General features: G+C 40.8%; 9 protein-coding genes across 14 annotated transcripts in view; 4 read left to right on the top strand and 5 right to left on the bottom strand.

Annotated features, from left to right (window-relative positions):
* Positions 1-1,159, top strand: part of prelid3a (PRELI domain containing 3A) — a 2,752-nt gene extending 1,593 nt beyond the window's left edge. For 2 of the 3 annotated variants that reach the window (XM_028425783.1, XM_028425782.1), the window contains exons 6-7: positions 95-169; positions 303-1,159. In XM_028425783.1, the coding sequence (XP_028281584.1) occupies positions 95-154 (60 nt within the window). In that variant the 3' untranslated portion in view covers positions 155-169; positions 303-1,159. The remainder of the gene's footprint in view (positions 1-94; positions 170-302) is intronic. The other variant, XM_028425784.1, reaches the window with a different exon arrangement.
* A 782-nt stretch (positions 1,160-1,941) lies between these two features.
* On the bottom strand, positions 1,942-8,453 carry fbxo32 (F-box protein 32). 4 transcript variants are annotated; one of them, XM_028425166.1, is made up of 9 exons: positions 8,224-8,453; positions 7,655-7,779; positions 7,371-7,420; positions 7,149-7,241; positions 4,912-5,005; positions 4,135-4,319; positions 3,853-4,035; positions 3,300-3,443; positions 2,736-3,179 (listed from the first exon to the last, which is right to left on the bottom strand). In XM_028425166.1, the coding sequence occupies exons 1-9, from the start codon at positions 8,334-8,336 to the stop codon at positions 3,090-3,092; spliced, it is 1,077 nt and encodes a 358-aa protein (XP_028280967.1). In that variant the 5' UTR covers positions 8,337-8,453; the 3' UTR covers positions 2,736-3,089. The 4 variants fall into 4 exon arrangements, with proteins under 4 accessions (XP_028280968.1, XP_028280967.1, XP_028280969.1 ...); XM_028425167.1 differs by lacking the exon at positions 7,149-7,241 and having other exon boundaries at positions 1,942-3,179; XM_028425168.1 differs by lacking the exon at positions 3,300-3,443.
* Positions 8,454-11,353: 2,900 nt separating this feature from the next.
* Positions 11,354-14,991, bottom strand: LOC114448943 (kelch-like protein 38). The gene is made up of 5 exons (XM_028426200.1): positions 14,587-14,991; positions 12,766-13,983; positions 12,555-12,696; positions 12,342-12,447; positions 11,354-12,181 (listed from the first exon to the last, which is right to left on the bottom strand). The coding sequence occupies exons 2-5, from the start codon at positions 13,980-13,982 to the stop codon at positions 11,892-11,894; spliced, it is 1,755 nt and encodes a 584-aa protein (XP_028282001.1). The 5' UTR covers position 13,983; positions 14,587-14,991; the 3' UTR covers positions 11,354-11,891.
* A 21,647-nt stretch (positions 14,992-36,638) lies between these two features.
* lratd2b (LRAT domain containing 2b) lies at positions 36,639-38,689 on the bottom strand. Its single transcript, XM_028425477.1, has 2 exons — positions 38,515-38,689; positions 36,639-38,411 (listed from the first exon to the last, which is right to left on the bottom strand). The coding sequence occupies exon 2, from the start codon at positions 38,201-38,203 to the stop codon at positions 37,379-37,381; it is 825 nt and encodes a 274-aa protein (XP_028281278.1). The 5' UTR covers positions 38,204-38,411; positions 38,515-38,689; the 3' UTR covers positions 36,639-37,378.
* Positions 38,690-40,554: 1,865 nt separating this feature from the next.
* On the bottom strand, positions 40,555-43,031 carry nsmce2 (NSE2 SUMO ligase component of SMC5/6 complex). The gene is made up of 7 exons (XM_028426004.1): positions 42,977-43,031; positions 42,625-42,752; positions 42,307-42,419; positions 41,904-42,057; positions 41,443-41,534; positions 41,112-41,218; positions 40,555-40,991 (listed from the first exon to the last, which is right to left on the bottom strand). Exons 2-7 carry the CDS (start codon positions 42,737-42,739, stop codon positions 40,895-40,897), a joined length of 678 nt encoding a protein of 225 aa, XP_028281805.1. The 5' UTR covers positions 42,740-42,752; positions 42,977-43,031; the 3' UTR covers positions 40,555-40,894.
* A 65-nt stretch (positions 43,032-43,096) lies between these two features.
* washc5 (WASH complex subunit 5) lies at positions 43,097-53,091 on the bottom strand. Its single transcript, XM_028426003.1, has 29 exons — positions 53,046-53,091; positions 52,138-52,432; positions 51,473-51,618; positions 51,218-51,302; positions 50,981-51,081; positions 50,442-50,634; positions 50,206-50,358; positions 49,995-50,108; positions 49,455-49,626; positions 49,208-49,335; positions 48,858-48,987; positions 48,651-48,763; positions 48,256-48,422; positions 48,002-48,077; positions 47,758-47,868; positions 47,278-47,418; positions 46,648-46,728; positions 46,445-46,546; positions 46,099-46,278; positions 45,840-45,964; positions 45,580-45,742; positions 45,400-45,502; positions 45,236-45,315; positions 45,034-45,137; positions 44,640-44,769; positions 44,449-44,545; positions 43,874-44,027; positions 43,702-43,789; positions 43,097-43,451 (listed from the first exon to the last, which is right to left on the bottom strand). Exons 2-29 carry the CDS (start codon positions 52,321-52,323, stop codon positions 43,395-43,397), a joined length of 3,480 nt encoding a protein of 1,159 aa, XP_028281804.1. The 5' UTR covers positions 52,324-52,432; positions 53,046-53,091; the 3' UTR covers positions 43,097-43,394.
* Positions 53,092-59,595: 6,504 nt separating this feature from the next.
* Positions 59,596-88,508, top strand: LOC114448471 (exostosin-1a-like). The gene is made up of 11 exons (XM_028425431.1): positions 59,596-61,476; positions 78,669-78,762; positions 80,465-80,572; positions 80,793-80,912; positions 83,425-83,557; positions 84,113-84,231; positions 85,427-85,522; positions 86,363-86,452; positions 86,575-86,735; positions 86,823-86,994; positions 87,331-88,508. Exons 1-11 carry the CDS (start codon positions 60,527-60,529, stop codon positions 87,514-87,516), a joined length of 2,229 nt encoding a protein of 742 aa, XP_028281232.1. The 5' UTR covers positions 59,596-60,526; the 3' UTR covers positions 87,517-88,508.
* Positions 88,509-93,222: 4,714 nt separating this feature from the next.
* Positions 93,223-99,516, top strand: LOC114449086 (double-strand-break repair protein rad21 homolog A-like). The gene is made up of 14 exons (XM_028426441.1): positions 93,223-93,355; positions 94,596-94,786; positions 94,939-95,068; positions 95,240-95,339; positions 95,435-95,541; positions 95,708-95,905; positions 96,015-96,140; positions 96,271-96,396; positions 96,833-97,056; positions 97,516-97,669; positions 97,794-97,939; positions 98,174-98,356; positions 98,519-98,602; positions 98,790-99,516. The coding sequence occupies exons 2-14, from the start codon at positions 94,643-94,645 to the stop codon at positions 98,979-98,981; spliced, it is 1,914 nt and encodes a 637-aa protein (XP_028282242.1). The 5' UTR covers positions 93,223-93,355; positions 94,596-94,642; the 3' UTR covers positions 98,982-99,516.
* Positions 99,517-100,092: 576 nt separating this feature from the next.
* On the top strand, positions 100,093-140,366 carry LOC114449021 (eukaryotic translation initiation factor 3 subunit H). Its single transcript, XM_028426332.1, has 8 exons — positions 100,093-100,245; positions 106,063-106,219; positions 122,451-122,618; positions 125,910-126,009; positions 128,679-128,828; positions 135,100-135,220; positions 139,516-139,648; positions 140,087-140,366. Exons 1-8 carry the CDS (start codon positions 100,144-100,146, stop codon positions 140,179-140,181), a joined length of 1,026 nt encoding a protein of 341 aa, XP_028282133.1. The 5' UTR covers positions 100,093-100,143; the 3' UTR covers positions 140,182-140,366.
* Positions 140,367-142,615: the final 2,249 nt, after the last annotated feature.

Raw genomic sequence — 142,615 nt, 5'->3', positions numbered from 1 at the left:
ACTGCAGGTGATTTCTCTGCATGATTCCTTCTGTCTTCTGTTTCTCTGCTGTTACCTGGACATGTGTGATCTTTTTCTCCGTGTGAATCTGTAGGGTTGGGATGCTATTGAGTGGATTATTCAGAACTCTGAAAGAGAAAACGTTCCTCTGTGACATTTACTAACACTGGTAATTCTTTGCTTTCCTTTGCCTTCAGTCTTACGAGATTAAATAAAAACACACATATTTCTCTCGTTTTTAAAGTCCTGTTTGTGTGTGTACCACACCACATCATACTTCCTGCTTATTTGTTTGCATATAGGACTCCCACGTTTACAGAGACGACTAGTTTCCTCGGCTACACCTCACAAACCACTGGGGATCCTCAGCATCTCTGGATCTGCCGCTGTTGGTATTCTGGGAGGTCGTGTGGACTTTCACCCCACAATGCCTCTCTACATGCACTGAAAGACAGAAAAACGTTGCCAAAGCTGACAAGCTATCAAAGCATGTTAGAGTAGGATTTAAAGTATGCAGCTCAAAGTCTGTTAGTTTAGCTAATTCACTGCTCATTAACATATTGAGTTTTTAATTAAGATGCAGACAAAATGGAAAGTCAGACTAGCAGGCTTCACTGGTTTGGGTAAATATTACAAACTCATATTTACTTATATCTCATACTTGATTCAGATGCAGTTGAATGCATCAGAGAAACACGCACAGAATTTTTCAAAAGAAAGGTTCAGATTGTTAAAAATATGCAACAAACTTCTAATGTGATTGTTGTATGTCAGACACTGGAAGAGGGAGATATTACTGGTGCTTTATTATATGTTACAAGCAGCACAGACTGTAGATGATACTTGCATGATATTAGTAAAAAGGAGGAGTGTTATTAAGAAGTATGCAGAGAAAAAAATCAAGGAAGTCTCAAAAAAATGTACCGTGAACATTGCCTTCTTTTTCCACTTCAAAGAGTCAGTACACAGGCACTGTTTAAACCAGCGGGTTTGTAAATGGGTTAATGAGAAGGATGAAGATGATGAAGATGAACATTACCTATTTACTATATAGCCTTAAAATGATGCCTGTGTATTAATGTCTTTACAGCAGCAGCAGCAGCATCCTAATCATACACACCATGCTTCCAAATGCTGTTCGGCTCCATACAAGCTACCTAAAGACCCTGAGGAGTAGGGCAGTATTATATGTGCAGTGCTGCAGTGGGAGGCGCACATGTGCTACTTCATATTTCTGAATAAAATTAATATTTATATAAATATTATTATTATTATTTGTTTAACAAACATGCTAAAAAACATAATGCTCATATTATTTGTGTGTGTGTGTTGTATAAATATGATTTTAATCTGTTTTTTTGTTTTAACTTCAACTGTAATAATTAAAACAATTGTTTGAAACAATGCATTTGAAGTTCAGCAGTTATTACACAGCAGGGCTGAAGAGATCGACTTGTTCTCATATTAGTGAGCCTTAAGTGCTTGTGTCACTTCGACACACTCAAGTGTAAACAGTGATGGAGGCAATGTTTATCCATTTTAAGCTAAAACTGAACATTAAGTAGCTCAAATCAGCTTCAGCACTAATAATAAAAATGATGTCATGTCATGGATAATCACTCAGAGAGGCCATACCAGAACTTTTAAATTACATTTTTCTGCTAACACCTACATACTTAATGTGGATTAAGTTGGAACTTTTTATACCCACATTACATTGCAGTTTATTCTTTGTCCACTAGGGGGCACACTTTTGCTGCTAGTGACACTGAATCTTATGTTGAAGCCTGTTGACTTGCAGCACGGGGTCCATGTGGTCAGAAATGTAGAGTGCTGTGATATAATACTTTTTTTGTGCTTAAAAAACACACACACTTACACGTTCAACATCAAAATCAATATAATAAATCTGGGGGCAGAAGTTGTGTTTAATTTCCTTTATTTATCCAATTGAACATAAACAAGAGTGCATTGCATAGCATGTACATCGTCCCTCACTGTCTGAGCAGTGATAGAGGCAAGACTGGATCAAGATGCACCTTTGCAATAACAATGTGTCCTCCTTTAAACCCAAGAGTACAAGTTGAACCACTTGCCAAAAGCTCATTAAATAAATAAGTAAACACAATCAGCTGGGTGGTTAAAAACATGCAGGAGGATATAGAAAAAAAGTCAACTTTGATATCAGAGCCTCAGATCTAAACTATTTTCTAAATGAGAGACACTTGCTGATAGAAAAGAAAACTACAGCATTAAGATCTGAATGCATTGCAAACAAGGTATAAGTTGTACCTGTACTGGTTCAAGTTTCATGATAAGGCACACACCATTATTATACTGATGTTACGATTAACAATCTTTGGTAATACTGCACTCAGGTGCTGCTGCTATAACAGCCACTGCAGAAAAATAAACACCATAAAAAAATCATATCAAATCCATATAAAAGTGAAAAAGAACAAAAACATAATAGAAAAGATGTGCGAATGTGTCAGGGTCATCATTCAGTCTAACGATTATTTACTGACATTCATTTTATCCTGCGGTGATTCAAGTGCCAAGCAGAATATTACTGTGGACTGCGTCTGAATACTGAACACATCGCACCTCCCCATGTGAGCAGGCTTTGTAATATCACACTAAATAAAACAACAGTTTTAAACCTGTCAACTAATTGTCCTATTTCCCATGTTGAAACCAACAAAAAGCAAAATTAAGATAGAAGTGCACAAATCTAAAGCTGGGAGAGGTGCGTTTATTCTGGAGACAAAACCACATTAAACTAAGACTAAACTCCAATAGCTTAATATTCCCTTTTTTTTCCTCAGCTCTCCTCTGTCCACAGGACAAATTGCTTCTACATCACTTTTGCTCTCCATCACATTCGTTTGCTTTCAAACCCTCCCACAGGTCTCTCTGCTTGCTCAAAACAAACTTGATTGCATAATTGTCCCGCTGCCTGAGCACCCTCCAGTCATGTCACAACTAAATATACATCCAGGAATTGATTGTGATATCAAACAGAAACATTATTGTACATTTTCTATGTACAGAAACAGTATGTACAGCCAGTTCCTCTGGTGTAAGGATCAGAAGTTGAAAAGACTGATAAAGTCTTGAGGTGAAAGGGAGGAGGTGCAGCTTTCTGGGTTGTTGGCTGTGCAGGGATGGTTTGTGTCCTGGTGGGAGACACAACATCAGACAATTTTAAAATGTACATTTCTCTCCTGTGTAAGCCTTAAAATTACAACAGTAATTTTAACATTTTTGATCTCAAATCCACTTGACAGATACACTACCTTCCAGAAAAGGATGTGGCAGTGTGTGCAGAAGTGCAGGGTGTCACTGTACTGCTCTCTGTGAGGATAGCAGCGGCTCAGCTTGAAGTACATTTTTTTCCATTCCAAGTGACCTTTATCTGACACCATGAGGCGCTTACGGATCTGAAGAAGAAGAAAAAAAACAGACTTTAAAGGTATGACCAGAGGATAGAAACATCCAATTTAATGATAGACTCTTGATCATTTCTTTTGAGGCATATTCAGAACATCAAAACAAACCGGTTTTATTATCCCAGGTGGACAAAGTTGGTCGGTAAACAAACTAAAACATGTCATTTGTAGAAGAGCTTGGCTATAACCTGCTTTAGTTTATAGGTGAGTCTGTCTCACTATGTTATCAAGGCATGCTGCTAGGTCACTTCAGTGCCAGTGGGCCTCCCTTCTCCCAGTGTCGTTTATCAGAGGCGCTTAACCTCCTTATTTTAAGTTCCGGTACTATGTAGGCTATCTGAGTCATTCATGTAAGCAAATGTGTGCGTGCATTATACATATATCCACAGCGTGTACATGCCTGTCTGTCTGTGAAGTGGTACTGGCAGAGTTTCTTCCATAGCAGCCGGTCCTCAGTAAGGATCCCCAGCTCAGGACAGACTTGTCCAAGACTGACCAGGTCTCTGCCATCTGACAGGCGCTGCATGATGTTCAGCTGCAGGATGGCCGGCAGGTCGGTCAGAGTCATGCCTGTAGATGTGGGCTGAAAGATGGAAATGGCAGAAGAAGAAAAAATCATGAATATAAAAGAAATCTGCCCTTCAGAGTCCTCTCAAATTGTATATCGTGGGCAGATGCTTACCCTGTTGATCTGGATGTTGTCCAGCTGCTGCTGCCACTGCAGGATGTTCTCCATGCGGTGCACCCAGATGTTGATGTTCCCCACCAGGACAGATTTGCCCATGTCCTGAACAAGACCACACAGCGAGACGTACAGAGTGTGCAGCAGTTCTTTGATGGGACGGACGTTCTGCTGGTCATCAAGGACTGCGGAAAGATAATTAATTGATATGATGATAATCTACAGGGAAGTTTTAAATCCTGTGTGTTACGAGGAGACACAGAGCCGTCAGGCTGAACAGCCTAGCAGACAGTAAAAGCTTTATCGCGGATCATCAAAAAGCACACTATGAAACTAAATGTTTTGGATCGGCTGCACACGTTCATAATATTTGGTGAAAAGTTTCAGCACAGCACCTAAACAACCTGAACCTCTGTTTAGCAGAGGGAACATTTAGTTTACACTGTGGCTTGCAGAGAGGTCTGGTGACTGTCAGTGATATTAAAGCACTCAGTCCAGTCTCCAGCCTTCTTTATACGTCGCCAGTGCTCATTTTCTCACCTACTGGTGCAAAGAACGGAGCAGAAACACTTCACCTTTGCTACACTTATATTATCCCTTGCTGTGCCTTTCAGGAAGAATGATGAGAATGGTACTTTACTGCATACTTGAGCCAACAAAAAAAGGGAAATGACCGACCGAGGGTCTAATATGCAGGAAAATAAAAGTGTCTGACAAACAAAAAGCTGTCGGACAAACTGGCTGAGTGACTGTGAAAGAGCAAGAGAAGGGGCTCACCTTTTTGTACCACTCTCTCCAGAATATTCATGTAGTTTTTCTGCGCCACTCCGCTGAGCGAGGGGAGCTGGGACTTGGCGATAAGCTCCAGGAGCTACAGCAGAGAAAGAAAAGAGACAGAAAGAAAGAAACAACATAAATTTCATCCTGTCAGCCTGTGAGCCTGTGAGCCTCTCCGTTCCATAGCCTCATTACTTGATGTTTGTTATGCTACATTCTTACAAAGGCACTCCAACAATAAATGTTGTCTAGAACAAATTTGGAGACGTTCCACCTGGTCATTACTCTCAGCAGAAACTGGGTCCAGTGAGCATACAACAGCACATTCTTGGCTTTGATTGGGTATCTTTAGAAGCTCTTTAGGAGGGGGGGAGGAGAAGCTACTGGAAAGGTGTTGGATGAGAGCCCGGGGTGTCAACATCAGCCTCCACAAGCAGGCTTTTAATCATTTGATAGATGGATGGATACATCATTGATCCCACAGGGGGAAATTGTTATCTGACCACCGATCTTCATGTCATGTGAATTAGCTGAATCATTTGACTTGGGGTGTGCGTCTGTGTAAGCATGCTTGTTTGTGTGTATGTCTGTGCAGTTGTTGCTGTTGGCTGGTGGACAAACAGTGGGTTCCAGCAGGGTGGCATGTCTGGCATGCATCAGATGCTGTGACATCATGGAGAAACTCAAGCCCCCCCCCTTGCTCAATTTTGACCTCTGTCATTATATCAACATATTGTCTGGCACTTTCTGGTAAACTGGAGAAGATATGTTATTAATATTGATCTTATAAAACTGTTTCGTGGAAGCTGTCGACTGAAAATAGACTCTACAGCGTCGAGCCAAACACTACATAAAAAGGTGATAAGTCTGGGGTCATAATAAAACCCAACTTCGAACTAAATTACTTCTCTTCTTCATCCTCCACCTGCCTGTCAGCTTTGCCAATGTTAAGCTTCTTCACTGCCTCCTGGCTGCTTTTTTTTCCATTCTTTCCAGCTCCATTCCTAAAACCTAATCCCTTGCCCTTCTTCTTTTAGCAGCTCATCAAGTGTTCTCTCTTTGTAGAGCAGCCGGGCAGAACAATGTGCTTTTCCATATCTACTTTTAGCTTCCGCCGTTCAAAAAACTGCACTCCATGGCTTGGTGTGTGGCTCAAACTGTTCCACAAACACACACCAGCAGAATTAGAAGTTATTATACAATAAACCTCTTTTAAAAAATTAGTTCATTTTAAGGTTACTGTCAGCTTCTCCTTGAAATAACCTCCACTCATCCACTTGTTGTGTCTTTGTGGAAGAATCTGATCTGTGTAACTGAGACAGAGTTAAATGCCATCAGATGCAACCAGTGCTGAGCAGTGACCTAGGACAGTGTGTCCAGACTAGATGCTAGTGTTACACAGCCATATTGTTCTTTGGGCTTACCACACTACACTGCACAGGTTAGCTGGGGCTGTGCTAAAAACGGACAATCCTTTAAACCAACAGAGACAAACGGACAATGATTTGGACTAGTTTGTAGTCTGACATCTTTGGAATATTAAACAGTGTGTGTGTGTGTGTGACAGTATATTAAACATGTTATCCCCCTACAACACAAAAGGGGAGGAGGCTTCATCTGGCAGCAGAGGGGATTCTGTGTGTGTGTGTGCGCGTGTGTGTGTGTTTGGGGGTCTGAATCACCTGACAAGCACCAGGTCTGGTTTCATAAAACCCTGTGGGGTGGTCGCACCTCACCGCACAGCTGTCACCTCCCCTCCCTCCCCTCCTCCCCTCTCTCTCAGCCCAGCACAGGAGAACACAGCAACCTTCAGCTCACATGGGAGCACATGTGGCAGAGCTGATATTAAGAGGGGAAACCTCTAAATCCAACTAAATGTTTTTCCTCTAACATCGCATTAGGCAATTACAATTTGGATAGGGATGCTGGATTATTATCAAGTTGTTTCATGTTTAAGAGTCAATAAGAATTGATTTTTTTTACTACAGTTCTGGTTTTAATAAATTTAGAGATGCTAAAGTGCTCTGGCAATCATTTTACCACACACACTCACACTCCCTGGGTCAGCATCATCGCAGCTGATACCTCTTGTCTGCAAAGGTTTGATAAGACCCCCACAGAATCCTACACACCCTTTAACCCTTTCACAGCCACTGACAGAAAACATCAACCGCAGAACACGACAAACAAAAGGGGACAGCAGCAAACAGGAAGGAAAGAAAGAGACGAAAACTTACTCTGACAACGTAATTAAATCTCCTTGTGTCGTTGATGGCGCTGCAGAAATCTAAGCGGTTGAAGGCCTCTCCCAGTGTACAATATCCATGCCGCTGGGAGAATTTAATTATCAGGGTATTAGATTGCAATCCTCGGCAGGAGTATAGAGTTTTCTCAGCATGTTTACATTAGCAATGATGATATGAAAAGTTGATGTGAAACCAAATGAGTTGCTTTGTTACCTCCTTGGTGCTTCCTTTATGAACGTAAATCCACTTTTCCCTGTGGAAATCTGTGAGAAAGCAGAATGTTTATATTAGTGGCCTGCCTTCATTAAGCAGCACTGTGACAAATGCACACTGCATATGTGGTACAAATTCAGAGTTATTGAAATAGTGCTGGGAATGACTCATAAACAACATAATTAGACAGAGTTCCCCTCTTGAATGTTATACACCTTCCTCCTGCTGCTATGATTTAGAAATGATAGAATAATAGGTGTGTGGTTCTTTTTATTGTGACTCACAGGGGACCTTGGTGTTGTTGTTCATCAGGTCTTTTTTCCTCTTCTTGGCAGCCATGTCATAGCTGAGAGAGAGCAGCAGGTTCTCCTTGTTGAAACACTCCTCCTCCTCCTCCACTTTGCAGAAGCTGGAAACAACAAGGACACACTTATTTATGTGCTGTACAAAGTCCACACGCAGCTTTCTTTTCCACTAAGAGCAAAAACCCCAGCATCAAAACAAAGGTGTCTGTCACACTGTGCCCCAAATGTGGGTGTTTGGTGTGAGAAGTGAGTGTGATCACTTTGGAAAGTCGCCAGAGCTACAGACGTTTGTTAATCCCTTTCACTTGTTGTGGTGTTATTAATAGCTCAGTGATTAGCCTGGAAATGGAACATGGCAACCAGAAAAACACAAAGACACCGAGGTTAAGGAGCTGGAAGCAACATGTAGGCCGCCTGTCTTTGTTCATAACGCAGTTTGGACTTTCTTCAAGACCTTCCCCCATCTTTGTCTGTCAACTAAGTAATGGCGCATTAAAGAGTTGCGCAATTTAAACAAAAAAAGTGCTGTCAGACACAGCAGGACCAACCTCTGCACGGAGACATTGTTGTTTTTGTCGTCTGCTGTCGTCTTTTTCCAGCCTTCTTCGGTTTTAACCCAACTCTGACCCGGTGACCTCCAATCCTGTCCGAGAAAAGGCATCCTAACACGACGTCGTCACACCAAAAACTCAAATATAATGTCAGGAAACAGTCCCTGCTGCAGTTTATAAGTATCCCTTCTTTCCTCAACGTGTTTCTAATCTACTGTTGACATTGCGCAGCTCTTCTTATATCCTCCAAGTCAGAACCCGGAAATACACCAGGTCCGCCCACTTTGGAAACTTCCCTGCAGCACGTGGCTTTGTTTATCAACTTTAGCGTTGCAAAACCTCTCAGAGGGAAGAGCGGAGGAATCTGAACTGTCAGAGTCATGGAAAGGTGGAGGCAGCTAGGGCACACACAGGGAATCCAGTTTCTAATATATTTATATATTTTGATCGAACGTCTTAGAAGTGTGTGAAGGGCTCCATTATGTAAGAGTTCCAGAGTTGGGATGCACATCTGCTCCAGCATGGATCCTACTGCATTTTTAAGCACACGTACCTGGAGTGCTTCTCTATGTTTTAATAGCTTTGCCTGTTTTTGTTTGGACTTCAGAGCCTCCTGTAAAACAGATGAATACTCCCCACTGATACTCAGTCATGTAATTTAATCAATTACACTCTGTGCAAGCCTGTTATCAAACAGCACTCTGCTTCCCCATCAGCCTCACTTCTGTTTTAAATACTTTGATGTTGATAAAAAATAATTACTATTCAGGAAGTGTTTGTCAGGGCTTATCTTATCAACACAATGCTCGGGCCTCCCAGCATATAGCTCTATAGTCTCCTGATTCTTGGTCACTCCTGTTATTATAAATAGATTGAGTTGTCCTTCACATTCTTCCAGGGTGTATGGTTGCACTGTGCTGTGTGTTTATGTGTGTACTGTATTTCCCCCAAAACAGCACCAATTGATCCATGAAGACTGGATGAGGGTACTTTGTTGATTCTAGCCTGCGCTGCTGAAGATAACATGTAGTTAATCCTGTGCAGGCCACTGGGTCAGATCCTATCAGCTTAGTTAAACACATGACATATTTACACACTTATCTGCAGGGCTTTTAGGAGGCAAATTTAAAATATATATGTATTTTGTAGAGTTAATGGCTTGTGTGCATGTGTCATTCAACCTTGTTCTCCAATAGTCGGGTTGTAAAAGTGAATGTCTGTTTAATAAGGCTGATCAGTCACCTCATGTATCTGTAACCTGATGCAAAGAGCCACTTCCTAATATTCCTCCCACACAACACAACACTATGTGCGCTTGTTCTCAGTAAAGTACCTCATGTGTGTGTATCTATATCCTTGCAGCAGCAGCACGTGGTGTGCAACGCTCTCCTTCCAGGAACCAGCAGGCCCCTGTTTCAGCCTGTCCAGTGCTCGTGTTGGGACACTCACTTTACACTTTTTATTTCTTTTGACATTCACAAGAAAGGAACACAGCTGCCACCTACACAGCTGTATATCTGTGGATTCATATTTGAGGTTTTAATGTAGACTGATACATGCAAAAGAGCCGTGCACACACACTCTAAATAATCTGTCAGCGGAACTACAGATACTTACTATGCACCCAATGCAGAAGTGACCTAAAATAGTTCAATAGTTCCTCATGCGAGTGGTGTGTGTGTGTGTATGAAAGTGGAACTTCAAAACTAAAAATGTATTTGTCTTTCAACTGCACAGGTACACAGTGATGTTCATAGTGCTGTGAGGTCCTGAGGTTTAATGAAGTCTATTTGTAGAGTAGGCCAAACTACAGAATGACACGGAAAGTCCCAGCAAGTGCTTGGTCAGCTGGCGACTGACTAACTGGAGAGGAATCTATGACCTATGAGTGTATGTTTAGTTTATTCAATGAATGACCTGCCATGATGAATCAGATGCGAGCTGCAGTTTAGTGATAGACCAACCATCATTTAGCCACATTAAGTTTTCTGCAGCTCACAGAACCAAGTTTCAGGCGTGTAAACCACAACTATACTGTATATATTTAGCCTTTTATTGGCAGTTATTATTAGTCAGTGTGTTTTGACACGTGGACACGAGACATCAAACTTGAATTAGTTTTTAAAACGTTTTTAAGGGAAGGATCTCTCTCTCTCTCTCTCTCTCTCTCTCTCTCTCTCTCTCCATCATCTCTGTTGTTGTTGTGATGTTGTGACTAGACACGACAGCTGCTTGACACTTCTAAAACCTTAATCACGCACACACATGCACACACAGTTACACAAACATACACCTGTTGCTGCTCCTCCTGGATAAGTTTCATCACTCGCTCAGATTCTCTGTTGTGAAACCCCGCTCATCAGTTTCTAGTCTCCGCTCACATCTGCCAGCTTGCACAGCAACCAGCAGAGACCACATGCCTCACGTGGTGTAACATTTGCCCTCTTGTTTGTTTCTCAAAATAACATCAGATCACCTATAGTTTTTCCACCCAGCCCTATTTTCACCCTCTCCACCCACTGTCCCCTGAACTCCATTCGCTGGCAGTGAACGGCTGAAACATTTGACCCAATGACTTTTGGTTTTAAAGACATTACATCCAGTCTCCTGTGTAATACTTGCCGGTCACATTATGTTTACTCCATATGAAAAGGCTGACGCTGGTTTCTGGAGGTCATTGATGAATTAAATTATGTAATCCCCTCTGCTGCTTTGAGAAAACATGATAATGTCCATGGAGATACCAGCATCTCTTCATGGCAAGAGTCAATATATATATATATATATATATATATATATATATATATATATATATATATATATATATATATATAGAGAGAGAGAGAGAGAGAGAGAGAGAGAGAGAGAGATATTTAAAAATCTAATATAAGTCTAAACTAATGTTATTTAAATGGTTTTAGCCAGCTGAAACGTTTTGGACACTTCTTTGTAAAAGGACACCATTTATATATAATGTCCTGTGTCTCCAATGTGTGTGGATGGCAAGAAGGATACTGTCTGGACATGTTGCAGGAGTGTGTGTGTGTGACATAGAGGGCATGTGTTGCCAGCACTCACTGTGGTCTGACTAAGTACTGTGAAGACACAGTGAGTGTACTCACAGAGGGATGGAGGGATGTCACATTTTATTTTGAAGATTAAAAAACAATTAAAACAGTACAAAAACATCAGTGAGCAAACAATGAACTAAAAAATGTCTCTAAGATACAGGTTTATGTAAGAAGGTTTGCTGCCACAGGACACAACAGTAAGAGAATATGCAGCTTACTCTTCAGTTACTAGTTACTTCAGTTATTAGTAAAGTAATTTTAATTAGTTCTTAAAAAGTACATAAATAATAAAGAATCAGCATATATTAATTTGATAAATTTCCATTAAGGCATTAGACATTACCCCAAAGACACATCCATGGGTTCAGCCTAAGAGTTGAACATGGATTTCACTTGCACCAAACAGTTCACAACCCTGGGGATTTTAACGTGACAAGTCAAATCTTGTGATTTAGAGCAGGCTGAAAATAGCACTTTGTGAAGTCAGACAGGTTAGGAATAAGCTGAACAACAGGATGGCTTGTTTTTATAGAAAGAAAAATAATGGAATATGCAAAAGGACATTTTCAAGTATCAAAAATGTTTTTTTTCTTTTTAGGATTTTTCCCATGTCTGTGAGACACATGTCAGAGTCAGAGAGCCATGGTCAAACAGTTTATAAGGGAGACTCCCTTTTGACTTCCAGGTGTCTGTCTTTGGGTCATAGCACTCAAAAGTGTCGGAGTCCTCAATGATGTCGTGGCCATTGACGTAACGTCCACCTGTGACGTAGAGTTTGTTGTTGAGAACAGTGGCAGAATGGTGCATCTTCCTCTCCTTCAGGTTGCCACATTTGATGAACCGGTTGGCCTTGGTGTCATATGCAATCATCCTCCTGGTGTATCCTGTGACAGGGAAGATATTAATGTTAGACATGCGACACGTGTGACAGACAGACTGTGGAAATTTAACTCTACACTCTGATTCAACTCAAAATGAAACTGTGTTTTAAGCATGAAATGAGTTTTAACATCATTAACCCTTATTAACCATTCTACTATGTACCTCCAATGATGTAGATTTTTTCATCCATGACAACAGCAGGAGCAGACACATTCTTCACTGTCCTGTTCTCCATCTTGGACCACATGTTCCTGGCAATATGATACACCTACACCATGGAGCAAAGGGTGGATATAAATATAATATGAGAATCAAGGGTGGAGACTGGATAGGCAGATGAATGAATGACCAGTGTAATCCAACACTGAGTTTTACCTGTATTATTCTGAGAGGGTTTTGCATGGCGTCCTCGCCTCCAAACATGTAGATCCTCTGGTTGGTGGCGGCGACTGCAGGGTGCAGCATGGCCTCAGGCATGGGCGCCATGGACTCCCACTGGTTGAACATGCTGTTATACCTGCATAGAGAGATTCATGTGTTGCAAACGTTGTACCAATTTATAATTCAATCATGGTCATGATCTCACCTCTCCACGCTGTCCGTCAGGCGTCTGTCTGGTCCCAAGCCACCGAGCACGAAGATGAAATGGAGGTATGAAACACTCTGGTGGGAAAAGCGTGACTCCAGCATGGGCTCTGCTGTCCGCCACTGGTTGGTCTTGAGGGAGAGGGTGTAAACAGTCGTGCTGACTTCGCTGTGCTTTGTATTTGTGGTGAGCCCTCCAATAACATACAGGACGCTGTGCAGGGTGACGTATGAGGCTTTGTAAAGACGGACAGGCAGCTTGGCGAGCCATTGCCACTTCTGGCTCTTCTCATCAAACACTATGGCCTCTCTGGAGGTCTGCTCGTTGTTCTTCCTCCCACCTATCACCACCAACATATCATTGTAGGTGTAGCGCCTTGGTGCAACCCAGAGAGGTTTAAAATCCACTGCAGAATCAAGGCATTTTGTGCTTACAGAAAACATAAGGCGCCTCACAGATTCAATGAGCTCGGTACAGAGAGTGGAGGACTGGATGAGAGGGTCATTGGCGATGAACTGGAAGAGGTAGGTGGGGTGGATATGTCTGAGGCGAACTTTCTTGAAAAGGTCACTAATTGCACCACGCCTGGATAAAGGATCGTGATGGATCCAGGCAACCAGCGTCTCAAAGACCTGCTCCTCCTCTGCACAAAGACTGTCATCCTCCAGGTACCCCATGAGCTCCTGTAAGGAGAGCTCACACAGATCCTCAGAGGCTGACACGTCAGAGAAGCTCTTCATGGCCATGTCTTTTGCTTTGTCTCTCAGACTTTTACAGTTCATGATCTCAGAAAGCCTTATCATGCTCAAACAGTTATCTGGGCTCAGCTGCTCTTGGAGGAAACTGGAGCAGGCCTCAAAAAGACGGCCATATTGCAACATCGACGCCGCCTGCATCAGAGGGAGCACGATGTCCATGCTGATACTAATGAGCCCGGTGTAAACATATTCAATGATGCTGCTGAGAATGGCTGACGTGATGCCCTTTAGGTTAATCTTGGTCTGCTGTCTCTCTATAAAGTTGTGGCAGAACATGGCTCTGAAGTAAGGGCTGCTGGATACCAGGACGTTGCGGTGGCAGGGAATCTCTTTGTTGTCTGAACACAGCAGCACATCTGTGAGGATGTTGTCCTGTCTCAGCCTGTTAAGCTGCAGGAGCAGGTTGGAGGACTGCTCTTTGTCTTTGTAGTGGAAAACCTCAAGTGGTAGGCAATCCATGCTGAAGGGGGGCAGAGTTGATCACATATTTTATATTCATTTGAGTGTTTACAAGGTGGATACAAAACCTCAGGGCATAATTTGACTTTTGAAGGGTTACATATACAGAGAGGCTAATGGAAGTAGATTCGGCATGCATATAAAACTCAACCTGTAAATATTCTATATTATACCTCATACCTCTAATATTAACCTTCCATACTGATCTCTGCAGCATGCTGCTATACAATGAACAGGGCCTGCTTTATGTTTGATCTTCTTACAGACCACTCTCATCAACGCTGGGTTCTGCATAACTATTTTTGTTGCTGTGGTGTCGTTGTCATGGGATTGGTGATGCTTTTGTTGTTTTGTGGTTTGACACTGTTTTATGTGCAGCGGTAATGTGTTGTTGAGTTTGCAGCTTTGTGTCATGCATTAGATATGAGTGCAAAGTGAAAAATGTGTTTGTATTTGAAGCAAAACGAAAGAAGAATCAGACTGTTGTATAGACTATATAAACCACAGGACATATATATATTATATATATATGTATATTACATGTTTACATCACACTTTTTTGCTATAAATCCTACAGCAGATGCTCGTGAAAGCCAGGTCTTACCTTCCTCTTCTTCCTCTTTATATATTTTCTTGGGGGTCCTGCTGTATTCAAAGGAACGTCTCAGCAGAAAATATGGTGTCTTGACATTTTCCTGTACTTTCTTCCTCTCTCATCTCCTGTTGATTCGGTGTGACTGTATGTCCCCCTCTCTTTGTAGGCGCGTGTTGCATACTGTTTGTTGTTATGGTCTCTTTTCACGAGGCCTCTGTGTACATTCCTCCCCTAAAAATAGATCCCCTCTTTGGCAACACTGCAGCAGACTCACATGTGACATGTTGGAGAGCTTTCTCAGTATCCGTCTGATTCCATCACTAAGTCTTTCCATGTGTGTTTTTTTTTCCTCTTTTTTTCTTTAATATCATATTCTTCCTCCATTTTTCTGCCCACAGTGGACCTCTCTTTCCCCCCTCAGCTTGCATTGATATTCACTCTATTATCTCTATCTCTGTCTGGCGCATGAATGTAGCAGTAAAAACAGCACTGATACTTGATAACACTCATTTTGTTGGCTGTGCTGACTGCTGGCTATAGCTGGCTGCAGATATAAAAACAGGATTATGTTACTGTAGAGGTAACATAAACACAGAGATGTGAGGAGGGTCTACTTTTGGGAAAAGAGAACAAATCCAGATCACAAACAAGTCACCACAAGTGCAGTGGGAATGAGTTTAATTCATCCTCTAAGCACAAACAAATTTCTTAATTTAACTGTACATCCACAGCAGATGATTACATTCCCCATCTTTTTAAAGCTCATTTCCATTTTATTTGTTTCACGCTCCCCGAGAAACAGAGAAAGCTTATTTACAGCAGCTTTCACGGAGGCCATCCCACAAGGTGGCAATATGATTGTTTGCCCGTTCCTTAAAGCTGGAGATAAATCACAGTTTGTGGGCTTGTTTCTTAAATGTCGGCACATAATAACAGCAAAGACTAAAAGGCATTTTCAGTCATCACAGGTACAGATGTACCATCTTGTGCTCAGGCTTGTTTACAGATCAAATCAGACGTAAATAGCTACTTGAGATACTGCAGCCACTTGAGTGTAATTTGCTGTTGTATTGCACAACAAAATCAACACAAACCACTTGAGCTTCCTATCTATTCCTCGGCTCATTTTGTGGTTTGTTGCCTCAGGTACTCACACACACCTCTGCCATTCCTGACACAATCACATCAAACGCACAATTATTGCAAAGAAAAAAACCCCTGAGAAACAGAGTGTGACATTAAGAACTAGGGTCACATTAATCCAACTTGAGACTCCACAGATCCAAAGTTGCCGCAAATAGACAGCGCCATCTTGTGGTTCTTTCAGCACAAACTCAACATTTTCTAATTAACTCCTATCTTTGATTTTCATGTGATGAAAATGAAGGCATCTCCCATAATGTAATGTAGTAAACCTATGTCTGCGCCTTGCAGCAAAATGTCAAACTCCACTTTTCGCACGGCGCTGCTGACTTAAAATTGTCCCATCGATCTGTACAGTCAAGGGCAAGAGCTTAAGTTGTTTGCCCAGAAGACTGCGGTGTCATTTTATCAGCTTCACTCTGATATTCAGCGCTGTGATTGCATACTTTAAAGTTAAGCACATTGTCTCCTATCTCTGTTCCTTCACCTTGACAAAAAGGACTCATTAATGTCTGCCTATAGGCAACAAGTTATATTAAAAGTTAACGCTTTGGCACACACATTTTTTTGCAGCAGAGCATTTTCATACAGCAGTGAAAAACTGTTGCCACCCACCACCCGGTGCTGCATCTTCATATCACCAAATGATTATCTTCTCATAAGCGCATGGTCTAATAGAGCCTATACCCCGGGGATTTAGATCCCACTGATTAGTATTGTGTTTGTGTGTGAAGGGCAGGCTGCTCTGCTTTGTCAAATAAAAGCAGGATGGACAGTTTAGCCTGTACCTGAATTAACCTTCCTGCAGTTTAGTCCATCCAAAACCATATATTAGCATGATTTTACATAAGAAACAAACATGTTATTCTGTTTTATTCTTAATATGTGAGTTAGATGGTTCCACGACATATGAACTAAAGGAAAAAAAGACTTGTTGACTATAAATAGGAAGTAAGTGGAGTGCTCATCCCTATACAAGCCCACATAATGATCGCTTTCATCTCTGTTTGCTCAATTAAGGCCTTTTTTATTAAATCAATGAGAAAGTGAACGAGGCTCTTTGCATTAGCACTAGTCCAAGAAAAGTAAAAAAAAAAAAAAAATAGGGTATCTTGCAGACAAATCATGTTTTTGCAGATTATAGCGTTCAGCAGCACTTTATTACGCCCTAAAACCAACACTCAAGCAGATCTGTGTGTCTCAGTTCAAAGTTTCTTCCCAGAAATTCTCCTTTTGTTCTGTTTTGAATGTCAGGCTTGGTCTGAAGTACACTGTCACTCTGTCATGTCTGTTTAGATAGCATGCCCTGGTGCCGGGGCACCGATTCTACGCTTGAATAAGCCTGCTCAGACATCCAGTCCAAACAAGCTTTGCCTTCACAGAGGAGTCAGACTCAGCCAGCTAGTGCTGCTAACAAATCATAACTGATATTTAAGCTATTAAGCCAATAAATGCACACCTGGGTCAGATTCTATGAGGTGGTAACCAGGCTAAAATCTTTTCTATAACTGCAATATTTAACATACAATACATGAGTTTAAACAGAATCTTAAAATGTTTTCTAAATTTTCATTTTTACCCATGATAGAGGTAACTATTTGCTCTCTCACAGGGCTGATAAGTTTCTGACTCAGAGGTCCAATTTTGCCTTTAATTTGATTGTTGGGGATATATTAAAAATACAAGCTAATTAATTTTAAGTGACCTTTCAGACTGTTGTATCCACTAGGTGTCAGGGCAACATTATGCAAATTGTATAGTGGTAAAACCCTGTGACTTCTAAGAACAATTGAAAGTTAAAGTCACAGTCAAAAAAATCAATATGGCAGATATATTATTGGTGAGTTGAAAATTGTTTGCCTTAGCTATTTGTAAGCCAGCACAAAAGAACATTTCTATAAGTATAAAAAGAAGAGAATGAGCCGATTTATCTTTGGACATATTTTTATAACAGGTTTAAGCAGGTCGTTACAGCTGCAAACATGCATTTATGGAGTGAATTTTATTCAGACAGAGATAGCCTAAACAAATGAAACAGGCAGTGAGAAGTGTGTGATAACCTCTTGAATCAATCTGCAGTGGAATATTAATCCCAGGTGCAAAGACATCCACGCCAAGCAACACCAAGAGCAGTAATCTAGCTTTGATGAAGAGGCGTCCACACGTAAATGAATGAAGAGTGCATGAGAGAGATGGAGGTTTGAGGACTAGCCTGTAGAGACAAAGAGAGAGACAGAGAGAGAGAGAAGGGGGTTGTGGTTGTGGTGTGTCCGCGTGTTTCTCTACAAGCACACATGCTCGAGCAGGGATGAGGTCTTAAAGGGCTTACAGTTAGCTGCTTAAAATTCTTCTGATGTAACCAACACATGCAGGACATGTTATTTGTAAAGAAAAGTGCAGGAGGTGGAGGGGCAAAATGCTTTGTGTTTACTCATTGTGCCCTCCACTGTGGCTCCTCCCCAGGCTGCTCTCTTGTTGGTATGGCGGTCATTCGGTCGTTGCCACCGTGCAAGACGGCAAACACAAGCACCCTTTATGTCTGCTCTGATGGACTCAGATATGCTGGATGGGTTAGTGTGTGGATGGTGGAGGGGGGGGGGGTGTTTGTGGGTCTGTGTGTGTATACTTGGGTGCTACATGTTGCTACATATGTGGGAGGGAGGGCTGTGAGATTGTGTGTGTGCGTGCGTGTGTGTGTGTAGTTGATATTGATATTCCACTAGCAGCAGAAGGTGGAGGCAATGTCTTTAAAGTGTCAGCCCTCAGCAGCCAGCCAGGTGTACCCGAGGTACAGAAGAGGGAGGGAAAGGAGCAAAGGGAGCGAGGGATTGAGATAGAAATATAAAGAGAAAGAGGGAGACCATGAAAGACAGCAGAAACACAAAGGCAGAGGAGATGAAGAGACAGACAGAGAGAGAGAGAGAGAGAGTGCAGCAGAGAGGGAAAAATGAGACAGGAGGGAGGGAGAGCACACTTTAGCGTGTTTTCTGCTGGTGAAATTACTCAGATGTCTTTGAAGGCCTCTGTGACTGTCTTCTCTCTCTGTGTTCTGGGTGACACACAGACAGACAGATGAACACAGAGGGAGTGGTGGCTCCGGGGACACACAGTGGAAATGTCAGGTTTCAAAACAGAGCAAACGACTGGTTTTAAGGTGCAGCAAGGGTCAGCGAGTCCGTGATAACACAAAGGATCAATACACAAAGCGGGAAAACAGCACGGGGCCACCCTTAAACAGACCCCAATTAAACGTTGCAACACAGAGTTTCAGAGTGTATTGTGATCTTATCAGTCCTCACTCTGTGGGATTTAAACAGCAAGTAAAGGCACTATTTCCAACAGAGGCTCCCTCCAATACTATATTTTTAAAGGTAAACAGAGAACGTGAAAACACTCTGGAGTAGTACTACTATTCTAATCAAATGAAAAATCCACTTCTTCTATTTAAGCTAGGACCAGGATTACTGGTTTTAAAGCTGCTCTGTGTCTGTATAATTTTATACTCACGACTGTTTAAAAAATTGTGGTGTGTGCGTGTGGTGAAAGAAGTTAAGCCCAGACTGTCAAGTAACTGCATGGCTTTCTTGCCTCAATCAGCTGCCATGGTGGTTTGTTTTGAAATAAGGGATCAGACAGCCCTTGTGTCTGAAAAACTTCCCTGCGGACACACAGAATAAGCATCACCTGCCCACCTCGCTGCCTATTTTTGATTTAGCCAGGAGTCAGCAAACAGAATCAAGCACTGGTGACGGCCAAGCCCTCAAAACTGCTGGAAACCAAAGAGTGATGCTGCTGAGCGTATGTCCACCTCTCTCTCTCTCTCTCTCTATATATATATATATATATATATATATATATAGGCCAACTGCTCAATGCATGTCAGAAACATAAAAAATGTCAATGTGCTCAGCTTGTTTCTGCTTCCCCCTAGTGGTAAAAAAAATCAATGAATGCTGATTGAACCTTTATTTCTGCAGATGTTGTATCATAGGATCAATTCCCCCTTTTTCAAAGAGCATACATTCATAACTGAAAGCTGTCACTGGCAGTCTGACCTGTTGTTGGCCACTTGCCTCGCTCAAAGACCCCCTAACAGTAGTAATGTGATAAATCTGTAGTTTACTTGTGTCAAAAGAACCTTCTGAATCCTGATCCTGAAGAGTTTCTCTTCACTTAATTCCCCTCACTGCCTTATCTTTCCCGCACTCATGGCCTCCTCTGAATTGGCTCCTGGAAACCTGTTACACCTCTCTTGTCCTCCTCCCTCATTCCTCTCGCACTCCTCTATCTTGCCTCCCCCTCATTGGCCTCCCTCGCTTTTTCTAAACACCATCCAAATTAATGGAATGTCCTTTTGTGTAGTGCGGGGATGCATGGGGATGATGACTGTTCTGACCTTGTCTAATATTGGCAGTCAAACCAGACCTATTTGGTGCCTGTGTATAGATGCACTTATCTGCTAAACAGCGATATAAGACTGAATCTGGAACAAACAGTGAATTCCAGTGAATGAAACAAGCCTCCTACTTGTGAAAGTAATGCTAAATCTGCTCTTTAGATATAAGAATCTTTTTCCTGGAATGGTTGCATATTGTTTCAGCTAATGCACTCAAACATGTGGTGAGGACACTTGTTACTATAAAATACAGGAGGAATCCATCAGCACAGTATCCGGCTGATCCTGTATTATTCTCCTTGGTCTCAGGAGCTGTCTTAAGATTTGTTACACTGAGTGCAGCAGGCTCCGTGAATTGCTCCTGTGTTTGGTTTGTTTTCTTCTACATGCACTCTGGTCTGATTCAGGTTTTAAAATGATCTTAGTGGCAGCATTTGTGCTGAGCTCCATGGCAGTTTTTATTAGCATGTCGCGTTGACCTCGACCTGCTGCGGGTAAGGAGGCCTATAGAGTTTATGTAACGAACATGTCTGCTATGCAGTCCAGTTCAAACGCATTCAAACAGAAGGAACATTATTAAAATGTGTTGTTGTTGTTGTGGCATCAGGGGGGTTGAGAGGTGTCATTTAAACTCTTATGTAATGTGAATGTTTTTACCTATAGCTTGCTCCTTTACTCCTTTTAATAGAGGCTCTCAGTACAAGGCTCTATACTATGTTGTATACATGAGATGCTGCTACTACATGCTACTATGTTAACCTATGTGTGTACACTGATTTCAGTATTAAAGAATCAAGCAACAACAACAACAAGGGTAGGAAGACAAGAAAATGTTTACTTCCTCTCTAAAGACATGTTGCTTTGCCATTGTGTTCTCTGGCTCCTGGTGGGAGTGGCTGGATGTGGTTTCCTTGTGGCTGGGTGCTGGCACACCTGAGCCTCATCCTCTCATCTCCACTGCTTATATATATATATATATATATATATATATATTGTATATAGTATATATATATATATATTGTATATATTGTGTATATATATATATATATACCACTGAGCCACTGCTGCCCCAATATATATATATATTGGGGCAGCAGTGGCTCAGTGGTAGAGCAGGGTCTAATAAGAGTCAGTGATTGTTCAGATTAGCAACTTCTTTCTTCTTTTCTTCTCTAAGAATTCTTTTTGAGATTAAATGATTATTTTGTCAATGTTGAGATCTTTACTTTGAGCTCAAGAAGACAAAATGTGTGTAAATACATAAAATGAAAAAAACTATCCAACACTGATATTTTTTAAAGGTTTCAGGTCTTTTTTTCATGATAATGACGCCACAAATTTAATATGCGTTAATAAGAGGTGATCTATGGGTAAACAGGGTAAATATTAATTCATCTAAACTGGGTTAAACTTCTTAGAGGAAAATTATAAAATTCAGAGTTGAAACCTGACACTAAACTACCTCTAGAGTCAGTAATGAAATTAATATTTTATGGTCGAAATGTCAAATACAGCATTTAAAATGCAGTTTTAAACCCACACTGCCTGGTAGAGTTGTGTTGTTGTTTATTGTAAGATTTCCAGACGCTGCTTTGAAACCACTTATTCTAGGACTAGGTTAGGAGATGGGTCTGTAGCTGCTGTGAAGCTGTCGGTCAAGGTTTTGGTTTCTTTAAAAATGGATGAACACCTGCGTGCTTAAAATACTCAGATGCACAATCCAGAGGAAAGCCGACTATCAATGATTACATGCAGAACTGGTGCCACTGCTACTTTTAAATAATGAGAAGGCAAAACATCCACAGGGCTGGAGGAGATTTTCATATGGTTAACCATGTCAATAAGAAGCAGCAGACATGCGGCTGCACCTGGACAAGAGCGGGCCATGTTAATGTATGAGTCAACAGGAGTGGATACACATCTTTTTTTTAAAGGAAAAGAAAACACTTGACATGCTTTTTTTTGCCACAAAAGATGACAACTGTCCTTATTTCAGGCTAATAGAAAAACAGAGGAACACTAACATCTCCCTGGTTAAATATGAATAAATGTGAGCAGGAGGTGGTGTTGGGGGGGTGATAGTGAGCATTATTAAAAACGATCAGTCAGTCAGATAGCAACTCGCGCTCTCCCTGCTCTGCTGCCAGCCTAAAGCCGCACGCGTCTCTGTGGAGGCCCTGATATTGAATAAAGACATGCCACACTCACAGAAAATAGCTGGGCTTTAATATGCAGCAGCAGTAGGAACTTTTATTTTCCCTGAAGGCATTCCATTTGAGTGTGCCATATCCTGAATAGTCTGATGGCCTGGTACAGGGAGGCAGAGAATCCCACATAGAGTTATGTAGCGTGAGCAGCTGTATCTTATATCCAACTAATTAGTCATTTCACTTAATATGAAGTCAAAGAAGAACGAAGTTGGTGTTGCAATGCGTAAAGTAGCCAGTAATCAGAACCCTGAACCCCACAAAATGACCAGGCTACAAAACATTACAATAGTATTTGGTCGATTTCAGGTCATCCGGTTTGGTTCAGATGAAACTAAAACTTTTGGTTTTATGGTGTTATTTAGCCACATCAAATCAGATCAATCAGAATTTTTTGTCAGGCAAACCACCTATATGTGGTGGAAAAAGTGAGCCAAACTATTGTAACTCTAGCTGTGGAGTTAAATAATAGATCAGATCAGATCAGAATTCCTTTTTTTATTTATCCCCGAGGGGAAATTCTTTTTTTTTTTGTTGCAGAGATTTTCCCAACCAAGAGGTGAAAGATTGATAGAATATAAAATATAAAATATGATAAATATCTAAGTAATGTAACAGAAACATATTTACCACTGTACACATCTGTACATGGTAAAGAGCATGGTGTACAAATAATAACTGTGCTCACAGTGCATGGAGCTCTGCTGTGTTCGCTCTTTGTTGTGTTTTTGTCTAACTTGCCAGTTAATTGTATTCACCTTGTGTCCCATGATCTAAAACGATCCTTCGTTAGCCGGCCAGAATGAAAACCCAGCAGGATCAGGATTGAAGACCACTGATCCAAACAGTTACCAACTCTTCCCCTCAGCGCTCCTCTCCCCTCTCACTTCCTCTTCTTTCTCACAACCTGTAATCCAGCGATCAGTTGTCCAGGCAACAGCGCTGGCTGCTGTTCCTCCACGTGCAGACTGCTGCCAGGTCAGGATGAAAGTGCCTGGAGGGGGCAATGCAAATCACCCTCTGCACTCCATTGGAGATTCCCAAAAAAAGCCCATACATAAGCCTGCCCCTGGGTTTTTCACCCAGTGATGGTGCAACACCTCAGCGTTATTACTGCTCTGTGGTGTGAAAGATCACATTTGTGGAGCTGATTTTTCTTTTAAGAGTTGGTGTTTTCTGCTTATTTTCTGATGCTCAAAAGAATATTAATCATTCAAAAAAGCTATTTCACTTCACAACTGAAGCCACAAATCAGGACCTTACACATTAACTGGTCAATACAACTGAGTTTTTAATGCTTGATATAGTCTCACAATCCGTATGTAACAACTCTTGCTGCAGCAGCTAGCTGTCTTACCTTGTTGGAATGTGGAAAGTTGAGTGTCTGAAAGCTCATAGCTGGGGATAAACACATACCATACATATCTACATGCTGTACCTTTACTGAGACTCCATGCAGAAAAGCAAATGCACACACACAGTTTCTTGAATTGAACCAACAACCACCTTCAGGCTCACTGTTGTTGAGGAATTAGCTCATAACCTTGTGCACTGCAGCTCGCAAGCTTAATCTCTCCTGCAAACTGTGTGTGAACTCCGGTGCACATAATACCTTTATTCAGGAGTAAATTGCATTTGCAACAATAGCACAATGCAGTGATTCTGTGATGTTTTTGTACTAATACCTGCCAAATACATTCTCAGTGTTCACAAGTATTAATTTCTAATTATGATTTCCTGCACACAGAGTGATTCATTATTTTGTGGAGCAAACTAGGGCCAGAAGAAGAAACAGATTCAGCAGTTTGTGTTTGGAAATAATCAATTTTTAAGATTGACTTGTGGAAGAATTTACATCTATGTGTCCATCACAATAATCAAAAGAGTGGAGACACACAGAAACTTCCAGGGAAGGGGAATGAATTCAAAGGATGATTACAGATCCATACAGTATGATGATACATCATATGTCATGCACAGCCTTATTAGCAAAGTGAGGGGACATCTATGTGCTTAAACATGCAACACAAGTGGGACAGGTCCACTCATCAGAACGAGTAAACATCCATCCAGTTTCTTATCTTGTTTTGTTTTGCACAAAGTCACAGGAAATCCTCCCAGATAGGGATTGTTGCCAGTCTATCAGAGGGCTGACACAGAAAGACACAACCATTCACGTTCAAAATCACTCCTACAGCCAGTGTTGGGACCACTTCACATCTTTGGGATATATCAGAAAGTCAGAGTACCCAGAGAGAACCTGTGTGTGAACAAGTTATTGTAAAGTATGCATGGCCTATAATAAAACATAATAAACAGGGCTTTACATGTGGATCAGAGGGAGAGTCTGGTCACCTTTACAGCAGTGGCAGCAGCTTCTACTGTGAAACACAGCAGGAACCAAAAGTGCTCCTTTACTAGTGGGTTTCCACTGTTCTGTGTCCATTTCCTTCCCAGTCATTCTGTATCCCTCTCACTGCATGAGGCTTTCTTCACACTGCCTGCCTGTTTACAGTGTTTGGTTTCTCTATCTGACCGCTGCTTTTGGTCGTCAAACCAAAGTAGATGCGTGGTGATAGAAATTACAAACTCTTGTCAACAAGCACAGTTCATTCCATTTTCCACTCGGGGGTGGTTAGAGTGTACTTCTCTCCCACAAAGTGACAGGAAAGAAAACAGACAAATCTCTCACACCGTGATGGCTCAAATTACAGTTCTGGAGTTTAATTTGAAGCAGACACATAATTTGGTGATTTGTTATTTTGTAGTGCTGGGTTCACATATGAGCACCATAAGTGGTTTGATCTGTTTATGCTGAGGAATACGATGTGGTGCTGGTGTACACAGACAGACTGTGAATGTCCAAAGTTTCATGGTGTGTCTGTACAACCCACAGTACAATTTATAATGTGTAAATTAAATCATTTTAAACATGGCGGGGCTGCAAATGTACTTGATGTCACTTTGAAATGAACCTTATGAGTTCATGTCATGTCTCTATCTGACACTAAGGGAGGGGAATCTGACACTTGCATCAAAGTTCACACTCTTTGCAAACTCACACTGATTTGATGTGTCACTTTTGTGAGAATCTTTTTTTTTTCCACACAGTTCCACTGTAGTCGCTGGCTTCCAGACCTGTAAATGCTCATCCTGACCTCAAATAGTGCGACAGGCCTCCGCTATAATCCTCACAGCCTCACAGAGGAGTGAGGAACCCGTGTAGGAAAATCCGCTGGGAGAGAGTGACTGCTGGAAAATTCTTACTGACTTCTTTTTTTGTTATTTATCTTTATGACAGAGGGACCTGCATACAAGGGGGTGACAGAGAAAGCAGCATGGTGTGTTGGTCTTGCATGTTAAGGAGAGGCAGTGATCATGACCGGCAGTAGAGAGACAATGGTGAAGTGAAGAGACGGCAGGGCCAGGGACGAGAGCTCTGATGGCAATGCATGTCACATCGATGAGGCCATGCCAAGCAAAGTTTGGAATAGGGTCAGCTCCACATCCTGGATCACAGTATCTTAGCTCGAGGCGCTATTACCAGTTTTCACTGCTGTCATTTGTTGGCTTTTTCTCTGTCTCTTTATTCTTCCTTTCATCCTCTCTAATTTGCCTTAGTTTAACTTTAACTATTCCCCTCTCTCTTTTTTTTTGCCACAATGGACACTATTCATCTGTCACTCCAGTCTTCTCCTGTCTCCTTCTTTTTGTCATTCCCTCCACATTCTTCAACATTCACCACAAAGATTTTCTTGGGAGCTAAATGAAGGTAGGGCTCAATAAGAAGCATTTAAGACTTGTTTGTGCCTGGACACAGATGAAAACAGGCTACCTGATTTGATTCATTGATCATGTTTTTGAAGTACAACAGACCGTGACTTTTACTTGCTTTGTTGGAGAAGCACGGATCCACAAAAAGCTCAATTCCCTTTGAACGGAGAAAACATGCTCACATGTTCTGCTTTTATGGACTGAAACATCAACGCCATTTAAATAAAGAACAACTATGAGAACAATTACATTTACAGCCGTCTTTGCAAACGTGTGGTATACAACAAGTCCAACCTGACTTTATGTGACTTCCTGTATTTTGTCATCACTATAAGGTCCTTATAGTGCGCCTTGTTGATTACCTGCCCCGCCCTAATGTGTCTCACCTGTGACTTGTTGTCTCTCCCTCCTTGGTGTATATTATGTGTGTGTTTCCCTTCGCTCCCTGTCAGATCACTTTGCAGGTTTTGCTGAGCGTCAATCTAGCCAGTAACCATATAAATGCTAAGCTAACTTGCTCTCTGCACAAGCTTTGGCTGTAACAGCCTTGTAAGAACTGATTAGTGAGAATATTGTTCTAAAAAAACCTTGAAGGATTTTTGTTTGTGATGTGTGTGAATATTTTTGCACTGTGTGTTTTATCTGTTTTTATTAAAGCACCTGATGTGCTTCATGTGCAGTGCGGGTGGCAGCTTGGGTGGGCGACACCAAGGAGTCCAAAATCTCTGTGCAGCCCGCCGCTTCACTGAGCTGCACAGAGGAGCTTAGGTAGAAAGAAAACAGTGCAACTCATTACCCACACCCACCACCCTCCACCCTCCATCCTTCCCTTTCCTCTCTACTCCTTCCCACCTCCGTCCTCTCATTAAAACGAGACCACAGGAGTCAGGCTGCATACTGATGCATTGTTAAGCACTCCTAATTGAACTTGAGGATTCTTACTGTGCCATCATTCAAATGCTTAGTCTGTGTGCTCTCAGCTGCTTAGGCCCAATTGGCCTCCGTGTTGCATTTATCTCAACCTCCTCCACTACATGTCCATTCAGCTTTTGGTGGAGGGGAGGAAGGGCTCTGTGGCAGATTTGTAATGTGTGGGCATGGAGGAAAAGGACATCGACTCTTAAAACAACAGAAGGAACAAAAGCTTTCTCTTGGTGCCAGCTGGGAGTTTTATCATCACCCAGGAGAGAGAGGGCAAAGTGAGAAAGCAAGAGCAAAAGGGAGCAGTGGGAAAGAGTGAAAAAAAGTTATTGGACTAGATAGTGCCTGGGTGACATCAATAGCATCCCAAGCAGGGCCACAAATTAGCCAGGCAAGAAGCAGCGCAACATGGGATCCGACAGCTGGGGCCCTGCACGTAATGCCACCAGGGGATTAGCGGGGTTTCGGGATCTGACACAGAGGGGATGAGTGTCATGGGCAGAATAAAGAGCAATGTGGGGATTAAAGAGCTTCCAGACACTCCACCAACACTCATGAAGGGCTTAAAGGGCTATAGATATCATTAATGAATGGACAGAAAGAGAGTGAGCGAGAGAAAGAGAGAGAGAAAGGCCAGGGTCTTTTTGATTTGATTCAGCCTGCCCTCACTCTACGCTCCCACTCAGATTTTTAATGATCAGACATTCCACGTAACATACATTAAAAATCAATGAGACCTGTGTCAAAGAGGCAAACTGCTCATGTGTTGATCATTCAGCAGAACACACAGTGTACCAGACAGAGATGGCCAGCATCTCAATGATGTATTGTATGTCCAATTCATGCCACCTTCTGAAGATTGGAGCTGAATTATTCATCTGAAAGTCATGGCGACCAAAACAGACATTTGAATATATGTATGCTTTTGTGTGAGTACACTGGGAAAAACAACAAGGTGGTATTCAGTGGTGTGGTCGTGCATGTGCTGCTTAGATACATGTAGGTATCAAATTGTACATTCAGACACTGTGTATGGAGTGATTTGAGGGGGCACGGTGTTGCGTATTGTTTTATAAAAAGGAAATTACTGAGTTTTCTCTCATGAACAGACTGTGCCTTCGGATAGGTATGGCTCCACCATCGTGTCTGCACAATCACTGCAGGGATTTGACACTGAGATAACCTGTGTTCTTGGTAACTCGCAGCATATCCAAAAATTGAGGACAAGCTCACTGAGCTAATGTGACTTTGAAAAACATGCAGACAGCGGCAGGTGGTGGGGAAATAGTTTGGGTGGGCTGACGAATACATTTTAGCCATAGAATATCTAGTTAAAGTAAAAGTATCTATCTATCTATCTATCTATCTATCTATCCATCCATCCATCCATCCATCCATCCATCATGCAAACACACACACCATTCAACACATTTTCATGTATCTGAACTCTTATCATGTAGCTACACTGGACCCTGAATAAAACAATGAACAACAGCACAGCTGGCATTACAGAGGCCAGACAGCATGGCTGCCGTCCTTTAAACAGTTTATAAGCTGGGGTCTACCTTATTTAAAAAAAGAAGCTCACTCTGGCGGCCTTTCTGGGAGGCAAAGATGTTAATGACCATGTCATTAAAGTCTGGTGTCCTGATAAACCCTCACTCGATAGAGAGCATAGCCTGGGTGTTCAGTCTGTCCTGTCACATTTTACAAGGTAGAAAAGACCTAATCAATTTGAATGTGCTGAAACACCTCCACTGCTGTTTTTTGTCTCATTTCTTCTTATTCTTCTTCTTCTTCTTCTTAAATGAAGTTAGCCCAAATGATCAGTAAATTTTGCCACTTAAACATTAAACTTATAGCAATCTTTTGTATGTTATTTAGACAATCACTTTCTCATCTTTATTGCATAACGTAGGGAGTTCTTAGCCCATCTATACCAGCCAGCCAGAATATGGGCACAATCTGCAAACTTTAAAACACCACATTGCATTAATGCCGCTGGGGTAAATGGGATATCCTGCACAGGAGGACAGGAGATAAGTGTGCCTGTTGTTTATGAACATGGAGTTATCACCCCCCCCCCCCCCCCCCCCCTTCCCCCTTCCTCTTCCCCAGAGCTCAGCATAGCACTAATGGAGTCTTTATCATTAAAGAGTTAACTGCATATCACTGGTTTTGCTGCTATGGATCAAGAGCCCAACTGGATTTGCTAAAGGGGGAGAACACGCTTTGATAACTTCAGTCAAACTTCAATGAGAGCCTGTTTGCATTGGGCCTTTTAGTGGTATCTTTCTCTGTGGACGGCTGTTTGAGGATAAAGGCGCTGTGTAAAATGTAATCCAACAGAAACAGCTATACATCAATTCTGTCAAGTGAGAATAAACAAAGAAAAAAAAAGGTTGTTTATTCACTTCCTCACAGCATGGACATCCTTCTGTAAGCCAAGGCAACTCGCATTCATGTTGAATGTGCAGGTTGGGGCACAGGCGTCACTGCCTCCCACTGTGCGCAAACACTCCGACTGCGTCTCAGAGGCGCCACACCTCGTCCTTGTATCCCACCATTGTCCTCAGAGCTCCCCTGAGATCCCCAGGAAGGGTGTGTGGCTGTGCCCGCTCTCTTTCACCTCTGAAGGAACAAAGAGAGAATAATTTGTTGTAATGTGCCTGAGGTACAAATAATATAATGCTCTGTGTGCAGAGTTGTATCAATTTACTGTACCTCTTGTATTCTGATTGATGTTACACAGAAGAGGCCTTGTTACAATTATTGTGCGTCTTGTTGCGGAGACACTGCACACACACCGGTGTTTGTGGTGACAGGTAAAGGAGAAAAAAAGACATAAACTGTTCTCTGTTATTGCAATGATGATGATAGCAAAGGGCAAAAAAGTAACAAAACAATTACATAATAGCAAACCTTAAATTGCGGAAGCAGCTTAATTGCTTCTTTGTTGTCATCACAATTAGTTAAAAATGGAATCAGTTGCACTGTTGACCATAAATCTCAAAGTCAGACCTTAAAGAGGGAGCATTAGCACGGCTTCAGAGCAAACACTCCAGCCTGGGAAGGCTGCAGAGTAGTCATTACGGACTCCCATTTTCACACTGAGATTTTAATCATCGGCTACAGAATTTTTGATTGATGCCTTTGAAATGTGTGTACACACATATATTCGTGCACATGGGGGGGTTGTAATACATCTTTGTAATTAGTCTCATAATTATAAGGCAATAAACTGCAGTACACATGGGAGACTGATCCATCTCTGGGATACCACAATTACCCTGCTAAGATGTCTTCTTGTGACAAATCTCTAAGAAGCAAAGAGCAGCTCTGCAATGTTCTGGATAAAACAACACAGAACACAGTTTTGCATTTACAAATGTGAGTGTGGGAGGTATGAATATGTAAAGACAGGAGGTGTGCATAGTTTCATGACTCAGGTAGGAGGAGAATCTCTCAGTCCAACAGTCATGGAACATATGGATGCAGTCAGTATCTGGGACATCCAGGACACACAGCAGCTATGATGTCACATACATTTTGTGACTATAATGGAGGCATATATAGTAGGTTTTTCTTGCATCATGGATGGCGCCCGTCACCATTGTAGAGTTGTGGTCTGGAGGGTTGATTGTGTCAGCACCATTTGTTTTTAAAGTCTATCTGGTACCAGTGTAGGATAATTATAATTGTGACAGCTTTAGCCTGATTACATTTAAGTTGGACTCCTGTTGCCTCCCTTTCCTCTTTATTTTCTTTTTCTAACACCTGTCTAACTTGCAATCCTATATCACCAAATGCTGATGCACAACACCTCGTCTATCTAGTCAACGCGGTGATATCAGATGGCCGCCGAGTGAGTCTAAATTAGCTTTGCCTCCATTAACTCCAACAATGTCTCATTATCAACAGCCAAGATCCAGCCTGCAGGGCCAGACCTCTGCAACTCTGCCACCCACCAGCTCCATCTCACACTCATGCACAGAGCTCACAGGTGTGCACAAGCACATACATTTAGGAATGTTCTCCCTGTCTCTCACACTCTGAGTCTAATACTTCCATTTCCATATCTTTGATTAAGCCAGCAGGATGCTCAGGTTGCTACTGAGCACATCTGCTTTCATAGCAGACACCCACAAAGGATGATGGGATGCTTATCAGCTGGAGAGGGAATAGGAAATCACAGTTTTTGCCATTGGTGTCCAGCTGGGAGGATGTGGCGAGCTTCTGTCACGACATGATGGTGGCAATGCAGAATAAGTCATGTTGTGTAAATAGCAATGATTTAATTGATTTAAATAAATGTGGACCCCCCCCCTCTCAGCTCAGGTACCCCCCCCCACACACACACAGCAATGAAATGAGTTTATTATCCACTCAGACTCACGTGCACTGTGTATGCAGATAAATGTGTGAAGAGCAAAGGTTACAATTATCTGAATGACATGTGCACACACAGGAAATGTCACTCTGCATCAGCAGACTGAACCAAGACATCATCTCTGCAAGTCAACTTCCTGCAAAATAATGCTCAATTGATTCCCCCCCCCCTTATTTTCATTTTGAAGAAACTTATATAAAACAGTGAATACGTTCAGATGACGCTGAATCTAAGGTAATTTGTATTCCAGTCTTGGACTAGTTTGAAGCCTAAGGGCTGGATGCTTGTCCTCACTATACACTTGTTCAGATCATCATTCAGGTTGGTTTTTGTTTGTAGCATCATCTTTATAGCTGAAATAACAGCTAAAAGACTCAACTTTGATTCATAGACATGTTTCAGTATGTATCATGTGCTAAAAATACAACATAATAGGTTGTCCTTGGGTCTTACTGGAAGCAGCTGATAATGTAAATCTACTGACCTTTGTACAAAGTGGTTTGTATCGTCATTTCTTATAAAAAGAAATTATTTTATCAAACATTTCCTCTAACTCAGCAAGAAGGTAAACATTTCTCTAAATTATTCTTTATCATACAAAGCACAGCAGCTGATAATCACTCTAATCTATCAAGTGTATCACTCTTTACTCTGCTGCTTCTTTTTCCATGTTTTTTTCTACCTTGTAGGAGGGATAGCAGTTTCACTAAACTCTAAAATCTAAAATTTGCAATTCATACAGACAGACACAGGTCTACTCTGCCACACAGCGTACTCACGACCAGCACGAACACTGAAGAAAAAAGGATTCGATTCAAGACTGAGAAGTCAATCTGGAATGTTTATATACACACACACAATTCAAAAAGGAAAAACAAGCGTTAATAGGCAGCCATGATTCAGTAGGGTTTGGGTTTAAATACAGATTGTTAGTTCAAAGGAGCTCTTTTCTGTCTATACCTCAGGTGAGGTTCTATGCCCCAGAACAGCCGAGTCACCAACCCCGAGTTAGATAATGAACAGTTTCTCCACTTGTGTAATGTATTCCAAATAATGGAATACATAATAATATTCCAAAGACATGTTGCTGTATAATTAGCTAAATTAGATCTGCATCTAAATTGCAATTTTGTGACCTTTACCCACAGTTCACCCACACAGTGCAGTGTAACGTCAGTAAAGCTGAGGATGCAGGGCAGGAAATCCTGTGATGACTCAGGATGAGATGAATGTTGATAGCTATTGAATCAGTCTGCCATAAATAATTCAACTGACAAACAGGTCAGAGCGCTTGAAGGCAACAATCCTCAGTCACATCTCAGTTCAAGTATGAGGGTTTAATAACTACCGCGGTTCTTTCAGGTCATAATTCAGGACCCTCCTCTTTTAGACTTTCATTCCTTCTTCTATTCATTCCTTCACTCATCACCGTCCAAAGAACAGGGTCAGTTTTACCCAAAGATTTCCTCGAGCCCTTTTTGTTGTCTGGCTCTGCTTATATAAACCAGACTGTCCCGGCTGACCAGACACGACAGCTCACACTAGAATAGGGCCTGATTCCTTTCTGTGGAGCTCCTCATCAGCTCCTGTTGTCCAAGAATTTATTCAACTCAGATCAAATCAAAGATATTGTTAACACTGTCTGACAAAGCTAGTCTTACATATAATGTTAACTTCCTACATTATTTCCTTTGAACCACCCTGATTTCTTTGATCGGATCCTGCCTGCGCACAGCCTCGCTTTAGCTTTTACCTCCACAGCCTACCGCTCAGTCCTACTACAGCCGAGCCAGAGAGTCCACAAAAGAAGGAAGGAAAGGGGGCTGTATATGTGTATATGTGTTTAGCATACAAACTAAATTCCCTTGTTTTGTGGTTGAAAAGCAGCACAAACAGTGTCAAACTGAGTCGGAATGCTGCTTTGGAAGAGAGAACTGGGAGCGGATGGACTTTGGTATTATTGGCTGAAAAAACAAACCACATCATCCCACAGTGCCAGACTGAGACAAACCATAAACACAGTCCAGACCAAGGCAAACTGGTGGGAGTCTCATAGAAATTATTAACTCAAAAGTGTGTGTGGTGCTGCAGGAAGTAAAGTTTACAGGAGAGGAAAAAAGCAGCACTGTGGATCAATGATTGGTAATGAATGCAGTGTAGTTAATTTCGGCGTTACAAGGGCTTTTGGAGTTTCATTACACTCTCCCTCTCATAAACATGATTCAGGTGAGTGGGCAGTGAAACTGACCTGACAAACAAAACCCCTGATGATTTTATAATCAAGGAAACACATTATTCATATTAACTGTTGTCAAATCAACACTCATGTTCATGTTGTGTCCTGAATCCAAAACACCTGAAACACTCGGCATGGCTCCACTTATCAAAAGCATGCCACAATCTTGATAATCAGTTTTATTATCTTATCTTAGGAGCGCACTCTTTTCCCCAGCAGACACTTATAATCCCATTCTTTAATGGTTAAAGAGGCGTCCTGTCTGTTGGCAAAAAGACAGACAGCAAAAGATTAAGTGGCAGAAAACTGGCAAACCAATAAATAACAAAAAAACAGAGGTGCTATTTAATTTCTTTAAATTCTCAAATGTCCTTAAACTCTTCATCTTTAAACTGCACAGCGTTCGTCCCACATGGATTACAATCTCACAGCGGCCCAATCTAAACAGACACACCCTCTTCCTGTAGGCCTGTCAGATACAATCTCCTCGTAGTCCCTCTGAAGGTTCAGACATATTTGCGTGTAGGAAGAAGTTTTTGTAGATAACAACACTTTGTAAACATGGGGTGGGTTTGGATTTGAGCTCTGGCATGTTCCCAGCTTCTGTAAACATTGCCAGTTTTGCCTGAATGATGTGGGCCCTCGTCCAACCCTCCAAAGGAAACATGACAGACTCGCTGGCCAAAAGGCTGGCACGGACGAGCCAACGTGTCAAAAAACACAAGCTTCCCTGCTCTCACGCTGTTTAGTAGCACACTAAAAGAGGGCTTTGAAACGGATCACTCTCACAAGTCGCATCTCATCTGGTTTGGTCACAGATCACACCGGTGGCCTTTTTCTGAAGTAATTTGAGTTCTATCAGGGATGAATAATGGCTCAGTTTGCTTTGGATGCTGGATGGAATATGAAGCTGATTTAATTTAAGTGGAGACAAATTACAGAAACCCTGTGGAGCCCATGACCACTTTGAAAGCATGTTTTTTATGACGCTGCTCCCTGTTGTGTTTGAGTTGCTCATCAACACTTTACAGCCAATTAATAATATCAAATGTAGCATAACACATCAGCAAAGACAGTGAGTGAGTGACCAAGACTTAGAAGATTTAATAATCCTTTTGATTTGTTGAACAATTTATGATGTGAGGTAAAGTGTGTTCTCAGTGATACACAACGTGTACGCAGAAAACTTTTTCACCTTGCATGATGCTTACCTTGCCAGCCAGCTAGGTTCCCATAGGTTCATATAAAACAATTCAGATTCTCATGTGTATTCTGTGGGGACAAAAAGCAGCAATCTGATTGGTTGGATTTACCTCATAATATAGTCATATTCACCAGTCAGTGTTTTTTTTTCTAACTCTTTCCAAACAGTTTCCTTGGAGACTTGGGAAGATGGTTATTTGTACAATTTCTTGGTTTTTCTATACTGTTGTTGGATTAGGGTAAAACATAAATAAATAAAACATAATAAGAGAATTTCAATGAAGAATTCATCTATCTATGTGATCCATTATTCTTTGTGGAGCAGATGTAATGATTTTTTTCTAGCAACAATGCATACACACACAAGTTATTGACCACAAGTGTCCACGGTCGTCTTGGAGTCCAGATAATCTCACATGGGTTTAAAGAACCAAACAGACCAGTTTCAGAAAAACCTCAATCACAACGTTTCTCTTCAGCCCCAATACATGGATTCACAGTTTTTGGTGAGGAATTCTAAATATAAATATTATATTATATCAGCTTTTTTCCCCAAGTAAACTTCAAATGGCAGCTATAAAAACATCACTACATGAAAGCTGCACAATAAATCAATAAGGAAATTTCTATGAACTGAGCTGACGGCTTGATGAGTCTCTCTTATCTGAATGTTTTTAATAGCGTGTGGTTCAGTATGTACGCAGAAAAGCCACAAATGTGCTGAGAGCAAATCGAATTGAATGTAATATATTGATGCGAGTGTAATTCCATTTCTGCTTTGTCACACATGATGAGAAATCTGACTTAATATTCACAATTACACAATTTTACTGGCAGCTGCTTTAGCACTGTGGCGCTTCACCCAGTGCTGCTCTGATTCAGTTGGTGCTAAAAAATCTGACTGATTATCATAAATATGCATCACACACACATACACAATTCATATTTCATCCCTGCGGTAGACCTCAGAGAATTGAAGAAATGCTAATGTGTCCGGCAGCTTTTCCATATTTGTTATCAGAGCTGATGATACTACATGCTTTTGGGGTGCCGGGGGGACTATACCTGCAAAAAGAGAACCTACAGCATCAGCTCCATGCAAATATTAGCCCATGAAAACATAGAGAGAAACTCATCTGAGAGGCTGTGATCATCATCAGGAAGCACAGCTGAGCTGTTCAGACAACCCTCAGAGCCGGCTGTAATTCCCGTAGCAGCCTCTATATGTGAACATACTGCAGAGTGTTAGACAGTGGCCGTTAAAATTGGATTGTTTTTTTTTAACAGAAACCAAACCTGAGTCCACTTCTAGGTGTACACAAACAAACAAACATGCACTTCTGCCCTAAATATAATGAACATTCAAGGGCAAGGAGAGGAAGGAATAACAGGTTTTCAGCCTGTGGCTACATTTAAAAAAACAGACTTATCTTTAGTCAGCAGAGGTGTAAACAAAGCGCAAAGTCCAGCATGGCTGGAACACAACTTGACACAAGTCTACTAATGTTTTGGTAGTTTCAGGGAGCTGCTGCTGTTTGGCAAATACTTGGATTAAAACAGACAGTTATACTTGTATGGTAGCCTGGACTCTTCTTAACACAACCACAAACACACAGGAGGATGCTGCTGGTTGAACAGGTACAGCTCCTACTTGCTGGTCAGCTAATTCTAGCGTCCATGTGGGTTAAAACACACAATGTCTACAATTTTTTCTGAGGTTTGTGGATTGATTATTGATTAGCACCGGCATTCATACAAACCAGTCAGCTCTTAATTAAAAAGAAAAAACAGTACTCTTCAAATATATATTTATTTCCATAATCCTTCATACAAACATCTTTTTGTTTTCTCAAAAAAATAAACTGGTGAATCAATAAAAGTGCACAGTCATGGCTATGAACAGTGTCCACAAAGAGTCGGTAAAGCTGCGTGATGATTGGATATAAAGCAACAGGTTGACACACAATGAAAATAAACAGTGAGTGAGTTGACCTCTCTGTGTTTCCCTCCAGCACCTGAGTTGTAAAAGGAGCGAGCGCTTACCAAGCAGAGGTTCTGCTCCTCTGTGCAAATAAATTGACTGGATTAGAAAAATAATTATGGGTAATTAAATTCTGACTTCATCCCCACAAATGATTACACTGCAGGTGCAGCTCAGATGCAAATATATCCATCAGAACAAGTCCCTTCATCTTGGGTTGAGAGTCATTTTTTTTGGATCAGGAAGGAGGGGAGGATGTCACGTGGTTGTGTCATTTCCACTTGTTTTCAATGCAAATGAAAGGTAAGGAAATGTGTTTTCACCCTTGTCATCCTCTTTGCTAAAGCACTTGAGATGCAACCAAGAAGTTAAGAGGGCTTTTCCTTGCCAGAGACTCTTTTTATTTAACTCCATCTGAATATGGACATTTGTGGCTTTGTGACAAAGCTCATCACCTGAAGCATCAGTGCTCCCTCACCAACACAACTGCGCATTTCCACTGAGCATCTCCTTTAACCCGCAGCTCAGTTTCTCACCAGAACATTCATCATCAGTTGACAAAGTGATCCTCTTTGATTTCCTGTGTTGCATTTAAATGGTTAGCCAGCTCTTGCATCACAGCATCTTTGCCAATCTGATCGTTTCTCCTCTTTTCCATGATCACGTCCTCCAGGCTTTGAAACTCCAGGACGTGGCTCTTCTTCTCTGAGAAGATTAGTTTTAACCTGTAAGGCTGCTTCCCGATCCTTATCTCTCCTCCGATTTTAAATTCCCGTTTGCCAAAGCGGCACCAGGCGGCGAAACACTCCGAGTTTCTCCAGTACAGCTCTCTGTCTCTTGATCCAACGTGATCCAGGGCGTTGCGCACAATCACCTCCGGCGGTAGCGCACGGTACCTGTACAGGCTGTTCACTATCCTGCCTTTTTTACCCTGACTCACATCAGTGAGAAAGTTGTTCTTGATCTCAGCTCGATGCAAATGAACCACCTGGAAGTCCCCGACGTAAACAGCCCAGTGAGGATACTGTCCCGTGGCCACGAACTCCAGCAGGTCTCCCGGTCTGCACTTGTTCAGGAGACTTTCCGGGGAGTGAGCCGCGGCTCCGGTGCTTCTCTCGTACGCGCACTCCTCTCGGTAGTAAATCGCGCACTCTAGTTCGTCATGTGGGTCGAATGGCTTCTCTTCGTGGTTTACTGGGCGGCTGTCCGGTGAAAACTGATCCAAATTGTCATCCTGCTCGTCGTCGTCGTCGTTGGAGAAAATATAAGAGACGCCAATTCGCGGTCCATCGTCGTCCGGATCGAACCCATTTGGGTCCGACGTTGGCACCTCTGCGTAATTCAAATGCGTTAGTTTCTCCACCTGGTTCCCCATAAAGGTGGAAGGTGGATATGAGCAGGTTTAAGCTAAATACGCAAACAGGATCCACCTGTTCTTGGCAGCTCGCACTTCACCGGGAGGAGGAGGAGGAGGAGGCGCAGCGCTGAACACCGTCCTGTAACTAAATCCAGAGCGGTGAAGACGGGCACCAGTAATCCATATCCAGCTGTATATTCTCCCGATGGACTCCAACTGTGCCGACCTATGTAGAATACAAACAAGACTGTAGCTTAGAGAGTGAGTTCAGAGGACAGGCAGGTCAGCCTAACTCGGTTTGCATCCCCAACAGGTGTGACCTGACTCACCTGTTGGCTCACAGTTTCGTGGCTCTCCAGAACAGCTACAGATAAATATCTACTAGTTCTACCCCCTCAGCACTGCTCTGTGTTTCACCCACGCTGCTGCCGGTCTGTCTGATGCACTCTATGAGGACTCCTCTCCTTCAGGTCAGTCCACAGTGAACTCAGGGGGCGGCAGACAAACACTCACCTGCAGGTATGAGCAGCAGCCTTCTCACGCTCCTCTTTCGTCACATCGGTTAAATAAACACAGCAGTGTGCCGGCAGCTGAGCCTCCCTCCTCTGTGTGTCTGCCTCTTCCTGTGTGGTTTTGCTGTACAGGCTGTCTGTAGCACGAACCACAGTGTTTGTAGCAGCGAAACTCACCCAGGATCCAGCGCCTGCTGGGAGGTGTTGTCATTTAAAGCGACAGTACGCGTTTTTTTTTTTTACGTGAGGCGTCAAAATAAGTTTTAAACATAACTACTAGAAATAGTCTTAATCGTGATAGCTGGTTTATATGAGAGTACCTATTTATATTTCATCAATAAATAATACATGATCAATTCATTTTCTAATGTTGGATCCCAACAATTAAAGCAGGTATAATGTATATTCACCTATTTTTATCTACAACTGAGGTTAAAACTTGTTTAATTATGTTATAAAGGGTAAAAAATGTGGTGAAAACATGCATATAGTCACAATTAAAAGCAAACCTGTATTATTTAAGACCTATAGAGCTATGGTTTTTACCAAGTTACCATTAAAATTCAGTTTCTATTGTGATCTTGTTTTGACATATTGCCTGTACAGGTGTCGTTTGTATGCTTTTGATTCGTTTTCCTTTTTCACTTTCCAAAAAACATCAGCCATCACATGAAGTCTCCAACAACTTAACTCTGTGGCAAACGAATATTTTATTCACTTCAGAGAGCGAGGTCATGTGGGCAACCTGACAGAATGTAGTTTTTCTGACAACTGTGGGGGTCAACAGCAGAAGGAACCTTTTTTTTTTTTTTTTTTTTTTATAAATGGTAGCACTGTTTGGATTGTTTGGGAGAAAAGCATGACACCTGTGTCAAAGCTTTGAAATGCCAGTCTCACCCAGCCACACTCCTCCCTCTCCTCTCCTCCAGATCTGCCCTGGCCTAGACTCCTGTGCCAGGGAGTGTGAATATGTTCACCTCCAGCCAAAGGTACAATCCTCCGTGGACAAGGCAGATATCAGGGCTTACAGTGTGTCAGGCAGCCATTACATCTACCACTTGTTGAAGAGATGAATGTGAATTCCAGATCAAACATAAGCAGAAGTGAGCAAACATCTAAGGAATTGATTGTTTTTTCCCCCCTCTGTGTGATCGTATGATATTGTGGTTGAATTCCTGAGGATATTTACGGCTCTCCAGTCCTCCAAAGAAACGACTTAATGGCTCTGCCGGTGATTCAGTGAAAGCAATGCTTATGTGTTTGTGTATGCACTTTCTATAAATTGAGCTGTTGTTGTGAAACCACCTGTGACTTAACATGCTGTGCAGTAAACAAGACTACATTTGCAGAATGACAAATCAAAAAGAGCAGAGAAATGATCTGAGTTTGAGCACTTGTTGCCAGTTAATAACTTCACTGGCAAAATGCTCTTAGGGCTGTGTGACGCACTCATGGTAAGCAAGAGCAATTAGAGATTTTTTTAAATGCCTGATGCAATGTTATTAAAAGATTAGCTTCACCTAGTTTCATCTCAACACAGCCTTTGTTTGTTACTCTCTGGAACAAAGACCCTTCACAAGGAGCAGGCAGGGAGGGTTTTAATCACATAAGTGCATTCCCACATGTTAAACCACAGATTGTTTATGGCTCATTCACATAACTGTTTTTAGGCTAGTTTTTTCTTTTGAGGAGAATATAATTTCTAAGTGATGCTGAAATGAGCACTTCCTGGCTCTCTGTGCTTTCACTGCTCCTATGAATAACCATATACACGCCTGAAGCTGAAAATTTAAGTGTACGCTGCCCTCTTGTGGTTCCCTTAGCTAACTTCATTAGAAAAAATATTTGATAGTTGGGCGATATTCATTTGTGTCTTTATTTTATTCAGCAAAACTGGAAATTACAAAAATGTTTTAGCAAAGGTTTTCGGGGCAAAGAGTAACAAACCTGAATCAAAAGTGTCTTTCTTCTGCAAAAACAGATGCAACTTGTGTACATCCCTAACAAAACATTACTTTCTGAACATATAAATATTTTTTATTCAAAGAAACTGGAAAACGCTATAATGGTCCCAATCAAAGTCTTAACCAGACAGCACAGAGCGGTGTAAACCTCTGAACAAAATAACACCTTCTTTCTACAACAACACCAACAACATAAAACTTTCTGAACATGCATAGTACTATGTCCGGTTACCCTATCGCTTCTGGCTCTGGATCCTTCTCTTTAGCATCTGGTCAGGAACAAGATCAGCCTCTTTCACATCTGTGTTCCCACAGCCCACCACAGGACAGCTAGAGGAGAGAGAGAGTGAAAATTAGCTTGTTCTAAAAGTGCATAATCACACAAACAACAAGAAGCATGTCTGAGCAAAACAGCTTTCTGTTTCTTATCAGCAAGGGAGAGTATCTTACCGGCATTTCTTTTTCTGGCTGTGTCTTTGTTGGATCAGGTTTAAAATAGCTGCTTCATCATAGTAGTGGCTGCATTTCTTATTCTTCACAGGGTTCACCATTTCCACCTTGAATGTAGATACACAGAGAAGCATTAAATAATGCAGTGGGACAGAAAACAGTGGATAAGCTGATCCTTTTTTTTTTTTTTTTTTTTTTTTTTTTAAATCAGAACTCAATCAGTATAAGAAGACAGAAATGTTCTGAAACAACAGAGAGCCAGAGGAACTACAGGTATATGACAGCATAAGTTAAAGTAATAATAACAGATCAGCATGCTAGTGTAATCGACCTGTGTGAGTGGGCAGGTGAAGTTGACTTGGGTCTGTGTAACAGCGATGTCTTCGTCAAGCTCTTCCATGTTCTCTGATGATTCTTGGTTGGCTGGACACACAACACAACACAACACAAAGCAGTTTAAAAATGTGTAATCACAGTATTAGATGGGAAACTGAATCACTGACAAGATGGTAGAAAAAAACAGCAGGCAGCAACATGTGACATTCATTTAGTCATCCATCCATCCATTATCTGAACCCGCTACGTCCTGAAGTGAGGATCACAGGGGGCTGGAGTCTATCCCAGCTTCCATTCACTCATTTATTCAATAATTTTTCATTCATTCAAGGTTTCTTCCTCTTTTCAGCCAAAAAGTCCTCTAGCAAGCACATCTACTGTATTTGCAAATTCCATTGTTCAGCAATCAATTACTGTTGAAATACTGTCCCTCCCTTGTCTCTCCACGGGTCTTACCTTGTTTGAACGAACTATTGATGCTCTCCTTGAAGGCCACTATTTTTGGGTGATTGTGCACACCAGCATTAGAGAGTCTGGCAACTTTCTCTGTGAACTGCTCCTTCACTTTGGCCGACAGGCTGAACATAGTCTCTGGCTGCTGTACAGAAACCTTTAGAAAGTGAAATATGTTAGACTACATCCTCGACCTTTGCCATTAGTCAAGTTCAGTATTTTCCCTGATGTTAGAAGTAACACCAATGCATTACAGGTAATCTATAGCAGGAGAGCACTGAATGACCTTTCAAAGAGAACCCCTTTATGTACCTTTCACTAACTGAATTCTTTCTCCTAGTAAAGCGTCTTAAGTAGGACGTGTCCTTTAGCACAAAGGAACATGTGACATGACCACTGCTCTCACCTCTGCTGTCACATGTTGCACAACATCAACAAAGGTGTTAATGTCCCTGTCCAGCTTGGCGCACTCCAGCATCATGGCCTCCAACTCCTGGATGCCAGGACCCCTCCCATCATCTGTGATATCCAGATCAAATGCATAAAAAGTACATGCTGTAGTAGCAGTAGAAAACATCCTCATTCCAAGCTACTCGTACATATAAATGCCACCTTTCACCACTACTAATACACGTATTAGGTCAATACTATTTACCAAAACAGGACATCTTAAAATGTCATCTATGTAATTAATAAAATGCAGGCAGGTAGTTATGTTACATACCTTGTGCTTCCATCAGGCCCATAGCCACTTCTGTCAAATTGTCCATTCCTGTTCCGATGTCTGCCTGACATGATTTCAGAGTCGACAATGTTCCGTGGACAACACTCAGAGACATTGCGAGGAGTACACTGAAACCACCGATGATACACACACGTCAAACACACTTTAAGTTAGCTAGCTAAGTTAGCTTTACTTGCTAACGTTAACAATCCCTTGCTTCTGTTCCGGTTAGCTGAGAAAGAAAAACGGAAACCGACTTTCTTACTAACATCTATCGGTTTTCACAACACAAAAACCATTACGAAAGCGCAACTTAAAATGAAAAGAGGCGTTATAAAAACACACAAATTACCCGCCGTAAAAGAAATACAAAGGCGACTAAGTTCCGACTTCCGGGTTTGTTTGTTTGTTTTTTTTCTTCAAAATAAAAGCCTCAAGTTAAAGTTTTTTATTTAAGAAACGTAAACAAACAGCGTTTGTACATAATCGCATTTATTATTCTCATTTAGAAATGGCACATAATGATAGTATAAAGTTGGCAATGTTTAGTAATTAATAGGTAATTTATTTTGTACAATCTACTGTATGTATTAGTGCAAACATTCGTAATCTAAACAATGAAATGTAATTAAACAAATTATTAGGCCACAGGTACAAAAAACAGGTGCAAACAATTCCATCAGCTGTGATAGTAAGCTTGTGCACACTGACTCACTAAAACTAATGGCAGCAAAAGCAACATCTTCTGATAAAATACTTTATCCAGGTCTTCACAGTATTGTTCTGAACTCATCAAAAATGAAACTGGGCACATGAGCTTCAGCCACCTTAAGAATACAAAGAGAATATAAAAACAAATTACTATCCTGAAAAACAGTAATATCAAGATATCAAGATGGTGATATGTTTTTAAGTGCATTACTGTGCGATTAGTAAGTATAACAATGATGGTTTGAGTAATGACAAATCAAAGCAGCTTCACAGCCATCCCTGTTATTGCAAAGTGTGTCTATTGCCATCATTTATTATATTTTTATAGCACTGCTGGCAGTATTAATAAGGAGAGACTTGTCTTACCTTACGTGACAGTTTTGTGTATTTCACGTAGTCTTCGAGGAACATCAGTGCTCCGACCACATCAGATGGCATGTCAGGGACTTTCTGACTATAATTGGATGTAAAGGAGAGTTGAACATAAATTCATAAAGCTGAAACATTTATTCCAATATAGTAAAGTCTGTTTCCTTACCTTGTGCACTGCTCCATGATAGAGCGGATAAACTGACCAATGAGGGCCATGAACTGCTGCGTGTATCTGGAGTGAAACTGCTTGAGCAGGGTGAGCAAGCCGAGCACTAAGGGAGGCCAGTCAACCGGGTCTGTGGCTTTCCTGCACGTCATTCCTGGCAAAACATAAAACATCCCCCATTTAGACAGAGCCATGGGTAATATCTCACGTATCGTACCAGGACCTGTGGCGTACTGATGGAAAAGTCTACCACACACTGTATCACTGCTAGACCAATAAAATGAAATTACTTTAAAGGTCCAAGTAGTATCTTGTTACATTTCTCAGACTAATGTATGCCTGGAGTAGAGAACAGCCTATCCTGTAAAATCTCTTTCGCAGACATGCAGTTCCAATAATGGGTCTTTGTGGAGACAAAAATGTTTGAGGAGAAATGCAGCATTCTAAGAAACACAAATTATCCAACCAGTTACCACTACATTGACCTGTTGCACTTACAAAGCAACAACTTAATTCAACAGTTTGATATACAACAAAATGTATATCAAACTGAAGGAAAGGGGGAAAAAACTTGCCTTGGTTTTTTGTGTACTGAAGTTTAGGCAGCTGAGCAATAATAAATAGGAAGTTGATGATGGGGAAGTAAGGGAGTCGCTTTGTAGTGATGTAGATCTGTAAAAAGCATCCACAGAAAAACAAGGATGTCATAAGAGGTAAAAATAAGACAATACAAAACCATAGAAAGCAATAGTCATAATCCCCAAACCTTGTTGAGTGGGTTGTGAATGCCGGCAGCTTCAAGGTAGGCAGTGATCTCATACAGAAGAGTGTTGTCCTCTTTAGGGTAGGGCAGAGACGGGTCCTGGTAGTGGGCTTCAATGTCTGCCAGCAGAGACCTGGCAAAGACAAAAACAATGCTACACCGATACTCAAACATCAGCTGCATATGGGAAACTTCTATAATTTCTTTGAAGCAAACAACAAGAGCATGCTTCATAACGTCATTAGTACAGACTAGAATATGGCACAAAAATAGTATCAAACAACCATCAGAATTGATTTCAGGAACAGCAGCATATTCCCCGACACTAACAATCAAAACACATCATTATTGAGACACGATTAAAACAGAATGTGCTCAGTGGTGAGAAGGGACTAACTTGTTGAGGTTTTCCAGGGCAGCGGCCAGGTGTTTAGAGTCAAATTTGCAGGAGTAGTTCAGCTCATTAGCAATCTGCTGTCTGAGAATCTGCATCTGACCAACCTGTAAAAAACATTGAGCATTATGTTTATGGCATTATGAACATACAGTCATTAGGAGTATTGTTATTTATTTTCCATTTGTATCATATAGACCAGTACCTTCATGATGGATTCCAGGTATGCACCCCAGATCTTTTGGGTCTTGGCCACAGCACTCATGTACACTTTGCTAGCATTAGCTACAACAACACAAAACAAGACACCATTTTTGTACAAAGAATAAATCATTTCTGTAGGTTATGAATTTTCCTGTGAAAACTTACCCACGATGCCTTGGATTGGATTCACGGTCCCCAGCATGGTTTTAAAGACATCCACTACAGTTTTGTCCTTCAAGATGGTCTTCTGAAGCATCGTAAGGAAGTTCTGAGGAAACAGATTCAGATACTTACATCAGTGTTTTGAAGTTTCAAAACTTTAGTCACCCATCATAAGACAATTACCTGAAGTTCCTTGACAATCATAAAGCAGAGCAGACGGTCCAGTCCGTTGAGACCAAATGTCCCCAGAGTGTTCTGGATCTCAGAGAACAGCCTGTTGTTGGTCACTTCCTGGTGGCTCTTCAGATCGTACCAGGTGTTCATCTGGTCGATGTAGCACGTTATCCTTTAAAAAGAACCAATGTCAAGCTTATTTTTGTTCTGTTAATATGATTTTATTAACTCTTTGGTTTTAATTTACTATTCTATATGAGGATACTAACTTGGGGTCAGTGATACGGAGGATCTCTCTGCAGAGACGGCCAATGAAAGTGGCAGACTCATCCACAGAGGGAAATTTGGGAATGGGAATATGAGTGGACTGATGCACACTCTGCCAGTCTTGAATCTGAGTGGAAGCAACGACCAATGAACTCTCATTACGTATAAAGCAACAAAAACCAGAGCAATGCCTTATGATTGCACAGGATAAACTGCTCTATTCAGAGATGCTCTCAGAACCTTTAATGAGTTGAGCCTGACCTTTGTCCTGAGAAAACTGTTGCACTCTTGTTCCACATTGTAGTTGATGATGCGGGACACTTCCTCCTGCCAGATCTTAAGGCCATAAATGCTGACGTAGTCCTGGATGTACTCAAATGACCTGTAGAAGCCATCCATGGTGGCCGCCATCTCCTTCAACTTGGGCATCAGTTCACTGGGCTGATAAAAGTGGAATACATTTTAATCTGATTAACTATATGTTTTAATTTTTCCACCACTGTTATCCTTGTTCTGACAGAGCAAAAGGATGTGAAGATCCCCAATATTTGTGATCTGAAAGATAAAAATACACAGCTGTCACCAGATAACAGATCTGATATCTCACCTTTGCCTTTGGGTTAAAGATTAACCCTTTGTGCAAAGCATAAGCCACCCTCTTCACCAACTCCTTCCTGATACCATCCTCTAGAAGCTGCTTAGGATCCACCTGAAACATCAGTGTGTTAATAAGGCAAATCAGCACCATAATCCCTGCCTCCATACTGAAGCAAGAGATCAATAAAAAAATAACTTTATTCCAGCATGTACCTTAATGATCCCAACCAGCGTGGTCTTCATCATCAAGATGCCCTCAGTGAAAATAGAGATGTCATGAGTGAGTTTTGCCACCTGCAATTACATGAACCAGAGGGATGTTGAAGGTCACAAATAATGACAGGTAAAAACCAGTTCAACGTGACAACACTGAAACTAGCATAATAACTATTATAAAGAGAGTTAGAAGGTAATACAAACATTTGCATTGCAGTTCTGCTATAAAAGATTAAAACTGAAAGATTTAACAACGGCAACTACTTTCAATGGATCTGAATATCCCTTTCAAGATAAAAATGTGACTTCACAAGTTCAAATTCTAATTGCAATTCAAGTACTAAGTCCGCTAGCACAATCTGTTTCCAATATAAAGCTTTTTTTAACTTGGTTTCCACATCAAAAGCTATAAAAAAGATTGAAAATTGTTCAGAAATGCCGGCTAGCCTGATTGCCTCAGACTCCCAAACGGCGGATGAGTCAACATCAAAACAACCCAACATGAGCTCCCTCCTCTATGTTCTTCATTTCATGTAAAGATCAGAACAATGTTTCTTTACTTCAGTGATATATTCTGAACAAAATTCAAGGAGCAGCCGTCAGTTTCAACAACAACAATTGATTTACTTCATAGCGAGCACCCAGCTGGGAGTAGTCCTTTAGTTTGTCCTTATCCAGCCGCGTGGGCACCTCCATGATGTCATGGATCTGTAGCTTGATGATTTTGGCCAGAGAGGTGAACATGCTCTCTGGGATAATTTGCAGCACCTGCAAGCAAGAAAATAAAGCACTGAGCACCAACAACAATAATTACGTTTGAGGGCTTTTCAGGCAGGGTAGTGGAGTTTAGCTCTCAAAGGCAGATGGTGCACAATGTTGTGGATGAAAATCTTGTGTACAGCTAAAGGGAACAAATCTTCAAGCATAAAGTCACACAGCATATGTGGCTGACGACACCAGAAGGTTACACCACTTTAAGTTACACATCCACATCGTGTTCTTTTAGCTATATCTGCCAAACAGATGGTTTGAGAAATATTAATCATCACTGCGGCTGCTACTGCACTGTAAAATCTTAAGTGCGAACAACATTGTATTATGAAATACCTTTCTGACATAAGCCACCAACTCTCCAGAGTAGAACTGTGAGACACTCAGCAGGTCAGCACTGTTGGCCTGGTTGATACGGAGCAATGGAAGATCCAATGCAGATGCCAGCTGGGCACACAAACACAAAGTAATTATTTTTAGTATCACAAGCACTGAAATGGAAATGATTTATTAATTCTTATTCATCTTTTATGAGTATGAGAATGCATGTATTGGAGGACTGGAGACAAACAGTTCTCACCTTCAGGAACGTAGCTCTCAGTTTGGTGACCATGGACGGGCTGACTCTGATGCTCTCCTGCATAATGGATGTGAAGCTACAGAAGAAAACATAAGCCAGGAATAAAACATTAATTTAACGTCAAAAGAACTGCTATTAAAATGAACTGTGTAAAAACTGTCTTAGCAAAAAATTATTTTCAGTTTAGTTATAGCTCAAGCCATCTATATCGCCAGTATTTCATATAGATTTATTTTTTATTAGTGTGTATGTACCTGTCAATTATCTGCCATGCATAGGATAGGTCTCCAACTATCTGCATGGTGATTAGGACTTCCTCTTTGATATTGATGGTGCGGATCATCTGGTGCAGGAACTTCCTGGTGTCTGCCAGGAACTGACAGACCTGCAGGTTAGACTCTAGCTGGTGGAACTCTTGAACCTGAAGACCGATAGGAAAACATGTTAGAGACACAATATGGCCTTATCACCAAAATGGTTGTCTATTTTTATTGTAGAAGGTGGTGGTGGGTTTATTTAAAAATAAATTACTGTAAGCTTTGCTTCCATTGGGAAAAATTATTCTGGGATTCCGAGTATTATTACCTTTATCTTAGCGGATATGATATGATAAAGTAAAGCAATGAGAAAATATAATTATCCTGCACACCTCAACAAGAGCCTGTATCAGCTGAACAGTCTTCCTCCCAGCAGCTGTGGAGTCCTCATAGTTCAAAGACTCGATCTGCTTTGAGATTTCCCTGAACCAGGCCTGTAGGTTTTCTGTGAAGGTATCATATTAGAGGTATGAAAGGTTGCATCAATCTATATTTGCTGCATAATCCTTCATCTTATCCATGCTAACGGTATAACCCACCATTTTTCTCCACCCTGGTAAGAGGTTTAACACCGGAGAAGACTTCAGCCAGCTCTGTCATTCTCTCTGATCCTTCCTTCTTGTAGCTCTCCCATTTGATCTGCTTCTCTACAAGCATCTGCTTGAACATCTGGAAGAGGGAGAGCACAGATGCTGAGTGGATGAGGAAGGATTAATCAGATGAGATGTGTAATTAGAATATTAAATCTGTGTCCTTCATAGTGATAAACCGAGTAGCCATATGCTTTTCCAGTGTATGCCTACAGGCAACTGGGTGAACACACGCAACAACAGACATGGTTAGATGGATTTAGAAATGATTTAGCTATTAAGAATATTTGTATGTGTACCTCTTTGAGTGTGAACTCAAACTGAGCAGTGTCGAGCAGCAGCTGAAACAGGATCTTGGGGTTGTACTTGGAGTCGTTGAGCACTTGGTCTTTGATCTGACGCAGCCGCTTGTTGTTTGGGTCATAAGCTATGAGATAAGAATATTTCAGCAAATTACAAATCAACAAGGTGTTTTCATCATCACTTTCCAAATGATAGGGCAAAATTTGGAAATATGAATTGAACATGAGCATCATGATGTCTCACCTGACTCCGCAGAGTGCAGCATCAGCCAGCGAATAGCAACATTGCAGTCCCTCAGACAGTTGAGCAGTTTGGGAATGTTGTCCAGGATGATCTCCTCCCTGAGGAAACCCTCCTTTAGCAGCTGCTGCACGTGAGGCCTCAGGCTCTCAATACTGGCTGCATACCGAGTGGCCTAACACAGTGAAGGTGGTTGTGATATACAGTAGATGCTCTGCTATATGACATCTTTCATTGTGGGCATTTTGTTATTCATTTGTGTATTTTCAATTGGGAAAGACACTGGTGTTTGCAAAGGATACTCCAAAGAAGGAGAATTCAGTTGATTCCTCAACTCAGCTCAGCTCAAGAACTTCCACTTCCACAAAGACTTTGCAAAGTCACTCACTTGATTAATACCCTTTAAATTTTAAATTTACATTCTGCACAGTCACACTGGATGACTTACAAATCCTTTAGACAATGTCATCAGTATCTGCATACCGTAGATTAACAAACTGCGAAGGACTGTAAAATAAAGAATCTGCAATGCATTCCTAATACCTGCTCTTTGATATTAGCAGAGTCCAGGGTGTAGTTGAGAGCAGTCTTGGCAGCTTTGTATGGTTCCCAGGCCTCCACTAGGTTGACCGTGATCCCCATATAGATACTAATAACCTGCAGGGCAACAAAAAAAAACTTCTGTACATAATTCTAAATAAAAGCTTGAAAAAGAGAATGTCATAACATTTTAAAAAAGATTTTATCAAATTACCCAGTTATCAGGGAAGTACTTGTCCACTATCTCCCTCATCTTGGCTTGCTGTGTCTGTAGTATGGAGGGGCTGAAATAGAGGCAAACATAGAGCATGGCTGCCTGGTTAGCCAGCGCTGTGCTACGATGCTCTGGTAGTGGGTAGGCAGAAACCTGGTAGATAGGAGGAAACATTTTAGGCCTAAGAAATATGTTGCAGATAAAAACTTACAAACTGGAGTATGATATAATCCCACCTGGTTGTAGATGTCATCTGAGCGCAGCCTCCCAATGACCATACTAATGAATGTGGCACTAATGGGAACTCTCTGGAAGTAGCTCTCTGGGTAGTTGGCTGGCCGTTTTGCTCCAGGCTGGCTGGAGTAGCCGGTACTACGGAGGAGCTTGCATATATCATCAAGGTTGGAGTCAGCAGATGAACGGGCAGCACTGAAGGAGAAAAGAAAACAGCCTGCATTTATTTGGAAGCCCAACACAAAACAGAACAAAAAGATCTGTAATGATTAAAATAACCACAAACTGCTGAGGCAAGTGAGCTCTGACTGGCAGGTTATTTACTGACACCTTTACCAAACTCTGTAAGATGCTCAGTTCTGCTCTATGCAGCATGCCTCTGTGTGTGGGTGTGTGTTCGATCCTTACAGCTGACATGAGGTTTAACCTATGTAGGAGTCAAGTAAGAGACTCAACATCTGTTGTGAGCAAGCTCGCCGGCAAGTGAACTGAGTGTATTGAGTGTGAGTCACAGAGGGAATGTCATGAGTCACAAGCATACCTGTATCTATAATAGGAAACCAGCATCCGCTCTCTGACCTCCCCTTCAATTTTCTGGTCAATAACCAGCAGCATGACTCCATAAAGGTAGAGAGCTTCACACTGTGGGGGAGAAGAAGTAGTGAATTTTTGCAGTCTCTTTTCACACATTTGCAAACAAGGTGTTTAGATAAGGTTATCTCAGGTAAAAATTAACCTTAATACAAAATAAAAACTGATTTGCATTTGTGTTCCTTACTAGAAGTTGTTTGCCATCCTCATTTAGAAGCACTGTCTCCAAGGTCTGCTGAATATAAACACCCTCATTTAGGTCATCCAAATACCTGGAGAGATGAAAAAATAATCATGTTTTGTTGTTTAGAAATTACTAAAAAGAAATGCCTTTAGACCATGGTTTCCAATGTTTTATCTGAGTAGGGTGGGTTTTAGCATTCTACAGAACTAAAGGAACTTGGCATGAACCAAACCTCTTAGTATCTCAGTCCTGTCTTACCTGTTAAGATCCACTATATATTTGTGGACACTCTCAAAAGCCAGATAGAACCTGGACAGAATTTCAATGTTGTTCTCTCTAAACTCTTCATCCAAATCCTGAAGTTCAGGTTTGGCTTCCAGTTTCCCCTCATAATACTCAGGACCCTGCAGAGAAACAACACTGTCACACAGTGCAGTACAAACGCTGATGTTCATGTCCTAATGACATATACACATACTGCGTAACAACAAAAGTTACACACGAGCATTTCACTATGCATTGTACACTGTATTTGACAAATAAAGTTTGGTTTGATTTGATTTGACGGTAGCAGTGGGTGGTTTCAAAAAGTAATTTTAAAGTCCACCATTGATTGCGTAAATAGTTTAGCCACTAGTTTAAATTGGTGTTAATGTGCATCTGTAATGAGTGGTATTATAGTAATGTGTATTTTGGAAAATCAGAACAAAAGATTCCTTTTTGTTGGATTGTGTTATTCTGTCTGTAACATGCCAATCAGATCACATTGCTTGGACTGAACTATTATGGAACAACATACCACCACAAGTAGCCAAACAGCCACTGTAGCAGAAGCTAATGGGAATCCAGATAAATGAATATGTAACAAATGAACATCAAAACTTTTTAGTAACTTTTAGGTTACACACTTTACAGATTCTTACCTTGAAGTAGCTGAAATCACAGATGATATCTCCGTATTTCTGCTGGTCACTTTTGTCTTTGAGCCGAAAAACTGCAGGGATAAAATCAGACAGACGCAAGAGTTCAGCAATGATGGCATTTCCCCTGGAAACGATCCTGAGGATTGCCTGGCCACACAGGTTGTTTTCTGCCAGGAAGTCCACCATATTGGCTGCAGGAGGAAGGGGAGGGGGCAGAGGAGGAGGAAGAGGAGGAGGATGTGCAAAGCAACCAGGCCTTGATACAGAGGGTTTTCAGCAAAAACTCCAAATATTCCTGAAAAGAAAAAGCAGAGTGTTTGTTTTTACAGGTGTCAGGTAGACTGGTTCCCAAACCCTGCTGAAACAGTCCCTGAGCAGGACACTGAATGTCTTCCTGAATCCAGACTGGTCACATGGCCTGACTCATTCTAAGACAACCAAACAAGTGGACCATTCCACTTATAGATTATACACTTATATATATTAGTAATATCAAACGTGCAGTCCTAACATATCACTTCTCGTTGGTCATAGTGGGACAAACGTGCATGGATGCATTGTAACTGCGTTACGACTATTTTAGCACACTTAAAACAACAGTTCCTGTTGCTCAGGCATCTTAATGACACACCAGGAATTTAGAAACCTGCTGTCTGGCCACTGGAAGACATATTATTTAATGTTGAAATTAATGTAAGCAGCATAGTTCTTACATGGTAATGCACAATCTGTTACCATTACCATCGAGCTTAGCATATAGCCTGCTAGCTACTTTCATCAACGCGATGCCGCATGAAGGCGCATGTAAAGGTGCAAAAAACTAGCTTCTTCGTATTTTGATGTATAATCAATCAACTAGTGTGACATTTAAAACGGTTTAAAATCTAAGAGAAAAGTGGACTACTTGCCTCTGTGGAGCTCCTCTTCCCTGTTTACTTCCTCATGACCAATCACATGACTTCTGAGGTGCGTTGGATTCTGTTCACGCACCGCGCCGGAGCAGACAGCTTTGATAAATACTTTGACCTCCAACAAGTATATATAACAGTTTATTTTAATCCGTGGCGCAAATCGATCAATCTTAAATAAAATCAGAATAAATGAATAAACGTTTCTCTACGAATAAAGTCAGGACATCCTCCTCTGCACATAGTGTGCCCTGTTATGTTTATGTCTATCTGTAGGTGGCGACAGAGACCCATTGTGCCCTCAGTGTAGCTCCCTCACTGCTGCCGCTCCACCACGCTGGGGGCCCGGGTGTGCAGATTTCTGGCTCCACAGGGATGCAGTGCAGAATAAAAATAAGCCGAACTGAAATCAAACCAACCAACTGTCTCAGATAACAAACCACAGGGATGAAATAGCTTACCCTGGCCTTCAACTGAAAAATTTCCCAAAATGCATTTCTTTGAAGGCCTTACCGGGCAGTTAAACAGCATCCAACTCATTATTCATGGCCATTTATACAAGCTTAGGTAATAATTCACTTTGCATGTAAATTGCATGGAGACCACCCAACACTGTATTCGCATGGTTAAAAAAACATCCTAACCTGCATGTGGTGGGCATGGATGAATAATCACACAGCCTCATGTTTACCTCAAATAATGATTGAATTGGAGTTTTATTACCAATAAGTCTAACATGCTGGCAGGCACTTCCTTTAAGCAGTGTGAGCCAGAGGTTAATAACCATCATATGGTGAGAGCTGTTTATTTAACCTCTCACCTCGCTGTGTGGCAGGTTTCATATTAATCCTGTATCAGGTAATATCTTTTTGTCCTCATAATTCATTTTCACCTTGTAGAACTCTTGTAAGTATTCTGATAAGGCACTCCTGCGTCACTTTGAGTTTTACTTATTATAAGCAAACTGCTTCAGGGTATTTTTACAGATTATTTTAATTCATTAGTGCAGAATGGTGATTGACAGGAAAGTCAGAGATAGAGGGGTGGCAAGGTGAGCTACGATTAACGTCCTGAGTAACGTGCCTCTTATCTCGCTGAGCCGCTGCAGTGCCATTATTTCAATGCATTTTATAGTGGGGGAACAAGAGCGACGGACGGACAGAGACAGATGCAATTTAGATTCATAGCCTGCCTTCTCATTGACCCGACTGTCCACAAACCACACACTGTGTCCCCGTGGCCGGTGGATTTATTACCCGTTTACCATCACACCAAGGTCACATTCTCAGCAGCACTTGGGTCAGCTATATGGGCTTCCTGGGAAGCATCATGAAAGGTTTTCAGTAATGAGGTCTCCTATTACACACCTTCTTTATTAACCTCATGGTGCCTTGAGGGGTTTTCTCTTCTTGTTATCTCGATTGGTCTTTGTGGGATTTTAATAAAAAAAAAACAGATTGCCTGTGATAAATCAAAGGCACGTGCAGGTAAAGTGCACCAAGAGGATGCAGCAATGGTCCAATCGTATCCCGTAGAGTTTGGTTTCAAACACAGATTGTATATTCATTGCAATAAAATTGAAGAGGGACCACATGACCCTCACGTCTCTGTCCATTAACAGTGCTTGCTATTGTTTTCATTCCCAGAGTCACCTAGTGACCATTGACAGTAAAGTCAAGTAATTATCATATGTCACTGAAACCTTCAATTGGTTGATAAATTATGATAGCCTCTATCCTCCTGTAAGAGACAAACTCAGAGCAGGTATCTGTATGTGTCCTAGTATCTTTAAAGTGCAAAAAAATTGCCTGGATGTACAAGTAGAAGGAAATCTATGTACTTATGTGTTTGTGTTCACAAACACATAAGTACATAGATCTGCATGTGTGCCTGAGTCCAATTAAGCCCTGTGTGCCCTTTATTAGCAGCAAGTTGACTCTATTCGGTGCGACTAGTGATTAAACCTTTTCATGGCTGGAACTTTCACTGCACTGTGAACTGTGTGAGGTGATTAAAGGCTTCTCAATTTGTAGTCCAGTCCCACTGCTATTCTTTCTCATTGATCTTTTTCAGGCCCTTGAAGTGAAAGCTGCACCAGCAGGCTTCTCTCATTGGAATGAGACAGGATGCATGCTATGCTTTACTCACTGTCTCTCCTGGTCAGCGAATGTTTCACTGACATGTATCAGATCTAATTACAGTTCAAATTAGCCGCCATGTATACTTGGTATTTAACAACCTTTATGCGACTTACTTGTTTGTCCTTCGTTTGATACTCTTTGATCAATTGCAAAAATCTATTAAGCTTGAGTGCTGCTCATTATAAACTGTGACATTAGGGTATGACTTAAGGGCAATGTTTGCTTACTGGTAACTCTTGCAAGAAACTATTTAGTTAAACTAGACCTAGACCTCTGCTAAATGGCAGCACCAGAAAACAAAAATGGTGATGCTAACATCCAGATACTAAGAGACTCACCAGGGTAGTTTAGTATATGACATACCCATGTTTTTGTTGTTTTGTTTTGATGAGTGTAATTCCATCCAAAGGCCCTCAAAACATGTTACTCCACAGAATGCTAAATGTCAGTGACAATGTGTTAGCTAGAGACGTCCAGAGAGCATGAATTTCATGGCATCACATGAAATAGCTGGTAAAGATATACCATCTGAGCATGACTACAGATTTGGAAATGACACGCTCTGATCCTTCTTGTTTTCACTCTTTGCTCTGCATGGCTCCTGTGTGTTCACAGAAGAAAGATCAATCCCTACTCGGCTGATCTTTTTCAAGTTTCTCCTTTTTTTAGGGCATTTAAGAAAAAACAATCTGAGCCAAAGCTCTGAGGGTGGAAGAGTTTGCACACCGCACAGCCCTTGAATTTGCTCTATATATTTAGGATTGACTTAATTTGACTCCATAGAAAAATGTGTCCACTTTCTCCCCTTATGTGTATGCAACTAATAAAACGAATACAACCCTATGCAACACGTAATAAATAAACAGTGTTGACAGGAGCGAGGAAGACAGAGAAGAGCGTTATTGCCTGACTAATGTTCAATGCCAAAACACTTCCCACTAGGAGTTCCAGGGCTAACAAGTGGTTTCAATACAAATAGCAAAGGCTGATTATAGTAATGCTCTAATATCAGATTTGATCAAGCAGCAGATGTCTTTTTATTGCAAGTCATTACTGCTGTCATACTTATTAGCATATAAATGGTTTCTAGGCCCACGGAGACCGAAAAGTTATTGCATGAGTAATTGAACCTGATCTCTGCTCTGTGATTGAGATGTTCCAGCACACACAGCTATACACGCGAGGTGGTGAGCATGTGGTGCACATGCATCAAGTGCTTTTATTTGTTTTTCCTCATTTAGTATAAAAACACAAAAACAGAAAATGGAGTTGACAAGGAAAAGGAATATTTATTAAAGTTACTTCAATTTTTATAATCAATTTATGATACAGAAACCTTGATGCCCAGATGTCCACAAACATTTTGGTGTCAGTGCCATGCATATTTCTCTATTCTTGTTTATTAAGCAACACAATAACAGTCCTTTAAAGAGCATGCTAATTCACTGTGAATTTTAAATGGGTCACGACAAGGTGAAAGCATGTTGCATTTTGCATCACCACTCAGATTTATGTGACAGGCCCTCTTGACTGCAGCACATCACAGTAATACTAAATACTGAGAACAGAGTGGACTTTCAGATCAAGTGTTCATCTTTAGTCAGACCAAATTGTTATCAGGAGTGGTCCTTATTAGACAATATGTTAAAAGAATAAATGAAGATTTCTTTGCAGCTCTTTGTCTGTCCATTAGTGTACCATTTAGTACTATTATATGGGATGTCATGCAGACTTTTTTGAAGCCTTCATACTTGAAAATACTTGAAAATTTACATGCATTTTGGTAAAAAAACATTTATAAAAGGCTATTATCTAAAGGAAAGAATTTAACTTGAGATATCTAAACTAAAATTATGGACTGAAAATACACTTATGACCATTAACTACATTGATTTTTTTGCAGTCAATAATTTATCAGAATGTAAGCAGATCATATGTAGACCTAAAAGTCAAGTGTTTAGATTGCAAGTTTCATTTTTGAGGAGAAGTGTGTGGGACTAAACTAAGTTAAGTAAGTACGGTAAAATGTTGTACTATTCCTATAATAAGAAAACTAATCTTGGGTTGCCTTTAGTTTGACTTAACCCTGCATGACTTCTTCCCACCAGATTAAAAATGTGCCAAGCGTAGCCCTCCATTTAAATCCTTGAGGGTGATCATAACACCTTCTGGCTTGAGACACAGACATTTGTCACGTGAACCCTTTATTTCACTGTTTGTCTTAAGAGGCTTGGATGTGATTTGTACACTTGAGTGTCAACGCAGATGAATGAGGCTCCTCCCCAAGGCTGTCAGTCTCAGTCAGGAGGGAACATTAAATTATCACATCCAAGGCTGTGCTCTACATGAAAGAGGCACGCACATATGCAGCATTTACACAACCCTGAACGACAGTATGTGTGTAGTCACGCATATGCCACATCATTTATAGTTCATACGTGAGTGTGTGAGCAGAGTTTTAATAAAAAGTCTGTTGTGTATTACAGTTATTTACAAACAGAAAATTAATGACCTCAAAATGTACTCAGAAGGAAATAATAAATCTCCATTTGGCTGTTTAGTTGCTTGGCTGGCTGACTCGCAGGCTGGCTGGGAAAACTATGCTGACCTGGGTGCATCCAAATTAGATATTGGCATGGTTGCTTGTATTACACAGTGGGAGTGCTGCTCTGGCTCAGTCACCCTGCTGCTCTAAATCTGGCCAGTGCTCAACTCAGCAAACACAATGCAAGAACAGGGAGACAGCATCTCCACATTCTCATTAAGCTGCAGATAATAGCTGGACAAAAGCTGCTGTTTTTCATGCATTTCTCTGGAATCCAATTGTGTGTGTATTTTTTGTTCTGTTGATTTGTCCTTACTCTGTCATCCTGTTGCTTTTGAAGTGAGGCATCCAAAGAAGCAAAAATAATTTCCATAAAGTGAGGAACTGTCACAGTTCCACATGAACAGATCACTTTAAAGAGATCCAATTAAAATGCATTGACTTACAAACAAAGCACATCTGATCATCTTAGTAGCAAATGTTGAGGAAGATCCATATTTACATCAGTCACCAGTACCCCCCCCCCAACCCCGCCACCCCCCGCCCCTCCGTCCCTTGTACATAAGTTAAAGGGATGAAAGAGAGGAGAGGTGGAAAGAATGCCAGAGAGCAGCAGAGGGGATGATAGAGAGGGGTGAGTTAGATAGAAAAGGAGAGACAAAGACAAAGGGAGGAGGTAGAGAATGAGGAGATGGCCATCATATCCCTGCCTGTCTTTGATCAGTGGTCCATGGGGTACTGAGACAGTGCAGATAGCTGGTCCAGAGCTCCTGAGGAACGCAGCTTCACATTCCTCCTTGCTCTTTCCCCGCTTCTGCAAAATCACTTCTAGTCTTTCAGACCACGGCAGCTGTGAAAACACAACATGGCTTACTACGTGCCAGAAAAGACCTGACTAATGCACTGCAGTGCCATTGTCCTTCGCTGGTGCAGTTCCTCTCAGGGCAAACTCTATTCTCTTCTTTCCATGTGTGCTCTATTTTTTTCTCTAAAATCATGAATTTCACCATGTTGTTTTACTCCAGGTTCAGCCACAGGGGAGCACTGATATGACTCACGGATTCAATGTGTTGCTCAAGGACACTTCAACAGGCTAAGCTAAGCTGAAACTGGTCCTTGAGTTGAATGCCAAAAACCTAGACAAAGGTTTGCTTTGGTTTCAGAAACAGATCATCATGGCTGACTTGAGAAAGTAAAGCACAACTGTCTTGTCGGTGTAATTAAGAATCATGGGGTTATGCTGGTTATTATCACAATCAACCCTACATTCTTCAATAATACCACTTGGCTCACATTAAAAAAAAATCTATATCACAGGCTATGTAGTTATCCTTATTAGCCAAAGATTGGTGGAAACCAATGTTTATAATGTCTAAAAGTGACTTGAGATGACTGATATAGTTATTTATTTGTATGTGGAAATAACAATTAAATTGTTAAGTTTGATACATGGCTTAAAGTCTTTGACGTATGGGGAGATAAAAAAATGAAAATTTGAACAACCACAGTTACCATAACAATTTGGAAAACTAGGCATGTCCAGAAGAGTTATTAAATATGCTTTTAAGTGAGATTATTTTGGCAGATTTCTGTGTTCATTGTTATTGTACAAGTTATTTAGTTTTAATGAGATGACATTAAATTCCACTTCTGATGATTCCCCTCTAAACTCCACAATAATCACAATTTTCAGTTCACGTTACATCTGTGTGCATCTCTCCTTCACCAGCTGCTTCTCTCTGGATGTGAATGGGTGCACTGGAAGCGCCGCCCGCCTCGGATGTGTGAGGAACCAATGGGAACGCACCGTGCGCCGGGAAGAACGTCATATCATCATCATCAGCAGTCGTCCTGGTGGGACGGCTGTGTGCTGCTTTGCTTGGCTTGCAGTCTACACGGCACTCTTGTTTTGGTGTGTGTTTGAGTGAGCAACCACTTAGACTCTTTAAACGGCTGGAGAAATTCACGGAGAAACTAACCTCTCGGTTTCTGAGGACGAGTGAAGGACTAGCCACGGATGAACGGAGAGACATGTTTTTAAAGGGAGATGAGAGAGACTTTGTGGCTGCCTTTACTTCCAAACCAGCGTTAAAGCCTCTTCGGTACAACCGCTTAGCTAACACGCTAACTGTGAATGTTTTCAGAAACTAGCAGGTTAGTTAGCTTGCTAGCTAGCTTAATCGGCTGGATATATTTGCTGTGGGGACTCTACAAACAGCTATAGTGTCTTTCGATACAGTAAGTGAAATAGTTGTAGCAGTTCCTCAATTGAATGTTTGGAGCTCCGGTGCCCTCTTGGCTCCTAAATTTCCAGTAGGGACAATAGTTAACTGTCCGGGCAACAAGTCTGGCACACACTGCTGCTATAACCCAAGTTTGCACTATTCCGTGTACTGTTAATCAGTGATTAATATCGTTAAGGCTGAAGTGAATGTTGAAATGATTGCTTGTGGATAAGTAAAGGTGGCGTTATACAAAGGAAAGTAAGGGGCGACTTCAGATGGCCAGATTTCAGTGCATCGGGTCACTCTGTTGTATAGGAAAACCTGTTGTCAGTTAATCGATCTCATTATTGACGAGGAGACGAGGTGGATGAACATAATAAATCGCCCACATGCGTTGGATCAGTTCCCGGACTTGTGAAAGGCATCTGAAGCAGAAGGAGGGAGACGTGAGCGCACAGCCCTTGCAGCCCGTGGGAAGATGGCGGAACGTTCCCGCTGGAGGTGGTGAAACCAAAACTTCGGGGCTTCTTGGATTCATCGCCAGACATCTTATACCAGACCATAGGACACATGCAGGCCAAAAAACGCTACTTAGTCCTGTTCTCCGCCGGTGCGTGTCTCATTCTGTTGTTTTGTTTTGGGGGGATACAAGTCCCGCTATCCAGACGGGGTCCCAACCGGCGTGATGACCGCAGCCTCAACGGTTACTACCCCGGGGCACGGTGGTATCGCTTACCGGGGTACCTGCAGCCTTTCAGCTCCTGGGAGCACCGGAACGATGATCTTGACGAACACATATCTCCAAGGCAGAAGAGGGACACAAACTCAGGCCTTTACACCGGGAAGCGCTGCAGAATGGAGTCCTGTTTTGACTTCTCCCGGTGTGAGAAGAATGGCTTTAAAGTTTACGTTTACCCACAGCAGAAAGGAGAAAAGCTGTCGGAGAGTTATCAAAACATTTTGTCCTCCATTGAAGGGTCCAGGTTTTATACACCTGACCCAGCACAGGCATGCCTGTTTGTCCTGAGTTTGGACACTCTGGACCGGGATCAGCTGTCACCACAGTATGTACACAACTTGAAAGCAAAAATCCAGAGCCTTCCTCTGTGGAATGGAGGGAAGAACCACATCATCTTTAACTTATACTCCGGCACATGGCCAGACTACACAGAAGATCTGGGCTTTGACATTGGCCTTGCCATGCTGGCGAAGGCCAGCATCAGCACGGAGAACTTTCGACCTAACTTTGATGTTTCTATCCCTCTTTTCTCTAAAGACCACCCTAAGACAGGAGGGGACAAGGGGTACCTTAAACACAACACTATCCCCCCTTTTAGGAAGTACATGCTTGTTTTCAAGGGGAAGAGATACTTAACTGGAATAGGTTCAGACACTAGGAATGCTTTATATCATGTTCATAACTCAGAGGATGTGGTCCTCCTCACCACTTGCAAGCATGGGAAGGACTGGCAGAAGCACAAGGATGCACGATGTGATAAGGACAACGCAGAATATGACAAGTGAGTATTTCCTCAACTGTGAAACACTTAGTGCACCATTCATTCAGGCCATCCTATACACCACTTCCCTGTCTTGTCTACATGTGTACAATGACACAGTATACAGGACATCTGTTCCCTTTATGATCTAACCTTTTGGGATGTTACGAAGCCTGCAATGTTAAATTGTTTTATTTTTAAATTTGTTGTTGTTAGTGCTGCAAAAATTATGGCTTTTCTATTATCAGGTCCAAGAAACATGACCTCATCATGTCACAATAATAAGTATGCCTTCCCAGAGATAAGGAAGTGGAATTCAGTGTGGTCAGAAGTCTGTCTAGAGCTCATGTTCCCTTGATTTGATTATTCTTCTTTTTGCAAACTGTATCTAATTTACTCAACCACCATGCTTTAGTAGTGTACAATCATGATCGTCCCTTGTAAATATTCCTTGTCTCATATGACTTTGTTTACCAAATTACATATCACATGGCACAGATAAGTAGATTTGGTTTAATGTCATCTACAAAAACCTCTCTATTACTGTTATTCAATGATACTCAGTTGGCTTTTCAGAGTGGATAAATAAGCTCTTTCTTGACAACTCCATCTTTCTGCCTCTCATGTCATGCCATGTTGTGATTCCTGATATTTTGTGGTAGAGATATTTAGACACTCTCAATGTAGTGATGTACCAGTAACAAGCGCATTTATATAATTTTCAGTAATACTGTCTCCACCGTGTTGCACAGGTCTACTGACTCAAAAAGTTGCTCTCTGATCATCAACCAGTTCTAGTGCTAAGCCATACGGTTTTCTGTGTTCAAATCTGATGAGCAAACTGGCGTCTGTCTCCCGGCTTTGGCCAGTGGGATTCATTTCGTGTCCCCCCAGACTGTGCTGTGTTGTTATTGGTGACTGTATGGCGCTGGGTGTTTGACTGTGGCTCTTTGGAGTGGATTAGTAGGGACAAAGCACTGGTGCCAGCAAGGGGAAGCCACTCTGGCCCCTGTTTTCTCAGTCATTTCCCAGACAAACCCAACTGCATCAGCCAGGAATGCCCTGGCCCCAACCCGTGTCCTGCGTGACCCCTTACGTTGTTTTGGGGGCTTGCTGGGATTGACCCCCATGTCAACTCTTTACCATGTTGTTATTAGTTGTTTATGGACTGACCATTTCATAGCTTGTTGAGGGGCAGCCCTGAAACCACCAGTTTCTCGTAGGACTCACTTGTTCAATGTCCGTGAAAGGAAGGTAGCACTGAGGTTCATTCCCTCACTCAAATAACATCCTCTGTATCGCTCTTAAGTCACAAACTACCTACTCTCTCTGCCACTCACTGCTGGCTGCCAAGGGCTGCCAGGGAGTGATTTCACAACAGAGAGATGGGTGGCATCAGAGCCGTAACCCAAAGGAAAAATTAATCCTTCTGTCATTAAGTTGCACTGAGGGTAGAAACAGGCTTTGTGTATCTCTCTAGCCTTTGCCAGCTTAGCTTCATTTCATGGTTAAAGTACATTCAGTTCTAAGTCAGTACATCCTTTGTAAGCCATACCACTATCAGTCAACAGGGTTTTGCCTGGTTCCTGGTCCACTGTAGAGTTCCAGTAATATTCGATAAATGTAATTTACTGATCATTGCCACGATGCCCCTGTGTTAGCTGAGCCACATAATGAATTGTGATCATGTTTACCGTTAGTTGAAGTTTAGGTTAGGTTTTGCCCAGCAGGTCTATCACGCAGAAGCTTGAAGCTCATTGAGCTCATTCAGAAGCTTGAAGCATCTGAATGAAAATGACCTGGATGACTGAGAACCTTCATCGACATACTGGTCTATCGTTATGTCTTCAGAAACAAAGTTTGATATATATATATATATATATATATATATATATATAATGTATCACATTTAGGTAGTTAGTGAGGGATAATGCATAGATTCGTATATGTGGATAGGTGTGGTCTTTTCCTTTATATTGAGTATGATCAACCAATATGATTTTTAACAGTCATGTGGGGAGTCTTTATTCCTTCCCTTGCTCTTTTGGCTTTTGTAGCTTGATTGCTTTCTGGGCTCTCTCCACCAGTACAGGGTGGATTCATCAGTCCCAAAAAGCTGAATAATTTTCAGATGGTAATTGTACCTAGGCCTGCTTTCTATCCCCAGCCTGGCACCCAGCTGTGCATAGCTTTCCAAGGGAGTTAAACTTGGCAGGGACAAGGCCGTGGGTGGGATAGTAGCTAAGGAAGCCAGTTTCCAAGGAGATCAATATTTGTTTTTGGGTCATGATTCAACTTTCCAAATGAAGAGTGTCTCCGACTTGTACTGTGCTGTAAACAACACACTAGTTGGGTAAGCAGCTTGGAGGATGCTGCAAATTGGGAAAATATTAAATGGGCTGAGCTCTTAAAATATCTCAATGGATTAGGCAGCTGTTTGTCAGACAGATGGATTTAGAGTCTGGATAAGACACTAACTAATGTGTCAGATATTATAACAACAAAACTCATGCTCATATAGTATCACCTCACTTTATTACAACAGGGATCAAATGATCCTAAATCTGATTTACACCACCCATACTTACTTCTCTGTGAAATCAGTTGCACTTTCCCGTTACACAGTTCTATGGGTCAGACAGTGCAGTCTGTGGTCTAACTGGGTGGAAGTAATAGTTTCTGTGCCTGGCTGTGGCCCTTTGTGCCACAAATCCCCCTTATCCTCTCCCACTGACAACAAGGAAGTTGTGACAGACTGAATGCAGCCTCTCACCGTAATTACCATGTAATGGCCATGTCATTTTTGTGTAATAGTTGAGACCGTATGCTCCATGTTGGCTTAGTGTGGACATGATGTGCTACATGTGCAAAACATAGGTTCAGTACATCTAGACATCGTATAGAAAATGTGCACTGTGCTATGCATTTTATTGTATTTTTCTTGCATGTAATTATTTCAGTGGTATGGTTACTTAAGAAAATTAAGACTAAAACTACATTATCATTCTGACACCTAATTAAACATTTGGTTTATAGCGATGGGGCATAGCCTGTTATTTCTCCGACAAACAAAATGTTTTGGGTATTTTTGAATTCCTTGCTTCTCTAATGAACACTGTTTATACTGTGCTTGTTATGAGACAGACTTGCCTGTCAACATTACACATGAAGGCGCCGTTACTTGGCATTGATGATAATAAAGGGGAATAATCATGTCGGGAGATGTATTGCGTTTTTTATTTGTAAAAAGAAAAGGCATTAAGTTGTGCTTATTCAGTCTCTTGCCAACGTGATTATGCATATCTTTTTTGATATGTTCTTCTTTTGAGTGGAGCAGTATATGTTTTAAGGACTTATGCCAAATTATCGTAAGGTTAGTAAGGCCCCTTTATAGTTTCTTTCTCTACTATGTCTTCCAGCCATTAGTTAAAGACAACGTTCTGCTTCCCTCTTCACCATCTTGTTTTTTTTATATATCAGCACTCAGCCACTATGTACACCCTTGTAGAACAGCCAAAGAAAGAAGAAAAGATACAGCAGGAGGCAGGTCAGATGCAATTTTAACCTCCAACTGAAAGCCCTCTCACAGCTTGTTTCCAATTAAGAGGCCCTGCCAAGCGAGAGAGTATGAGCGGGATGGATTGAGAGATGAGGGGAGAGTCACAGAGGAGTGGGAAACAAACTGAGATGAACACAAAGAGAACAAACAGTGAGAGTCTGAGAAGCTAAAAGATGGAGGGAGGAAATAAAAGGAAAGAGAGAGAGAGAGAGAAACAGAAAAGGGAAAACTAACATGCCAGCTATCCAACAGCAAGAGGTGAGTGCAATAGCAGGCTGGATGCTGACGTTGGTCTGCTAGGTGTATTTATAGACTTACAGGGTTTTAATCCTCAGTATTGGCCAAAGCCCCTGGCAGAGGGCTGCTAGCCAACTTGATGCAGGCTTTACAGAGCTTGGGGAAAATGATAATCGTTGGGGGAGGATGGTCGATCTCTGAGTTCCTGCACATTAACAATAAATGCCACTTTCCACTGTCTTACCTGCTATTTCAGTGCATTTGGACAGTTTTTTACCCTGATAAATGGGTTCCATGTGGCCAGTTTAGAGTGCTGGGGTGTGTTAAAAAAGTCATAAAATGTACCTAACATTACTAAATGAGTCATAAACAATTATTTTCTCTTAACTGTCCCCAGCAATACAACAATCACATTACTGTGCTCCAAGTAGTGTAACTGAAATTAGTAGGTGTACTGCATTATTAAACATAATTCTACTTTAAGTAGATGATGTGCATAACCTCTACAATACTTTGACATAGCAGAAGAAATCGCCTTTAAGGCTACAATGCCAAGATGACCTTAAAAAACTGACTGATCATTCACTCAGACATAAGATGCACTTGAGCAAAACTGAAAGACCAAGGTTAGCAAGGAGATGGCAACTGGCATGTATGTGCATCTTGTGACTGTAAGAGAATAACTAAGCCAGTGCCTTTTTTGTGATTCGGAAAGCATTACAGGAGTAGAAAGTTCTAACGAGTGAATTATTTTTAGACCACACATTTTAAAAGCATCACATTCTAGGTTTTTCTATGATCATTTTGTCATTGTTAATTTACAGTACATTGTCCATGATGGTTTATATTTGGAGCATGTGGTGGACAATTAATCTGATTGTGTTGCTTCTGGATCAAAATGACTGCATTGTTCTCTGACCCCTTTCTGCCAGTGCAACCAGTTTAGCCTGAAGTCTGTTTTCATTATGAAGTGGTTTTGGCTGATTGACACACAGAGCCGAATTATGCAACTTAAAGTTTTGGGAAAAAATTCCTGTTTCTGCATAGCTGTATAACTCAGCCCTTCCTGTAAACCATAACCATGACTTTTGGCTCTGCTGTAAAGAGCTGAATGATACAGCACACAGTGAAGGAGGCTGGTAAACCACAAAACCTCTGCGTACAGATGACATGTTTGTTCTTCATCAACACTACCCTAGAAATAACACTTACATGACCACACTGTAATTTTGGAAATGTCAGTGTTCCATATACTGTTTCTGATATATTGCCTTAAGCTACTTTTTGTATGGAAGTAAAGCAAGATCCTTTTAGGCACCAGTTCTGCTCCATATTGTATTCATGCTTTAGTTTATCCTAGTTTCTCACTGCACCTTATTAAATTGCATGCATCTTCACAACAGATGTGTGTTATTTAAACAGGCACCTGTGAGCTCTTTTTCAAGAGAATAATGTAATGTAGCCTATGACTAGCAATACTTGAAATCAAACTTTTTACAGTATTTATACAATATTGTGTTGTCAGATTAAATGTTGCACTTAAAAGTATATATCATAAGTGGACAGTCTTTTGGCACCCTGTGTTTTGTCTCCAAAGTTTTCAACAGGTTCAGAGAAAATATGCTGGCTGACTGCTGAGATAAGCTCCTTGGGATACTGTGATTGAAGACAAGTTTCATGCCTTTACCTGTAGTTCTTCATCTTTTGTAAAAATGTCAGACAATGGAACAGGAAATGTGTCAGTGTGACGCACTTAGCTTTCTTCATGTCTTGGCTTATCCTTTTCATTTTTATCTGAGCAAATTTTCCACCATATATTTTGAGTTGGCATAAATTGTCTGGCTGTAAAATTTAAGTGACCATCTGACAGCTGGATGCTTGTAAGGTTCCTTTAGCACAAGACAATAAAGTTTATGAATGGTTTTTGCCTGACTTATGTTACTCAGATGTGCATATTGCATTTTTTGTCTAATAATAAGGAATTGACATATGCTTGGAGTTCTGATGGCCTATTGGTGTTATGAAAGAGAAGGGCCCAACTAGATGGATGACACAGAGTTTCAATGAGACCCTGGGGATTAGAAATTGCTCATACCCGGAGAGCTCATGGTAAGTGATAGCTTTGAAAACCAATGCAGGAAAGTCGATAACTGAGCAGGCAGGTTGTTACATGGTCACCAATCTTATTCCACACAACTGAATCATGTTGTGCAAAAATCACTGAACAGATTCTGAGTTGTGAGTAAAGGCAGACATACACATAGCTGAGGAGGTAATACTCGGCTTGTTTACTCACAGTGTCAGGGTAGCTGATGACCTGTGCAAAATCACATTTTGTTCTGCTATGTTCTCCTGTACTTGGTAAAAAGAGACCATTGATATTCATCACATTCTTAATTCTGTGTCTTAATGTGCTGTGAGTCATAAAATATCTCTGCTTTTTGTCTAGAGAACTGACAAAAAAAGAACCGTTTCCCAGAAGGATCTTCTCAATTCTCAATTGATTGCCATGTCATTTTTCACTGCCAGGATTTGTAGGGGTCAAGGGTTAACAGAAGGTATTGCAATCAATGTTTATATCTCATGAGTCCTGAAGTACTGCCAGTGCTTTTGAAATAGATACCTCTACTTTGCTTGATTAATGACTTGGTGTAAACCAGCAAAGCTTAATGTAAGGAGAGTCCAAATCTGGCGAAGTATGGGATCTCAGTGCACTTAAGCATGTGCTGGAGTGGTTGCAGTGGTTTCCTTTCTCTCGCTCTCTTATACACACTCTCTCTGATTCACAGTCAAATGTGCTTTATTTGTATGAATGGGTTTAAGCTGCACTCTTGGACTCTTTCTGGCTAGTTGTTGGGGAAAGAGGGCAGTGCCCTTTGTTTGCCATGCTCCCCTTGTATCTTGCCTTTTGTCCTGACAGGATGATGTATGTCTTGTCCTTGGCAGGCATCAGCAGCTGATGTATTTCACTTGGAATGCTGTGAGAGTGAAATAAGCAAAGGGATGTCTACATGCCAAAAAGTGTGATCTCTTTAGTCAATAGTATGGAATAAAGTGGAGGATGCAGCTAGACCAGCATTAATCTAAGAGAAGCACAAATTATAGGGGTATGCAACCATAGTTTTGTGATGGTGGTAATGATCAGGGTGAGATATGTGAAGCTCATCTTTGTTGGCTTCATTTCCCAGCTGTAGAGATTTATCCTAAAGCCACATTGTGTCCTGCTTTTTTTGCAGTATATCTAAAAAGAAATACCTTTAGTGACCAAGTCAGATAAAGAAAGCTGAGAAATGACACAGTTGATCTAAGATTAATATTTCATAGGTTTCTCTTGCAAAGTCATCTTAAGTGCTGCTGGTGGAGTATTTAAAGACAAAGATGTAACTTAATGGAACTGAGTCATCATTCAGTAAGCCAGTGTTTGCGTGAGCCATGGGGCACATTTACAGTCATTTCAAACATTCAGATAAGTTGCTTGCTGGCCATGACAGGAGCTTTCTCAATTATCCCTCATGTACTATGAAATATGTTGTGAGAGCTACATGCAGAATTAAGTACCACTCTAAAACCTGTGCCAGTCAAATCCTACAGGCTTTGAATCCTTCAGTCTGTGTGGCAAGAAGACCTGCAAAACCCCACAGACACAGACACACTTAATCATCTGTGACTTGACTCAAAATCTTTTTTTTTTAAATATTCCATTATTTTTGCAATGGCAGCGAGGATTACACTACAACAATTAATAGCCATAGTGTTCATGGAGGGATTAACTGATTTTTTTCTCAAAGTTACTTTGGCAAAGAAAAATATCACTCCCCCCCACAGACCATGTTGTGCTGTGTTAAAATACCCACACTTGGCAGTGTCAAAAAAAATTGCCAGCCGCTATGTTGCACGACGGGGCTGCGTAGTGACTTGGACCATCAGATAAAAGTGGCACATACAAACATACACACAGATATGATATCGCTTGGTGTCCTCTTTGGACTCCACTTTGTCAGATAACGGCTTAAGCCAGCAATGTGGAAAGAAAGCTCTAGCATATGTGATGATAAACATGAGTTTATGATAGTTCTAACTTCTGTGTGAAATACTAGCCTTAATTGATCTCTACTTTTTGCAGTCTTCAACTGATTAAGTGGCCATTGGAGTTAAAAAATCTTATCATCACAAAAAGAAGCCGAATAGCTAGATGAGGAAAATGTGGATCAGAGACGGTGACTCCATACAGCAGCTCTCTTTTATAAATCACATTATTTTGCTGTTGTTTAAATTAAAAGATTACTGACTATGATTTACAGCCTGTTGGCCGAGCTTCATCAGCTTCTTTCATTCCTTTACCCTGTGAAATCCATGGCTTCCCTTCCCTTTCCCTTGTGCGGTCACAACCAGAGGGCGACACAGGAAGTGTTGTCTTTGATCTTTCCTGCTGTTCAAACTAATTACCTGCCTGCAGCAGCAAGTGCTGCTGGCCGTGGAATTTATTAACAGATATAAAGCTTTGTTCTGTTCCAGTGTTTCTGTAAGCATATAGAGGAATTCATCTGCCAACAGCAAGGTCTACTCCAGAACAGGCTAACCTGTTTTGTGTAACATTAACAGACCGCAAATGTCCAGTGTATTTTGGTTGTTTGTTCGGCTGAATTAAAGGTTAAGACTGTGACAGGAAAAGACTGTGCTTTAAGGGAGTTACAATAATTACAAACCTTGTCTTGTTCCATCTTGTCCGCCCTCTGCCCTCTCTTTGACCTTCCTTTAATCTCCCGTTGCCAACAATTGTTTTTGGAAAGTAACACTACGACCTATTTAGCCCCATCCTTTTAATTCATTATTTAGCTTGTATTATGTTTCTGTAATAAGACAAAACACTTACGCTAGCACACTGAGTAGGGTGTCTATAAGTCTTTGTGGTGAGAATTAGGTCACCTCACACGGTATACAGATTAGTAAATGAAGATGAGTTGGATAGTGGTAACCTCTGTTGAGTTTAAAGGCCAGTTCATATAGAAACCAAGATCTTTTTTTTTGCTGTCAAACAGGCACATTAGAACTATGGCTGCTATTCTTTTTACTTCATAAGAACTACTGATAGTTAGCAGATTCTGAGAACAGAAGTACCAAACTTAGCTCAGGAAACACTTCACTAGTGCCTAAATGCTGCTAAAATGTGGCTTTCCATATTCTCTTATCACAACAGTAACAAAAATTGTAAACACGTGCCATGCAAGTGCAGTCAAACTGCTGATATACTGAAAAATTGGGAAAATGTCTTCAGAAAGAGCTATGAGTCTAGTTGACTTGATTTAAATTATTGGACATAACATGACCTGGATGATTAAGAGCATTCACAGACATATCTCTTCATCTTTCATTTTGAAGAGCAGTGCTTTAGCCAAGTGCCACAGATTTATGCCTGTTGCTGCAGTTTTGTGTATCCTCTAGGGTAAACTGCAGTACTTTTTCACTTTTCCCCATCATCATTAGTACTGCTGCCACCCTGTAATCTCTCTTTCTGTCACCGAGGCAATGGGGCTTCTCTCTCCTCTGTTGTCTTGTAATTGTGAGGTAATCATCGTTTCCCTCTTGAGAGCTAAAAGACTGTGTTTACCCTACGTTTTTGGCGGCTCAACTTGGCGAGACACTAATTTACTCTCTGCAGCCGAATGAAGCTGCTCTTCTCATTACTTCATTCTGGCTTTGGATTCACAGCCTTATTCAAGAGCAGGAGGAGGCTTTGTCTCCCATCTTCATCTGGTGTTTATAAGGAGTTGGCTTGACAAAATTACAAGAAGATGTATAGTCTAATTGCTTTTATACTGTAGAAACATGAAATATGTCCTAACCAGTGCCCTGGTGGTTCAGATAATGTACCAAACAACAGAGGATGAAACACCTTTCACTGGAGCTATCCTGATCTGTTTGTGGTTTAAATCCAGAGTCCAGTGTGATACTTTATTCACTATAATACAAACTATTAGTTTGATCACTCAAGAATTTCTTTTGAACTTCTCCTCCCTACTATGCCTTTGCATAATTTCATACAAGCCATACTGGTACTTATTATTAACATGCACAGATTTGGTCACATTGACTTGCATATTGGCTGTTGCTTTACCCTGCAGATATTATCCAAATGCACACCTACACACAAACAAACACAAAATGCTTCAAAACAGACTCAGACCAGGCATATCCTAGCCTCAGCAGCAAGGCTTTATCCAAATCCCTCTCCCGGCATGATGGATATTGGATCAGATCAGACGTGGCCCACAAGTCCATTTGATGCTGCATTGATAGCAAAGTTGGTTGATAACATCCTGTATTCTGAATTAAGTAAGGGATTGCCACGGCCTCCTCTCCCTGCCATGGCTTTTGTTACACTTGCTTTACTATTGAAGGTAGGTTACTCTCTGTGAATTGACTGAGTAAGAAAAAAACACGAACAAATATAGGGGTGCATTCAGGTTTACACACCCTTGCATGGACAAACAATCATTGTTTAAGTGTGAGCCTTGTTTTTTGTTTTATTTCCATCTGTTTTCACCTCTCTCCAATGTTAGCTTTTTATTCTCCTCTTTCCCTACATCCCAACTCACCTTTCATTACTCTTGCCCGTCCTTTGCCTCACTCATTTCCTTTACCCTCCCAGGTCCAATCCATTCATCACTTCCTTCTTTCCCAGTTCCTTCTGCTTCTTCTATCTCTCTGTCATTCAATCCCTCTCTCTTTCACGATCTGCCTTCTCACATCCCTCTATCTCTTTCTCCATCCATCCACCCTGTTTGGCCCAGGAACAGAGACATTCCTGACCTGGACTTATCTGTCTTGCAAAACAACTACAGCAAGAGTACCACCGGCTAGACTCTGTCTCCAACTGAAGTCAGTCACTGGCTGTTTGACAGCATTCCTTTAAGCTCAGGGCTGCTGAGATTAATCGGCTCAACTTTCACCATCCTTCATAAACGAATACACTCACTGATCATCCTAGGACTACTTGTATTGTATGAATGCTTAAGGATATGCATTCATTCTGTGGTTCATTTACTCTTGCTGTGTAATTGTCCTTTAAGATTGCCAGGCTGAAAATGTGAAATTTAGAATTATTTAAAGAAAGAACCTTCCCTTTTTTCTGATGAAAGGCTATAAGCACATCAAGGATTGAACCATATTTCTCATCATGCCTAATGCCATGTTTGGAAATACATGATACAACCAACATAAGTTTTAATGTCTGTTACTGTTAATCATTCTAAGCTGAGGGCAGCTACTACATGGCCACAGCAGTCAAGTAATTTGACCTTAACTGTCTGATCTGACATCTTTATGTTTCCTGACTTTACAAGTCAGCTCTGACATTCCATCACTAATGGCTGTTCCATTAACAACAGTCATTTCATTATCTCCAAGAGTCCCTTGTTCTTGTTATGGTATCCAGAGTGCACTTCAAAGCATCCTACTCATTAAACTCATCAAGCTGATGGATAGCTGATTAGAGATGTGGAAAATACTTCTGTTACACTCGTAAAGAATGAATTTATTTTTTTTAAGCATTTTGTGAGCATTTAACGTTTTCTAAATTTTGCCTGTGTGTATGTGTTGGGTTTACTAATTCTAGGGTGTTTATGTCTCAAGCCATGTTTATACAGATTTAAGGTTTTCATTTTTCTCCTATTCAGAGATGAGTAGACGCCAAGAAGGGGCACAAGAATCAGAGGAGTGATAGACGACTTAAAGCATAGTAATTAGGCGAATTAACCTGGGGTCATGTAATGTGGGAGAGCTCAGGACCCCCTCTGTGTGTCTGTAAATGTTTTATAAAGCTGTCTTTGAACTCATTAACCAGAGGAAGATAAGTGAGCCCAAGTTGCCTTGAGGAAATGAGTAAAGGCTTTGTTTTTTTGTAAATGCCATATTGCCACATTCTCTTTGTGCCATTGACTTGGGGTGGAGCACATAGTGCCTTTTAAACCCCATTAAGCAGCAATGTGTCCATTTCTAATAAAAGTGTAACAACTTTGATCAATGCTGAAAATGGGCACATGCAGTTTTTCTAGTCCCACCCCCCCCTCTTTCTCTGTTATGAGGGCTGATAAAAATAAAGAACACATCACTTCCTTTTATATTTATTCAGATTACCAATTCCGTTTTCTCATTAGACATACAGTACATTCCCAATTATCTATGTAGACTACTGTGGTTCAAGCTTTACCAAGAATTAATGATTTTTTTCCTCGTGCATTTCAAAATTCTATTTGGTCTATTCTCAGGACTGGATGCACGATCCATCCACAGGAAATGGTTTGCCTTTACTGTGGCAATGTCCACATTTTGTGGGTAATCAAATTGAGTTGAGAAACTGGAAGTCTAATTCTGCACCATCATCCTTTATGTCATGCCAGAGTCAGGCCAGGGGACAGTGTAGTTTCAGTTAGATTTTTTCCCCCTGAAGCTTTGCTACCTTCTACTTTATTGTCCTCATCCTTGCTTGAGGCAATGTTAACTAGCACCAAGGCTTTAAAAAGTTTTTCAACAGTCAAGATTAACTACGCCATTAAGTACAATATAGTGTACTGAATCTCATTCATAATTGTCTTGCTCGTTAATCTGCAATGTGACATCCTGAGGCCACTGGAGTATTTTAGGCTCCATAATTTTAGGTAAGTTAGTGTCGTGCTCTTCACAGTCATTCTGGCCACTAGAGTGTGTGCCTTTGTTTCCTGTGCTTTTTGAATATTGACTGCATTGCTGAAATAGGAATCTGTGTAATGTGAATCTGCATGCACATAAAAATGAAACCTCTGTTTTGCATCGGATTGGTGTACCAGTTCCCTACAAGCTCAATAAAACCGCAGCCAGTGCATTATTCCACATTCCTCAGGGATCACTTTCTACAGAGGTGTAAGACACTCGCCTGACACTAGAGACTAGCCTTCTTCTGACTGCAAATAAACCTTGTGTAAAATGAGTATGAGGGATGCATTTGAATTCCATATTATGAGCGTCAGTTTGACGCTGATTGCCTTGAGGGGACCAAAACATCTACGAATCAGCTGGATCTACGAGGGTCTGGCAGTTACTTAAACTAGTGAAGTTCATCTGATGTGCATCAAGATCAAATTAAGCTTTTTCTGTGTTTTTGTTTTTTTGTCTGGCATTCTTGCCATGGGTCGCTCTGACTGTGTGGGGCTTGGATACAGTGTGCAGTTGTCAGCTGCAGCTTTTCCCCTTTTCATCCGATGACACTCACTTTCACTCATTGCCTTTCAAGCTTAAATTCCTTTGGCTTGAACTCATGGTCCTAGCAACAGCCAACTGTCTATCAGCCTGGCTCAACTGTGACGGATAAGAGGAAGCGGAACATTAGATATGAAGTTAGTATAGGAGAGAGGTGGGGTGAGATAGCAGGATAGTCCTATTGTAGAGTTGCCTCCATTTTTTTTCCTCTGCAGTTTATCTTGACAAATTCTTCTTTTGTTGAGGATTTTTCCAGGATTTTAGCGTTTGAATTGCACCAAGTACTGCTGCCATACTCCCTTTCTGTCAACACTGAGGACACAACCATCTTGTTTAAATGAGCTTTGTTCAAATAATCACAAGACAAAACCAACCCGTGGTTTTGCGTTATCTGCTGTGTGAACATTAGCGGACGGGTCTGTCATTTTGTTTTAGTAACACATCCAAAAAATACAGAAAATTCTTTGATTTAGAAAGTGGTGGCACCTAAGATTTGTTACTATGGATGCCTGTTTTTGCGTTGACATCACAGTGCATGTATTTTAATGCAGTATCAACAAGTAATATAGGCAAACCAAGAATCTGTTAAGCTCTGTGCAACAATCAACATCCTTTACACAAACACCCACCTGCTGTGATTTCACTTGACAATTACCTTCTGTCTCAGACATAGAAGCTGGCAGGATAAAGTATGCACTAGCTGATGCATAGCAACTGTTGCAGCCACAGCAATATGGATGGTAACATTACAGGGCATACTAAACAGAAGTATCCTCTGCATACAACCATTGTTGTTTTAATTACAATGTAGACGGGGGTTATTCAATGTCATGTCGAGTTACTGTTGCATTAACATTATTACCAATGAATAAATGGTGAACAAAATAATTTACCAATCACACAAAAGATAGAAAAATGCAAGGTTTTAATGTCTGACTGTTTATAGCCTGATGCAAAATAGAATTTTTTTTTTTTTTTTTGATTTAGCTGGATGATGGACCATTTCAGCAGAAATAAAATCTTCTGTAGCAGAGTTGGAGTATTTTTTTAAAAAAACAAACAATTACATTCATTAACACATAGTTTTTTGTGAATACACTGTTCCCGGATAGAAAACTGTTTGTGGTAATCCTGTGTATTGATTTGTTGTAGAGCAGATGGAGCGGTACCTCCTTTTGATTGCAGTCATCTCTATTATGCTGTAAATGTGTGTGGTCTCTCACACAGATTATAGGAGACAAACACTTTGGCTGTTCTTCTCAGTATCCTCAAGCACTTGACAAAGTGAGCCATGCATTTCTTTTTCACACCACCCATTCTTGTTGCTAGGAGACTGGTTGATCTTTTTTCTTGACCCATCTCACTTCTTGTTATTCGTTTCCCTTTTCTGAATCATTCCATGTTTGTTTGCTGCAAATCTTATATTATGATTATATTTGTGTATGGATTATGGTGTAGCAGAAGGTAACTCTGCCAAGTGCCTTTTGTTCTATTTTTCCAACGAGAGACCTAGAAATTGAGACATATCAGAATAGGCTGATATATTATTGATTATGTATAGTGCTGAAATAACAATGCTGCATTAGCTGCCTTTATGCATGTCTCAAGTGAATTGGTAGCAAAAACAATGTTCCAGCTCCGTGTTTAATCCATGTCATAAACATCAAGTATCAAAGTAAATTATTTCACAAATGCCAAGAAATAGAAGTCGCTCATTTCAACATGCGAGTAACTCCTTAAAGGAACATTTTGATCTCAGAATTTAATGTCCAATATATGTACCTCCTTGGATAGATTACCCTTGTAAAACACACAGTTCCTTTTTTCCCTGTCACTCAAAAGCATACATAGAGCAGTCATATAAAAGAACTGCTATTTCTAAAAGTTGGTAGTTTCTAACCAAGAGCCACAGGATGGTCAGGAAATGTCAACAGCATGGTCACTCTGATTGTTGGTTGTGGGTAAAACCTCAGTGGATGTGGCTGTGTGCACCACATGTATTCTCTCAGACTGAAGTATAACACAGTGTAGCACAACTGTGGGCTATGTTGTTTCACAGTTTGCTCTGACTATCACCTATCATTTATATTACAACATCATTAGGAGGTGTCTAAAAAGACTAATTTAAGCTCATTACACTAACTATGTGATTACCCTGCGATGATCAATCTGCTAGTATATTATAACCCTGCTCACTGGCAGCCATCTGCATGCTGGAGCGTTGAAAATATGGGACACTGCAGGAATTGCTTCATATAATGCAGAGTTGATTGCTGACACTGCTGTTAAAAGCAGAGTATGGCTACCTCCTGTCTGACATCTATCCGGCTATTTTGTAATGTGTTTTTTAGGCAGTAAGACCCACTGAACACAGACGTGCATTGCACTTGAAAGTATAGGAGAAATAACACCTAAAATGCACACTAAGGAGCTAGTTCAAAGGGAAGCTGTTTTTGAACACTCATCCTTCACATCTCCACTGACATGCAGCAGCATACTGAGAGACTGCTCCTCCCCACTGGCAGCCATCTGGAAGAGTGGGGAAGAATGGAGGTATGCAGGGAGAGGAACATCTGGTCTTCTCTGGGTTTGCACTGACAGGAAATACAATGGATGGGACATTTACACTCAGCCAGGCTGAGATATGGACCTATACATTTGTTTTTATGGGCAAACAAAATGGTCAGTTATTACATGCCTAAAGCTTATGTGTTTGTAATGTTGATGGCCTATGATGGCCTATGATGACGTCAGAGCAGCATCTGTGATGATACCTAGGCTCTAGTATTACTTACTATGGCCTACTTGTACTTGATAATGGATTTCTATGTGCATTATAGTATATTAGTTGTAGTGTATTATCATTGACAGCATCAAGCTTAGCTGTTGCTTTTATGCTTTTTGTGGCTGTTAATCTCACAGGCGTCACCACAATTGCTGTAAATGGGATGGATTGTCTAAAGTGGGATTATCCAGAAGAATGTTTAACCATCACCAAAGCTGATTGAACATTGCAGCTGATATTTTGTGCTGCAGTCATTTGTGACCTGTAAATGACCGTGCGGAATGGCACTTGATGGGAACATGTCAAAGCGGGTTGACCAAAGTCTTGTGTTGTGAAAACATTTTATGTTCTCTAGTATTCATATTACTGCATATAAACCATTGCAATAGAACATGCTATACTGTATATCATCTACACTGTTTACTGTGTTCTCCGAATGTGCATGACATGAAGTTGGCATGTGTCTTAACTAGGGCTGCAACGATTACTCAAGTACTCGAGTAATATAATATATGGTGTAGTGGGATGATCAGCGTTTTGGGTGCAAGAGGCCCTGGGTTTGAGAAGCGGGTGAGCCGTTTACACATACACAGACATGTCACATGTATGCAAAAACCATGACATTTACGCGTGATCCAAGTACTTGAGTAATTGCAAAAATAATCGGCACGTATCAAAATACTGTGCATTGACCCATAGAATTAAAGTCTGTCAAATAATGTTTCATATCTGCAGAGGATTACACTTTAATATTGACTCTTAGTGAGGCACACAGCCCATAGCTAACTGTGTATACATATATAATAGGAAAGACTTGGTTAATATCCCTGGAGCACACAGATTGGCTGCTGAAATGATTACTCACTTTCACATGCATATTTGCATTCTCATGCAAATATGACCTCAGCTTGTTTATATATAGCCTACATTCATATATAGGCAGTATGTACACTGAGAAATAAAATATTTACACCTTCAGCTGTACAGAATAAACCCAACCACCACTTTTTTCATACTTTCTCCTGGATACGTATAATATTGACACAGAAGGAATTCCAAGCAGCTCCTTAATCCAAGCAAGTGCTGACTGAGGCCTAGATTGGACAGAGGAAGAGGAGAGATGTTTAGTTCTGCAGGTGAGAGGGCATAGGAGTTTAAAGGCGGGTGGAGGAAAGTGGAAGAAAGAAAGGTCAAGATCAAAGGATGAGGTTTTTTTCCTGAAAAGCTGGAGCTTTCCAGGTATTCCATTGTTTAAAAAAGAGGCATTTCTGCTCTGCCGCTGCAGTAACAAGGTTTTCAGGACACTTTAGCCTTGTATTTGCTGACCACCAAAAGTCACTTTTTTCTGATGTTTTTTTTGACTGCTAATGCGTTCTTTGTCTTTTTCTCTCACTGCAGATATGACTACCGAGAGATGCTGTACAACTCCACATTCTGTCTGGTACCTCGAGGACGACGGCTGGGTTCCTTTCGCTTCTTAGAGGCTTTGCAGGTCAGTAAACAAAAAGTCAAGTTGAACTGGAAGAAATCTTGTAGTGCATCAGGCTGACAGTGTGCTGTGCAATACAATAAAGCCATTAATCTGTGCTTGAGAATGGAAAAAGTGAAATACTGAGTAGCTCTCCAGTAGCTCTCTCACACACTGCCAGTCATTTTGTTAATGTGCTGCTAGTGTTACTTCAGCTGCCTCTGACTCACTGTGGTCACTGCTGGCACTCATCCTGGTATTTTCTTCTTTTAAATTCTGGTTCTGCTTTTTCTAGTCTTATTTTCACCCACCTACTAAATCTTCCTCTTCTCACTTTGCTTTGGTGCCTTGTATTAATAAAAATTAAAGCTTTTTGTGTGGGGAGAACATCTGCGTAACTTTCTGTCCATGTTACATAAACATTTTTATTCTAAAAAAGCATTGATGTTACTGTCCCTCTTGGCTCTGAGGATAGGTGTAAATTGTTTTACTGTATTTTGCCATTTTTAACATGAGACAAAAAGAGTAAATACTAAAATAAATAACAAAATCAACATCTGTTTGTCTGAGTCAAGGTGAGATAGTGGACTGATGGCCAGACACTTGCAGAGAAAGCAGGGCAGCTACATTTGAGTTAGTACGCAGAGGTTGGCTGGAGGTATTACTGTATCTATTAACTCAAAGCTTGATGCAGGGAGCACAGAAGTGGACCAGGGTGGACAGATGTGAAGGAACTTTGGAAGAGGCTGAAGGCAAACATGCTGTAGTGTGATATAATGACTGAAGTGGGTGCTCTTAATGGCCAGACAGGAAGCAGTGTAGCAGTCAAGTGAAGCCGTTCATGTAGTATTGTTGAGAAGGAACAGAGTGAATAAATGATGCTGAGCACAAAGCCTTAGGGACAGGGAATGAAATGTTGCAAGCAGAAGGTATTCAGACTCTCTGTCTACACATTTGTTTGCAAAATCTGTAAAAAACAGTGTATATTTGTGTAATGTGGTAGGATTGGATTGAAGTAGAGGAGTGTCTATCTGATTGCTTGGTGAGAGCAGGTAAAGTATGGCAGGCTTTCAGCAGATTGCTACCTTAGCTAATGACACCAGAGAGATTAGATGAGCACTGCAGTGCTCTGATGCATGAGTGTTGGTGCCCACATGTATGTGCATGTTTGTGCAGTGACCAATCAGTAAATGGTACCCGTCTTAACGGATTATGAAACTGGTTGCTGATGGAGGTAGCATGTGCTCTTACAAACACACATGCACACATACAGATTTAACCTTGCAGCACAAACATGTTTGCACACATGCACAAAAGCGTAAATGAATAAAAAGGATATGCAAGCAAAATGCAGATACCAGCTTCAGTGCAATTTCATCTTTTAGAGACAGGGTTTTAATGTTCAAGTATGTTTTAGAGCGTATCTGCTTTTCCACTGAGTAAATACATCATTTTGATGTGAGTCATTAAGCTACTGCAGTAGTGATGAATACTTTGAAAAATGTTTTATACCATATGGATGATGCCTAGCTGTTCCATTAAAAATGCATATTTCAAGGCTAATGTCAGAGGAGATGCAGATCAGACTTTTAATTGGGTTTTTCTCCACACCACTGCTTTAATCTAGTACTTCTGTACTGTAGGAGTCATGAGCATCACAGGTTTCATTCTCAAAACTGTTCTCACTAACCAAATGTGCATTTTGTGGGCGGTGTTACTCTTACAGGCAGCTTGTGTCCCAGTGATGCTAAGTAATGGCTGGGAGCTTCCCTTCTCAGAGGTCATTGACTGGAATACAGCAGCTGTGATTGGGGATGAAAGGCTGCTATTACAGGTAGGCAGCTCTACTAACTTAAAGGTAGAGACCCTGTGAAGGTGATTAAAAAAACAGTCCACTCACATAGCTTCCCTGCTTAAGTGCTTATATCTGTTTCACATTAACTCTATGACAGCTAAGCTCACTCTACTTTTAGTCAACTTTATAAATTATGCTAATGTTATTAATGTGTCTAGGCAAAAGAAATGTATACTTACATGTGTCACTTCTGTTCCAGATCCCCTCTACAGTGCGTTCCATTCATCAGGATAAGATCCTATGGCTGAGACAGCAGACACAGTTCCTGTGGGAGGCTTACTTTAACTCTGTGGAGAAGATAGTACTGACCACACTGGAGGTACATGCAGACATGCACATGTTAATGCATACTGTTTTATTTAAGCAGAGTTTCTGAATTTCATTGCAATACTACCACACTCTGCAATACTACCACACTCCTTAAATTGCATTATTTTAAAATGCCACCATGATACAAATACAATAAATAGCTCAATTTTCTTCATCCTAGCAAATGCCTTTGCACTCACATATTACACGTGTAGAGTGTGTCGTTGCAGATGTAATATCAGCAGAGGAAAAAACTGGAGACAAGATTGAAAACCATGAGTGGATGATATATATCGCTAAACACTGCTGTCATGTTTTGAGGTTGCGTCTAGCTATCAATCATGTCAGTGGTTTGTTCCTGTCAGAGTCCATTTATCTGTGTTCTTCCTTGTGAGTAGCAGGATATCACACTGCTCGGCTTGAATTACAAACAAGCAAAGATGAGAGCATGGAAGAATAGAAAGCGGATAAGGGTACAAGACAGTGAAGGAGTTTTATTTCACTGCAATTCAAGCTGTTATGTAGGTATAGGTAAGCATTTGTAGATCCTAGAATTTGACAGCCACTGTCAGTGTTTTATATTAAAATATCTGACATGCAGAAGACTGGTCTAAAGGAATGGTAAACAGTAGGGCTGTCCCGACAACTTTTTCACTTCCGATATTATACCAATATTGCAGCCACGAATATCGACCGATACCGATATTGAGCCGATATTTACTAAACACTAAATCAACACATATCATACATACCTACATTACAAATTTTGTAGAGTGGAATGTTAGAAAAGGCTTTATAAATTGTCAGAAGCAGTAGGTATGAGAAAGACCGATTTATTAACAATTCAATAAAATACAAAAGTAAAAAATAAATAAATTAGGAGACCCAGAAAAATAAAATTAAAACAAATTATACTTTTAATAATTCAGGGCAAGCTCACTATGGTGAGAACAACTGAGAGCAGGGACACAAAACCAACAACAATATTGTTCACTGTCCAACTGCTCAAACTCAAGAGTCCACACAGCTCCAGTTTTACTAACTGGGCCCAAAACAATGTGGTCATTGCTCTTAGTCTTAAACAAATAGTGTAAACAAAATAAACACACCTCTAATAACAAGAGCAGAAAACAATGTCAGTCAGTTATTAACCTGCTGACTACTCTTACTGTTACTCGCTATTAGTGTTACTGGCGTGCATGTTACACTGCTCTCTGCAATGTAAACTCATTGTCTATCCAGTGCGCAGTCAGACTCAATAAGGACAGCGGAGAATGGCTTGAGGTCCAGATGTCGGTGGTGAAGCTAACAGCATTAGGCGGGCGCTTTTCTTCTGCAGTTTTAATCCCAATTCCAATCATTAGTTGCTGCCCTCAGGTAGTTTTACTGATGCTTTATTCCAAGGTGTCGGAAGTCCAGACACCAGAAAGCACAGGTGGAATTTCTCTGTCAGCAGGGTTAAGTTACAGCCCCAAGAAGCTGATCTTGGATCTGTTTACACTCAGGGTATCTGAACCCTGTTCCAACATACGCCATAGTACAACACAAGGTCAGCTGTGTTTTAGCTTTCCATGTGCTCTTTTAGCAAGCTACTGTTGTGTAGGGCTTTGTGAGATTTTTCTGTAAACAAGGTAAAGCTCAAATACAAGAACCACTTTGTTCTATGACAAATAAATAATTTTCTTTGGTCTGTATGTCATAGCTCCTGAGAGTGCTTAATATTTTATAGAGATCCTCTCACTGTGGAACAGTCTTCTTACATTTTTGGTTGCTTGAAAGCTGTGGGCCCTTTTGACCTCAGCCTATCTTAGACATATCCTAAATGCTAACTGTAATGGAAAAAAAACACTTTCACACAAAAAAACACACAATCCAGTTCAGAAAATCAAGTCTAGACATGCTCAGATGCTGTATTCACACATGCCACACCTGGACAGATACTGGAGAGCCAGTAGGTATGACTCCTATTAATGTGTATTGCATTTGAGTTTGTCATTTGTCTTCAGGCATGCAGCAGTACTGGTTAAAGTCCAGACAATGACCAGAGTGAACTGCATGTGTGAAAAGGGCTAAGGACACCCAATGCTTTTAATAATGGCTTAGGTCCAGGCATGTTTGGCTATAAAATGTGAGTCAATAATATGAATTACTTCAAGTAGACAGGAAATTACACAACACAGCCAAAAATAAGTTGCCTGTGAAAGAGGAATTAAATAATAGGGTTATAAGAATTTGTTGTTGATTAGAAGACATGACAGCTTAATAAAAACAAAAAGAGGCAGTCGCTTGTAGTCTGCAGCAGCCTTGTTTATTTGAGGTGATGGCTTAATTTAAAAAGCCAGTAGATCTGTCTCTGCACTCATTTTCCAAACAGCATATTGGACCTGCATAATTGTGTATTTTTAAGTAAATGGACCGGGATGATCATGATGCCACACATTTTATTTTAACTGATAATACTATCTGGCCACAGTATCTTTTTGTGATTGTGATCTTGACTGAAACCTGGATCTTCTTCACAGATCATCCAGGACCGTGTACTGCAGCACACCTCAAGAAGTAATCTCATGTGGAACAGTCTTCCTGGAGGTCTTTTCACCCTGCCTCAGTACTCCACACACCTGAGAGACTTTCCCTTCTACTACGCTAAGCTGGGTTAGTTAATCACACACGGTATAATTCTATAAAACACATTAATGGTACACCCTAAGCTTGTTTAGACTGATTTTCTTTTGGAGGAGCAGCTGGTGTGTGACAGCTGTTAAACATTTGTAAACTAACATGTAAATTACTGGCAGGTTATGCAATGTTTGTTTATTAATTCATGATTTGTCACAGAGAAGCATGCCAATTAGACCTGCCATGTTGTATTTGTGCTTGGTTAATTGGCCAGATATGTGGCTTGTTGTTGACACTGGGATTTGGGTAACTGGCACCTTTTCCTTTTACAAGCCTAATTAGACCTGTTCAGCTGTGCTGTATGTCAAATAAACATGGCTCAGAGTAAACACCCACAAACCAAGAGATGCATACAGCTGTCATATGGTAAACAATTTGACAAGTTCTTTTTGATTTACAAAGTTTCAAGATATGCACCTGTAACGGCCTCAAACCTTTTAGAAACTGTTTTTGTTTTAACCTTCGTGAACTTTTATGTCTATACTCCCACACTTGTTTAATTATGCTTACCTTAATTTTGATATTTTTCAGGTATCAAGCCATACCCCAAGTTTACAGCAATCATTCATGTGGTCACTCCACTGGTCTCCCAGTCCCAACCAGTCATAAAGCTGCTAGTGGCTGTAGCCAAATCCCAATACTGTGCTCAGGTAAGCCCAAATGTTATATACAGAAATACATCATTCATCTCCAACATTTATTTATATTTAAGAAAAATGTTCTGTTTTGTTTTCTGTATATTTCAACTAGATTCATTTGGTCTTCACCTTTTTAACTATAAGAGTATTCCTTCGATCAGACCAGTCAAAACATGTAAAGGTAAAAACACAAAACACTGGTCTGATCGAAAGAATACTCTTATAGTTGTTTTCTGTATGTTGTTACATATATTAAAGCACTGAATGATCCTAACACAGTATGTTAACATGGTAGACGGCAAGCACTGTTAGCACAACTGCTTTTGGTGGTAAATTGGTTTGTCACATGTCAGTGTCATTTCTGTATCACTTTGATGAATTGCAGCTGCTGGTGTAAAGATACTTTTGAACCTCTGTGTATTATTTATGCTTGAGACATAAGGGTAGCCTGTCCAAACGTTTATTTGCAAAATTTCTCTACAGACACTATAATACTACAGAAAATGAAACATCAGAGGTGATAGGGGTGGGTCATGATTTGCAGCTGTGGTTTCAATCTGTTCACTCAAAACTGTCTTTACTTGACTGAATATTAATTTAAGTTATTGAATATTATGGCCTGTTAAGATAGACTTGGATTGTGAGAATACATTGCCTGAATATAAAACTGCAGAGTTACCGTAATATACTGACACGTTTGACACATATTTCTATGAGGAAGTTGTTTTCTTCTGCATAAACATGCATTAATGGAATGTGGCATTTGAATTAAAATAACATTAAAACACTTTAATTAATTATACTATTTTAAAGGTAGGGTAGGAGATTTCCTTCTAATGCACTTTTTGTTAAATTAGTGTAACTTCTCTTTACAATCTGATAGCAACCGATTAGTTTGCTAGTTCGAAGCTATATAACGCTAAAAACATCAGCCAATCCTACGAGGCGCCCCTACGCATATAGTTGGCTGGTTGTCACTCTCTTCCTGCTCTGCGCGCACCAGAGAGGTATGTGCATGATGGCCGAAGTCACAGACTGGTTGGGAGGCGTGGCTTCAGGGTGAGCTCCGAGAGAAAGGGGCATGTGTTTACTTTCAAAATCTGTCTGACTCTGAGTTTTCACCCAGCATTTTTTTCTACAGAACACATTTGCACACACACACACTCATAATGATGACTAAGCTTTTCCTGTTTTCCTTTTTGTGTAGGTGATGGTTCTGTGGAACTGTGACAAGCCTCTTCCTGCCAAGCACCGCTGGCCTGCCACCTCAGTCCCTGTGATTGTTATAGAAGGAGAAAGCAAGGTAAAAACAGCTTTGCCATATACTTCTCTTCAATTTTACTGCAGTTGTTTTGCATTATAAATATAAATTGTTGAACAGCAGCAAACTAAAGTTGTTGGACTTCTGTGCAAAACATGCAGGTGTAAATTTTGTCATGGCCACTTGACTTTATTCATTGACACTGTTGTTTGAGGTTAACTCTTTTAACGTAGCTCTTCATATTTTGACACAGTGTACTGAGATCCTGTTCTCATCATTTGCTCATTCTTCCTGCCTCAAGGAAGAAAGCCTATTGCATATTTAGTGGCTATTGAACATGAACAGGTTTTATCAGTGAGGGGTCAAAACAGGAAGGATGTAAAGAAGCTAAAACCAAAACCTACAAATGACAAAATGAAACCACCAAGTTCAGATAAAAACTGCAATGTTTTTTGATATGTTCAAATATAAATAGCATACAGTGTATAGGTTTGTATAAGTGTTTATTTAGTCAAGGTCATGCAGGGTAAAGATTGACATTGCTAACAATGTGTTATAAGAGATGTAAAGTTTCCTATTTTCTTGGCCTCATGTATGCACACATTTCTAAACTTGGAGACCACTTGTTATACAAAGACATTTTCATAAATACTGAAGCAGAGGCTAGGAACACACACTGCTGAATATAGATTTCTATCTGTGGTTATTAACTCATCAGTAAGAAGCTGCATTTCTGCTTTCACTGATATTAAGTTAGCTTGTACTGTATACATACTCAACTCTGCTGTTGCCAGTCCAAGATGAAATGGAAACGTATATGAAGGCTTGTCAGACAGATCACATTTTGTTTGTGTGTCTTTGTTTTTTAATATCACACACCAGGTGATAAGCAGTCGCTTTCTGCCCTACAACACCATCCCCACTGATGCTGTGCTGAGTCTGGATGAGGACACCGTGCTTTCCACCACAGAGGTCAGCTGCAGTCATTTGTTTATTCAGAAAGAACAAACTTTTAAGCTTTTTTTGATTCCTTGCTTCTTGGCCTCATGTCTTCTCCATCTGTCTCTCTTTGTGTCTCTATGATCTCGATCCAGGTGGACTTTGCCTTCACAGTGTGGCAGAGTTTCCCGGTCCGCATTGTTGGTTACCCTGCCCGCAGTCACTTCTGGGACAGCAACAAGGAGCGGTGGGGGTACACTTCCAAATGGACCAATGACTACTCCATGGTGCTGACTGGTGCTGCCATCTATCACAAGTATGGACACTCTATTTGAGCTTTGTTCAGTTTAAACATGATTTCTCCTATCATCACTCTTCTGACTCTCACACTTCTCCCCTACAGATATTACCACTACTTGTACACCACCTACCTTCCAGCCAGTCTGAAGGCCATGGTTGACCAGATGTCAAACTGCGAGGATATTCTAATGAATTTTCTGGTATCATCAGTGTCTAAGCTGCCACCCATAAAGGTCACTCAAAAGAAACAATACAAGGAAACTATGATGGGACAGGTAAGACAGATAATACATCCTACAGTTCCTTTTATTTCATAACTAGATCAGACACAGTGTTAGTGAGATTTTTTGTGGATTTGTATATGATTCCCCTTTAGGGATTGACAGTATACTTTTTTGTAGAGGCTGATAAATTAATAGTGTGCCGTCAGAGGAAAAACTGAGCAATAGTCATTTGTAAGTTTTAATTAAAATGGTTTTCTACAGGCTTCTATAAAAAAAAACTCATGAATAATTACAGTAGGGTCTGAAAGTTCGCAAAAAATCTGATGATTATTAATTATCTTGATATGTTGTGCTCTCTCCCTCACTCCCTTCACCTCCAATCTCCAGAGCTCCCGTGCATCTCGCTGGGCTGACCCAGACCATTTTGCCCAGCGCCAGACCTGCATGAACAAGTTTGCCAACTGGTTTGGCACCATGCCCCTGGTCCATTCTCAGATGAGGCTGGACCCAGTCCTGTTCAAAGACCAGGTGTCCATATTGCGGAAGAAATACAGGGACATTGAGAGGCTATAACCCTCCTGAGCCCCCTCGCTCTCTGGACACAACAAAGAAGTAGCGAGGGGGCGGACTTATGGAGAGAAGCCTTTTCATGATTGCACAGATGGGTCAGTGAAGACGCAGACAGGATTGGGTACAGAGAAGGAACAGGAACAGGAACTGGAACAGATGTGGAGGACACCAAATTTGTCTGCTTCATATTCCTCCTTTCCAGCCCTTCTGTTGTGTGATTTGGGGATAGCTGTGCACACAGGTCCCACAATGAACACTTAGACCACTAAACACCTTAGGACTGCCTGACTCTGAGCTGAAGTGTTCATGGAGTTGGAAATTACAGTCCAGGCGGTAGTCAACCTCCCATGAAAGTGGCTGTATGTTCTGCTCTGTACACTATGCACAGGTCCCTGAAAGTTTTTGCTGAACGAATATTAATGAAAATTTTAAAAGAGGATAACACTATTTTGGATTGTGTTTAGCTATTTTTTATATAGTGAATGAATGGCCAGCACTACTCTCTCTGTCTTGTCTTAATTAAAACCATCAGTAGGATGGATGAAGAGAGGACCAGGATCCCCTCTACCACAGAATTGAGTCTGACATTCACAGTGCCTCACAGTTTATCTAATGGCTTTGGGATCTGGGAATCTGTGAAAAGACATGGTGCAGAACGAGCACCTTGATCTTGCTGCTTGTTTCTTTTCGTGATTTGTGATTTTCTTTACAATTGATACGTTTAAGGATCTTGTAGTGAATTCTACAGGTCAACAATTACATATTTTCCTCAAAGAAGTATAATAAAGATGCTTTTATTCAGTTAGAGAACGCGAACAATATTTCCACCTTACACAGCAGGTTTCACTGTTTCCATTTTAGCAAGAAATCTTCTTGTCTCTTCATTCATTTAGACTTAAATGACTGAATGAAGCTAGAATCTGTACTTGAATTTGTGCTGGCCTGAAGAACAACAGAGGATCATATGAGTTGCCTTGGCTAAGAAAGGAAAAAGAGCTTTCTAGTTAAGCCAACCAATGGTCTGTTTGAAACACAAGCCACTGTGAAAGCCAGGGAAGGGGTTGATTTGGGCTGGAATATTTATACTCTTGTCTGTATGCCATAGACCCAATTTCATTTTGTCCAGTGACAAGTTTGGCACTAGGTCATGCTGACACGTATGTCAGAGCTGGCTTCATGCTATGGAGACAACTATACTTTCCTCTGCTTGTTATGAGCAAATATGACCAGACTAACAAGATCTCTCACCAAGCGTGGGTCATAAGGCTCTTCGAAGTGTTCAACTGTGTAAAGATTTGCTGTCACAGGTGATTAATGTCATGTGTGCTTTTTCTTTGTCATAAGCACATACAATCACGGTTCCTCCTGGGTTATATATCCAACAGCTGCATATTTTAACTGCCATCATTGGGGGATTGCCTGGGGGCAGCACTAAACATAAACAAAGGCTTTCTGAAGTGTATTCCAGGAACTGCATCTTACATTTTCTTTATTAGTCTTTTAAATCTGAGACATATCTCATTTGCAGCAAATCTTTACATTGCCTGCCAAGTGTCAATGCAACATGAAATTGGGTTTTTTATGCTGCTGAATCAATTGGGTAACTGACAATTTTGAATTGTTTGGTTCAATTACCAATCAAGCCCGATTTGTATTTGTCTTGATAGCTCATATCATGTTATCTAGAATGGAGACTTGTGTTTTTAAATGCATCATCAAGCTTTGACAAACTGCCCCTGAGATATGTTTTTAAAATTATGACCTTGTCTATAGAAATCTAACCACATCTGCCCTTACAGCAGACTGCGGTAGATTGAGATTCTTTTTTGTGGAAGATGGTAGGCTCCACACTCGTTCACTGACCCCAGTATGTGCCAATAGAGCAGTCATGGTTCTGTTTATATTTTCAAATATGAGGAATGCCATGCATTCCCATGTTTATTCAGTCCATTCAGTATTTTCTTTGTGTAAGAATGCAAAGAGTGGAAAAGGAAGGAGAAAGTTTGTGAGAGAGCTTTCCAGAGGAAGATGCTGCACTGTATTTTTTTCACTTATGAGAATGTGCTATCAGCTCGACAGCAAATAAACAATCCTTGTAAAGCTAGCACCGTGCTATCAAGACAGCTGAATATAGTCACAAACAAAATCACATTTCACAAACAAACTTGGTGCAATACTTAAGATGACATTTTCTCTTCCCTTGTGTTAATGTTCCAGAGGGCAGGGGTTCTGTATTGATGTGCCTTCAGAAGAATTACACTTTAAGTATTTTTGTTCATCCGACTTGTCTAATAAAAAGTTCTTGTCATTTCATTGTAGGTTTTTACACATATACGGCACCCTAAAATGTTATTGTTACTGGAATGCTACTAAGACTTAACCACCACACATCTAATTCTAACATTCCTGCCTTTTTTGTTTTATGGAACGGTTTTCATAGTCTTGTTAGACTCATCCTGACACACACAACCTTGGGAGATCCAAAAAGCCCCTTCTCCCTGATTGTCACAACTATAGTAATACATGTGACGCACATAATTCTCACACACAGTATCTATCAGACAGGGCTGTGTCTTGAATGAATCCCTACCTGCTTCCTTCACTCTCTTCTGTAACAGCAGACGTAATTTTATAGAGATTAAAAATGGAATGATAACGGAAAAATCACAATTTTGTAAATGGATTTTATAAAAACAACTTGGAAAAATCAACAAATAAAATGTTTGATATAAATTGACTGTGAGTTTTTATCTGTATTTAAAGCCTACAGTGTACAGTTGATAATACTCACCTGCAATTTACAGCATCTTTTTCCAGGCGTTTCTCCATCTTGTCCCTTCTCTCGGGCTTCCCAGATATATTTTGCAGTTGCTTTATACTCTGTGCCCACTGTGGGAGAGCCAAACTAAATAATACCTTTTAGCTTCCTCCTTGTGTGTGCGTGAACTTCATCCTATGCCAAGAAACTGTGGTGTTTACATAAATCTGTGTCAGGATGATTGGTTTAGACACACTGCATAAATAACAGCATCTATCCAGGATGATCCCATGGTGCATGAGAGCTGCCAACTCAGCTGGAGCACCCGCTACAGGAGAGATTGCTACCCCCAAACACACACACACACACTAACACATGAAAACTGGGTAAAACTTGTAAAGCAAAAAATATCTTCAGTATGTAAAAGCTGGACCAGTGCCTACTTTGAATAAATTATCTTGTGTCACGGCAGAATGAAAACCATTTGGACTGTCACAAGACCACATCTACATGTAGTTCAAAACAGAAAATAAACATACAAGATCCATATGTGTATTAGGAGAAATATGTGATTTTTGATAAACCAAGCAGTAAAACTTCACAGAGGCGGCTGCTGAAGTTGGGGTGCCTAATGCCAAAAGTTGTCAAGTATGATTTAATGGTTTGCAGATCAGCTCAGTTTCTCTTAATCCTGTTGATGATTGTGTTACCCTGCTGTTGGATTAAACACTCTGACTCGGGGGCAAATTTGACAAACGCCGCTCCCTTTCTCTCATCTCCTTCAGATATCATTGCAGCATGCTAAGTGGAATGTTTAAATATCCCATTAACCTCTGCTGCATGTGGTCACATGCTGTTTCCTTATAGCTTTGTATCCAAAGCAGCATTGTTGCCTAATTGAAAATGATGTCATCATGGTTACATCTGTTTGAATTAACTTTATTTTGAAATTGCAACTAAAAGCACACCAAAAAAAGTAAATTCATTTGTGATCACATGTGTTCTTGATGTATTTTGGAAAGGAGTTTGGCAGCATGCAACTAGGTATAAGAGAAAAGAAAATTGTTCTCCGTTAGAAGGATTATATTGTGGGTGGTAGAGATTATTAAACAATTGATTCCTTTTAACCATTGTGATAACTAAAAAAGAATAAAAAAGTCCTTACATGACTTTATAGCTTAACAAATTAAAATAAAAGCAGAATTTATGTGCAGTCACAGTACAATAAATATCATACAGCACCTCATGGAAAAGCAGTTACAGAAAAGTAGATAGGGCCCCCTAGGGCAACATAATTGAATACATTAGGATTAGGCACATTATAGCAGTAATAGCCAGAAACAATTGTACAGGATTAAATGAATCTCATTCTTCAGTCTTTGCTTTGATAAAAATCTATTGCCCCTTGTTACCTTCATCTCCTCTGAGATATGTGTGTGTACATTATGAGAATGGTTTTCAAGCATGCAATGTTTCACTTCATACAGATAATATTAAATTCTGTATTGGTATGTACAGATCTTCAGATGCTCAGGCTTTGTGGCTCACACCCCTAAAGCATGGGTACAGCAGTATCTGGGTTGTCTGATGCCGTTTGGATGTATCTGCATCACAACAACAGACAGCAATCAGCTATTGGGATAAAATTATCTTGTTTAACAGATGGGAACCCAAAACTGTGTCACCATCCAGGCATGGCTGAGCAGTGCTGTGTGCATGCTACACACAACATTAGATATCTATGCAAAAAGAGATAATTTCATATTTCCACGAATCAATGATGCAACACATTGAAAATCTCCATCCAGTTTTTTAAATCAGCATCATTTTATGTAATTTGTCCTGTAGATCAGTGAATGTGTGAAAAGTCTGCAACAGTGACATGCATAAGAGGACTGGTTTTGCAGCACATTAGACACATATGATCTAGGTAAGGTCTTCTTTTAAAAGTAATGCGTAGCTGCTGCTTGTGTTGTCGTCATGCTGTCATGATCTGACCTTGTGACTTGGTCACAGCAGATGTCCACTTATGTGTGTGTGTGTATTCACTCAGTGTGAAATAAAGCGGTCAACAGAGGACATCAGTTCTCAAACAGTGCTGCTACATGATAACCCCATGCAGCATCCCTCAGTTATCTACCCAGTACAGTGAAGCTGAGCTCTGCAGCTTGTCAATTCTAAACATGCTCAACTGGCAGCCGTTCTACTGCAACAGATGCTGTAGCCTATGAGACAAATCCGCTTTACTCATTTTTGCAATTTGATTGTAGATGACTCTCAGATGTCTCCCTCAACTCTGTATATTATACTGTTTGGAAATTGGTTTTATATTCAGCATGCATGTCCATTCTATTTCTTTTCTCACTGCATGTGTCATCACTATGTATTATTATTGTTATTTATTGTCAGCAGTAAGAACAGGCACACGTAATAATGCAGGTGATGGGTCTGTTTCATGTAAGTGTTCCAATGACAGCATGCACAATACAAGGGATGCAACTATGGACATCTGAAGAGAATACAACCATAAGTAACAATGCAGCTATTTGCTTCTGTGCTTGCATCTCAAAATGACCTGGATATATTGTGTTGTGATGTCACAGAAATATTATTGTTTTGAAACTGCAAATCCTAAGTGCATTTTAGGAGAGACATGGCTACATGGGGAGGTTTGCTGCTTTAAATAATATATAGATTGTACTATTGTTATTTTTATAATCTTATTGTCTTATTGTTATTAAGTTAAAATAAATAGTCCACTAAATGCTATTGATTACACAATATGGTTTTCAACACTGTACACAATACATTGACTGTGCTTTATCCATACCTGGTACTTGTAAGCCGAGTGCCATAGCGTCCTCTATCTGTGCTTGGTGCACATAGCAGGCTGTCTGTTAGTCTCAGCAGGCTCCACCTCCGCCATTTTTGACTGTAAACATCCTGCCGATTTTAAAAGGACAGCGGTGAGCGGGAGGAAGGCGGCTGGCGCCATCTTGGCTGTTTTAATGAGTACAACAAGGGAGAATACGGTGGGAGAAATAACCTAATAATTTGGATTTCACTCTAGAAGGGGTACTGCCGGTAAGTGTGCTTGCAGCGGAAATATCTGCGCACTGTTTTGTGTATTTTTACGGGACAAAATAAGCATGCATGTTTGAGTTTATTTGCAGCGGCCTTCACTGTACAAGCAGCCGTTAGCCGCCAGCTAGCGATTATGTTGTGCTGGTACAGGGAAAAGTATGAGCAAGCTTTGATAGGCGCCTTGTTCCCATGTGCTTTACTTTACATTTGGAGCTAGTTGCCGTAGAAAGCTATAATGTTATTTTATTACGTGAATACGGTATGAACGGCAACAAACAGCACGCGTAGCCTACGAAGGCATTCCTCCTTTTGTAGTTAGCTTGCGGCTAATTTAGTTCATCCCACTTGATGGCGCCGACTATTTACTGGCGTTGACCACCCTTTGGCGCTTTGAGCGAGTTACACTGTATTAAATTGTTATAAGCTACACGTTTGCTTTTTCATGTATGGCTGCACTTATGACTTCAACATTTTGTAAAGTTGAATAAATAGTGAATGAGTCGGTTTACACTTGCAGACATGTGCATTTCCAATGTTTGCCTCCCAACTGGGAAATAGGCGGAACTTGTAATCAGCGCTTGTTTGGATAAGGTTAAAATCTTTGGATGTGAGTAGCCTGGATGTGGTGATCTATATGGATCTTTTTCTAACAATGAGTAACGTTTGATTTGCCACTCAAAAAGCAAAGGAAATGTTTCGAGGAGGATTTGTTTGATTTCAGCGATGTAGCATCACCGCCTCCGTCATATTGTTAACGTTAGTTAGCAAAGCTATTGTCAAAAGTTTCATTGGCAGTAAATAGAACCTCTTTTTTCATTTACTTGGACGAAAAATAGATCTCTGCCCGTTTCCCGTTTTGTGTCTTTGGTGCGCCCGTCTTTAATAGTTTAATACGGTATAACTATGTAATATTTACTTTTTATGGTCTATTACATGGACAAAATTACGTACAACGGATCACTTGGTCAATATTCGGTTGATGGGGTGCTATAATAAAAAAACATTTATCCATAAATTCATCTATTATCAGGAAGTAGAATTTCTCACATCATCAGAGTGAAGACATGTTCCGCTAGTGTGTGTCTTGTGTTTTGGCAATTGTGTAAAGGAACCTAAAGTTGCACAGAGGCACTTTGAGAATGTTTGAGTGGATAGAAAAATGCTCTACATAAATATTCAACAACGTTTGGACCTAGAATGGTTTGTTTTTATACATGAACCTATTCATTGTGTTTTCCAGGTAAATCACAGCACAGTGTGACAGTGTGAACCAGGCAAACCAGGGCAATGTTCTACGCCCACTTTGTCCTCAGCAAACGTGGGCCGCTGGCCAAGATCTGGCTGGCGGCCCATTGGGACAAAAAGCTGACCAAGGCCCATGTATTTGAATGCAACTTGGAGAGCAGTGTGGAGAGCATCATCTCACCAAAGGTAACAAGACAAGAGAATCAGTTTTGACTAGATCCATATAGAAAATACCATCACTCTCATCCTAATATCCCTTTTAAACTAATTTATTTCCACCCAGTGATTTGTTTGATTTAATCTTGTAGCATTTCACATATTTTTCTGTTTGCTTTCAGGTGAAGATGGCATTGCGTACATCTGGCCACTTGCTCCTTGGGGTGGTGAGAATCTACCACAGGAAGGCCAAGTACCTGCTTGCTGACTGTAATGAAGCCTTTATCAAGATCAAAATGGCTTTTAGGCCAGGTAAGAAGCAATGGCATGCCTATATTTTTAGGGTCATTTTTGTCAGTTATCATTTTTTTCCAAACATTTTACAAACTGTTGCTGTTATACAAAGTGTTGTTTTTTTATTGGGCATTAGACTGCTTAATGCACTTGTTATATACTGAGGTTATCTTTTGTGTCTGTGCTCAGGTGTGGTCGATCTACCTGAGGAGAACAGAGAGGCAGCATACAATGCTATCACCTTACCTGAGGAGTTTCATGACTTTGACCAGCCACTTCCTGATCTGGAGTTAGTTGACTACACCATGTCATATTATTTCATTGTCACTCGGTTCCTTTTATTCATCTGCCTAATCTGTTGTGTGTGTTTTTCTCTTTAAACAGCGACATAGATGTGGCCCAGCAGTTCAGCTTGAACCAGAGCAGAGTAGAAGAGATCACCATGAGGGAGGATGTTGGCAACCTCAACCTGTTGCAAGACAATGACTTTGGTAAGGCTTGACTGATGCTGAGTGTATTACTGTAGATGGTGTAGATTTTGCATTGAACAACGCATTCTGTTAAATGTTTCTGTACAATTTAAAGAATTGTATAATTGTATGTGCGATTGTATAATTGTATGTGCGATTGTATAATCACAGCTGCTGTGTTTTTCAGCGGATTTTGGTATGGATGACCGAGAGATGATGCGTGATGCCAGCACATTTGAGGAGGATATCATGCATGGTGCCACAGCCTCTAACCTTTTGCTGGAGGCTGAGCCTGGTCCAGCTAATCTCCCTGACAAGTCCAACCACATGGAGTATGATGACTTCGGTGATAGCTCAATGGGAAACAGTGATGGGGGAATGCTGGGTGAGCAGTATTTCTCTTTTTTCACTGTGGACTATGTTGGTCTTACAGAAAAGTTGGTGAGATATATTTTCATAAAAGTAAAGAAGACTAATTTATTCTTATTTTTCAGTTGATAAGCTTCTGAGCTCTGAAGATGGAGGTGGTATCTTTGACGATCCTCCTGCTATCACAGAAAGTGTCATGATGCCCCCAGATCATGGAGATGATGAAGATGACTTTGATAACCTCCAGTCACGTGAGTAAAAAAAGTTTTACAAACATTAGAGAAAAAACTTGCTTCGTCTTGTGTTACAATATGTGGAATACACAACATATTACTTTTGCTTGCTTCTTTAACAAGAAATACAATTTTTCTTTCTCTCTAGCGGGTCCAGACAGCCCAGACTCTGGCCCTGCAGAGCCACTGCCTGCAATGGCTGACCAAACAGAACAGACCACTCTGGTTCACAATGAAGAGGAGGCCTTTGCCTTGGAGCCCATTGACATCACTGGTAAGACAGTCTTACTTTGTAGAAATAAACTGTATTCCAAAATTAATTTTTTTTGTAAGTAGAAACACTAAATATAATTAGCCAGGAGCTTTGTTTAGAGTTTACACCTGTCTGCATGCCATGTGTACAATAAGCAGCACTTTAGCTGTGAAGCAGCTCAGTTGCTGCAATTGTTTGCTATATTTACATGTGCTTGAATTGCGCGTCACCAGCATTTTGAGAGCACTGAGAGCCAATACACATATCTGTAGTTATGTATGCTCTAGGCTATGTTTTTATACTTGGAGCATAATTGCAACAATTATACCACTTGTGTAGGCATCTGTCTGGTGTTTAATAGGAGCATAACCTTTCCAACCGCTTCTGTGTATAAGAAGCTTTAACATTGTTGTACAATGACGGTAACCATTGTGCCCCCTCCCTCTAATACCTCCAGTGAAAGAGACAAAGGCAAAGCGTAAAAGGAAGCTGATTGTGGACAGTGTGAAAGAGTTGGACAGTAAGACCATCAGAGCTCAATTGTCTGACTACTCCGATATTGTCACCACCCTGGACCTCGCCCCACCCACCAAGAAGCTTATGATGTGGAAGGAGACTGGAGGAGTGGAGAAACTTTTCTCTCTACCTGCTCAGCCACTCTGGAATGCAAGGCTCCTCAAGGTAACAAAAGCTTGTCATCAATATTCACGTTTTTGTGGGTAAATGTGCATATCTCCCAAACTATTGAAAACACAAACTGTCAGTCTGAAATCACTTAAGTGCTGTTGTCACATGCAAAATGCTAATGAGGAAACCACGAGGCATGATTCTCCAAGTAGGTCAGCCTCAGACACAAATGGGAGCAAGTAGATTTATAACATTGTGTTTTTATTGTCATTCTGTTCAGGTTGTGGGATTTTTAAAATGAGAACATTGAAGAAACAGGAGATGGAGGAAATTATTGGTTTTCCCTGTCCTTACACACCCACATTTCTGAATATTGAAAAGGAAACGTGCTGGTGCATAATTTAGCAGTTTCCTATTGTCCTCTTTACCACTTTTATTGTACTACTGACTTTGCCTAAAGTTGTCTTAAAAAATACATGTATAAACCGACCATGTTGAACTGATTTCTTCTAGATGTTCACACGCTGCCTGACGCCTCTGGTGCCAGATGAGCTGAGAAAGAGGAGAAAGGGTGGTGAAGCAGACAGCCTAGATGAGTTCCTCAAGGAGCTGGAGAACCCAGAGGTGCCTAGAGAAGATATCACAAGTCGGCACACAGATGTCATTGGTAAGTTGTGCAGATGAGTTAGATGGGTGAGAGAAAAGGAACTAGTGGCAGAGGTCCTAACTAAAACCCATGTTCAAAGACTATGGCAGCTGTCTATAAATAACCTCTCGTATATGTCCCACAGACCAGACTATCATGGAGGAGCCCAGTATGTTGGCAGCCTCTGCTATGGAGAGCAGCAGGACGACCTTGAATGACACAGTCATGCCTCCTCCCTCAACCCCGCGTAGTGTCAAACGCAAGAACATTGACAAAGAGAGCAGCCTTCCTGTGAGTGCAGTTCATGTACCCATGAACAAATTAACATGGTTTTCATATATGCTGGTGAAACATCTAATTGTAGCTACTCATTGTTGTGGTGACAGTAGTTTTTAAGCTTTCTGTCAATCCATCTTCCAAGATTTCATCATATTTGTATAAGTCAACGAGACAATATTATTTAGTTGACTGCAATAAATCTGAGCTTGGTCCTAATTTGCTTATGCCCTGCTTTTCCTCCTTCAGATGCCTTCCCTGGAACAGCAGCAACAGGTGGCTGACCGCTCTATGTTGTCTCAGAGGTTAGACATGCCACAGGTGGATCTTCCCCCAGAGGAGAGCAGTGTTAACCTTACCCAGCTTGTCCCAGAGCTTGACCTTCTTGGTGAGAAGGAAAAAGGCAAGAAGGATGACAGCGATGAAGAAGAGGTGAGGGGAGAACTATCAGTTTAATAACTGCCAAAAACGGTAACAACTAGCAAAACCTAATGGTCCTCTCATGCTATAGAATTATTTTGTTTTGACTGATGTATGTTTTGGTATGCAAGCCTGAACCAGATGTTGATTGATCATGTTTTCTCTGGTTCTTAGGAAGAGGAAGGCCAGGCTGGAGACCAGGATCAGGAGGAGAAGAGATGGAACAAGAGAACCCAACAAATGCTTCATGGCCTCCAGGTAGATAAGCTCTTATCATATTGTCATTATAATGGCTATGAAAAAATAATTTGAATAGATGGTAGTGGTTCTCATTTTACCTACCAATTGCAATTCTGTCTGTAAAATAAGGGCAACTGTTACCTTTTGCTGTTTCAAGGACACAACATAGTTCATATGCTAAGACTTTGTGCTTTTGTTCCTACAGCGTGTCATGGCTAAGACTGGTGCAGACTCGGTTAGTCTGCTTGACTTGTGCCGGAACAACAACAGGAAGCAGGCAGCTGCCAAGTTTTACAGTTTCCTCGTCCTCAAGAAGCAGCAAGCCATCGAGGTCACCCAGACTCAGCCCTACAGCGACATCATCGCCACAGCTGGAGCTAGATTCCATCTTATTTAGACATAGGTGGAAAAGACAAACACTCTCTTTGCAACAGGCATACTTTTTTTAATTACTCGAGTTTTTGCCTTTTTATTTTGTTTTCCTGTCTGCCCATTTTTTTTCCTGGGGAGGGGGAGGGAGTAGTTGGGAACGGGTTGGAAACTTATAAAAGGATTTTACTGTACGTCAGATAGAATCATGCAGTATTCTTGGTTCAAATGGAGTGAGGAAAAATGTTTAACAGGTATATTTATAATGCAACCTTTTTCAGTCACCAATTTGTAAACTTTTCTTCATTTTTTTTGTAAGTTAAATTTCTATTGTCTGCTCATTCCATAAGTTTTGTACCAGTGCCCCTCTTGCAACTGAAACATTTGAAGATTTTAGATAAAAAGGCCCCTGTATTTTCTCATGGAATCCTGTATTAACCCTGTACATGTTCTGGAAAGGTACTGTTTTATTGCTCAGAAGTGTAACCTCTCCCATCGTATCCCTGTTGCACTTGTTCTATAATAAACAAAAAGGTAATCTGTCAAAAAATGGTAAAAACCTACCTGGTATGTTTCAGGTGTATTATTATTCAGCCAGTTTATCAATAAGTTTTATGTACACTTTTTGTACCTTTTTACGTTTATGCTTATTCACCCTTTCGCATTATGTAACTAGGTAATGTACTTGTTACAGTTGAGTTCACTATCCCACCTTTTTAGTCTTTGGGTAACTAGTTGTGATACATCTGTAAAGATTTGAAATAAAGTGTTTTAAGTACTTGGAGAAGTAACTGGACATTTATTTATTCCAATAGTTTTCATTTTGTTAAGACATAAAAGTAAGATAACATTTAGAGAGATGTTGGACCGAACCAGGCTTTTTTTTTAAATAAATCTCCTTTATACCTGTTAGTGGAATTTATAGCTGATTTAAGCAAAATGTAGCATGTTACCCAACTTCGTGACAACAATGACTTAAAGCTCTATATACCCCGCCTCCCCCTTAATCTTGTTTATTACAAAACAAGATAATAAGATAATAAACCTCGTGTACCTATTGATTTACTGCAATGGTCGTGAGAGAAATAAGCCTCTTGTTTCTGGACGGACAAAAAAACCCAACGCAAGTTTACCGGAAACGTCCGTCCCCGAACACATTCCTCCCCCTTTCCGCGTGGAGCAGCTCACAGATGGCATCTCGCAAAGAGTCTAGTTCGGCAGCTACCACAGTGATGGCTTCTACAGGCGGTACTTTGGACTCTCCTGTCAAACAGATCCAGATTGAGGGACTGGTGAGTGTCAATGTGCTTTTATTTGGCTAAATATTAAAGAGCGGTGACGGCGAGCGGAGAAACCGGTGTACCAGATATTGATGCTAAAGTGGATGCTAATGTATACGCATCATCATGGCGGATAGATGGTATGAAGTCCTTTTTCTCTGATTAATACACTAGCCAGTACCCGAAGTGTACCTTTTAATATTCAGTCCATTAAATTACCGGCAAACAGAGATAATATTGCCTACGAACTCCACCACATCTGTCTAGCATACCAACAACAGGCTAACAGTTCTTCTGTAGGCTAGTGGTGGGGTTTAGCTTTCAGCTAGCAACAGGAGCGTTTGGTTTCCAAACCGGGACCTCGCAGTTAAAGGGGGCATTTTACGATGATGGTGATGCTGCTTTATTAATCACAGACATGCATAATATAACGCATAAATTAACCGTTGTTCTTTGGGAGATCTAGCCATTAAAAAAAATCACACGACAAAATGTTTAAGAAAAGGAAAAGGTAAATAAATAAATTCAATTTATATAAGTCGGGCTCAGCCATTTTTTGATCTTAAGTAACATCTAGCAATGTTAAGCAGCCTAAAAAGAGAATACTCCCCCTCTGTATCCAGGGTAACTAATGTTATCAACAATTACTAAATGTGACTCATTTTAAAGATATTTATGGTTTTCTATTTGCTGTTGTCATTCTTGTACACTAATTTTTTTTTTCTAATAGGTAATATTAGTAAATGACACTCTGTAGTACCTCCCTACAAACAGCAGGGGACAAACTTGCTTCACTCTTATGCATTTACATCCTCTGTCTTTCTGCCCTAAACTGCCCTGGACACAAAGCAGCTTATTTTCTTGATGTGATGTGAGTGCAGTAGCAGGACTTTAACTTGCCAGCTGCTGCCTTCCTTTTATCTTGCTCATTAAAGCTACCCTGGAGACCTGGGCTCTAATTTCAAATCTAAATATTTCACCTCCATGTGTAATTATTTAGACCTCTAATTTTTTTTTTTACTTCCTTCTTTTACCCTTTCCATCCAAACATTTTAATTTTTAACATTTGAATGAAAAACAGCCAAAAGTTTTTTAATGTTTGACCTCATTTGGATTTGTACTTTTGTAGGATGGGTGTCTATTTCAGGTGGAGTTATGAGACACTTTTTACCTGAATGAATTGATATGCAGCAGTTGCTGCTGTGTTGCGTCATGACCTGTCTGTCAGAGGTTTAGCTGGAGGGTTGCCTGTAGACATCATCACTGCTGTTGTGTAGTAGAATTGGATTGTTTCCTTGCTTTTGAATAGACTTCACTGGTTGATGTTGCCACAGTAGTGGCATGCAGCACAGCGTTGGGCTTCATTAAACACTTACTGAGATCACAAATTGCTTCTATATTTGAACTTTATTCATTTATTCAGATGTAATGGGCACATCAGACACAGGTCTATTTCATGGACCCTAAATTTAGGAAAGGGTGCACTGCACAGCACATTTTGCCTGTGGGGAATAAAAAAGACTGAAAATGTGCCAAAGTTAGTCTGATTTTGGCTATAGTTTAAATTATTATTTTTTTCAGCATACATAAGAATGAAAAAAAATAAACACTGAACAGTCTGCTCCATCCCTGGGGTAATTACATATGCTTTGGGCCCTTGAGCCTGGCTGTGTCAGGAATAGGTTCACACGTAACGTAACACAAATCAGCAACTATGGACACAGTGTAGCATGCTGAATTTCATATTGTCATCATCTCTTTGTAATTCTACACTTTACTTGGTATTTACTACATATTTGGTGGATCTATGGACATTATGGTTTACTCTGTGATTCATGCATGGTTTCAGTCTGCATGAGACACTCGCCAACTAACCAATTTGTCATAAATGCACCAGTAAAGCTGGTATATCAGCACAGTCCAACAATCTTGTATTGTTAATCATATAAAATAAAAAATAGGAAGTAAATTGATTCACCATTCTAAATAACAGCAAGCCACAGCTGTGCTGCCTTGCCAAGAGGTATACAGCCTGTTGCCAGACACTTTTGATCTTAGTAGTTGAAGCCTGGAAAGCAACAGGTTGCATACCTACATCACTGTGGCTGCTTCTTTATGATAAGCTACTCCCTTGGAACCAGTTGCATGATTTTTTTTTATGTGAACCAACTGCACCAACTGAACTATAGTATTTTTTTTTGCATTAGCAGCAACTTAAAACGACTCTGATAAGGCATCATTAAAGTGAAGAGTAAACAGTGAGGCGAATATCAATAAGATGAAATTCTAAACTAATTTCCTGTGAATCCTTCATGCATGTGAAAGCAATTTGATTGCAGTGTGGGAATGACTAATACCCCTTAAAAAGACTACATAGAGAAGTAGAATGTAAATATATTGACTGGCTGCTGTAAATTGCGGACCATAAATGGTATGAGAAGTTGGATGTAAATCTTAGGCATTCTAATTACATCCCTACAAAAATAATGCTTGGGGTGAATTTTATATGAGGCATCATAAACTTAATTTGTATTTGTAACTGCATGCTTGAGTGGACCTTCATCCTATTTGATGTAACTCGTTGCTGCAAATGAAACGGAGTCGCAGCTAATAATAAAGTAGGACAAGCAAGTGTTGTGTTTACACCTTCTATCTATGGATTATTTTTTTTCCTCTACATTGCAATGACTGTTGGTGGTTGCTTTGGTCACTTTTTTGCTATATATTATTCTCAGACTTCCTCTCATAACAAGTCAGACTTGGCGTAACAAAGGCAAACATGTTTGTGAAAGATCTCACCAAGCCAGCAGGCGAAAGCAGGCAGATGAAGTGGCAATCTGCGATGGTCTTCATCCATGGCTCAACCCAAAAAATGACTCATACCACACAAAAGTGTTTTCTCTGTCAAGTATATTTCAGCCTGCGTTGAGTAGAGTTCGTCTACACTTGAGCGACACAAAAAGAAAATTCATTACAGGATCGTCTCTCTTGCTGTACTTTCTCATAATTGGAGCCCTGTTGTGGGGGGAATATAAGCCCTTTTGTGTGAGTGAGAGAGAAGATTTATGATGAGAATTAAAGGCAGCCAACAGGGGATTTGGACCGCAATTGATTTTGCACAATTCAATTTTAAGCTTGTTGATTTATGATACGCTGTCCACATATCAATCTTGGGCCTCTCCACATGGGGTGAACTCACTGCTGGTGAGCTTGATCAATAAAATCATATGTGAATGTGTGTTTGACAGTGGGCAGCGGGAAAAGACTGTGCAGTTGGCCCGTATCTCTGTGTGCATGCAGGGCTGCTCATACTTGGAGCTTTCCAGGCCTTACTTACAATACCTGATGGCATTTATTCAGCACCAGGAAGCTTGGACTGCAAATCCAGTAAAGACCTCCATTCTTCCTTCCATATCATGTGGCTTTGACGCTTCTTCACTTCCCCTCTTAAAAACCTTTCTGTAGAGTCATGAGGTTTTTCTAAAATCCTGCTCATATTTAGCTCTATTTGTTTGACCTTACTGGAGTTGTTTTTGGCCGATTGTCCATCTCTCACCTTCCTCTTCCAGACGGACGCTATTTAAGTGTGTGATGAACAGATTGCCAAGAGTTAGATAGCTGAAAGCATTGTGTATCTGCTATCTGCTCTCACTGATAGAGGGAGACTAGAAAAGCTATTTGCTGGCAGAAAGAGGAGCCAAAGCTCAAAGGGTGTGTGTGTGTGTTGGGTGGGGGTGATGGGGTGCTTTGTAAAGCAGCCAGCACTACCAATATTGAGGACTGTAGCCCTGCTCCCCCCCTGCCATGTCCCTTTTTGGTCTCTCATGCTGTCATTGCAGCACCTGTATGCCCTTCTCACCGTCACCTAGTCCCCTCTGCTGTCATCATTTTCTCTATTCGTCTTGTTTCTCCTGTTTCTATTGTTTCATTTCCTCTATTCCTGGCCCCCTTCACTGCCTCACTCTCACATTTTTTCAGTCTTTCCTCCCTCTCATTCCACACATCTCTCTCCCTACCAACTTATTGCTCAGGCCTTCCTCTCCTCTGTCAGAAAAGCCAAGGCAGGCAGGGAATGAGATTTGTTTTTCTCCCTGCTCCAACCCATGTCGTCTCTTTTCTCTTGCCCCAAGCTCTTTTACTTGTTGCATGACAGGGTTCAGGACTCTATTGAAATAAATCATCTCCTAGGACAGCATTGCATGTGTGTACGTGTATGTGAGCAGCTGAGACCAGTAAGGGTTCCCTTATGGTGTGGTGGTGTTGGGTGTTTTGTTGTGGGCATGGCTCTCGGACTGCCACCCTGCTTTTGTGTGTGTGTATTATTAATGCTTCTGGCTGTGACCTGCCCACACTGTTATCAGTGTGATTTATGCTCTCTCTCTCCACACTATGCTTTTCAGCTTTTTGTCCTGTTCCTGCTCATTTAGGCATGTTGCCTGATTCTCTGCTCTTTGCCATGGTTTTTCCTTTTTTTCTGTTGTTGCTGTTCATGATAGGTTGGTGTGTGTATGTGTGTAAGTTTGTTCAATGTGTGTTTTGAGCATGATAACAATTTCCTGCTGCCTTTTCTGTCAGTGACGGCGTTAGGGCTCCTGAATCATTTGGATGCATGTCCTATTGGCCCATTTTTATCTGGCATTAAAAATTAAGTGCATACCCTGATGCATGGACACTCTGTCTAGATGAAGACCGATGATGAGGAATATCAGTCCAAATATACCTCCCTCTGTAGAAGGGTAGCATTTTCCTTCAAATCTCTATGTGTGCCACCACCTCTTCTCTCCAGTGTAAATTGCTAAGCTCTGCTGAATACAAACTGCCCTTTTGTACACACTCAAGATCTGTGATGTACAAGTGTTGGAGCCTGCAGGTGGTGCTTACCACTACAGGCTCCAGCACTCCACCACAGCTCATGATTGCCTGAGTAACTTGTCCCAAAAATTCCTCTTAACATAACAAGGGTTTTTGGGTTTTTTATTGTTTTGTAAGAGCTTAGTGGTCAGTGGAGAGTGGTGGCTAAGAATTTATTAAGCAATTTTCTATGGACGTAAGGGGGTTTTAGCTAGGTGGGATAGTCAATGGGCAACTACCGTGTGGCATACTGTCCAAGTAGAAATTTCAATTCCTTACATTTTCTTGATTTGTAAAAGATTTTTTGACATATTTGAGGAGGTAGTGTCTAAACTTCAGGCCTCGGTGGGTGGCTCCCCTGGCAGCAAGTGAATGACATTTCAAGGCTGATGTTGCTAGGAAACACACAGTCAACTTCTGCAGCGTGATACCAGCTAGAGTGGTGCAAGTTATTACATTTGAAAACATTCTATTAGAACTTGTAGTGCTGATATCTTTGTACTTCAGCAAACAAGACCAATACATCAAGCTTCATCTGTGTAGCAGAAATGGCTCGGTTTAACATAACCAAGAAACAACACCAGTCAGTAATCACAGTCCAGTTCACTTTGAGACTGTCGACCATTTGAGTACATTTTATTAGCGGTACCTATAAGGAGAAGGGAAAAATAAATCTGCAAATTTAGCTATTTGGCCTAAAAACAGCTCCAGCAACAACTAATGACCACAAAACAACATGAGGAGCGGCAGAACAATTCAACCTGATAATATAAATCCAAGGTTGATAAAATACAATAACAAGAAGTGCTGTAACTGCTACTATATGCATGAACAGTGGATACAAGACACAAATGAGCTCTGGTTCAGAGAATGAAAACCCTTTACAGAAACCCCTTTTAAAAGCAGGATGGAGCCTCTTTACTTCATTTTTCACCTCTTTCCCTGTTGCAGTGATGTTGCTCTTTTCTGTTTTCACAGGTGGTGCTGAAGATTATCAAGCACTACCAGGAAGAGGGCCAGGGCAGTGAGGTGGTTCAGGGTGTCCTGCTGGGTCTGGTAGTTGATGACAGGCTGGAGATCACCAACTGCTTTCCCTTCCCCCAGCACACTGAGGATGATGCAGACTTCGATGAAGGTAAACAAGTGCTACATTGCCTTTCTGTTTGTTCTATTGATCTATTCCTGCAACTGGAAAAGCATGCCCAGACAGACTCAAATGACATAACAGCAGAGTCTGAAATAAACACACGTGAGGCATCAAATGCCAGTAAAGCAGTGAAATGACAGGGCCTGCTGTGACAGAGTCTTTTAAATTAATGAGGTGTTGATGTTTGAATGCTTCACTAACATTGAAGCATTGGCATTTTTGAATCTCCTCTAAAGATAAGAGCTCCTTTGTCATTTAAATTCATCTACATAAAAATATGAATTGCAAATGTGGATGATTAAGTTTTTAATTAGCACAAGTTTTCAAGTCGATATACCAGATGGCACTGAAAACACTATCTCGAAACATTACAATGAAAAGTGTGTGCTGAATTTGTTTGAATTTTGTTTTATTTGAGCATGTCCTCACCAGATGAGCTAAAAAGTTAAATTTTGGTGTTGGTTCACACACATGTGTTTCTTAGAGATAGACGAGGGATCCTGCACCATGAAGAAATAATAGACTATTGAGGGATGTTTTGTGCATAAAACATCCCCAGGCACAGTGTTAAGGACAATGCAGACTTCTAACTAAGCTAACTAGGTGCTGGATGTCCTCCACTGTCAGTGCCAGGGTTGATGTGTAGGGGCAGCAGTGCATTCCAGTTTTGGGGTTACAGGTAAGCGGTATGGACGTGCATAGGTTTCGATTTAGTTTATATCCATTCACACACATTTTATCTTTCCCCTTAAGGTTCATATCAAAAGCCATGTCCTTTGACCCCTATCTTTTTCCTATCACGCCTTGTTGCTGCCCGCTCCTTGTTAATGCAACAAAATCTGCTACAAGTCTGATTGATGGTTTGGAAGAAGATGCAGAAAGTGAAGGAATGGGTGGAAATCCTGGTCTAACAGGCCTCCACTGGTAACAAGCAACCATCAAAAATTCAGCAGGATACACAAGCACCAATGGTGGCTAAAGGTCGTTAGTGTCAGGAACAACTCACCGTGCGAGGGTGTCTGTTGGTGAGTGTCATGGCTTGTTGTGTTGTAGACTTTTGATGTGCTGGATTTTCCATCTGTCACTCCCTTTAGGTTAACAAGGGCTTCGGTGAGCAGCGCCTTGCTGTGAATTCTGGGAAATTTACAGCTGAAATAGAATACCTCTCAACATGGATTTTGATCCAGTTGCAAACGGTGACGGACTGACAGGCAGATTAACTATCAATATGATGGAACCGAATTCAAAATGCAAATGTGTTAGGAGTAATTCCTCTTATTCGTGCATAATGTTGTTTATTTTGTTGTTCTTCTTACTGAGAGCAGTGCATTATAAAGTAGTCCGTAAATCCTCCTGTCTCTGCTTTCGCAGCTGAGTAGTTTAACCTACACTCAAAGATATTATCTAGTAAATCAAAGCCGTAGAAAAACAACTACTTGGAAAAGTAAAATTGTTACACAGGCAAAACATGAAAAATGGATTTTATGCTTGTGCATTTGGTCATTTTGTTCTCGTACTCCAGCATGGATTGTCTACCCACGCACACAGCTGACCAGTCAGGCCACTTTTTTTTCCTCATCTACCCTGTGGCTACTAATTGTTGGTGTTTTATGAGCACTGATGTTAGAGCAGGTTGCCTCGACCCTCTGCCGATGTAGCAGAAGAAAGAGAACAACAAGGTTTTGTTGTTGTTGTTTGAAGTGTGGCTCTGACTTCGAAATTATTGAGTCTTTCTGAAGTTTCTGAAGTTACTCTAGTGATTGTATCAGAAGTGAATTCTGATATCTGTAAGGATGTTTGTTTTTTTCTGTTTGTATGTAGGAAGCATAGCTGTCAGCAGTGTGTGTGTGTGTGTGCTATGTCAGTTCTTCATCAACAGGTGCCAGTGTGGAGCTGTGCTTGCAGGACAGACAGTGGCAGTAAATGTGACCAAATGAGTGAGGAAAAAGATGGAGAAAGAGTAATTGAGCACATGCAGCAGAATCAGCCTCAGATTTAAAAAAAAGAAAGAAATAACCTTGGCTGAACCCCCAACTACCCCATGTCCTGCGTCCTTGCATACTGTGTCCTTGTATCATAGACAGAATGTATAGAGAAGGATGTGTTGAGCTGCAAGTAGATATTCTCAAGGCATCTAGTGCAATAGAGGCACACAAGTAGCATGTTAATTATGTGTGCTGGCCCTCTTCCTAGCGATAATACAAAGGAGATGTATCCAGCTACAGAGATATTATCATGATGGAGCCATACACAAAATTAATATCAAACCTTGAAAAGCAGTAGATGGAGCTCCTTCTCCCCTGACATGGAAATATAAAAGAGCACACGCTCTTCTGTGGTTTTGCCAATTGTATTGTTGTATTTAAAAGAATATAAAACTGAGCTAATGTGTGCCAAAGAACTGACCACTGTGCATGTTTGGAATACAGATTTTAAAACCCCATAGTAATGTCCCATTGTTGGTACTTTTTTTCTGCTCTAAAAAATCCTACAACAGAAGTTTTCACAGTGTGCACATGCACAAAGCTGCAGGCTGCTCCAAAATGGCCCATTAGTTCCTGCAATGGGGGGGAAAAAAACACACGGTGTACCAGTCCCCACATTTCTTGTTAGAGCTGCACTGCATTATTGTCAAGTCTGACAAGGTGTGGGCATTTTGTCTGATCCGTGCACGGTCTGCCATGCATTTGTCTATAGATGGCTTTTCAAAGTTACTGCAAAACGATGTTAGTTGCCCAGCTCCAAACAGCATAGAAGTGATGCAAGTGAAGTCAGTGGTTGGAAATAAGAGCCCAGCATCTGCCTGGACAGATTTATTTATGTGTAATTGTGACTAAAATATGCAAGGAAAAGTAGTGGAGCCAAATAGTAGATTACGATGACTAGATCATGACACGTTTATACGTTTTTAGATGACTTAAAAATAAAGACCAGAGACGCCCAAAGCTAATCATTTTTTTGGGGCGAACCAGACATGTGTTTTAATGAGTTGGTGTCAGCTAAAAGTAAAGCAGCTCATCTTTGTAGCGACCTGCTGCGTGTCATCCGTGCTGGTTTTGCCGACTGTCTACTCACTGACAGCTCTTTGCTGAAGTCATTCCACTTCACGTGAGAGTGAAAGAGATTATTTAAACATAGTAATGAGTGACTACTTTCTGACAACAGGATTGGCAAATTTTGTTAAGCCACTTAGCTTACCAAAACTGTTATTATCCTTTCTCTCTCTAGTAAAAATCTATGTACGAGACATGCAGAAAGCGACTTTGCCCTTTACTCCACGTTAATCATCATTTTCTCTGTTTAAATGACAAACGTCACCGCTGGCAGATCTTATTAGCTCTCGCTAATTAAAAGCAATTTTGTGAGTTATTTGGTGATGGGCTAAAACTAAATTGGGCTATTACTAGGTTTATTTTCTTCCTGTACTTTGCCAAAGATTGTTTATGAAGTAAAAGACACTTTACTCTGCTGAACAGCCCCAGCTGGGCTGTGGCTATGGTCCCAGTGTAGCATCTTGTCCATCCAGCCATTAAATATTATTGAATTGTATCAAACTGCTCTTATTTTTGTATGTATTTTGGTATTCAACCCACATCACTGCTGTTCAGCAGCAGGAGGAGGTATCCTGAAGGCAGAACAAAATTAGACTGCATTTTCCCCCTCCCCTACATCTCCCACTTTTCTCTCTTTTTCGGACTCACTACAGGTAAGCGCAGCCTCCGCCTTTCTCTCCAGCTATTTCACTCCTTTTCAGCAGTCGCTAACTCTTGTTTGTTTTAATACTTTTCTTTGTTCTGTCTTTTATTTTTTTCCCCCCTATATTGTCCCCACCCATGTCGTCTACCCAGAAACCCTCTTTCCGCCTCAGCCACAACACCAGGCTGATTAATTAAGAAATATGTTTTAGAGTGTAATGATGAAAGCACTCAACAAATGTCCTGTTGGGGTAATTATGTCCCAGAAGTGAAGCATATTATTTTCTGAAAATTATGTGTTTAAATAGCCTGCAGTGGGTTTGGATATTTTTCTGCCAATGCTCAGAACATAGAAAATAGTGAGGTTGACCATAATATACAGATACGCATGCATGCATTGTGTGTGGACTTTTTTTCTCTCTCCCCAAAAGTATTTATTAAACTGCACATTCCATTACTTCTGCCTGTCTTGCTGCCCCATGCCAAGCTAGCAGCTCTCTGCCCAACACAGGTGGCATGGGCTGCCAGGCCTCCTTCCTGGTCCCACATCATGCATCATATTAGCCCCGTACATGATAGCAGTTGTCAGGCTGTTGAAGCGAAAGAGTGCGTTTTTGCAAAGTGTCTTGATTCAGTAATTAGAGTTGTGTTTTTGTGGCTGGCACTATCAGACAACGCAAGATGGTATTTTCTTAGCCAAATAGGATTTCATTGGACATTTGACATGACAGCATATTAGGGCATTGTAGTCACTCCAGTTCTAACAAGATGCTTAATTAAAAAATAGTGCGGAAAGTTTGTCGTGATGCACAAACAACCTGTAGTCATTAACAAGGTTGATTGGCACCTTTTTTCAGGGTGTTGTTTGTTGTTTATGTCACTCCTGCTGCCACAGTTTGAACTACTCAGCAAAACCAATTAGCCACATAACTTCAGATTGGAGGGAATGTGATTGGGCTGTGAGATAAAAAATGGCTCCCTGCAATGGAAATCTGGCTGCTCTGTAATGAACAGAAGGACTCATAGTAAACTCATCCAAAATGTCCCTGTCCTGAAGTTTTCATGGATATTTTTAAAAATGATCTGGTATTACAAAATTTGTGTCATGTCTCATATTTTACAGCAGTGTTTACTGTTATTTTACAGATTGTTCTCTTATTTCTCGGACTTCCGAGTTACCATTTATATTTCATACTGTCGGGTTAACTGTCTGCATGAGTTTTAGACTTTTTATCCCCAGTTCACCTCTCAAGAGAGTCAAAGGAGATTTTTGGTCTGAACCCTTGCTTAGTATCAGTGGTCCATTTTTTTATTCTATGTAAACAAATCTGTTAAGGCTAGGGTTTTTTTTCAGATCCAGTTTTACACCCTCAGCCCTGCAGACTCATTGCATGTCTACCTATGAACGCTTCAGGCTAACCTTATGTGCTCCAAGATCACATAAGGTGCTTCGCCTGGCAGGATACTCGTAATAGAGTCTCATGGTGTGTGTTATTTTCCAGTCTTGTCCTGTGTGCATAAGATTAGAGAGAATAAAACCTGTGAAGTTTCTCTTAAGTGCATGATGCAATCTAATTCAACATTTTTGTAGTCTGAATCCAGCTTTAGTTTTCTTTCAAGCTTTTAGGTGGGATAAATGACATTATTACTGCTTATAGCATACCATATCAATCCCAGAATATATCAACTCTCAAAATAGACACACACCATAAGAGAGGTGAGCTAACTATGCCTAATACTGACATTTATTGTGTTATATGTTAGTGGATCTATTCAATAAACTATTTGCTTTTGTTTCTGTAAGAGTTGTTTGCAACACCATCAAATGAATGAATTGTGCCTGTTACCAGTGAAGTGTAAACAGAACTCTCACTTTGCTTTTGTGTCTGGCTAGACTTCCATGTTAACCAGCTATCTTGCAAACATTGGCTTTCCTCATTGATTGAGACAGCTGTCTGCAAAAAAGAATAACAAAACTACCTAGCCTGAGCAGGCATAATCTTCAATAAATATTGGCCTCAGTTTCCCTGTTGTGTTGTGTTCTTTGTAGTAGAATTAGCACCTTAGTACATTTAACTTTTCACTGTTATGATTGTGGCTGCATCTTCAGTTCTTTGCCTCTTATTCAGCCTTCATTTTCCATCCAGTGGTCCTTGACTGATGCTCTGTCTGTATATTCTTGAAATGTTAGAGGTTTTGAGTCTTTGTGCCTTTTCTCTACCTCTTCATTCCATCCATTTCCTTTTGGCTCCTTTGGTCTGCAGCAGAGGTTTCTATTGTTTATAAGTTGGCTGCCTTGCCCTTTACAACAGTGAAAAATCCAAATTTGAAAGAGTCATAGCCAGACTAAAGTATATACTTAGCTGACTCTTGACCATGATCCATCTTAAGAGTTTTGTTGCATGGATATCCTAGCTCATCACCATTATTATACTTCTGAATACATTTTTTCCTATGAAGAAAAGTGAAGTTCTCTCTTAAGGGTAGCAGTGAAGTGGTCAAATCATATCAAAAATATAATCATATATCAAAGCATGAATAAAACTCAGCTTGTAAATGGGAAATTATAACAGCCGCTTGAGACTTCAGATTTCCTTATTTTTGCAAGAATGTTTTGAAAAACCTAATTATGAAAGTAAATATGTCTAGATAATAAAAAAAAAATCTTACACTGTGGCAATGGAAGTGAAAACACAAACAGAACTAATTAGGGCCAATTGCATCAACATTTTCCTCCAGCAGGGTCTGCAAGGGTAGTCCTTGGTTTTTGGAGCTGTAATTGTTGGTGGTAAACATATTTGTGGTGGGGTAATTGAAGCTTGTGGATTAAAAACATCTCTGTCATGATCTCTCTGCTTTTTTGTAAATACGGTACATTATTCGGTAGTGTTTAAAAAAGAGAGAGAGAGATAACTGTGTGTAAAAGTTAGTGCGTTCTCATTCAGATAAGACCAAAGGGTTAGCCCTTCAATACATCACTTTACATGCCCCAAATAGGAAATTGATTTCCTCTGTTTTTCTTTACTCTTCCTCAGTGAGGCTAATTACAAATCACTTGGCAGTCTACCGGTACATTTTTAGGTTGTATACATGTATATAAATGTGTATGTTATATTAGGATTTTAGGGGGACCTTGGGATGTTTGAAGCCTCTACAAAAAATTCTGACTCATTGTCTTTTCCCAATGTCCCCAGCTTTCTTACTTCTCTCTCTCTCTCTCTCTCTCTCTCTCTCTCTCTCTCTCTCTCTCTCTGTTAGAGCTTTCTGTCTGTCTCACACACACTCTCTCACTGTAGTGTAGATCTGAGACTGGCTGTTAGCAGTGAGCTGGGTCCGTATCTGCTTTTGAAGGCTCACCTGGCGTTATAAATCAAGAGTTCGAGTCCCCCGGGTGCCGTCACCATCGCCATCAGTTCCACTGTTTTATTCATTTGCTCCTTTGTCTCATCACGATTCTGCCCCACATTAAATTTTGTGTGTGTCTTGTGTGTGGAGGGGGTCAGAATGCATTACTGTAGACTGCTGGTAATCCAGGTGGGCTGTAGGGAGGAGGGTGAAAGGTAAGGAGGAAAGAGGGATGTGACAAGGATAAGAGAAATTGGAGACGGAAAAAGGGCTGACGATGGCAAAGAGTGAAGAGAGGAGGACTGATTGATGGAAAAGAGAGAAAGTTATGCAGGGAACTGAGAGCAGCCTTGCAAAGGATTCAGATTTGGGTGCACAGAAAAGAGGAGAAACGGGAAAAGATTGACAGCAAAAGTAAATAGCTGAGAGAGATGCTGGCAGAAAGATGGCGTTGGATGGAGGAAGAAAAATGTGTAAATGAGTAAATGGGATAGCAGCAGCGAAATGCGCACTTTAAGGAACATTTTTATTTCAAATACTGCCATGCCACTATGGGAGACCACTAAACACCAACAGGAGAGCAGTGTGGCAGCAGCTGAATTCCTCCTTTTCTTTCTAAACCCTCTTGCTCAGATTTCATATACAATTCCACCATTTTATGCTCATCTAGACTTTGAAGGTGTTAAATTGTCTAAGAAGAAGAAACATCCAGAAACCTCAAAGTCTAAACTATTTCCTCCCCATTTGCTGCTCTGTTGGGCTGTGCTAATCACAGATGGGCCAGTGTTTACTCATGCAGGTCTGAGAGTTCTGGACTTTTTTTTTTTCTTTTTTTTCTTTTTTTTACACAGGTGAGACCACAGGGGATTTAGTTGAGATAAATGTGGGTGGCGCTGCAGTTAGATGCCCCTGCATAGATCCCAAGTCTCATGGCAGGAGAAAGTTCTTACACCTGTGAAAATGGTGATACAGAGTGAGTGAGTGGAGTTTGTAAACCTGTTGTAGTCAGCATGTAGGTTAAACAATATTCAAATGGTACATGGCTAGAGACAATTTTGAAGAGACAATTGAATTTTTGACTGAGATTGCTATGAGTTGCTGTCCACTGGGTGATATCTCAACATCACTAACAATCTGAACGGGAGCAGATAAAAACACCTGTGGCTACTCCATGGTCTTTGGACCCAGGATTTAATCCTAATTATACCCTTTTATCTTTTCACTTTGCATGTTGTTAAACAAAAATTGTCAGTGTGATCCAGCAGAAATGTCCTTGTCATTTTTTTCCATCCAGAAAAGTCAAATAAGGATACAAACAAGTGTGCACACACACACACCATTTCCCCTTCCACATCAGCTCTCCAGTCCCACTACGAAAACAAATGCCTGTGACAAGCGGCTTTGTCAAATGTGCATATGGTGAACCCGTCAGTGTGTTATGCACACAGAGCAGCTGCTTCACTATGCATTCACTCCCTCTTGTGCATCAGTGAGTTTGCATCGTCTTTGTGGCATAGCGTGAGTGTTTGTATGTACATGCTCGCGTAAGGAAGGCAGCTCTCTGCAGGGCTTGCTTAACTAAGATTAATTGCACCTAATCCACTGTGCCAGGTGGAACATGGGCCGCGGTAGGTGCACTCACACAAAGGCACAGACACACTCAAAATAGGCACACACATCCCATTATAGCCTTGCTGCTGAAAATTAGCCTCGCGCCTCTCCTGACACCCCATACCAGACCACAACTCGATACCACCATTTACTTCCTGACAAGTCGCACATTTATCACAGCTCCCTGCTTCCGACAGATGAACGCACGGACAGACAAAATGCCACGACAGAAGGATGGGCTATCTGTGCTCTTGTATCAGGGCTAGCTGACCTTGACAACACATAGAAACAAAGTGTTTGTCCTCTTTTCTCTTTAGTGAAAGAAAAGGAAAGAAAGCCTGCATATAATGCGTCTGACAATAATTCCCAAGTTGCAGCATGTCTGGAGGTACACTTGTTATGTGACACACAGTGGAAGCTGAGAATTAGTGAGAGAGGGAGTGATCAAAGGTCAGTGATTGTATTTGCTGTACGGTTTAGTAAGGTAGTGTTGATAATTAGCTGCACAAATTAACTGGTGATTACTATGTTCCTCTGGACAGTGGGGTAACCCTAAATTAAAGCCTGCACATTATTGTGCTGTTGAGGAATGTTGATTGGCCTGTCAGGTTACACCTGTCCTAGCTGACAGCGCTATTAAAATTTCTTCAGAGTCAGTGTGCTGGAAATGATAGTTTGAAAATGAAATATGGTTTGCAGACAACCTAGGAGGCATTATTTGACAGGAAACTTCATTTAAACTTCAGCTTTCTTCAGCTGTCCCTCACTTGCAGGGCATCATGGGATGGTGATCATACGTTTACAATTTAACATGCATCGTCGACTCATGACTCATCATTTCTATGACCTTGACAGTCAATGGCCATGTCACAGGTCGAATTCTCATGTCGTGCCTTATCTCTTCCATGCACACACCCACACCCACAGACAGAGGTGTGTGTGTGTGTGGACCATTTAGTGTGTTCACTTAGCAAATTGCATTCCTAGATGAAAGACAGGCGGTCGCCTCCTTTCCCCTCCTTATACCTTTCACACTCTTTCCTTTCTTCCTCAGCATCTCCTCCATTCAAGTCCCCTCTTCACTACTGTTTCTCATGTAGATCATAATGATGCTGAGCAGTGCTTCTCATTAATCTTTCGGACGTGTTGTCATGCAGATACTGTATCTGCTCCACTGCTTCCCAGCCTTTTTTTCCCGTAACCTCTCTGTACTGTCAGATGAACTCAGGTACTCCTTAACGCATATGATCCCTTGTCTTTAAAGAATTAATCCCATTACTTTCATTATTATGTCCTCATCATGTATTCAATACCTGGAGTTGTTTCTTTCAAATGTTTATCATTGAGAATCCTTTTTAGCCATTATTCTTTTTGTAGTGAGTAATCATAATTTAAATCTGCCTGTTTCAGCCTTTTATCCTTTTCTAATTGCAAGATATTTAGGCTGATATTATACTGTTGAGGTCTGGTCGGGAACTATTATAACCCATACCTGGATAGCTTTCTTAGAACCCACTGTACCGTACTGAAAGTGAAGATCTTTTGGGAGAGAGAAAGACTGAGGACAAATCAATCCTAGGCTTATGTAGGTAGCACCTGCACTTGCTCAGGGATAGTGTGTTTGTAAGATCAAAGCCCTATTGGCATATTGTATTATGGCAGCAGGACAAAAGAAGCTCGTACCATTGATGGTGTTTTTGTCTTTCCCTGTGTTTGTAAATTCTTTGTATAGTAGTACCAGGAGTTATGCATGAATAGAGAACATTATAGCTTTTGTCCCAGTTGCAAACATTATAACAATGCAGTGTATTCTTGATGTCACATTTAAAACATCCTTTCGTAATAACGTTATTTAAGTGCATTTTTACACATAACAGTGTTTACTTTCCAGCCTGATACATGGGACATGATAGAGAACAAAAGAGTTCAATTTCAAAAATAAACTGGTTGTACAGAGTTTGTGAGTTTTGGATTCTGCAGACCAACAGCGAGGAGCAATAAAACTATCCGATTCTCTGTTACTGTTTAGGGAATCCAGAGGAGTAGCCAGAAGGCTGGATAAACAGGAAAACAGAACTGGAACAACAAGGCAAAACAGACAGCTAATCTAAGGGCCGCTGGGCCTTCAAATATTTAGATACTTTTTGTTCTCAGTAGTAGACAGCAGAATAATGCAGTGTTTTGTTTTGTTGCATAAAGGCTTTTGAAGAAAACTCTTCGCTCTTTTTTTACCTTACAAAACAGCTTAGACTCTGTGTCATGGAATAAGTGACTGTCAGAACAGAGTGCGGAGTAAAAGTGGCTTGTCAGATGTGTTGAATGAATGGGTCAAGAGTGTGGACTCATTAAATTAGGGTTGGTGTGCCAAGTCCTGAGGGTTTGACGAAAGAAAATAGAGCCGGTGTAGTAGTACCCTTTTCCATTCAGCAGAACAAGAATAGAATAAGTCCTCTTTATATTGTAATGCATTTATTGTCAGCACATTTCATTTTTTTTCCTCTGCTGTATTTGAGATGTTAAACTGAGCCGTCACCACTGACTGGGGTACTGATGAAAATGAGAAATCACTCATTTTGTGTAGGAAGTAAAAGATGCTTTCTGTTTGTTTTGTTTTTAAGATGATCGATCAACACAAAGTAGAAATGTTTTATATGTACAGTATGGGTGAAATCAAGTCAGAAACCAAACTAATTACTAAATATGTTGAACACCAATGCTCTTTTAAAAATTGCAACCAGCTTTGTCTTTGACAGTTCTCATAAACTGCCCTTGATCTAAGTCAGACTCAGAATAGAGGATTTATCAGCGCATGTCCTCATCTCAAACTGTTCAGATACTCTATTCACCAAATTCAGGTGTTGGGAAATGGAAGGTAAAGTATCTATGGCTCTCTAACTTGCAGACATTTAGCACCATATTACTTTATTACTCATCTGATCAACATGACTTTAGTAGATATGTAAACTTGGCTGGTGCTTGTGTGTGAGTGTCTGTGTGTTTTTGTGTGAAACCGCAGCAGACTTTCAAGGCAAGGCCCCGTCAGCCTGTCAAGGTGGTGATTAGAATGTGTTGTGACACACAGATACGTGCATCTTCACACTCACAGATTTGTACATGCTCACACAAACTGCCCACACTGAGATGTTGTGGCCTGCAGCAGCATCCAAGGTCCAATGCAGTTCACCTATTGTGTCATTGAGTGTTAGAGTATGGACTGTCTGGCTCATGGCTCACACACATGCACACACACACACACACACAAACACACTCTCACTTGTAGTGCCTTGTTGATTATGACTCTTTAACATTACTGCCCAAGGTGAGAAGTTTTGCTCCCAGCTGATAAATACCTTCACTGAACAGCATGTATAGCATGCAGTACATCACATCCGTGGGCTTCACACTTTCTCACACATTTAAACACACACCTGCTCACACAAATTCTGATTCTTGCTCTCCCATTCAGCAGCACGTCTACTTTCTTCCCCCATTTTCTATTTCCCTCACTGAATGCACATACGGTACTCCTTTAAACACACATTCACTTTGTCTCTGTCTTATGCACACACACACCATCCCTGCTCCATTCCCTGTCTCTCCCTCTCTCTGGCACACTCACGCACACACACACACACACAAAATCAAGCAGCACTAAGGGAATGGGCAGCCTCATTCTCTGTCTGGCCTTGGGACCCAGATTGATTGATAGGAGAGGCAGCAGGGCAGCAGAAATGAGTGAAGAACAGCAAATGCTGGTGCACACTCCCACCTCGTGCCTTGATGATATTGTTGAATTGGCTGTTCACAGGCTAATGCTGCCGCTATGTTTACAGAATATTATCGGCTGCCCTGGTGTAATGCATCAGCGGGGAAGCGAGAAGTCCTGTTTCTGTCTCTTTTTGAAAAGCCCACACAGTATAAACTGTAAATAAACCCGCTTGCCATACTAGGACTTGTGTTTTTGTCTTTGTAGAGTTTTTTTCCTGTAAAATTACAAGACACAAGTTGGCCACTACATAGTATTTGATAGGCCCAAAAGCTAATATCCATTATGTAATTGTGCCTTTGTGCCACCACTAATGTAAAACAATATATTGTGAGTACAACTGTGTTTTCCGTTAAAGTTCAGTAAAATAAAAAGATTGGATACATTTTTTGTTGGGGTAGGTGGGTAAGGGATTAAATGGTTATAAAAAATAATTGCCTTTAACACCTATCTTTTTACTCCACACACTGTGAGATCTCTGGAGGCTTAACTACTTAGATATATTGAGTACACACTCTGAAATAGCCACAGTTTTTTTCGCAGCTATAATTCACAGTTTGTGAACAAACAAGGTGGTGGTCCTGTGGCATTTTACAAGGCTCTGTGCTTCGTGTTAGATCTGTGGAGGGTGTGCTGGCTGGCCTGCCACCAGCCTGTTGTCTCACTCGGCTATCTGAATCTCAGTTGAGCTATCAGGCTGAATGTCAGTTGATCGTGTGCAATGTGTCTGCTGTCTATTTCTTCCTGACCTGATTACAGCATGTAGTAGTTTGTTATTCTGCCTGTATGCTTGAGTTTGTAGTGGAAGCTGTGTCAACCAGATGGGCAAACTGCAACTCAGTTGGTGTAGCAAATTAGCTGAAAGACCGCACATTGTTTCTGTGTGTTTTAGCAAATGTCAACACAGTTTTTAATTCACAGACTTCTTGGCACATTGAAGCAGAAGGCCTTTACATATATATTTACAATCTGAAAATGCAACAGAAGCAGATCCAGTTCTGTGAAGGGAAACATGCACAACGTGTTTGAAAATTTATTAAGTGGAAATCAGGCGATTTATGAGACATTGTCTCGCATCATAAGTTTAAAAATTTTAAATAAAGGTATCTACATTGAGCCTCAAGCATTAATCCCATGCTTTGACTGTTATTTTGTTTGCCTTATAAAACAGCATGGTCTTCAAAGAGCTTCTTATTTACCGTCCTTGAAGAACAATGTTTATTTCTGCCAAGCCTCTTTCTCTGTGAAGGCTCTTACCACAGTTCTACCAGCTCTACCACAGTTGACCTACAAGTAGCTGTAGAAACTAATTTTCGTTAAGTTTCTCTGAAGCTCAGTGTTTTAAAATTTTCAGCACTTCAAAAACTTATTTCATAACCTTCCTCTGTTCTGTGTTTTAATGTTTAAATTGTGGTTGTCAGTAACAAAAAAAATTTTATTTAAAACTTTTTGGAAATGAAATGTCCATAGAGAACCACAACTGTCACATCAGAGCAAGGAAAAGTCATTGTATGTTTTAAAAAGACCTGATAGTAAAGTGATGGTGATATTCAAGCTGAGGATTCCATCTGTTGTATGTAGAAGACAATGCTTTCAATCCTGTGTACTGCCTCCTTACATTGTACTACATCCGGGTATTTCTAGAACAGCAGTGCTTTTAGAGCACATCTGTCATCAGTAAAAAGAAACGTGTTGTTGATTTTACAAAATGTCATAATAAGCTGCTTTGACGTTGTATATCAAGACATTGTACACACATTAAAGTAACAAAGAACTAGAAAGCGATTTGCAGATTGAATAGGGAGGAGCGATGGTTGATTAGTTCTCCTGCCTCCACTGTCAATCCTCCTGCCTTCAGCTTTTGCTTCAGACACAGAGCACTTAGTGCACTATTTCCCTGCTAATGATAGGGTGTTGGGCAGGTATACGCATCGCTAGTGCCAGAGAGGTAAGCACCCATACTGATAGGCATGGAAGTACAGACGGGAGACAGATACAGTAGTTAGGTGGCATTGAGCTCTTGTGTGTGTGTGTGTGTCAGGTTCTGCTACTAGCCTGCCCCTGGGCAGAGCTACTCTACAATGGACTTACTCTCTGTCTGTCACTATCATTCTACACATGCTTACGCTCTGTCTTTTGAGTCTTCTGTTTGCTGTCTCTCCCACTTGGTGTCTTAATTCTCACCTACATCTCATTTGTCACCACTGAGCCAGAATTACAAACTTAAATCTTCTTCCACCTGCTGCCCCCATCTATTTTTTTCCTCAATGAAGTATAATACACACACCCCCTGTGGGCTTGTGAATACACTTAAAAATCACATCCACACGGTGCCAGACACCACCTGACACCTCCTCCTCCTGTGGTTTGTCCCAGAATTGCTACATTGTCTACACTATCTTTCTTCCCTCTCATATACCATATCTTCCTCAGGTTCCGGTCTTATTCTCTCATTCCCACCCCCCTCATATTCTTCTCTCCATTTACTGTGCTGCCTTTCATTTCACTGACCACGTCAATCACTAAATAAAAGGTTAGATTAAAAGGGGAGATTGTTGCATCTTGTCTGTCTCCTGCAGGACAGGTGGTGAATAGGGGCTCTGTGCCCGCCTGTCCCCGCTCAGTGCTCCAATCAACATGTTATTGTCATGGGAGTAGATACTCCTCGATGCTGTCTTTCTCCTCCTGCTGCATTCCTGCAGGAGTCAAAAGTTTGTGTGTTAACCTACCATTGCCGTTAATGTACCTCACCTTCCACAGGACAAAGTGTCTGTGGAAGTTAACGCAAACAACGCAGATGGTATTGCATGCACTGTAATCAGATATTGATTGCCAAACAATGTAGCTCTTAGTTTTTAGGATTTAGTCAGGTTACATGCCTGCAAGTGACCAAGTGAAATGTTAATGTATTTTGACTGCTCTGCTCTCTGCCCACCATGGGCCGAATTCAAGTCATTAGGAAGAATCCCAAGGAGAAATGTCACCCATGTAACGAGGTTACATTGCATTTTCTTTACTCACCTCATCTTCTCTTCTCTGCTTTTTCCTATTTTTTTATGTGTTCCTCTTTATTTCTCTATCCCATCCCCTCTTTAACACCTTCCACCTCTTGTTCTAATGTCGTACATCGTTCCATCTTCACTTTCCACCCTCCCTCTTTTCCACCTCTCCAGTTTGTTCTTGTTAACAGCCCCAGCAGGAGAAGGATGTACCTTACAGACTGGGGTCTTGGGGGCCACAGCTGCCCAATCACAACCGTGATTTATCAACCTCCTCCAGCAAGCCTGCATAGAGATACTGTTTTGCTCACTTGCTTTGGTTGTTATTTACCGCCAGCGAGGCAGGTTGTTTGTATTTCTGGCTGTGCGTCCTTAGGATGCCTGCCTTAATGAAATGGCTTTCCCTGTAATGTATCTAGCCTTCTCTTGAGGAGCTGAAGCCTGTCTATGTATCTATCCAGCTGTTTTCTTCCAACCAGGATATTGTTTCTGATATAAGGAACAAAAGGCTGATCGCCGATCCCAGCTGATGTTTATTTTAGAAATTTTTACCACTTGATGACAGAAGAGAAAACCTTAGTTTTTCGCAGTTTGTCCTTCACATCCTGGGTCTTCTTTTTTTCCAACATATTTATCATGTTTCTCACAGCTTCACCCTCCCTCCTTCCTGTGTTCGTACACCATGTCCACTTCCAGATGGAGACCAGATATTCACAGCAAAAAAAAGAGCTGATATAAATGTTCATTCATTCTAAATTTTTTCCTTGCTCACTCTCCGTTTCTACCTCTCTCTCTGCCTCTAGTCCAGTACCAGATGGAGATGATGCGTTCTCTGCGTCATGTCAACATTGACCATCTGCATGTGGGCTGGTACCAGTCCACCTACTATGGCTCCTTTGTCAGCCGAGCGCTGCTTGATTCGCAGTTCAGCTATCAACACGCCATCGAGGAGTCCGTTGTGCTCATCTATGGTAAGTAGTCTCACAGAGGACTGTCAATGTGATGACAAGGTTATACCAGATGGCAAAGGATGTGTAGATGTATGCTCTTAAATTGTTCATGTAATTAAGGACAGTTTAATGACTACAGCCTTATTTTGAAGTGGTTCATAAAACCTATGTCCATTAAGGCAGTTTGAATAGCCTAGATGAGTTCAGCTACAGGTCAGTCTAGGTAATGTTCAGACGGGCTGGGCTGGTCTAAGTCTTGGCCCTTCTAGAAAGTGTTTTATTGAAAAAGATGTAGGAGCACAGATCCACTCATCCATTCATCCATTCACTGACAGCCACTAATCAACTACAATCAGTGTTTCAGGAAAGCACCATAGCACAACAAAATAATGCAATATGTTTATCAAACAAAAAAATCCATCAAATGTTTCTTATAAATTTGCAGTTTATTCTTATTTAGGTTTCAGACACATTTAAACCAGCACACATTCAGTACCTTTTACCTATAAGTATCTGAGACAAGGCCTGTCCTGTAGAAGGCTTATGATACACAGCAGTGACTCAAATACACAGCATGAGCATTAAATCAGTCTGAGAAACGTAGGAAAAAAACATTACATAAGGTTTAGAAAATTCAAACCATCAATATGGTTAGAAGAACAAAATTTAGGACCTGCTGTAATATTTTACAATTTTAGATGTAGATGACCTTCGCTGAAAACAACCAGATGATGTATGCATGCGTTGTGAAGATGTAGTTTAGTGCCAGTTTCTCTTCTAACAGTTTGTCAGTATATTGTTGTGACATTATTACAATAGCACTGGCAAGCATAAACAAGAGTTATAGAACCAAAATAACAAAGTGTAAATTTAATGTAAACTCTTGGCTTTCACATTATATAAACCTGTAATTTGTGCAACACAAAGGCCATCCTAAATGTCATAAGCACTCGATTGGCAGCAATATAAAGTACGGGCCTCCACAAGTGGAAGATGTCATCAAATCAAGGGTTTCTGCTCATTTTTCACACTTCATAATGAGATGAGTTTTGAGTGACAGTGACTTTAAGCAAAATCTTTCAAGTCTATTTGGTCTCTCCAAAATCACTTCTGGCTCTTTTTGTTCTGAAATTGTACAAATTACAGAAAGAAGATTAATTTTCACCAATTTACATACGTAACCTATCATCCTGCTTGCCAGGCAGTCAGCCCCTTCTTATTCTAAACGAGGTCTCCTGGTAATGTCAATCAATAATGCAGCGTTTAACCGATCAAAGCACTTCAAAGGAATTGGCATTATCTCTGCTTAAAAACAAAGGGAAAGGAAATTGATTTCTTTATTGTTGTCTGTCATTAACTCACCGGCCATTTTATGCCAATGAATGAATCAATCAAGTGACCAACTGGCGGGTTAATGGCTTCTAACAGCTTTGAATCAAACTGGGTTGTTAAACCAATTGCTTAAAATGTGTTCACCAAGACAACCGTTTTCTAACACGAGGTGAACAGTTAAAGAGGTCAAGATGGACAGCTGCAGAAATAACTTGCAGCAGCTCTGTGCAGGTTCAGAGCTTCAAGCCAGAGATTTATACAACTGGCTGCATTTAGGACCATGTTAGAAGCAGGCTTTGCAGTGGTACTATATTATTGATTGCCAGGCAGAATGAATATTCTTTTTGATTATTTGCCATAGTTTCTATATATATATAGATTTTAGGGACTCACTCACACTTAATAAAACTAGATTTAAAGATCAAAAAGTCCAGTCATGCTGTAAATACATCTGAAAATGAGATTTCTCAGGTTTTGTTATTGTTTTTTGGGGGGATCAGTGAAAATCTAGTCTCCATCTGGAACTGATCCACTGCAGTTATCCTGCTGTGTGCACCTCACTTTAGATTTTGCTTCATGCACTTGCCTTCTTGGCATTTGCAGACTGAAGAATTTAAACAAACACACTCTGTTTTCTTAATACAATACAAGTCCTTACATATTGTCAAAATAATACATAAAATAGGCAAGAAACAGTTAAGGATCCAAAATGTAAGAGACTCATAGGAGTTTAGGCATGTTAATGAAAAATTTTAATTCCATCAGCCAGCTTCCTGTTGGAGAGTTATAGTGTTTCTGTCACCAGTCACTCTCAGTGGAGGTGGCCAGCATCAACTGAGATTGGCTGTCAACTGTCAGTCTTGTTTGGGGCTGCCTAAGCTGTAAGCAAATGGTTGTCGCAGATGGCTGTTGGGAAGAGAATAGTTTGATACAAATTCTGGTCTGACTGTAGGTTGGTGGCTGTCAACCTGCTCAGTCTGAGCCAGTATTCAATTTTATCTCTCTATAGGTTGCTTAAACAGGAAGCGGAAAAATGTTAAATGACAGAGCCTTCCCTCAGAGCTGATCTAGTTAATGCCCTTTGCTTTAAAATGTTATTTTTTACTTCACTCCTCTATTTGTCAAATTGATTTTATGTAATAGAATGTAATTCTGCTCTGGACAAAACAGTTCATTCATATTCATTTATGAATCCAGCACAAAAAAATACAAATGACAATTTGTTTATAGTACCATGGATTTTGTGCTCAGGTTACAAAATGGGAAAAATGAGTCACTGACAGAATTTGAATTTTTAATATTTAAAGAGCTTTATGAGCATTATGTCTATTTATAAGATTTGCTGCATTCTGAAATATAGATAATATTCAAAGTTGGTGCATATAATGTATTTAGAGGCCTAACTGGTTGAGCTGCCATTTCACATTAAATTCCATTTGCAGATATGTTTGTGTTTACATCTGATAAGAGAAGGCAAAAATGAGCTTGTAATCATTAGCCCTTCAGTCTTTGGAATATACTGTATACTGTCACTGTGGGGGAAATGGACTCTCTCTTGTCTTCTTGCTTCCAAAAACATTCTGTGTTACTTTGAAAGAACAGCTTTGATAGCCAGCAGCAGGATAAGGTACCGCTTTGGACTTTTAAGCAGTTGCCCACAGGGTAAAACAAGAGAATTGGAACAAAAACCTTGTTAAGTAAAAAAATGTGTGAGCCATAACCTAAATGATGAATTCTTATCCCATTCAATCATCTTCAAAGTTCCCTTAAGCAAGGCTCTTAACCCCTGATTTTTACAGCAGTTGGGGAAAGACACATGCTCGACTGTGGTTGTATTTCGTCACTATATGTTATAGTTGCAACAGTACTCACTAAAAACCTCCACATGTCGAGTATGGAAAGCACCACATGCTAGCAGAAAGAGGAAACATTTTTATACAGCCCCGGTTGCATTGAATCTTTGTTTTGTTTTTATTCTAGACCCCATAAAGACAGCCCAGGGCTCCCTGTCTCTCAAGGCCTACAGGCTTACCCCAAAACTCATGGAGATCTGCAAAGAGAAGGACTTCACACCTGAAGGGTGAGTAGTTTAAAAGCATTACAACTCAGACCTACCGCATAGCTCTCTTATCGAACACAAACAGAACCAGAGATGCATATATATATATATATATATATACCAAGAAATATTCAGTTTGCACATACATGTACAGATAAACACCTTGGCTATAGGAATAAAAAATTAATACATTTTTTCTTGTCACTCTTTTAATTCTGTTTATTCAATGCATGCAAATACAGCCCAGCACATCCACAGGGGAGGCATTTATTAGCAGTTGGAGATGGATGCTGATGATGATGATTTGTCAGCCCACCCTCGCCCGTCAAACAAATGTACCATGTTTACAGCTTTTCTGACCTTAAGCCTTATCATAATTGCTTGTAAATTGCAGATAAAAATGAATGTAATGAGGGAACCATTTTCCAGCCAGTTACAAGACACTCCTAGTGCATCTACTTGTACATGCATAAAGGCACGCATCAGGACATGATGCATATGTGCAATAACAGAGGCTGCCCATTCAGAAGCTCAAGATATCCACTAAAGCCAGAGTATTTGCAGGGTGAAGAACACTTTAACTGAATTCTTCTTCTTATCCATTTCCTGTATTTCTTCACCCGTGTGTCTCTGTTGCCAGCTACTCAGTTATTGACTCACTGTCAAGACCCTTCTTATTTCTGCAGCTTTTCATTAGTTGCTATGATTTGTTATGGCTCCAATCTGTAGCCATCAGTGTTCCCTATAAGCACATGATTGAAAGGGAGCTGCCCAGGGCAAGAAAGGACAATATCGCCACATTACAATGATCTTGCCTCTGTCTTATTATTTCCAGAATAGAACAGAAATCTGAATATCAAAAATGTATTTTTTTTTTCCCAAAGATGCAAAACTTCAAAAGTGTTTCATTTTCTTCACCCAACAATGTGCAGAAAAAACAATCTCTCTTTCATGTTGGTTTATTTGATGTTACTTAAGCTTGCATATATTGAGCACCTTTTCGAAATGAAAGGCATGCATAGATGAGTGTTGAATAGACCCGTCCCTTTGAACTGCCCTCCAACTCCGCCAGGCTGTGGAAGCAGTGGTCAATAGCGTCCACTTCAGCACACAATCTGAAGCATCAAATTAGTCTGTCTGTGGAGTCAACCTTTGGCTTTGTCCAGCGGGGCCCAACTTGGAAAGAGCATGGCATTAAGTGTGCCAAAGTATGGTTGAGCAATTTGTCCTGCCTAGAATGAGCTGTCCTTCTGTTTCCTCCTCTACAGACACCTTTTTATGTCCCTCTGCAGATAACTGCAAAGGTCATGGTATGCAGCAACTATGGTAAAGGACTGCGTATTGATAATTGTGCCAAAATCTTCAAAACAAACAGAATTTATATCATTATTGTTTTTCCTTATAGACTGCACTTACCCATACCGATTTCATCCTCCCCACTCAGAGCCTGAGGCAGCATTGTCCGCTTCTGTTGCTTCACATTCTCCTCTTAAAGTCAGCCCGAGGTGATGTTCCACTTAGAATACTAAACAGCTTTTATCAAAAATAACTCGGCAGAATCAAGCGATGGCGACACCCCACATCCTTATTTATCACACCGACGAGCATTATATAAACATCTCAGTTTCTGGTACAGTGCACATGGTAGATTAATGCAGTAAGTGTATTGATCCCATTATACGCATCTAACAAGCAGACAATAGACATACTGCACACAGACATTAGTTTGTGGCTCATGCTGGCTGCACAAGTGAAAGACTGAACCAAGGCAGTCATTCAGTCAGTGTAATGTGATTTATGTGAGACATTATGCAAAGTTTGAAGTTCCATTTTGTGTTAACAGACCCCTGTCAGACATAAAGAGAGACGTGAAGCTTTTAGGTCCTGAGGAGAAAGAAGAGGTGCTTAAAAATCATTCAGTGTCTTGTGTACTTGTCAGCACAGGCCTGCAAAAAAAATCCATACAGGCCACAGTGTCTAATATTGCTCTAGGGAAGCAATATGGACAGCTGGTTCCATCACATCATTTTCAGATACAAAGAGGCAACATTTTGTTCACTTAGCTGTGTATAACTGAGGTGCAATTTAACAACGCGCAAGAGAAAAGTGGTAACAGCACAATATTACATTTTCTGCTTTGGTTGTAATAAGTAAAAGCCCATACTGACGTGAAGTAATAAGCCAGAAGCACAACAAAAAAGCTCTGCTTTTTAAAAAATAATTTAAACTGCATAAAAGCACTGCAAACCACAGTCACTCTCAGTTCACCTAAAATGTTTCAAAGTGGCTACAAATCGGGCAAGACCAGTGCTTCTCTGGGCATTAGCTTTGCCTGTCAAGTACTGATTCCCCTGTATTGTATCATGCAGGCCATCCACCTAAATCCTCTTGGTGTCCGAGATAGAAAATATTGTTTCTTCTGGTTATACTGTATATGTCTGTCAGCACAATAACAGGAACTCACAGTGGCATTACAGAGGGCTGAGGTAAAGAGTTAAAATTCTCTAAAATAAACTGTCAACCTTCAGTCCTGGTATGACTGAAATGCTTCCAGACTGAAAAAAATGGGTGAAAGCCTAAAATGTGAAGGCATGATAACATATCTTCATGGAAATGGTACCAACAATGTCTTTTGTAAGACTTCACTTTTCATCTCCTTCCTCTGTGTCTCTCTCTCTTTTTCCCTCCAGGTTGAAGAAGGCCAATATTGGCTTTGAGCACATGTTTGAAGAGGTGCCCATCGTCATCAAAAACTCACACCTCATCAACGTACTAATGTGGGACCTGGAGGACAAGTCCACCGTTGCTGACAAGCATGAACTGCTCAACCTCTCAAGCAGGTCAGACATGAGCTCATGCAATCATTTACCAAGAGGGCCCATGGTCAGGTGCCTTGGTCATTAAAGACTAAATGTCATTCCAAACAGGCTTTTCCTCAAGAAACAAACATTTACAAGGTGTTTCTGTGTTTGTAGGAAATTGTGTTTGTCCATTGCATTTCCTTTGACCTCTAGTCATAATGTACACGTTTTTAATACAACTGTGACATTTAGTCAGAAGATTCAACAGATTTACAGCTGTGGTGAATTGGTTTCTTCCCATCTTGTATGTAGTCATTCCCTTTTTGTATGTAGTTAGAACTTAAGGGAGATAAAAATGTCTGCCTTAAGTTCTAACAGCAGCAAAACATTCTATAAATATGCATCTGTCTCCATAAGGTCACCCACCAAAATTTAAAATCAAACCCAAAGAATATAAATTATTGCTAGGTAGTATGTCACTCCATTCTTTATGCAATGTGTCACCTTAATTTTATTCATATGCATGTATGGGCACAATACTGAGCACTTATCAGGTGAAGAATGTAGGCAGTTCTTTAAAGCCTCTAACAAGCTTTAAAAACCATATCACGGCCTCTCTTTAAGCCTGCAGGGTGCTTTCACAGACATGACTTAAAGCTACTTCTAAATTAAAATTGATTTGACATTAGGGAACTCTTGGGCATTAATCTGTGTCTCCTACACTGTTCTAAAAGGCATCAGATTGGAAGAAAGAATAAGTAGCCTATTGATGTATTGGGTCTCATGCGTACCCCCTCACACCAATACCACACCTACCTCGTTTACAGTCCTTTTTTCTGATACTTTTCAGGAAGGCTTGGATTTTTTTTTAATTGTTGTGATTATGAAGACCACAATGACAATAATTTTTTTCAGCAATGAGAACTGTTTGTGTAGCCAAAGCTCTCGCTGATGTGAAATTGTCTTCATTACACTGAACACACCATAAACGAATAGTTCTTTCCCCGCGTTGTTAGTTAGTGTTAACATTCATCATTAACTGCAGAAATCACCATGAGAACTGGTGAGTGTCTGGGTCACGCTCAGATCATTCCCACGCAGTAGAATATTCAACTGACAATATTCATGAGGCAAGGGTCAAAACTGGTGCATCCACAGTGTCAGAGATGCCAGAGCATCTTCCGGAGGAAGGTCTACAACTGCAAGCTAAATTATCCGCTCATTTATAATGATGTGGTGTGCCATCTAATGTAACTCTGTAATGGCTTTTTATGTATTTTTAATGGCTTAGGGGTTAACAAAGGTTTATGGCACATAAGTTGCATTTGTACTTAATAGCATATAGAATATAGAGTGTTTTCATTGTCTGTTTTGGAGTTTTTATGGACATTATGAAAAGAAAAATCAAAGCTAACAGTAGGCGTATGTTTTAAACTTTAGCGTGACGGGTATATTAGTTCAGTAAATATCACATATATATATATATATATATATATATTGGTATTGGCGTATATGTTTTCAATATGACAAATATTATCCACAGTTCAAAATGTTGCAGCTGAGCAGAAATTATTTGTCTTGCCAGTCATTTTCTTATGACATTTGAATATTTCTTGCTGTAAGGCATAAAAAAAGCCCTAACAAGTGTTTGTTGTTGTAGACAAAGATCCGCAACACACACACATATAACTCAGACCACTTATCTGATTTCACAAACTTGTACCTTTGGGATAGTATTGGGTGTTTGATTGGGATATCCAGTGGTAAACCAGGTACTGCAAATGCCACATCTAAATGTCACAGCATATTTATTCAGAAATGTCTCCAAAAACAGGACCTGCTGCCAGACTTTGTCTTCCATCATTAATGAGCACAGTACGAACAGATATCACCCCACCATATCATCTCACAGCCCGGCTCTTTAAGTCTCGCATTTATATCTCAGAGGCACTCAGCATCAGTCTCAGGAGAATTTATCAGCAATCATTTATGGAGATAAACCGCTGCAAGTGGAGCAACAGCTGTGAAGCTGCTAATCAAAACGCTTCCCAGGGGCAGGTGTGAGAAATTAGCACAATAACGACTCCAAGTGCTGATTTACACACTGTTGGTGCACAAAACACCCTGCGCTTACTTGTACGCGGCAGTGAAGCACATCGGGAGTTGTGATTTTTCTCATCTGTGTCCTGAAAGACACAAAAGCCACAACTTCAGTGAAGTTCTGTGGAAGGCATTGGCACAACATGCAGAGCTTGCCACCAGTGCCAGTAATTTTTCACAAATTGCCAAAAAGACTAAATGACAATGGCTCACATGTTCCCACATTCTTCAATTTTCCTAATGACTACTCTGAAGTAGCTTTTGATATCACCCAACATGGGAAAGAAGCACAAAGTCCTTTCCCATAGGTTTTCTAAAGATGGGATGTCTGGCGAGATGAAATTGTTTCCTGAAGTTGTCAGATTGCTGCAAAGATCTGTGCTTGTGTTGAATTGTAGCGTCCATCTCTCTACATCTTCTGCTGACAGCTCCACCCTTTTCTCCTCATTTCCACCCCTTCAGAAAAAAGTAAACGATAATGGGTTTTATTTAATGTTTTTCCTTTTGTCTCATTTTCCAATCTGCAGCACCATTTGTCAATGTCATCCATGTCTAAGGCTGAGTGGGTGCAGTTTCACTCCAACAAACAGGGTTGTTCTGACCACAGATGATGATGTTGATCGTGGTGATGGATTGCATGAATGTAAATTCATCAAGCTTTTTCCTCCCCAGACACCCTTGAAATGCCTCTGTATTTGCAATGTCACGAACTAGACTGTATTTACGTCAGGCCGCAGAGCTTTTCTTGTGTGGGCCTCTGACATGGTCTTCTCTCTACTGTGGAGTCACTCAGATGCATTATAAATCGTCCTTTAAACCTCAGATGCACTTTTGTGTGTGTGTGCGCGTATGAGCAACTCTGTCCGTTACCTCCACTCACTTCCTTATTAGTATAAATGTCCTTCTCTACTGCAGAACAGGTAAGCGTAACGATGATGTTTTGTAAGGAAAAAAAGAGCAGCGTATTTAGGTAGATGGTGTAAAGCTGTAAGATTTGGAGTGCTATAGTTATAGAAGGGTTAAGGTGATTGATGTAGGTGAGGAGAAATATCAGGAAATAGGGTCACAAGGGAGGTGGTAGCAGGAATGTGAATGTGAATGGAAAAAAAATGACCCCTGACAGATAAACTTGATCCATTGAGATGGACTTAAAGAAGAGATATTTTTGAACAAAAGCCTATAATAGTTCCTTGTCTGATAGTTCTGTCTCCTTGCACTGAAATAATGATAATGGGCAGGAAGCAAGAAGATAAGGATTTGAACCCAAAGTGACTATAGGATATTCAGTCACATGAGGCTTTGACATGTGTGCCAAATCCTATAAATCTATCTAAAAGTATGAAAATATTACCTGTATACATGCTTTTTATTATCTTCTTTTTACCAGGATAATACAACCCCTGTGTTGTCCTCTTGAAGACAAATTAAAGTCTGCTGCATACTGAAGCCAGCAATCCATATTGTGCCCTAGTCCATCAGTTAAAAAGACTCCATCAGAATAAAACGCTCATTCTAAGAAAGGAAGTCATTTCCTTGGCAGCTTTGTTAAACAACTCCCCTCTGAACTTTCAATTTGGTGAATGTCATCCAGTTTTGTCTCACACATCAATATAATTTTAGACTTGGGCTTCCATTGTCCCAGGTGAAACAAGCATGCAGGAGCGAGCACGCTTACAGTACCCTGTACAGGCAGCCATTGAAGCTGACTTTAAAACGGAATCAGTGATGATAGGAAATCCCTCGATAGACTTTGATTTCTAATTCTGTATTGATCGGAAGACTCGCTGACCTGTATGAATAATCTAACCCTTTTGAGTTTATGGCCAGACTCTATGTAGTATAGAATGCATTATTCAGTTTTAGCACCCGTGTGTCATTGGCAGCATAAACTTTGAATCAGTATTGTAATGTTATCGCATGGTCAGGGTTTTACCAACAGCAGGTAAAAATTTACTCCCTTTTAACCCGTGCTGCGTACAGTGAAACCTGAAAAAAGCTATAGTACTTTGGAAGTATGTTTTTGTAATGTACCCAATACTTTGATTTCACTTTTCAAAGTTTCTTGGCTGTTTTCCTTTGCTGCTAAAGCTCTGACAAAATTCACTATCGCTTACAGAAGAAAAGCAGCCTGATAACAAAATCCACAAAGGCTCTGTCTCTCTTACACACCACACACTCGGTCTGTGCAGCTCAAACGTTTGACACATACATCAACGACAGATGTTTTGAAGGATCCTGCTATGACTAAATGATTTCCTTTTGCATATATTACACATGCGGAGCGCACAAATTAGCCACCATATTGCTTGATGAAATAGTTTTGAATGGCCTTTCATCAGTGAGAATCAGTTCTGACACACTCAGAGGGACACAGTAGGGAAGTGTTAGGCTGAGATGTGGTCTCGGGCCCTCAGTTTCCATGTTTACTGTGGAGCTTTGACAAACCCATCGCACAACGTTCCTGCCAGGCAAACATGACTGTGGGCAGACATGACTGTACTGGAATCGGTTCAAGCAGTCTGAATAATGGAAGTGACTCAGGCTAGAGAAAATTCATGTACTTCTTACAATATGTATACATAGTCTTATCTGACCTTATCTATATACTATAAGTGCTCAAAATCACACTAGGGCAACAGGCAGGGAGTATAAATTAACATACACCTCACGCAGGTGCAGGATTGTTATACGGATAGTGCCACTGATAGTCAAGGCATGTGGGATTGGTGTTATAAATCATCATCAGCAGTGTTCATACAATTATCTGCATGCCCGTGGTTAGCTGCATTAGCTGTCACTGTGTGTGTGCGTGTGTTTCCATGTAAATGTAATTAAGATGTTTGCAGATGCTTTAAGTCGATCCAAAGCTGAGATGATCATGATGAGTCTTAAGGATGTGCATGTATTTCACACAGGTCCTGGGTTGGTGTGCATGCCAGCCACCTTAATTCCTTGGTGGTTTGCTTATATTTTACTTCAAATATAGTATATAATATAGTAAATATAAAGTAATTGCATGGTTTCTTAGTCATACTGAAGTATATGTGGTAAAGGTTAATACGATTTCCTTTCACTTGTAAGAACGTTTGTAGTCAAAGCCATGGAATAATTCCTTGATTTTTAGCTTGCTACACAAGACAGAAAGTATGAGAATGCTGTAGAGAAAGGGGAAAGAATATTGATTTTTAAAACAATTAATTGAAAAATGTCACAGTGGAGGAGAAGTAGCTAAAATCACCCAGAAGGCACTCACACACATTCCATGTATTTACTCAAACAGTGAAACTCGCATACATGAGTTACATCAGCACTAGTGTACACACAACCAAAACACACAGAGTGCTGGCAGTTCTAGCGGGTAGAGTTGTCATTTAAATAAACAGTGAGAATCTGTTTTCTCACAGTACATGCTGCATTATGTAGCACCCAAACATTCATAAATGATACAATATAATTCCACAGTGGAAGCTACAAGAGGGATACAACTTGAATTGGGGCACTGCAGCCTTGTCAAGGTTAAACTTAAGGCAGCAGTGAGACATCCTGTTAAAAATGGGGCTCATGGGAGGAGAAAGAGGGGGGGAATGCTGGTACTGTTGTGTTTTGAGTGTTGTCAACACGGCAGTGTTGGGAAAAGATGAGGGATATGATACCAGAACAGAAGGATGTAGCAGAAGGGCAAGAGGAAAAGGTCCTCAGGTCTGAGTACTGTCAAACCCCAGGAGAGGGTTTTCATGACAGATGCCTTTCAGGATAGAAGTAGGCAGTATGGCAAGAGCTGAATTTAAAGATTGGGTCAGAGCAGATGGGAAACATAGACAGTTTTCAGATGGTAACAATAGGTGTCTGAAGGGACATCTTAAAGCTGGAAATGCTTTTCATCCTTAGTGATTGCTACTCGATGGGAAGAAGCATCTTGTGGTTCAGTGTCAAAGGATGAAGTGTCAAAATGTGTCCATATATTTAAGTTTTATTTTGATGTTGAGAAATTATTGAGGGACCCTTGGCATAGTGTCTTTTGAAGTGTCCTAGAACCACAATTGCTTCTGTGTGGTCAGTAGAATGCCCTGCATGGTAATGAATGGTATATGGTCAAGTGGGTTTTACATAGAGATTTGTAATGTACACATTGTGCATGTCATTGCACCTCAGAGGTGCTGTTGGCAGTACAAAAAACCTTTTGAATAACACGCTGACAATTCTATTCCAGCAACCACCTGGAGAAGAGCCTTCAGCTTCTGATGGACAGAGTAGATGACATGAGCCAAGACATTGTCAAATACAACACCTACAGCCGGAACCTGAGTAAGCAGCAGCAGCAGAAGCACCAGGTAACTCTCACCCTCGCATTCATGTGCACACAGGCTTTCAGGAACCAAAGTGTAAGCACCACCTACACGATGAGCAGGCCACAGCAGAAACCTCGGCTTATACCAGCATGCATATAAGGGAGAGAGAAGCACACGCACTGGGGCATTCACAAACAGGTGCACATACAGTCACAGTCTCAGCAGGGAAACAGCAGGAATGTCTCTGCCAGACATGGACACCACCAATTGGAACTATATTCACAGCAGGCAAGCCCTGGAAGCGCCAGATATCACAAACACATGCAGTAATCTGGTCCTCCAGGTTTATGCATTAATGCACATGGACCTACTGAGAATGCACAGTAGTAACTACAGTTCAGAGCAAATGTTAAATAAACATTTACTCATTCCTGTATCTAATAAGCCTATATTGTAAAGGGTGACCAAGTTCATTAAGAACTGCTCCATGATGAATATTAAAACAGTAAGGTCTATACATAGTTCAGTCTGCTGAAAGCAGGCTGAAAACCAAACCCACTGTGAAACTCTTCTACTGTACTAGAGTTAGTACAGGATGCAGCTAGACCCCCACTGCTCCATGTTTCACACAGTCCAAGAAATGGGCAACACTTGCTGCAGTATGGGTAATGAAATATGTAAAGCTGACAGGGGCAACGTGTCTAACCCCAGGATCAGACATAAAATATTTATAATAGCTGAGCGATCCACCAAAAGTTTTTACTACAAGCAACGGGTAGGTGAGGACTAAACATTTTACTAGTGTTTTTCTTGTGCATGCTGTTCACTGCAAATGTTACAGTATGCAGTTACTGCAGTAGTGACAACAATAACATGCAGTTGCTGTAAGATGCATTCCCTTAAGTAAAATGACAAATTGTTTGGGAGTAATGAAATCAAACTTCTAGCAATGACACAGCTTGAGGAGTCACTTCTGTTGTCTTGAGTTTACACTAATGAGATAAAAAATGACTAATGTTGGACCTGCGCTATCTGTCATAGTGTTATCATTGCTCACTCCACTGCAGTTACTGACGTGTGCTCACAGCAGATCAGCATCACGCCGAATTCAGAAGCCCTTCTCCATCTGCTGCATTATTTTTCCTGTCAGGGAACAAGTGATTTTCATCACTACAGGGGCTGCCACAGTCAATCAGAGCAGTGTTTATCTTTTCTAACTAAAGAAGAGCAGGTTCAGGAGGTTAAAGACCACAAAAGGACAACATACACAGGGAACCTGGCACATATGCACTAAAAGCTGTTATTGATTCACTAAGTGAAAATTCAGTTTTTATTCTCTGTGACATTCATCAGAAACTTGGACTTTATTAGACACACACATTCTCTGTCTGCGAACCCTCCAAAGCACACACACCACCTATAAACACTAAGTTAGCCAAAAGCAGCAAAAAGACCAGAAAAAAATCATGAACAGACAGAGGGAACCACGTACCATCTGCAACTACAGCCTCGGCCAGATGCATCATAAACACCGGGCGGCGCATGCAAACACAAACAGTCACATACACACATTACTCAGGAAAATAGAAGCATCGAGGCACAAGGTGAGTCACCGATGGGCACACAAATGCACAAGCAGCTATGTTACTCTGCAAATGGAAATGAGGAAATGTCTGAAGTATTAATGTCGATCTGAGCTGAGTCATCATCATCTCAGCCGACAGCAGATAAAGCCACAGCCAGGTTCACACGCAGACTTGCAACAAACAAACATCTGTGACGACAGGTGCGACACACCTAGGTAGCTACACATCCCCAGGCCATTCGCCCAAATTCCAGCCATTATGATCCATCATCTGACCTTTTCATCACCACAGCCCCCAAGCCTTACCCCAACACACACACTCAGACTCATGTCACACACAATATCACACAGACAAGCCCTTTAATGGTGTCTGCTTTTTTTTTTTTCTGCGTTTCCCATGATTCTCCACAATGAACAAATGGCACACACTGAGAAAAAGAAAGTGAGCCTCTATTAAACCTTTCAGACATCTACAGCACTTGCTCCATGTAATCTTGTGCTATTGACCTCACTGCTTCTTGGACAAATGGAACCTTATTAATCATCATAGAAAGTTGCAATAAGGCATTGTGCTGACAGAGCTCCAGTTTTCTTTCATTTTAGCTGTCTGAATTCAGTAAATAGCAAGTTCCCTGGCACAATCTGTGGCCAAGGTAGCAGTTTTAACAGGAAGTGTTCATCTCACTCCCCCGATTCATTTTCTGGTCTGTTCACATGCACAGAAGAAGTGAATCAGGTATGGAGGAATGCCTCCCATGAACTCAAGAACCATTTATTCAGCTGTAAATTAAAAGAGAGAGAATTGTATCTCATATGGCTTTCTCTGTAGCCATGTAATTATCTATGCATCAAAGGTAGACGCATCAGCTGTGTGCTCTAGTGGTTAGGACCGCATTGTAAAAACCAACCAGGTGAAAGCTCACAAAAGAATGAAAAGTAAGAGAGCCCTGTACTAGAAAGAGAAATAGACAATAATCGGTCAAAATGTAATCAACACAAACAAACCCCATTTCAGGCATGCTGTGTTTGATATTGATCCGACAGCATGTCTGGATGAGCATGCTGGTCACTTCTCTGTAAATGTTGTGATCGCATGTCAAAACACATTTTAAGCAGGAGAGAACACCAACGCAAGCAGCAACACCATCCTGTCAATTATAAGAGCTCGAAAACAAGCTCAGAGAATGATTAAAATCCCACTCAAAACCCACCGAACACATCACAACCTCACCCCAGATAAATTCACTTATATTCCTCAAAAATGTCTTTGTAGAAATGACTGAAATAATCATATTTTTCAAGTTTATGTCAATCTCCTCTGTAGCTGTAGATTTAATTCCATAGCATATGAAACAATATATGGGTTCATGTATCTATGTTCTGCCTGCTGATTTACTTAGAGCTTTTAATAAACTTGACACATATGGACTATGGGCCCAGTATAATTGTCCTTGTTAATCCACTATTTCAAATTAAAAACAGAACACAACCACTGTTTTTATCTTTTTTTTTCCGGCTAACTGACCGTTCCCGGGGGCCTCCTCAGTCTTTTAATTGGCTCATTTCTGTTGAGGAAATACGGCAGGTATCATTTTGACACGGCCCATCTGTGGTAACTGGCTCTTTAAACAATGCGGATACCAAAATTGATATTTTAAGCCATCAGGGTGCACCATTTCTTTGGAGAAACCAAAAGCACTCACACTTGCGGAAGCCAACCTTCCTGTGGTGAAGCTGCTCAGCAGCAGGCCAAAGAAAAGCTTGTGAAGGTAGAGGGTAAAATAAATGCTGCAAAATGCGGAGAAGTCTGGCTACAGTCTGTAGGAGATTATTTTTTCAGTAAGACATGAAGCCCAGTCCAATTCGGATTTAAGGCAGGACTGCTGTTCCCACTCACTGTCCATGCAGAATAGTTTGTAAAGAAAAACTGCAGAAATCGGCAGCCAAGGGTTTGTTTTATTTTTGTGTTAAGACTATAATAACACTAAATTTAGACCAGTAACTATTTTTAAGGCACTGTGTCTAGGTTAATTTGCATACACATATGTATTACCATGTTATATGCAGCATAGGCAGCAAAAAAAAAAAAAAATGGAGAGACTTTTAATTTGAACAAATAGTTGTATTGTTTGTCTTTGTAATACTTGTCAGCTTTTGTGACACGTACAGGTGCGTTGTGGGATGTTTGGTTAACAGCTCTCATGTTGCTCCCACGCTGTTTTCCCTCCTTGTCTACTCCAACCTTCCTTTCCACCGGTCTGTGTCAGTCTCTCCTCCATCTTGCCAAATTAACAAGGCTTTTAGGATCTCCAGAGACCCGGCACCTCACTGATTTACCGACTGTCAGCCCACCACAAATCACTCCATTCCTGTCAGCACTTATTACTCTTCTCTCTCTCTCTCTCTCTCTCTCTCCTCCCCATCTCTTCTTTCATCACCATGTTTCTCTACATCTCACTTCTTCCTGTTACACTTTCCACTGCCTGTCTCCCTTTCACCATTATTTCACTCTTACTATCTGCTGCTACTGTGCATTTCTCTAACTGTATATCTTTCCTCCTGTTACTTTGACTTCTCTTGCTCCCGACTGCCTAACTTCATACACCCTTTAGTTACTCCAACTTTCTCTTCCTGTCATTGTTTCTCATCCTCTCTTTTCGCACCTCGCTTCTTTCCCCACACTATTTGTTTGTCCTTCCTCTTCACTCCACACTAATGCTGCTCCTCTTTCTCTCCTCTTCTCTCCCTCTAGTACCTCCAGAGGCGGCAGCAGGAGAACGCCCAGCGGCAGAGCAGAGGGGAGCCCCCGCTGCCTGAAGAGGACATCAACAAAATGTTCAAGCCCCCCCAGCCGCCACCACGCATGGACACACTGCTTATTGCAGGTATGCACACACACAACCTCACTTCCACCAGCACAGACACCCCCCACTCTCTCTCGAGTCTCTGCTCAGCCTCCTCTGCTCCCCTCACAGGAGCTCCGGTTCTGTTTTGTAATTATCTCTGCCATTATCTTGAAATTACATTAATTTAAAGTTTATTGACTCAATCTCCAACTGAACCGCCCCTTCCCCTGCCATTTCCCGCTGTTCACCTCTCCTCCGCCTTCTGACAACATTCTGATCCTTCCGTTTACTTTGCTCACCACTAATTCAATGTTTTGCTGTGCTGCTGTTTTCTTTCCCTCCCCCGTCTGTGTGTGTGTGTGCTTGTGTGTATTACACATGTCTGCTGGCATGTACTTTTATGTGGGTGTGTGTCTTTTTTTTATTTTATTTTTTTATTGTGGGTGTGCGTGGATACATGTGGCTACCCTCCAACAGGGCAAATTAACAACTACTGCCAGAATGTGAAGGAATTTACCTCGCAGAACCTCGGGAAGCTCTTCATGGCGGAGGCTCTCCAAGGCCACAACTAGGAGAGAGAAGAAAGAGCGAAGCAATCTGCGAAAGAGAGAGGGTGCACCGACGGGGGGGGGAGAGGTGACAGAGATGTTAAAGCACCTTGGCAACAACTGGAGGATTATTCGCCATTGTCTCATTGTTATTATGCATACACCTTGGATAAAAATGGATCTTTCAATAAAAGTGCTGAATCTCTACATCTCTGTCTGATGGTTTTTGGATATTGTTCTGAACAGCCATTGTTAGTTTCCCTGCTTTTGTGCAGAATATTAATCTGGCGCTCTCCTACATTACAAAATAATTACAGTACAGAGATACTTATAATTTTACTGCTACATGCTTTTTGTCTTGCAGTTGAAACATCAAGCAGGTGGAACCAATTATCAGTGGATTTTCTGCGTGTTGGGTTCCATGGTGGGAATAATGATTTCCTTGTAAACACGACTATCAGTGAAAGTTGAGCGTTAAATGAAATGCCAGATACATGAGTCTCTTCTCCGCCACACACCCTCCTCTCTCTGAAATTACATGGCACACAAGAGTCTGCCTTTCTTGTGCACAGGCAGCAATTAGTACCTGTTTATTTTGAGGATTCCCAAAAGTGAAATTTAGCTTGAAGCAAAGATTTGTTTTGTTGTTTTTTTTTGTTGTTCTCTCGACAATGCTGCAGGTGTGCTAAATGATACACAGAGAAACTGTCATACCTCTTTAGTGGCGTTTCTTATGTAGTGATACTGTGTCTGTAGACAAAATGATTTGATAAAGCCGTCAGGTGAAACAAAGGAACAAATACATTTAACTTAATTCTGTAACAAAATAATGGTCATGATAATAAACGTGGGATAGAAGTCAGGATGTATTTTCCAGAGATCATTACAAGAATGCTTAAATTGTCTAAAAGACTTGAACATTTGTCAGCAAGTGCATTTTATATTTTTATATTTATCAGTCTGCTAACCTTTTATTGGGCTCATCATGGAAGGGCAGCATAAGCCTGATGTGTGTTGAGATCTATTCAATATTTACTGAAGTCAAACGGAAAGGTCTACTTCTTACCAGCAAATCATATGGAAATCAATGATCTTATTGAGCCTACCACATGAAGCAATTTCTCACTGCTTTATGTGGGTGCTAAATGTATAAAATGGGCATAGTGTATTCATATAGCCATCAGTGACATGTTTATGTGTTAACACATCCTTCAACAGTAAACTTCCAAGTCCACCTTTTCCCTTTAAAACTCTCCAAGGGTATAGATACCATGTCATCAATCTCACTAAGGACTGTTCCAGTGTCTGGGAAATCTTGCAGGTCCTACTCCTGCTTTCACAAAACTTTTCAGGGACGCTTTTGTCTATCTGCATTGTTACAGCACCCACAATCCTCTGCCTACAAATATGGCACAAAAGAATGGTGGGCAGTGCCTGCTCAGGCCTTTGGAGCAAGCCAGAGTCAGAGTGAAGTGAGCTGTAAACATGCAAAGACAAACAGCCTCCAGCTAATCAATCTTTTGTTTATTCTTGGCCAGAATCTTTGTTGTAGTTTGAGCATGTGTTGATCAGTAGCCAGTCATGCGTGTCTAAGTGTCCCTGAACAACACTCTGAAGCTGTAATGGCTTGCTCATTCTTAAATCCCTCCGCATGACAGCATCAGCTAAATACCCCAAATGTAACTGTAAGCTGTTTTGGTTCTGATCCTCTGCATAGTGTCACATATCTTTGAATTACTCTTCAAATCATAAAAGCACAGCTCATTTGTGGAGCTCGTCACCGGTGTCCGATCCACCCAGCAACAGGAACCTGAGCGATGCGTCCTCTTCCTACATTTAATAAAGAATCTGTCAGGGTGCGGTTTATCGTATAGTAATTACACTGCGGCTCTATCTTGCTGCGTGTCCCCTTTGTTCTTCCTTGACCTGTGGTTAAACAGCATCATCTAATTCAGCTGATGATGTTATTCAACTTGTCATCAGTTTCGCCTAGTCTGCTAATAACTTGTAATGCTCCTGCTTGTCATCAGTGCAATGTCATTAACAATAATTACAAGTCAAGCAACATGATAAATGTTTATTGGAACAGTGACACTCCAGCCGGAAATGATTTCTCCTCCAAATCATAACATGTTTCCTGACATGCTGCAGGATGGGAGATATTAATTCACTGCAGAGGGGCTCAGTTTATATTTATTAATTAAGGTATCTGCTACTTTGACAAACACACCTGGGCTTATGATTGATGTGTCCTGTGATGAGAGACATTTCTTTCTAGCAGGTATTGATTGGCTTTTTGAGTAGTGGCTTCTTAATGAGCGTTGTTTGTAATTCTGAGGCTGGGCTGTAGACCGACGCTGCCCTTGAGGACGGACTGGGGTCACAGCCTCTGCTGTCCCTAATCCTGAGATGTGTGAGGAATTGCAAACCTTAAAAAATGCCCTCAACAGGGCCAGGA

This window comes from Parambassis ranga, chromosome 16 (genome assembly GCF_900634625.1).
Source record: "Parambassis ranga chromosome 16, fParRan2.1, whole genome shotgun sequence".
NCBI lineage: Eukaryota > Metazoa > Chordata > Actinopteri > Ambassidae > Parambassis > Parambassis ranga.
The sequence above is the reverse complement of the archived record's forward strand: the minus strand, read 5'-3'. Positions and strand labels throughout refer to the sequence as shown.

Excerpts from the sequence above, each read along its gene's own strand:
- fbxo32 (XM_028425166.1), bottom strand. The coding sequence starts at position 8,336 with ATGCCTTTTCTCGGACAGGATTGGAGGTCACCGGGTCAGAGTTGGGTT. Across the intron at positions 7,421-7,654 it reads CAACAACACCAAGGTCCCCT|ATTTCCACAGGGAAAAGTGG; the intron begins GTGAGTCACAAT and ends GCTTTCTCACAG. Across the intron at positions 3,180-3,299 it reads GCCACATCCTTTTCTGGAAG|GACACAAACCATCCCTGCAC; the intron begins GTAGTGTATCTG and ends GTCTCCCACCAG.
- LOC114448943 (XM_028426200.1), bottom strand. The coding sequence starts at position 13,982 with ATGGATTGCCTACCACTTGAGGTTTTCCACTACAAAGACAAAGAGCAG. Across the intron at positions 12,697-12,765 it reads CTGACGGACAGCGTGGAGAG|GTATAACAGCATGTTCAACC; the intron begins GTGAGATCATGA and ends CTCTCTATGCAG. Across the intron at positions 12,182-12,341 it reads AAAAATCTACATCATTGGAG|GATACACCAGGAGGATGATT; the intron begins GTACATAGTAGA and ends TCCCTGTCACAG.
- lratd2b (XM_028425477.1), bottom strand. The coding sequence starts at position 38,203 with ATGGGGAACCAGGTGGAGAAACTAACGCATTTGAATTACGCAGAGGTG.
- nsmce2 (XM_028426004.1), bottom strand. The coding sequence starts at position 42,739 with ATGTCTCTGAGTGTTGTCCACGGAACATTGTCGACTCTGAAATCATGT. Across the intron at positions 41,535-41,903 it reads CAATAGTTCGTTCAAACAAG|CCAACCAAGAATCATCAGAG; the intron begins GTAAGACCCGTG and ends TTGTGTGTCCAG. Across the intron at positions 40,992-41,111 it reads AGCCAGAAAAAGAAATGCCG|CTGTCCTGTGGTGGGCTGTG; the intron begins GTAAGATACTCT and ends TCTCTCCTCTAG.
- washc5 (XM_028426003.1), bottom strand. The coding sequence starts at position 52,323 with ATGGTGGACTTCCTGGCAGAAAACAACCTGTGTGGCCAGGCAATCCTC. Across the intron at positions 50,109-50,205 it reads AGTACTTCCCTGATAACTGG|GTTATTAGTATCTATATGGG; the intron begins GTAATTTGATAA and ends GTTGCCCTGCAG. Across the intron at positions 46,547-46,647 it reads CGCTGGTTGGGATCATTAAG|GTGGATCCTAAGCAGCTTCT; the intron begins GTACATGCTGGA and ends CTGATGTTTCAG.
- LOC114448471 (XM_028425431.1), top strand. The coding sequence starts at position 60,527 with ATGCAGGCCAAAAAACGCTACTTAGTCCTGTTCTCCGCCGGTGCGTGT. Across the intron at positions 86,736-86,822 it reads GGTGCTGCCATCTATCACAA|ATATTACCACTACTTGTACA; the intron begins GTATGGACACTC and ends TCTCCCCTACAG. Across the intron at positions 86,995-87,330 it reads AGGAAACTATGATGGGACAG|AGCTCCCGTGCATCTCGCTG; the intron begins GTAAGACAGATA and ends TCCAATCTCCAG.
- LOC114449086 (XM_028426441.1), top strand. The coding sequence starts at position 94,643 with ATGTTCTACGCCCACTTTGTCCTCAGCAAACGTGGGCCGCTGGCCAAG. Across the intron at positions 95,069-95,239 it reads CAAAATGGCTTTTAGGCCAG|GTGTGGTCGATCTACCTGAG; the intron begins GTAAGAAGCAAT and ends GTCTGTGCTCAG. Across the intron at positions 97,057-97,515 it reads GGAATGCAAGGCTCCTCAAG|ATGTTCACACGCTGCCTGAC; the intron begins GTAACAAAAGCT and ends GATTTCTTCTAG.
- LOC114449021 (XM_028426332.1), top strand. The coding sequence starts at position 100,144 with ATGGCATCTCGCAAAGAGTCTAGTTCGGCAGCTACCACAGTGATGGCT. Across the intron at positions 106,220-122,450 it reads TGATGCAGACTTCGATGAAG|TCCAGTACCAGATGGAGATG; the intron begins GTAAACAAGTGC and ends CTCTGCCTCTAG. Across the intron at positions 135,221-139,515 it reads AGCAGCAGCAGAAGCACCAG|TACCTCCAGAGGCGGCAGCA; the intron begins GTAACTCTCACC and ends CTCTCCCTCTAG.